Source organism: Camelus ferus, chromosome 26, assembly GCF_009834535.1.
Source record: "Camelus ferus isolate YT-003-E chromosome 26, BCGSAC_Cfer_1.0, whole genome shotgun sequence".
NCBI classification, from domain to species: Eukaryota; Metazoa; Chordata; class Mammalia; order Artiodactyla; family Camelidae; genus Camelus; species Camelus ferus.
The window spans coordinates 4,689,938-4,790,879 of NC_045721.1; the positions used below are offsets into that span (position 1 = coordinate 4,689,938).

A 100,942-nucleotide genomic window follows, 5' to 3' on the forward strand; every position below is an offset into this window, starting at 1 on the left:
CCATCTTACTAAAGCAATCTTGAGAAAGAAAAACAGAGCTGAAGGTATCATCATCCCTGACCTCAGGCTGTACTCAAAGCTATAGTAATCAGCATGGTATGGGCATAAAGACAGATACATAGATCAATGGGTCAGAATAGAGCCCAGAAATAAACCTACACACTTATGATCAATTAATCTATGACAAAGGAGGCAAGAATATACAATGGAGAAAAGACAATCTCTTCAATAAGTGGTGCTGGGAAAACTAGACAGCTACCTGTAAAAGAAGGAAATTAGAACATTTTCTCACACTATATACAAAAATAAACTCAAAATAAATTAAAGACCTAAATGTAACCCTGGATACCATAAAACTCCTAGTAGAAAACACTGGTAGAATGCTCTTTGATACAAAATTATAGCAATATTTTTTGGGGCTCTCTGTTCTAAAGCAAAGGAAACAAAAGCAAAAATAAACAAATGGGACATAATAAAATTTAAAAGCTTTTGCACAACAAAGGAAACCATTGACAAAACGAAAAGACGACCAACTGAATGGGAGAAATTATTTGCAAATGGTATGACCAATAAGGGGTTACTATCCACATATATAAACAGCTCATACACCAACATCAAGAAAAACCAAACTACCTGATTAAAAAATGAGAAGACCTGAAAAGACATTTCTCCAAAAAAAGTCATACAGATGGCCAACTGGTACATGAAAGGAAGCTCAGCATCATTCATCATCAGAGAAAAGAAAGTCACAACAGTGAAAGATCACCTCACACCTGTCAGAATGGCTGTATCAAAAAGAGCACACATAACAGATGATGACAAGGATGTGGAGAAAAGGGAACCTTTATACACTGTGGGTGGGAACGCAAATTGATGCAGCCACTGTGGAAAACAATAGAGGCTCCGCAAAAAACTAAAAATAGAACTACCACGTGATCCAGCAATCTCACTCCTGGGTATTTTTTCAAACAAATCAAAAACACTAACTTGAAAAGATACAGGCAGCCTAATGTTCCTAGCACCGTTATTTACAATAGCCAAGGTACGGATGAAAACTAAGTGTCCCATAACCAAATGAATGGATAAAGAAGGCGTGGAATGTTACTCAGCCATACAAAAAGGGAATGAAATTCCACAATTTGCGACAACATGGATGGGCCTGGAGGGTATTATGCGAAGTGAAATAAGTCAGACAGAGAAAGACAAGTACCATGGGATCTCACTCATACATGGACTCCAAAGAATAAAACGAAGGAATTATTTTTTAGACTACCATTTTGACCATTTTCAGGGCAAGATTTCCTTCAGTTCCCAATCACACAATTACTTGTAACAATAAGTATTCCATACGTATTTTACACAAATCTGGCTGGGGTGTTAGTCAGAGGTTGGCTTTCTGATGCCCCTTATTTAGGCTGAGGAAAGACGTTTTAGCCAGCCTCTTCCACAATCTTTTAACTGAGGCCAGGTCCCTGTTATACACCACCAAATAAGACTCAAGATTATCAATTAATCGGGAGATCTGAGAACCAGGAAAGACTCATCCAAATTCAGCGGGACTTGCTGAAGAGGTGGACGGGCCTAAGAGGTCCTTGCTGGCACTGAGGTTCTGAATCCCAGTACAGTTCAGGTAAAGGAGAGAAGTCAGCTCTGTGCTTTCATGGTCACCAAAACAGCTGACTGGAAAAAAAGCACATACATCTTACCAAAATTCATCAAACTGCACATCTGAAATGTGTATAGTTTACTGTATAAGAATTATACAATAAAGGTGTTAAAAAAGAACAAATTAATTTTTTAAAAAAGTACAAGATGAGAGCTGTGAGGTTTCAGTTTTATTTGGGGGCTTACTGAGGGCTATAGCCTGGGAGACAGCCTCTCCAGAGGAACTGCTCTAAAGAGGGAGAGGGGAGGCTAGCATGTACATGACTTGGGTGAAGGAGAACATGCAATCAGGGGCACATCTGGGTAGAAGGTTGCTGCTGGTCACAAGTCACAGATATCTCCATTCATGATTCTAGTGCTTTTCTAAGTATGGGGAGAATCTAGGCTGATAAAAAAATTTCTCCTGAAAATATAACTACTATCTAAGGGCTCATTTTGCCTGTTTTCCCAGACCACGAAGTATCCTATCCTGATCTTCCTTTCGGGGTGTATCATATGTCAGCGACTGCAGGGGCTAATGACTTGCTTCTTGTAGAACTGAGTGGCAAGCGACATTCCTACCTAGACATCAGGCCCCTCATCCTGGGGCTAGATGACTAAGTTCTCCTTGGCAGATGCACGGGGCACTGTTCCAGGATAGTTTCTCAAAGCCTATTGTGCAGCTCACAGAACACCTGCAAGGCAATCACCTGGAAATATTTTTAAAACTACAGTTTTCGGGGGGGGGGGGGAAGGTATAGCTCAGTGGCAGAGCGCACACCTAGCAAACACAAGGTCCTGGGTTCAATCCTCAGTACCTCCATTAAAAATAGGTGAATAAATAAAAACCCAATTACCTCCCGCCCCAAAATAAAATAAATGATTTAAAAAAAAAAGTTTTCAGAGCCTTAATTCTAGATCTGACAGCTACAGAGCTGCATTCAACAGCACCGCACATGCTGCCTGAAAACCACTGTCACATGGTCCATAATTTTTTCTACATTGCCTTGACTTCTGCTGCTCCTTTCCCCTCCTCTCCAACCCCCTTCCCCGAGTCAGGCACCAACCTCCTTGCTTCTTTCTGTGCACTACCCCCACCCCTCCCCACACCCCCCCATAAATGGCCAAAGGCTCCTTATGAGGCAATCTCTCTATCCTTGACCCCTTCCTTTGCATGGTGAGTGATGGCTTTTTTATCTCCCAGTGATGAAACACAGCCTTCGGCTGGAGGCATTTAAGACACAGAACACAGTCTGGCCGTGGCTGCAGGACCCAGAGGCCAACTCTGACGAGCTCAGGAAGGACAGGAGCAGTCAGTCACCCTCAAGAGCAGAGGCCACAGCAGCAGCAGCACCAGCCTCCGCGTCTGCCCCGACTGCCAGGAGACGATGCTCCTCGCCACATTTAAGCTGTGTGCCGGCAGCTCCTACAGACATGTGCGGAACATGAAGGGTGAGCTCCCGGGGAGGCGGCATTGGGGGACCGGGAGCTCGCAGGCAATGTTTAGTGGGGAAAGTACGGGACTGGGAAGCAGGCCACTCAGGATCTGGTCCCAGCTGTGCCTCTTACTTAGCCTTCCCTTGCGGGCCTCGATTTCCCCCTAACTGAAGAACTGAGCTGGATACTCAGGTGCCCGTGTGTGTCCCTTCCAGATTTGGTCATTTCTGGTCTCCCCTCCAGGGCTCCTAGCTGTCTTGAATTCTCTCTGACTTTGCCTTTGTCTAAGATTGGTACTGAGGGTACCAGGAAAGTCCGAGCCGCAGTGGCAGAGGTGGGAGTAAGCCTGACGCCAACTGGCAGTACTGGCAAGCCCGAGACAGGGGTAGGGAAGAGAAAGGGAAAAGAAAAAGAAAGGGGAGAGACAGCAGGAGAGAATGTAGGTGGGTGAGGCGGGGAGTCCTGTTTCCATCCTACAGTCAGGAGGCAGAAACCAGGTGCTGAAGGACCCACGGTCATTTGAGTCAATCCCCTGCCATCAGTGAAAGGCATACAATCTAATGACAAGTCCTTTCCAATGACAGTGGGTTGAACTAGCTACTGTTTGGATGGAAACCATGCTTGGAAGACCTGTACCCAGCAGTGGGGCTGTTCTCACTAGATCAGCAAGACTGCCCCGGCGCACTGAGCAGTCACTCAGCAAAGGCCCCTTGCTGCGGGCAGCCGCACACACCTCCGGGACCGCGTGCCTAAAAGGCTTCTGTAGCAGGATGTTTTGTTATTTGAACAAAGCTTCTTTCCAAGAAAGAATTTCAGCAAGTTTGAGTGTGGTCTCTGGCCAGCCCAGGTGAAAGGCAGTGAATTCCAGGCCCTGGAGGCAGCCTGGAGTCAAGGACACAGGACCTGGAGCTGACCTGGCTGTAGTTCAAGTTCCTACTAGAGATCTGTGTTCCTGAGCAAGTCACTTTCTCCCCCAGCCGGTGTCCTCTTCTGTCAAGATGAGGAGGTAGAATGGTCCATCTCTAAGGAGCTCTCCCACTCCTAAGGAATGGCTCCCTTCCCTTCCCTGCAGGGCTGAGGCACCAAGCTGTGCTGGCCATCGGCCAGGAGCTGAACTGGAGGGCACTGGGGGGCCCGACCCCAGGAGCGTGGATTAACCAGGTTCGGCGCCGTGGCTCTCTGCTTGGTAAGTGCAGAGGCTTCTGGGCTTCTGCCAGCAGCAGGAGGCTCCCGGCTACAAATGCGCCTGTGGCTCTGGTCTTCCCCCTCCCCTGTGCTACCCCCCCCACCCCCTCCGCTGCCCGGCTCTCCTCACTCTGAGAGGATGGGGATGGAGTTCTTCAGGGCCACGTCCCCTCCTCTCACCTGGGTCTAACTGGACCTGCAGGCTGGACCCTATGGCTTTGGTCTTGGCTCTTCAGAGGAAAGAGCAGGTCCAGAGATCAAAGGGGTGAGAGCCGGTGGGAGGCCAGGAAGCTCAGTCTTTCCTTGGCTGTGTATCCAGGTTCTCAGCTGGAGGACACACTCTACAGCGACCAAGAACTGGCCTATATCCAGCAGGGAGAGGAGGCCATGCAGAGGGCCCTGGGCATCCTGAGCAACCAGGAAGGTTGGAAGAGGGAGAGCCAGCAGGTAAGGGTGGGTGTGGAGGAAGCCACAGTTCCTCATGGTTCCAATGCCACCCTCAAGGCCAGCTGGGGTCTTTGTTCTTCTCAGAATTCCTGCCTCACGCAGCAGTCACTGGGCAGCAAGCAGTTTTAACTTGAGAATTCTCCTTTTCCCAAGGATATATCCCTAGATAGCCCCTTCCCCCAAAGACATCCTGGAGGCTCGCATGTGAGCCTGAATCCTTATCTACCCTCCACATGCACTGAACACCCGTGCAGACCATGGGACTGGGATTCAGGTGCAGTAGAGGCCTCACCCTCCCTGGGTCAGAAGTTCCAGAGCCAATGTGCAGTGTCTGTGCATAGCCTACCTTCCAGCTGAGCTTGCAGGGGTGATCTGGGCTCACTTGCAATGGGGCTGGATCAGAACACAGGTGGCCTAAGGCCTTCTGGGGTGCTCTGCCCCTGAGCACTGCACCTGTGCCGGGAGCCAGTAACAAGGCATGTGTTCAAGGCCGGTGACTCTGAGACTCCGGTGGCTTTGTCTTTACCAAAAGCTCTGGTGCTGCCACTGGCCAAAGTTTAAGGAAGATCTTTCCTTCTCCAAGTTCTCAGAGTTAAAAGACTCCGAATTTGGGAGTCAGGAAATCTGGGATCTAGGCCCAGCAATGCTCTTAGCTAAGGGTCTCTGGGCATCTCACTGACCTTCTCTGGCTCGACATCCTTGGGTGTAAAATGAGGTATTGGACTAGGAAAAGAAAATCTGTGTGAAGCTAGCTGGTTGTAGACACCACATTCCCCACTCCCAGGTTTGTCCCGCTAGGATCTTTGAGCTTCTGCAGTAAGGACCTACCCACCCCCATCAACATTTACCCCCAAGAAACAAGGGTCCAGGGACCAGTTTCCCTCCCCAGTCTGCAGATACACGAGGCTTGTGGCAGGAAGATGACCTCCTCTACTGTAACCAGAGATAGCTCCACGCTTCTGCAGGCTTAGTTTAGAGTTCTCCGGGCTGTTCCCCTTCTGCCTCGCCTGGCACTGTCCCTGTGCCCTCGGCTGGGAATGTTTGTCTCTAACCTTTACCCAGGGCTCCTCTCTGCCTCCCAACAGGCGAATGGGGATGAAGTGCTGAGTAAAGTGGTCCCAGACGTGGGCAAGGTGTTCCGGCTGGAGGTGGTGGTCGATCAGCCCATGGAGAGGCTTTATGAAGAGCTTGTGGAGCGCATGGAGACCATGGGCGAGTGGAATCCGAATGTCAAGGAGATCAAGGTGGGGTGGAGATGAGCTGGGGGTGGGTGTGGGAGCGCCTCGGCCCCAGCCTGGCTGAGTAGTGACTCTGGTTCCTCGTGGCCTGGCAGGTCCTGCAGAAGATTGGGAAAGACACAGTCATCACCCATGAGCTGGCCGCAGAGGCAGCAGGAAACCTCGTGGGGCCCCGAGACTTTGTGAGTGTGCGCTGTACCAAGCGCCGGGGCTCCATGTGTGTGCTGGCTGGCATGGCCACGCGCTTCGAGGAGATGCCTGAGCAGAAGGGTGTTATCAGGTAATACTGGCAGCAGCCTCAAAAGCTCTTTTAACATGGGTTGGGGACATGCACCTACCAAATGTGTGATGAACCCGATTCCAAGAAACCAATCCTTGGTCCCATCTACTCCCAGCATCCTTCCGTGGAGGAAGTGTCCTACCTTCCTTAGCAGAGGAAGACAAGATTGCCCATACAATCTTTATAGCCATTTTGTCCTGACCTTCCCAGAAAGTTTAAGAACCCTAGTAATTTTCTAAAACAATATACAGGGCTGAGATTTAGCTGTTCAGGTATGACCAAAATGTTGACTAAAATAGAATCCGTACCTCTTAGAATACAGCTGCTACTTGAGTTTTCCAGGGGTCCCAGTCACCACCCTGGACCCTTTCTCGACCTCCCCATCATCTGGCAAATAAAAGGCACCACAGGAGGCCTCCAGGTTCCAGCTCCAACTAGCATTTGTTCTGAGGAGCTGGTAACCACGCCAACTGCTAAATCTCACCCTTGGCAAAGGACTTCTCTGATGAGATTTGGGAAGGATGAGGTACTTAAGGAGTGTGGCTGGTAGAACTAGTCAGCGTTAAGAGAACCCTGACTTGTCCTCCTGACCCGACTTGTCTTCATCCGGCAGAGCTGAGCACGGCCCCACCTGCATGGTGCTGCATCCTCTGGCTGGAAGCCCCTCAAAGACCAAACTCACCTGGCTGCTCAGCATTGACCTCAAGGTGAGGGGCACGGGAGGTGGCTCTGGGGAGGTGGTGGTGAGAAAAATACACTCTTAACCTCTCCCACATCATCCCACAGGGAACAGGACCCTGATCAGTTGCAAGGGTGTACCTATAATCAGAGCCAGAAGGCCAAGCCTAGGCAACCCACAACGCTGGGGGTAGGGCATGGCGGTGTCTAAAGGGGGACATCACCTGCAAGATGGCCAAATTTTTCTAACTTCACCTCTAGGGATGGCTTCCAAAGACTATCATCAACCAGGTCCTATCGCAGACCCAGGTGGATTTTGCCAACCACCTGCGCAAGCGTCTAGAGTCCAGCTCTGCTCTTGAAGCCAGGTGTTGAAGACCAGACAGCTATCTCCGGCTCAGCTGGCGTGCAGGCCCATTGGGAGGTCCCTGCTGGAAGCCCCCAAGTCTGTGCAAGATCTTCACCTGGGGCCTGCAGGATGGGGTAGTGGTATGTTTTGAATGATACTAGAACTCAGATCAGTAACAGTACCAAGAAAATGGGGACAAGGCTCTTCTAACTTCATTCACTGATTGGCTCTAAAATGAAGGTTAAGGGTCCCAAAGTATCTGTAGAACTTTCTTCCGAGCCCTTACATAGTTACCTAAAAACATCTCAAAAATGCTACCAGCTGACACAGGGTGCAGAGGGTGTAAAACACAGGGATCGGGACGTCAGACATGAAGGGCTCAAGAGCTCCATTCCTGTGGGCAGGGTGTGCGGACCCAGCAGGCCTTACACAGGGCTCCCAGCAACCCCCTGCTCCTCCGCCAAGTGGGTAGAGAGCCGCACCAAAGAACAAGCAGGTGCCTTCGAGAAATTTCACCCAAGTTATCTTAGTGAAAAAATACAGAACTAATTAAAAACTATTAGAATGGTTTCCCTGCTTCTTCCATGAGCAGCAGCCAGAATAAAGAATCATAACTAACATAAAAACTTCAGTGTGTACCAGTTTTTAAATTCTACTCTTAAAAATCCATTCTAATAAACTGTAACTTCATGCTAGAGGAGTCGTGGGAAAAGATTGCTTAATTCGTTAAACTAAATTTCCTACCTCAAAGGGAAAACTAGAGGACTTAGGTCATTCAATTTTGTAGGACCTGTTAACATTAATCTTTCCTAAAAATTTAATTTACACAATAAGCACAAGCCTAAACTGGTTCTTAAAAGAACTATGGCTGAAAGCTGATTAATGGGCATTGGAAGACGATTATGACCAAAGATTTTTATTCACCTAATTAAAAGGACAGGACCAAAGATGACCAAAGATGAATGGTACTACTAAGACAAAGTTAAATGAAATCAAATTTTATTACTTTCCCACTAGTGACTGTTTAGACCTAAAATGGGAACTGAAACTTTAGTTCACAGTCAATTGTATCACCTCTCAGTCTGACTTGGGGCTGCCAATTTATCTGCTTAAACAGGTCAATGTTTACTATTTTGAGGAGACAGTTTGGAAGACAGGGTAATATGGTGATAAAATCCTTTCCCTAAAATGGGCTTCTGTCGTGAGCGGCCCACGCAGGGCAGCTCAATTGCTCTGCGTGCGGAATCAACATCAAGAGATTGCGGAAGCATAATTTTTTGGTACCTGGGGAGCTGGTGATCGTTGGTCCTGGAGCCCCCCCCACCCCAAAAACAAAAAACAAATCCTTTCCCAGGATTCAGAGAATATGCTTTAAAAATATACACCGAGAGGGAGTTATTTGGCTACAATCTCTAAGTAGGAGGAAAACCCAGCCATTACCACTTGAAGCTTTTCCATGCTAGTGCTAACAGCATGGATGATTTAGACCATTTGTAATCAGAGCTCTAGCTTATTTATTAAACAAATTAGCAGTGGCAGAAGTGATGGTATTTATTGAGGTACTGAAATTTTACAACTGATAGAGGTATTTATTATTATTTATTCTGATTATTCCTTAGTAGTCTATTTTGGGTATAGATGAAATGTTGATCCAGCCAGGGGCTTCAGAGTGAGGGGATAACTGTAGAAATACATGTAGAACAGAATCATCATCCACACCCACCTAAGAAGAAGTGGAAGATGTGCAGAGCAACATATACTCTGGTTTCAAGAGAACACATGGACAATAAAGAAATGGGCTTTCAACACACACCATGGCTTTTGAGTTCAATTATAATCTGCCTTTTTCAAATATGCAACTGTGTCTTTGAGATGCCTGGGGAGACACTTTCTCACCTGTTTAACTCTACAGTGGAATAAAATGAGTTGTCAGTGATGATCTGTGTACAGGAACCATTCTATGTAGGTCTACATGAAGAGTAGGTATTCTGAGCCCTTCAAATGAAACTTATCCAAACACACACACAGAATATGAAGTGTCAACAGGCAAAAATCATTACTTCTGGAATCTCTGATTTATGAAAGCGGAATGTACAAAATCCTAATCTTACTTAAATGGAGAGTGAGTGTACAACTTATATATGTGGTAATGTACATTACAAAGAATTTACCCCCAGTTTCCTCTAAGTAACACCACCCTCATTTACTCAAGTTCTTCAAACTCTGAGGATCCAGAAGCTTTATGACCAAGAACAGCCACGAATAAACAGACCCCAGCCTGCGATCAGACTGATTCTGTGGGGTTTCCTATTAAGAGAGTTGAGACAGCCAAAACAAAGAGCCTGGGTGATTCACTAAGAGACAAATACATCAGTCAAAGCTTTTGTGTTAAGATACCAATAGTCACTTGAAATTTGGGAGATTTATTAAACAGGAATCATATGTGGTGATTCATAGCAATATATTCCCTACCTGGTGGTGAGCCACTCTCCCATCACCTGCTACACTCGGAGAAGTCTGGAGCAATCCTGGGAGGACGGCACTGCGACTGATGGATTCAAGGGGGCCAGGGAGGGGAAGGCATAGCTCAGTGGTAGAGCACGTGCTTAGCACGTACAAGGTCCTGGGTTCAATCCCCAGCACCTCCATTAAAAAATTAATTAAAACCTAATTACCTACCCCCACCCCAAAACAAACAACAACAAAAAAGATCCATTTGTTGAGGGGAGGGTACAGCTCAGTGGTAGAGCTGGTGCTTAGCATACTGGGTTCAACCCCCAGTAACTTCATTAAATAAATAAGCAAATAAACAAAACTAACTACCTTCTTCCCCAAAACAAAAAAACAGTACCCAACAGAGGGGGCCAGGGAAACACTGAGGGATCCCAGGGGAAGGCCCATTCTTACATTCCAGTTTTTAGTCTTCTGAAAACTGCCCTATAATCGTCAGCGACTACAAAGAAAGATATGCATGGCAGGAAGAGAACCTGCACTGACCAACATGCAGGCTCATCGGAAGGAGCTGGAGGGGACCATTAACCCTTTTAAACCCCTGCTCACGGTCCTGAGTCCAGCTTTCCCAGGATGGAGGGGGTGGCTGAGAGTCTGGAGAGAATGAAGCAATGGGTGAGGGGTTGACACAGAAACCTGTCTCTTTCCTCCAACGCTGGCGCCCCTTCCTCAGAATGCCCACCTTTCTGACACGGTCACCACGTGGACCCCAACCTGAAAGGGAAGCAAAGTGCCACACACACCGGAAGACAAGTTTTATTTGGGAGGAGTTTCTAATTGTTAAAGCTGCAAGCGAGTGCCTTTCACAATTACAGTCCTACAGACCTAGCAGTTTCGGGGAGCCCAGTGTGCAAAATCGTATCCCAACATTAATAATAAAAACACACCCACACGAAAGAGCTTTTAGATGGGTCTGGAATGTACAGCCACTGATTTCAGCTGTTCTCGCTTCCTCGGGAACCAGGTGGGACGGAGGCAACGCCCACCGGAGGAAACGTCTCTGTATGAGTTAGCTACTTGGATGAGACTACCCACTCCTTACAAAGCACAGGAAGATAACAGGGCTCGGCTGGTGGGGTACATGGCACAGCCCCGGTTTCACAGGGAGCTCCTGGGGCCCTGGGGTCAGCAGCTGCTGGGATATGGCACACAAAGTAAAAGCCTTCGGTCACAGACGGGAGAGCGTGTCCAAGGGCAGGCGTCACACCTGGCCCCACCATTCATTTGCTACCGCAGAGCCTGTTCCGCGGTAGCTCCGGGAAAATGTTTGCGACAGTTAAAAGAACAAAACCAAACCCCCCTCGTAGTATTCCCCAGAAAGTCCATGTCTGCCAAGAAAAAAGGACGTGGTCAGGGTTCCCACGGGGGACTCCGCCTCCCGTCCACTTCCGTTTCCACGTGATATAAGACATCAGCCAGAGTGTGCTCGACCACCGCGCCCCAGCCCATGTCACTCATCTGCGGGGGGAACAGGGAACGGAGAAACGAGGTGAGATGAGTAAGTGCAGCAAGAAGCAACAGAGACTTGGGGGGGAGGGGTGGTAGCGTGCAGACATGGTCAATGTTACTCACGGGGCGGTAAGTGAGATCCTTTGGCGGGTACTTGAAGCACGGTCCAAAGTTAATGGAGACCTAGGATAAATTCAATCCAGGCAGACACGAAGAAACAGAAGAAGAAAGTAGTGAAAAACTTAAAATGTGACAAGGGAAATTTTTCTCTCTAAATGGAGCTGTGATCTTCAGGGTATAACTGGAAAAAACAACATATATTAATATTGCCAAAAGTGGGCAATACCCTATATCCACCTGGTATCAGGTAAATAAAACAGACCTGTGTTGATTTCTGTTTATAACCTAAGGATTTCTTTGTATCACTTCAGTGGCAGCTACTGACAGCATGGAAGGACATGGAGGTCTCCAGGCACTGCCTTTTCAAATTAAGTTTTTTCTTTAAACTAAGAGGCTCTAATAATATTCCTCTTCATGCTGGATCATATTTTTTAAAAAAGAAAATCAATATAAGTAAGTTACTAATGGTCGGTTAGCATGGCATGTAACATCAAATTGCTTTGTGTCCGTATATACTTTACATCCTTTGCACTGAACAGTAACATTTACCACAGTAACCTCCAAAGGAAAAGTATGTGTTACAATCATTCCATGACCTTTATTTATCCAAGCAAATTCTTGGTGAAGCACCCACGTGTTTCTGGGAAAGACAGTAAAAGCAGGAGCACATTCTCATCTCACTCGCAGGCTTTTCAGATTTCTTTCTGAAAGCTGATCAGTGGCTCTTTCCCCGCAACCATTCCTCTCTCTCCGTCAAGTCCTGCTCATGGGAGGAACAGATGATTAATACGTACCGTGCAGCTCTTGTAGAGCGAGATGGCCGGAAAGTAAACCCCCTCAAAAATATCTTTGTAAGCCACACCTTGATTGACACCGTTTTTATAAAAAATTATCTGAAACAAAAACCACAGTTTGACTTCAGAATTTAGATCAAAAAAGAATGAAGCTGGAGAATCCTTTATCACCAGTCTGGTGACAGGACTGCTAAAGAATTCGAAGAACAGCACACAGCTTGTAACAGGCATGCCTGACATTCATGTAATACCTCGGATTTTTCAGTCTGTCTACGTACTCTATTCCAGTTGGTCCTCAGGAATTTCTGAATTCCTCTGCTACTGATACCAAACGGTTCTACCTTCTATTATTCATTACATTGCATTTATAAAAAGTAATTGGTCCGGGGAGGATATAGCTTAACTGGTAGCGTGCATGCCTAGCATGCACAAGGTCCTGGGTTCAATCCCCGCTACCTCCTCTAAAAATAAATAAGTGAACCTAATACCCACCCCACCCCCAAAAAAGAACTGGGAAAAAAAAAAAAAGTAATCGGCCGTTTCCACTGACCCCTTGGAACTAGACTCTTCTGAGCTTATTTATTTATCTGTCCCCCTTCCCTGGCCTCAGGGTCTTACTTCAGCGTTTCTACTTTGAAAATCTTGTAGGACCTCCTGTCAAAGTCTCTGAATTCTCATTTCTTTGTCCTTTCTCTCTTGAAACCATCCTGAACATTCTCCCTTCACCCTACAAATGGACTTCAGAAAAGGCTACTTTTTCTGAAGGAAATTTCTCTGCCTCTTCTCCCAGCAAGCGCTATCTTCTGCCTGGCTGTATTTTCTGGCTGTATCATCCTTAGAGCGATTAACTGTTTCCCTCTACTATTTTTTCCCTAGAAACAACTGGAACCCTGGTTTACTTCTCCCATATCCACTTCTATTACTGTCGCAGGTGGCTTCACAGTTTTCTTATGGAAAAAAATGTTTCCAGCTCAGAGCTGCCTTCCTCCCCGCCTCCGTCTGCTTGTGGCCCCAGTGGCCGGTGCAGAGGTACCAGCCCTTCTTTGATTGTGCTGTGACCTTGGGCAGACATGTTCCCAGCCACCCTGGAGAAAGGACAGAGGGAAAGTTCTCGAAGACACTGAAGGAGCCTTCAAGCTCCTGCCACCCCGGGGTCACCCAGCGAGGCCAAGCCTCTCCTCCTCCAGGGTTCCTCCCTTTGACTTGACTTCTCCTCTGATAAGGAATAAGCATCTCGGACTTGCTTCCTCACCTGCTCACAGACATTCTTATTCGACCGCTGTTTTATATCCTTTTCTCTAAGAACCCAGGTCACCCCTCCCCTGGCAGCAGCAGGCACCCCAGAAAGGGCCAAACACAGCAGGCAGGAGAGCGCACTGGCTCTGTGCTGCGTCAGTGGATACCCCTTCGCCCCCCGTGAGCCTCAATGTCCTCTCTTCTATAATAAGGGGGTTGGGCCCCGTCTTCAGAGTCTTCTGATTCTGACATTTTGCTGCCCGTGACTCACCTCGCTATGGGGAGTCTGCTTTAGGCTCTTCTCTGCTTTATCCACAAAGTCTTTTTCCTCAAAATACAAATAACTCTTGAACTTTATCAAAGCCTTGAAAACCAAGAGAGAATGAAAGAAAAGGAACATTAAAGCATTAGCTACATCATCATGAAATTTTTAAAAAAGCCAGATTCACACAAATAGCACTGAGTCCTTATGTTCTGAACAGAAGTTAAAAATCTTTGCAGAATCAGCTTTGTTAGACTGTGAACTATGCGCTTCTTAAAAATTACCAGATGGCACAGGTTTGTTACACATTTTCACAAAAGGCCCTTACTAAGATTTTGAGGGCATTTCCCTCCTAGTTTCGTACCGGTTTCCCCCCAGGTGGTCTTGGGGTCACTCCTTTCTTATTGGTTCCCAACAGTCTAAGTAACTATTCACTCTCAGATAAATATACGGCATTTAAAAAAATGTTTGAATTTCCTTGCACATACGTATATTAAGTATGGTGAGAAAAAGCTCAAACGCTATACGAGAACACTGAATTGAAGAGAATCTCTTCCCCTCTCACCATGTCCCTCAATACTCAGTTTCCTGTAGCCAAACGCAATTGCAGTTCCAGTGTCCTATTATCTTTCTACGAAGTCTAGGCCTATGTTAATATTGTCAAAAAAAACCAATTAAGACCACACCAGGCAAAAACACAAAAAAAAGCAAAAAAGGGCATAGAAATGATAACATACTATATATTGTTTTGCATCTTGCCTTTTTCATTCAATGATATATATATACTAAGGTCATTTTGTATCAGTTTAGAGGTAGCTTTTGAACAGATCCATAGCATTGTTTTATGGACATATTAGTTGCTCATTTAAATTAAAAACAAATTATTATAAGTAAAAATAAATAATTTTACACTCATACAGTATCCTCAAGGTAAGTGCAGACCTCTGTGTATGGTACAACCAGGAATTCATGTGGTTTAAGGTTCTCGGTGGCAGGAGGGGTGATGGCAGTCAACACTGATACCACTAATAATACATCGTGGTCTGACTGCTGATTACCAGAACAAGCTCAGAGAACAGACCCTACCTGACTTAATGACTTACCCTAAAGCTACAGTCATCAGGGCAGTGTGGTGCTGGCGTAAGTAAGCATCAACAAATATGTCAATTGAACAGAGCGCCCAGGACCAGACCTCCACTTACAGTTATTTGATTTTCACAAAATGGTGCTAGAGTAAATGAGTAACCACACGGAAAAAAAATTAACCTTAACCCCTATTCCACATCATACACAAAAGTTAATTCAAGGTGGATCAAAAACTTAAAATGTAAAAGCTAAAACCATGTTTCCCAAGAAGACATGGAAGAGTATCTTTATGACTTGGAGGGAGGCAGAGATTAATTCACAGAAAGCAACAGACTTGTAAAAGAGAAATCTGAGAAGGGGGTATAGCTCAATGGTAGGGTGTGTGCTTAGCATGCATAAGATCCTGGGTTCAACCCCCAGTACCTCCATTAAAATAAGTGAACCTAATTACCTCCCCCCCAAACAAAAACAAACAAAAAACCAAACATAAAAATCTGAGCTAGATTTCATAAAAATTAAATTCTTCAGTTCACCAGAAGACACCATAAGAAAATGAACAGGCAAATCAGAGTAGGAGAAAAATATTTTTTAAAAAGTCAATTCCAACAAAGGTCTATAATCCAGAATATATGAAGAACAACAACTCATTAAAAATAACAACACAATTTTTTAAAAAGGCAAAATATTTGAATAGAAACTTCACAAAAGACTGATGAGTAGCCAATAACCATATGAAAAACTGCTCAATATCATTAGTCATCAAAGAATGCTAATTTAAACCAAACGAGACACTACTGCACACCCACCAAAAAGGCTAAAATTAAGCTGACAGACAACAAATGCTGGCAAGGACATGGAGCAACCAAAATTGTCATACACTGTTAGTGCGAATAGAGAGTCCACCAATTTCCTATAAAACTAAATGTACACTGACCCAGCAATTCCACTTCTAGGCAATGACTAAAAATAAATAAAAACAGGGGAGGCTGGGGGAGGGGGTATAGCCCAAGTGGTAGAGCATATGCTTATCAAGCACAAGGTCCTGGGTTTGATCCCCAGTACCTCCTCCAAAAATTAAAATAAATAAAATAAATGAGTAACTCCCCCCTCCATAAAGGTCAAAAAAATAGTCTCAATCACCTTAAAAAAAAAAAAAAAGCACATTGACAAAAAGATCTGTACAAGACTATTCATAGCAACTTTATAATAACCCCAAACTTGAAATGGCCCAAGTGTCCATCAATAGGAAAATGGATAAGCACACTGTGGTGACATACAATGGAAACTACCCTGCAGTATAAAAGAACAAACTACAGATTCGTGTAAGAACATGGAAGAATCTCGAAAGCGTTATGCTGAACAATAAAAGCCACGAACAAAAGACTGCACACTGCATGGTTCCATTCATACGAGTTCAAGAACAAGCAAGACTAATGGAATAGAATTATGATGGGGGAAAGAAATTCAAACCAGTGGCTGCCTCACTGAGGGTGGGAGCTGGGAATGACTGGGAAGAGTATGAGCGAACTTCCTGGGATGTAAGATTCTACGTCTCCACAGGGGTTTGGGTCAAATGCCAAACTCAAGTGAGCGTACACTTAAAATGTGTATGTTTCATTTTATGTAAAATTTGTACATTGTATTATGTAAATTTTATATCAAAAGAAAAAAATAAACAAAAGTTCAACTCTATTTAATGATACGGATCCTGAAGCACTTGTGGGGAGTGGGGTGGGGAGGGCTGTACTGACAGCTGCAGCATTCTCCTAAGTGCATTAACAAAGATGGATGGATGAGTGGGTGGGCGGGTGGAGGAATGAACGGGTAACATTAATGGCAGAATCTAGGTGATGGGTATTTGGACACCGACTTTTAACTTCTTTCAACTCTGTTATGTCTCAAAATTTTCATAAAGAAATGTTGGGGAAAGCTGTGAAAGATGAGTCAGCCTCACAAGAGAACACACAGCTGCAGGCACTGGCTGCCACAGGTCTTCAAGCTCAGTCATCTCTGGGGAGGACAGACTCACCTTATCTTTGTAGGTATCAGGCAGTGACTTGGCTGTCTCTGTGTCTTCAGGCAGATTGATATAAAATCCCAAGACGTCTCCCTGCCCATAGCCAGATGAGTAATGTTTGCCGATGGACTGGTGGAACTTGGTTCCCTTTTTGCTTCGCCAAGAATAGCTAAATTTATCATAGCCTAAGGGAGCTTGAAGGTTACCTGTCCCAATAAAAACATACACAGGCAGTCAGGATGCAAGTCACCCCTGGTTCGCTAAAGGAAAAGATCCTACTCTTTCTTTGGTTTGTTTTTACCAATTTTGTAAAAGTGCTAACAAACTACTTCTCACAAGCAAAGAATTATAAAAATATTCCCAGGAATTACAAACCACAAAATTCAATTCAGGAATTGAATTTTATGCCCACAATCCAGTAACCTCAGAAGTTGTGAAGCTTAGCCAGCTGGTTTATACCTCTCTCCCCACTGTCCATTATTATAGCCCCAGCTTACCTAATGGCTGGGACCAACCCAGCCTGGCAGCAGTGTCCGGCGGCATCTCATCCACAGTGATTTCAAAGTACCAGGCACCTTTCCGAACCCCGTGAGAAGCCCGAACCATAGAGTAGCCCTTCTCTCCAACCACAGTCAGCCGGTCATCAGAGATCTTTAACTGGGGAGCTGCAGTGATGGGGATTAAAACAAAGGCCTGAAAATTCTCTGAATACTTGGAGACAACTGCCACAGAAAGACGAGTCTCCTGCCTGCCACTAAAACTAAATAAAAAGTTGGTATATCAGGTGAGGAATTTGAAATATTCACTCAGGAGTTGAAAAGTCTCAACATAAGATATAAACGGAGAAGGAAAGAGGGGAAAAAAAGGAAGAATGCCATCAGGTAATCAGTTTTTATTAAATGTGATTATTTAAGATGGAAGGTTAAAATTAATTATTCTATTGATTCCCTAAAATATAACTAACTGATTGTAAAGGTTTGGATCCTGATGTGAATTCAACCATCCTTTAGAAGACTTAACTTTATATCCGAAACAATTTCAGACTTTCAAAAATAGTACAGAGTTCTCATGTCTTTCACGAGCTTCCCCAAATATTAACACCATTTATGACCATAATACAGTTATCAAAACCAGAAAATTAACATTGACACAATACTATAAAACTAATCTAGCCAGAAAGGGAAAGAAAAATACCATACGACATCACTTATATGTGGTATCTAAAAAAAAAGACAAACGAGCTTATTTGCAAAACAGAAGCAGACTCTCAGACATAGAGATCTTGTGATTACCAGGGGCCAGGGGTGAGAGGGGATAAACTGGGAGTTAGAGACTTGAAGATACTAACTGATACATATATATAGAATAGATAAACAAGTTCATGCTGTATAATGCAGGGAACTATATTCAATATCTTGTAGTAATTTATGGTGAAAAAGAACATGAAAATGAATATATGTACGTTTATATATGACTGAAGCATTATACTGTACACCAGAAATTGACACAACATTGTAAACTGACTACACTTCAATAAAACATACACACATACACATACAAAAACCCAGCTAGTCTACAGGTCACCTTCAAGTTAAGCCAATTACCTAAATAATATCCTTTGTCTGTTCCAGGATCTAATCCAAGATCCCTGTTTCATCTACCTGCCATGTCTCCTCAGGTCTTTCACGACCGTGACATTTTAAAGGGTGCTGGTCACTCGGTTTGCAGAATGTCCCTCGAGTAGGTTTACCTGGTGCTTCCTCCTGTTTGAGTCACACATATATCCTTGCTCACCTTTCTGGTCCAGCAATCCCACTTCTAGAGTTCTACCTTGAAAATATACCACCAACAATACAAAAACACACATGCCTACAGTCATTCACTGCCTTTGTTTGTGAATGCAAAATCCTAGAAACGCTCTAAATGCCCATATACAGAGTGGTTGAATAAACCATGTATGTTCACAAAACGGTGCATCATGAAGCTAAAAAAAAAAGAAGAAAATGAGGACGATCTCTGAACCAGCATGGAGTAACTGTACGAAGCACAATGCAAGATAATCTACAGTGGGCTGCCCGTCAGGTATGAAAAAAGGAGATAAAAGGAAATACACATGTATCTGCTCACTTGTGCAGGAAGAGACACAGCAAGGATAAAATAGAAACTAAAGAGACTGGTTACATGTAAGGGGTGAGTGGGAAAGGAATGTGGTGGGAGAAAAAGAGGAAACGAGAACAGGGTAGCAGGGATGAGGAAGGAGCAACACTCTGTGTAAACCTTTTTGAACAACAGTAACTCTCAGAACCCCAGTGATGCTGCACATGCCCTTCAAAGACACTCCTGACACACAGATACACCCCCAAAATGTCAGAGAACCCCAAATGGCATGAACACTAACAAATGAACCTGCTGGACTGCAAGTGGAAAACATAATGAAACAGAACCACACTGATAGAGGTGGGGAAGATAGGAACCAAACTAAGTGTCCCGCTGGGACACCGCAAGCCTAGGACAGAAGGAGCTGCACATACATGCCGGGATCCAGTCAGTGCATGTTTCCTGCAGTGGTTAGCAATTCTCAAACTACCTCAAGCTTTGGATTAAACAGAATGTGACTTGTACATCTTTAAACAAAATGTGTATTAAAAAAATGTGTATTATTGAATCTGTTAGAAATGAACAAGTAAGAAAATATATCGTAGATAATTAAGAGTCAGGTTTCTTTCTCACTGCTAGAGAAGGAAGTTACAAATACGGAAAGGTGGAAGGCTGGAACAACTCTATGGTATTTAATTAAAATTCGAGGCATCAGTGTAAACCCAGTATAGGCCTGTGTGAATGTGTCAGTTAACCATGTACATACATCTCCCACCTCAGTCCACTGAGGGAGGCGCCTAGAAGCAACACCCTGTAACAGTGAGCATACCAAACAAACACTTATATCTTCACTTCTAAATACCATTCTCCAAACAAAGGAACCAGGGCTCCTTGGAGAAGTAGCTGATGCTTGGACTGCAGACTGGAAAATATGAGATGAGCCAAAAACATCTTGTGACACCAGAAAGTTAAGGAAAAAAAAGAGATAGGGCTTATCAAAAGGACAAAAGATTCCATTTGCAACAATGCAGATGGACCTGGAGGGCATTCTGCTTAGTAAAACGTCAGTCAGGGAGACACATACTCTATTATTACTTACATGTGGATTCTAAAAAAAAAAAAAATCAAATGAACGTATATAACAAAACAGAAAGAGACACAGATATAGAGAACAGACTAGTGGTCACCAGTGGGGAGAGAGGGAGGGGCAAAAGAGAAGGAGGTGATTAAGAGGTACAAACTACATACAGATGCATGATATAAACTATAAGGATATATTTATTATACAGCACTAGGAAATATAACCATTATTTTGTAGTAACTATAAAAATACCGAATCACTATGTTGTACACCTGAAAATAATATTCTAAGTCAACTATACTTCAATAAAAGAAAACTTAAAAACAACAACAACAACAAAAAAAACAAAAACAAAGAAAACATAAAAACCAACCTAAAGAAGCTCCTAATGGTCAAAGCTGGAATAATTTGAGCAACAAAATAAAATGCCCTCTACAAAATTAAATACCTAAGTCCACACTGAGAAATAATTAATAATACACGGAGAAAGGAAGTTAGTGGGCAAAACTTTACAAACAGGATACTTGCACAGCCTCAAAGTATCTTTCCCTAAGATGTTTACTAACAGCAGAGGGAAAGATGGCAGAGAGCCAGCAGAACCCACCTTCACCAAGGGATCACGTCAACACAACCAACGAGACACACTGACATCACCCGCCCCATGAGATGACGCAAAGGGAAGGACTCCTGTCTGCAGGGTTCTCCCAAAATATGTGCAAAATCAGTCTAAGCATGCGAAAAAGTTAAACAGACCCTCAGAGGAATATTCAACAAAATAACTGAATAATACTGCAAGAGGCGAAGGAGAAATAACTGAATGCAACGTGAGATCCTAGAAAAGAGGCATGAGGGGAAAAACTGGTGAAATTTAAATAAAGCCTTTCGTTTCATTAATAGCATTTACCAATGTTAATTTTCTGGTTTTGGTAATTGTTCTATGGTTGTGTAAGATCTTGCCATTAGGAGGAGCTTGATGAAGGATGTATGGAAATTCTATTATTTCTGCAACTTAGTGGGGAGGGTATAGCTCAAAGTGGTAGAGCGCATGCTTAGCATGCACAAGGATCCTGGGTTCAATCCCCAGTACCTCCTCTGAAAAAAAAAGTAAATAAATAAATAAACCTAATTACCTCTCCTCCCCCCCACAAAACAAACAAACAAAAGTATTATTTTTGCAACTTGACTGTAAGTTTAAAATTCATTCAAACTAGAAAGTTTAAAAAAAAAAAGTTATACTATATATAAATAGCTAGAGGTTGTAAGAAGAGACAAAGAAGGACATTATTTCCTACACAATCTGGCTGAGTCCAGGTAGAGACGGGGGTGAGGGAAGGGTAACAGACTGACTCAGGCTGGACAGGGCTAATGACAACAGTTGTAAGTAACACTGGGTCCCTCCTGAACATGAATAGGTTGCCCACCTCGATCATGCAGGGCTAACAAGACCCGTTCATACAAGCAGGCTCTGTAGAGGTCTCCGGGGATCGGTTTTCCCGCCCAGCAGTCCAGCTCGAGCTTCTCCGGGTCGGGAGCGTGGGGATCGGGCTCAGCTAGAATATACCGATAGCCATCTTTGTTAAACGGGTGCTCCAAGGGATAGCCGTGAGGGGGAAGGCGCTGAGCAGAAAACAAAGGGTCACTGCAGAAAGGAAAAAATAAAATCAAGAAACTAAAACCCCCTCTAGCTCAAGTGCCTTCAATTCTGTAAGAAAGGCCTCTGATCAATTAGGTTTCAGCTGGAATATAGGCAACTTCAAATGCTTTTCATTGTATTCAAATAGCTCACCCTGCTCTCTGCAGGCAAAACAGGGACATGAAAATTATTTATCTGTACAGATATCTACGAAAGTGAACCAGTCCATCAGAGGGGAGAAAGGAGAAGAGAAACCAAGGCAGTTTCCTTTAGCATATTTATTATGATAAACTAATGAACAGAACCTTCCTCCCTGTCCCCAGTCTGAGAAAGAAATGACCTGGACTTCACGACCTCAGTACTGAACTAGGTGAAGGGAGAGTCCCCAGAGGGAAGAGGCAGGAAGCTCAGTGACAGAGCTAACACTCCGTACAGGTTTCACTCCCTCCGGCAAACCTATCCTTTCTCAAGATGCCTTAACCAAACTGTGCTCCCAGGTAAACCACCACAGGGTGCTGCCCCAGGGCCGTTTTAAGTAGCAAACAAGTTCCTAAAACAAGATACCTAGCCTGGGGTTATTCTATCCCTCAAAGGGCTTAGGACTGGAGAATAATAAAAAGGCTAGTACCCTCAGACACCCGAGCTCTCCCCCTTGGCCAGCCGCAGAGAACACTCTAATGGTGGTGGTGGTGGTGGGGTGGTTCTGCCTACCTCCGGGCCTTCTTGGTGGTCCCCGTGGTCCCTCCATCCTGCTGTTTGCGCTTAGCTCCTCTTCCTTTTCCACTGCTTCCTGCTGCAATCCCCCCTGTGAAGAGAAGGCAGATCACTTTCCATGAACTGCGACTGACACTGACATTCCACAGGGACTAACACTTGCAGCGTGCATTTGTGTAACACTACAGGAGGACTGCCTTCCCGAAAGCATCCTGGATTTCACCCTGGTTCGGACTGAGTCTGCTGAGTGGCTCACAGCCCAGGACACTGGGTTAGGGCAGTAAGTCAAATGGACCTGGCACTAACAATACCTGCGCTGCCTTTTCAACCTTCTTTTCTCATTGAACTGCAACTTTCTAGGACACTTTCTGAGCTGTGACACAAATGCATTTTCACTCATTCAGATTCCAAACACCCACCGCTAAAAGCTATTGCACTACTGCGTGGATCGAGTTTATTTTTCCACCCAAATCAATACAAACATCCATAAAGAATACCCTCACTATAAGTAAATGTTCGCTCGCTTGAACTACACACAGTATATTCTGTAAACATCATAAAGGCACAACATGGCTAAAGCACTTAACTCGAATATCCAACAAGACAAAAGTACACTAAGCATGGAAAACAAAAACAGAAGAACTAAAAAGGTGTTTCTCTCCAGTGCTGCTAGGTAGGCACCCACTGTGGTCGTGCATAACACGAGCAGGAAAGGCGGCTTTCAATTTAGTAGGCAATTTTTACAATTATTAAGATTGTGCCAAATGCATCAAATTCAGGTTAGACTGACCTGGCTTGTGGAATGAAGAGCAAATATCAATAGAGAATTTACAAATTGTATACAAAAAATACATACATATACGTATTGAGCTATATAAGGCCACAAGGAATACTACCTTGTGTATTTCTGAATTAAGTACTTTTAAATTTTTGTCCAGTTCTGTCTTTCCTTTCAATTAGTTTGCTTTTCCATCTTCCAGAAAACATCCCTGAACTGTAGGAAAACACCTTTATGTAAACAACTGCATCTTAATTCGAGACAAGCTTGAAAATTACCAGCAGTTCTGCTGCAATAAAGAGGATGAAGACGTTGAGGGCAGCTCATATTCTGCTTAGACAGGACCAGACTGATGCAGAACTTCCTTCTATGAACACACTGGGTGTCATTTCTACTCCTCATGAAAGATTTAATGTTAAACTGTTGCAAACCTGTTGCAACATCAATGTTGCTAGTTTGAGTTACCTTAGTCAAAAAACTATTTAAGTTTTTATCGGTATTTGCATTTCAATTATTTTAAGAAAGTTTTAGGTCCATCTTGAACAAAACAAGCAATGCTGAGGGGACTGCTGGCCGTGTCAGGCAGAATATGACAACGTACAAGCTTTTAATTACTAACATTAAACCGGAACTACTGTTTCATAGTAAGTGCTATGGCCACCACTGTCACAATGCTTTAAAATTTTAACTTAGTTTTAGCTTCTACCACAACTCAGCAAAAAGCATTTTCCAAACCACAAAATACTTAAGTCTGAGAGGCTGAAAGAAGACAGAGGAGGAATTCACCTCCAAAAGAGGCTCCACCTGTAAGAACAGAAGTGGCACCATGTATTTGTCAAATTTTAACAATTAAAAGGGGGAAATAGGGTAAAAAGATGAACAATACATTTAGTTATCTCCAACCCATCTTAGAATATTAATAACAGTGGAAATGATTACATATTTAAGGTGCTACCACTCCAAAAGACAAGTTAATGACACCACGTGTCAGACGTGTAGCTAGCTACCGCCCCGCTCTCCCCACTCTTGTTAGGAAACCATTAGTAAGAAAGGACATTCCTGCCGCTGGACAGGTTAGGTAGAAAGACGTGCTACAGTGGGTGGTCAACACAGAAATGCTGTCATGTGAATCAGTTGAAAGACTCAGGGCAAGAAAAATTAGAAGATGGGCACAGGAAGTTTGTTAAATAACAGCTGAATTAAGGAAAAAGAATGGAGAGCAAATCTATCTAAACTGAGTGTTAGTTATGAGGATACAGATGGGGAGTCTAACATAAACACAGTAAATCTGACCTTAGGATTGTACCTTTTATGCTAAATCTGTTTCACTTAAGACCAAAGTGTGGTGTCAAGTGACAAAAAGTCCGCCTCTACTACCATCTGTCAAATCCTTGGCTAGCTCCTAAAAATTGAGATTTGGACTTTAAAGCATCTTAGGAAATACCCGGTTAAGAGTCAACCCAATTCTAGGCACATGTGGATTCAACAGCTTACAAATATTTCGTCAAGAAGACATTTACATGCTTACCATTTAGATTCCCACTGGTAGACACGGCACTGCTTTGTTTTTGGTTGTCATAAGCAGGACCAATGTTACTAAGATCCTGGGGGGAAAAATGTTCAATTATAAAGGGAGGCTATATCATCAAACCAACCTAGCAATGCTCAAAAAAACCAGGAGAAATTCTAAAACAATGACAATCCTAGAGTCTGAAACTTGCAGGGGTCCCAAATTTAGATGCTTCAGGCATGAGCAAGTAACACGTGTGAGGCAGCCAAGGGTAAGGAGCTAAGTGGTTTCAGAATGAGGACGAATGGTAACCAACCAGGGTGTGGGGGGTGGAAGGGCAATGGTGACCAGACCGGACCAGAGTGCCTAAGGCCCGCTGACTCAGCACTCCCTGTGGGAGTCCAGGCCCAGTGTGGCCAGAGCTTCTCATTTTACAAGAAGACAGACAGAAACCTGAATTTTCACTGCTGGCAAAGCAAACATTTTAAAGGCAGAGCTAAAAGACTTGACCTCCTGAGATGCTAAATGTGACCCTTGTCACTGAACCAAGACTGGAAATCTTTTTCCTCATGCTATGCTGGACACACAACACAAATTCTTCACGACACATTTTTCTTCACACTAAATGTTTTTAGAGCAAAATTTGAGATGGAAAGAAAATTAGAAATAACTTGGAATGGCGTATTTGGGTTACAAGTGAGGAAACTGAAGTTAAGAAAGATAAAACTGGTATGTATCAAGTCCTAACACTTTAGGGAAGAGCCAGACCCAAAACACTGGTCTCCCCCGTTTACGGTGAGGGTCCTTTTCTTTCCACAGGTAGTGAGAACCACTTATTTGGAGCCCACCAGGTTACGGGCATGAATGGCAGTATGTTGTAAGTGGCAAATACACAAATGTAATCAGAGCCCGATTCTCTGTCCCCGTGGCTTAAAAATCAAAAGGGGAATATGAAGCATATTACTGTACCTGATCTAGGAGGCCAAATTTGGGGTAATCTTCCTCTGGGTCCTTACTTCCGGGATCAGGATGTTCCTTTACTAAGAACACATCTCTTTCTTTACTCTAAAAGGAAATAGTATTTTAATATTTTAGTATGACTGGAAATTTTATACTTAAAAGAAGTACTGAACAGATGATCGACCACTGACTCCAATTCCTAGGTGTAATCTCTAAAAATATATATACATACACATATATATAGTTTTTCCCTCTGATTAGAAAATACACAACCAAAGAATTCAAATAGAGAAACTTCAAAATTATTCAAAATTAATACATGACATTAAAAAATTCAAATAGAGAAAACGAGAGCCACCATCCTTCCTAACCCTCATCCCTCCCTCCACCTCAGAGGTAAGTACCGTCAACAGCTGGCGCTGACCTTCCCCCGAGTGCTCTAATTCTAAGGACAACAATGTTTAGAACAGTGCTATTGGCTTTTTTTAAATCAAAGAAAACTGTCTCCAATTTCAATATAAAATTATTCTTTCAAAAGTGCACTGGACAAAGGTTTCAGTGTCGTGCGTAAAACTACCACGTCTTTACTTCAGACACCACGTGCAACTTACTGATGCTGTGTGAAAACTATTAAAGTTTACAATTACTCTAGTGAAAACTATTAAAGTTTACAATTACTCTTCAAGATTTAATACTAAGTTGTTCTCATTTTCTTAGTCATCATATTCTTTCAGTAAAATAAAAAAAAAAAATTCTTACAAAAGAACACGGATTTTCTAAATGTCGAGTCTCGTCAGTTTTAGTGTACTCACCATCGTTTTAACAATGTTGTTTGGCCAAGTCATTTTCCCAGGTCTCTGTCTGGTTGTCATGCACTCCCAGTATTTATCAATAAATGGTATGATATCCTAGTTTTTAAAACAAAATATTAAGACCTTTATAGCTGCTTTCAAAATTAAGCTCACACACACAAAAACCTGCAGCATGTTCAAAGACTTCATCAGAATCAAAAGACAAATCCATGTTTAGTTTTTTAATAACTCAATACAAAACTGCATGCAAACATATAGGTTGTGGGGAATTTCAAACAAGTATATACAGATCTTAGCCGCAGGGCTTATGATCCAGTAGGAAGGAAACGATCCACCCTATTCTCTCGGTTGCCATCTGGAAGATGACTCCCCCGCGCTCTCTCCTGAGCTCCTTCCTGTTCCTCCCTGCTTGAGACATCTCCATGTGGGCATCCCGCAGGCACCTCGGACTTTTTGTGACTAACACTGAACTCTGTATCTCACCCCACAAATCTCTGCAGATTTCTGTTCTTGCTCTTAATACTCAGTCACCTGTCACCCAGAATCACACGCCTGACATAACCGAGTCATCCTAGTTCTCTCGTACAACCTCCATATCCAAACAGTCACCAAATGAATTTTAAAATTTCAGAAATTTCCTACCAGTCAGGCATCCTTTCCATCCCCACTGCTATGACTGTGGTCCTCAGTCAGTTCCTGCTTACTTGACTGAAACAATGTCTGAGCTTGGTCTTCTGGCACCAGCTTCCCCCACCCGAGACCATCTTCCACACTCCAGCAGAGTTAGTCCATCACTAACGTCTTCAACCAGTTAGTTCCATGAAAACCAAATTTTTACTAAAAGGAACCAGGGTTGAATCAGGAAAAGCACAAGGGAAGACTGGAATATCTTGCTGTTCCAGGAAAAAAGGAAGAGTTCAAAAACTGATAGGGACCCACCAAAAAGTGCAGGTATCTGCCTGGATGGGGCTACACTGGTCACATCTGAGCAGTAATCCAGAAATCTCACAGTGGACTATAAAAATCTGCAAATCCACAATGATTAAAAAAAAATTTTTTTTAAATGGAATCTTCTTTATTGAAGAAGTTTAACCAGTAACTGTATTCTGTTTTACAGCAACCACTTCACTAACTGATTCAGGCTAGATGGTTGCTACAACCACTGCTTAAAAGGGTTAGGAGACCAAGACATTCACACAAACTTGATGTATCACCCCATGAATTACTTAATAATTACAAAGAATAAGGGTCTCTTTACAATGGAGAAATCAAGTAGTCTAATTTAGGATCTCTAATAAACTCTTTACCTAAATAGTCAAATTTAGGATCACTAAGAATAAAACAAAGCACTATTTTACGCCTCCTGATGTGAAAAAGAGAAAAACTCATACTACCTACACAACAGCCTTCCCAAAAACAGGTAACCTGAATCTAATCATAAGGAAACCACTGGATAAATGCAAATTGAGAAACATCCTGGCAAATTATCTGGGCTCTTCAAAATTCCAAATGTCACAGCAGACCAAAAAAATGAAGTAAAATAAACTAAGGAACTGTTCTAGAGATAAAAGACATTACAACTAAATTTAATGTGTGATCCTTATTGAATGCTGGATGGAGGGATATTATTAAGGTAATAAAAATACTGTGAAAATATACACCATATACATAAAAATATAAACTGTGTATGTTAAGATAGTTGTATTGCATCAACATTAAATTTTTTGAGTATGACCACTGTATTGTGGTTATGAGAGAATATTGGGTAACATATTATAGTATCTGCGATTTAGTCTCATATAAATTTAGGGAGAAAATACAGATATGAAGAGATAAAACAAGCACAGCACAATATTAACAACTGGCAAATCTAGGGAAAAAATAAGCAGATTTTCATTGTAGTATTTGAATTTTTCTGTGCATTTGAAAAGTCCAAAATAATAATTTGGGAAAAAAGACTTAAGGGGGAAAAACAAAATCTTATCATGGCACACCTCTTTTTAAATGCATTCCATTCAATGCAGGAAAAAGGGTGGGGTGAGGGAAGGGGACCCTCTGTTGACTCCTCTGGCTTATAGGGTTAAGTCCTAACCTCTCTGTTTAGTAAAAAAGACACAGAATCTGATACTGAAATATTGGTCTCACTAACACCCTATATCAGTGTCTTTCAAACTGTAGGTTGCAGTCAATTAGTAGGTTATAAAATCAATTTTGCAGGTCAAAACTAGCAGTGACTAGAACGGAAAATATCAGAGTGCAGAAGGAAAAGATCAGAGTAAGCCCAGTGGGTGAAACTTTTATTTCAGTTTTAAATGAGAGTGGGCAGAGATCCATGTATACTGGGTCACTGTAAGCTTCATCATTCTGAAATTTACTTAACTGTCGTATTTTTACCATGAATCACAGTAGAAAAGACTCATGGATGGACTAATCATCTAATTCTGAGTCCTGACTTTAGTCATGTGGTTTTTCAGTTTAACAGTAAAGGATAATTCTTTTTAATAAAAGGCATGCATAAATTGACCATTTCCCCTGACAAAATCTGATAAGCATCTATAAATACAGCTCGAACTAAGCTAAGAAGGTTCACCTCAAGATCCGATTTAAAAAAAAAAAAAATTTTCCCAAGGGGGAGGTAATTAGATTTATTTATTTGGTTTTTTATTTAGGTTTATTTATTAGGTTTATTATTTGATTTTTTCAATGGAGGTACTGGGGATTGAATCCAGGACCTCGTGCATACTAAGCATGCGCTCTACCACTGAGCTATCCCCTCTCCCGCAAGATCTGATTATTAATTATGGGACGGTTGTTTGCATTTATAAAGCCAATCAAAACTATTTAAGGATCCATCCACTAATAGTTAAGCCAAGTGACATAATGTGCACATACCAGCAAGTTAGTAAATAACATGGAATGAGAACAAAGTAACCATTGAGTCTACAGTCATAGATTCGTAAAAACTGAGGGGTTTAGAAACTTATTGTTCAAGAGTGTATAGTTGACCGTTGAACAACCCTGGGGTTAGGGGCACCAACTGTCCATCCACACAGTCAAAAATCCTTATATAGCTTTACAGTCGGCCCTCTGTATACATGGTTTCTCACCCAAGGGTTCAACCAACCTCAGACTGTGTAATATTGTAGTACGTATTTAGTGAAAAAGAAATCCACATATCATAAGTGGACCAGCGCAGTTCAAACCCCTGTTGTTCAAGGGTCCCCTGTATTTAGAAGTGCCTTCTAATTCTTTTGCATAATCGCAATGACAATAATGCTACCTCTACCTTATCTTTGGAGAACATGGTTTTTGGATGTTCGTCCTGTGTTCGGGACTGCCACGTCAGGTTGGCCAACGCGCTAAGGCACATTTCCTTCAAGTCTATCAAAAACAAAAAGGAAGAAAAAGTCACCCAGAGTAGTATATTCCTATTACCAGAAGAATATTCAGCTCAATGGTCCGCAGATTAACAACGATAGCAGAAAAGAGTACAGTTATCATCTGATCTGAAATGGACAGCAGCAATTAACTCAGCGCTAAGCCCCACGGGAACTTCCGCCAGCTACCGGGCAAAGGTTTCCTCACTGGGCTAAGCCCGAGTCCCTCTTCCTTCCCAGAGAACCAGAGGGAAATCTACAGGGCTCCAGAGTTTGTCCTTACTTGCTTGCTTCCGGAGGAAGTAGGTGTTCCCACTGTGATGGCACACATTGCAGTGGAAACTGTAGTTGGTCATGAAAGGCAGACAGGACCTGCGGAACAGCCAAATTGTGCAATTTAGTGAACTTCCTAACACACGGTTCTGAGAAGTACACCAACAGGCATCCTCTTCCTCAGTGACAGGTAGATAATGATGGGATCAATATACCCTTAAAACTTGAAAAGGTCACCGGAACCAAAATAGGGCTCGTATTTTCACAAATACCTGGATTTTCTGTTACAAAAATTTACTAAGACATTATCCACCATAGTGGATAATTCAGCACTGGAAGGTTCTGACTAGAACTTGGCTCGGCCTAGTTTATCATAGTTTTTGGGCACCTAAAAAGAGTATGCCAGGCCAGCTGTGGAAGAAGACAAACCAATCTCTTTAAATATCTTTATATCTAAACATTTGTACTTAAGTTATATGTAAGTATCTTTATTTTAAAGTGCCACTAACATGGTTAGAAAGGGCAGACAGACATATAAAAAGATAAATTTTAAAACACAAATACTTGGGGGGAGGGTACAGCTCAAGTGGTAGAGCACATGTTTAGCAGGCACAAGGTCCTCGGTTCAATCCCCAGTACCTCCTCTAAAAATAAATGAATAAACCTAATTATCTGTCCCCTAAAAAAAATAAATAAATAAAACACAAATACTTATTCAAGAAGACAATACAGGAATCACAAAACATTACTTGCCCCACTACCAAATAAATCCTATAGGCAGAGAATAATTAGTCTACAAGCGTTTAAAGGACCCAAGCAGTAACTTCAGATTTAAGAGTTAGGGAGAATTCTGAGGACGCAAGTTATGAACTGGACTTGGAAAGATGAGTCGGTTTTCTTTCTACAGGTGAACTATTTTGTGTACAGATGACAAAGCACAAATGAGGAGGCAAAGGGGGAAACTGGTGTAAACAAACGTGTCCAGGAGAGGAGACCTGTCAGGGATACGGTTAAAAAAAAATATATATGGCTTGAAAGGCAGGAAGTTCAAGGAAGCCTTACATGCCAGGTGAGGTGCATTTTCTCTGTGGGTAGGAGGAACTTGATGAGGGGAAGCAACAAGGTGAAAATGGTTAAGTTTAGCGACAGGATGGGTCTGAAGGGAGGAAGAGATCAGGAAATGGGCATGTTTACAAGAAGCTCTGTAGCAGTTCCAGAAGAAGGTTTAAAAAAAAAAAAAAGGCCTTACTAGAGTGAAATAATAAAAACAGAAAGGTCAGGCAAGTGTACAGAAGAAAAAAAATTGGTTAAGCATGGTGGCTGATTCCATAGGGGTGGGTAGGACAGTGTGGTGACTGCCCTGGATGACTGAGAAAGAGATCTTAGTCTCAAAAAAGAGACAGTAACAGAAAAATAAAAGACCAGTTTAAGTTGGAAGAGAAGACATCAAAATAAAGGCAGGTTTATCTTGGACTCTGCTGTAACTAGTTTAAGGTATCCTTAAAGAGAAGGTTCCCAAGTGTGTGTCTACTGCCACCACTCAAGGAACAAAGAAGCATCCTTATGAATGTTAAGATGAAGTTCTCTTACCTTTATCTCTCTCTAGAACCCCTGAGATAGCCCACTGAGATAAGCTCACTTACAGAAGGCAAAGTCTCATACTAGAGACAGGTGGGTATGCAGTTAATTCTGGAACTCAAACACGTTAGAGCAGCCTTTCTCATACCCTGCTGGCTCACGCACTGCCTCCATCAGCTGTAAAAGATCATCTGTCCCACCTGCTGCGTTTTAGGTATAACTTCTCAGATTCAGGTACAAACTGGTCTCTACCAAAACTCTGAACCGTGGTTTGATCCTTCCCTGGGTTGCTCCAAGTTTCTGTCTCTAGTAAATTTTCTTTCCTAGGCTCTCTTTATCCAAACAAATTCTCCCTGGCCAAAGTGGCCCAACTGTAGGTCTTTTCTACCTGACCAGCCTTGCTTAGCATGCACACTTTCCCTATAGGTCTTTCTACCAAGATCACAATTCTTTCTTCCTGATCCTTCAGTGTTTTTCTTTCTTTTTTAAACATTCTATCCTTAGTCACCAGTAACATGTTAATTAGGCTATTAGCATTTCTTTAACTTTTTAACTAGACTGCATACAACAAATTATAAAGTAAGGAATTTCTTCAAAAACCCACCCAAGAAGGATAAATTTCAGAATAATGCAGCCCTATTTTGAGATAGTCTTATCTAGATTTATTCATATAATATGGACCATAAAGAGCACCACAGAGAGCCAGCAGTACAGCTGCTTCCATAGACAGTGAGTCAGTCTTGCTAGCTGTTGACCAAATCCCTAGAATGAGGAAAGGAGCCTCTCATTCACAATCATTCATAAAATGACTTTAATTCACTAGAAGAGGTAAATGATTGGAAATTGGTTTTGCAAAGAATTCAGGACACCTAAAGGGAGTGGGTTAGAAACCAAAAGGAAAAAAGGATGGCTCAGGCACGAAGAGGCACAGGCCACCTCAAATTTTTGACATCAGGCTTTGTGTACCATAGACATCAACCCTTTCCCCAAAATCCGTAACACGAAATACAAGGTTTAAATGATATTGTTCCACATTTGTTTACATCACGCTTTGTATTTGCATGCTTTTGTCTCTCTTCTAGACCCTAAGTGGAAAAACAGGGATAATGCCTATCACTGTACCTATTAGGACTGTGCCTTCAGTAGGCAGAAAACACGCTCCTGTGTTCAAACAATTCCTGATCCGAATCCTACTACTCACTAAACAGGAACTAGGAGACACAGGAAATACTATGCACTTACATTTGCCTACAAACCATTCAACTATTGAACATGTTGAGATCTAGTATTTTACAAGGCGATCTTACAAAGGCTACAAAAAATACTCACGAGGTATCTATGCCAAAGGTGTCTGCTGTGAACCACTTGGTACATATCCCACACTGCAGCTCCACCTCTCCCAGCTGTCGGCCATTCTCTTCATCCACGGAGCCCGCCTGAGTATCCATCACCTCTGAGGTATCCCCAGCACCTTCCTGTGTCCGCAGAGCCATGAGAGAATCAAGTTAATTGACCTGACTGTATTTCTGATTCATTTAAAAACTCCATTCTGCTTTACAAACATCCAAAAAGAAATACTTACTAACGTATCTTTCCCATTAGAGGATTCTGTCTCCAAGCCACCACTTACATCAACCGAGTTCGCATCGCTAGGAGATAAGGAAAGGACTCAAGTAAGAATTTTCAAGGGGAGAGGGTATGTTCAAGTGGTAGAGTGCATGCGTATCATGCACGAGGTCCTGGGTTTAGAATTCCCGGTACCTCTTCTAAAAGTAAATAAATAAGCCTAATTACCCCCCACCAAAAAAAAAAAAAAAAGAATTTTCAGGAGAAACAAACCTGAACAGATGATGCTCAAAGTACAGCTGAACCTCACACTCCTACAGCTTTTTCAGCCAAGCTTGTTCTCAGACTGGATGCCCAGGGTTAGGAAGAATGTGGCCAAGGCAGACACAGGCCCACGGGGTAAAGGAAAACTAACAGGCCCTTACAGGCCGGTCTACACGGGACAGAACTGGTCCTGGGGTAGCTTGGTAGAGATGCAGCTCTTCTCTGTTTTCAGAGGGATCATTACCTCCTCCAGACTGGAAATGCAAAGTGGTTTCCTCTCTGGGATTTTTGAAGGGTTCCAGCTAGAAGAGTGACCTACCAGCCCCGCGCCGGGATAAAAGCCAGGAGGTAGGATGAGAAACTTGGCGAGAAAGGTGCAGAAAGGAGGGTAGTCTGAGATACACTGCGGAGGGGATGGGCCAAGCGGCGGGCGGGACTAAGTCTCCGAGGGGGCAGGGCGAGCCGTTGGCCCCAAGGCCGACGTTCGGAAGGGGCGGGCAGCAGGGCTCCCGGGATTCCAAGAGGGGGCGGGCCTCCCTCTCCGTGTCCTCCTAGGGCTGCAGGACGTCTCACCCGCTTTCGGCCTCTCCGGAGCCGGGCTCGGCGGCTGGAGCAGCGGACGTCCCCTCTCCGGCCGGAGCGGCTACTACCGCTACTACCGGCTTCGTCTCCCCTTCTTCCGCCGGTGTTGCATTTGCAGCCGCTGTCGGGCCGGGTCCTGCACCCACTCCAGGTCCGGGACCGGTTCCCGCCGCCGCCATCACTGTCGTCTCCCAGACTTCTCGCGAGAATACTAGCTCCGTCTCGCATACGTTCTGACTGGCCCTCTAACCTTCAAATAGTAAAGGCTCTTGGTGGGTCCACTGCCTGCGTAGGGAAGGCGCTCTCCAAGCCCGCTTTAAGGCCCGGCGGGCAGGCAGGGGTGGGCGGGGCCTCGGAGCTCATTAGCCACGGACTCAGCAAGATGAAGGCTGGGGACGTGTGATTACTAGTTGAATTTCGTCTAGGACTCACCTCATTTGAGGGTGGACGCTGCTCATTTTCGTAGCCAAGACTGGAAATCACCGCGCAGATGAGGCGCCTTGAGAGCGCTGGCAGCCTGGGAACTTTGAAGACTGTGATGTGCACTGCAGACATTCCTCACGGTTAAACGTGGGAAACATCTTCCAGAGAGACGAGGAGTGGTTGGTTGTATTGCCCTCGTGATCTGCCACCTTGAGCTCGTTTCCAAGTGGCATCTAGAGATGGGAGCCTGGATAGTCAGAATACAAAGCCCCAACTACACAGGTGAGCGCCGGGGGTGGGACGTGGATGGAGCCTCCAGGAGGAAGAAGTAGGAAGCAATGTGTGTTCCAGAAGCTGCATCCATTTGGTATTGTTAAGAGGAGGAAAATGAAGCGCGAGTATTAGGAAACCAGGTGCAGGAGCACTAAAGAGTTTAGAGAAGTTTGAGCCTTAGACAAAGGAACAGTTACGGACCAAAGGTAAGAACTTGAGGAATCAGCGACCATGCAGGTAGGTGAAATCATTTGGAGTGAGCGGAATCATTCGGAGCCATAGAATACAAACCCCTGGAAGTATTAAGGCTGAGACAGTTTTCAGGAAATCAACGTTTACATCCTAATTTCTAAAAAGTTGCCTAAGGATACATCATTCATCCATTTCATAAAAGAAAGGCATACCTCTCTCCAGGGCTGAATCCAGTCTTACTATGATATATTATTGTCCCAGGGTGTACAGACCTCTGGGACACCAGACACAAGAACACTTGGAAATACGTAGATATTTTGATTTTCGTAATTATTTGTTTTCAACGAAATTGAAGGAGGACCTAATTGAGTTACCAGCTTATCAATTATTTTTTTTAAATGTCTGGTGATCCAATCAAGAGAAATTAGCCAAAATCCAATTTGAGACATTATCGAAAGTACCTGACCAATACACCTCAAAATTGTGACTATCATGAAAAACAAAGAAAGACTGAGAAAATCACAGATAAGAAAAGACCAAGGAGACATAAGGACTAAAAGCAATGTGGGATCTTGACTTGGATCCTGGAACAGAAAAGGACATGAGTGGGAAAACTGATGAAATCTGAAGAAAGTCTATAGTTAAATGAATAGTATTACAGCAATGTTAATTTCTTAGTTTTGATCTGTGTACCATGCCCTACGATGTTAACAGTAGGGGAAGCTGGGTTAAAGATAATATGGGGGATTATCTGCCCCCCCAAAAAACAAACAAAAAAAGGTATATGGGGGAATCTCTGAACTATTTTTGTGACTCTTCTGTTAATCTAAAGTTAATTGAAACTTGATGATAGATCCACCATGTGACTTGACATAGATCTTTGAAGTCGTTGAAAGAATTGAGTTCAACTGATTCAGTAAGTCTTACACGGGAATCTGCTTGTTTATGTAAACAAAGATTGTCAGCTCTTAGATCTATAAACAAAAAAATAGGAATAGGATTGATGCAGAACCTGTCTCATTCTAGCAATAGTGATACTCATGGACATATGGATTAACTGAAAATATAATTCTCAGTCTCATTAAAAGTTGCATCCCTAATAAAATTTTAATTTTTATGTTTAATAATCAAAATGTATACTATGTTTATTTGATCAGTTGTATACTGATAATTGACAAAAGAAATATTTTAACATTAAAGCCTTACGGTCACAGGAAGTTTATAAAAATTTAATTTCAACTTTATACATATTTTTATTTCAGAGAAGTATTATAGACTTTCTAGTAAAAAAAGATATTCACATGTATTATCTACATGTCGTGTGTGTATATATATATGTATGTTTTATCTTATGAAGGAAGAAGAATGGAAAGGAGATGATGTAAAATTTCCAACTATTAAAGAAAATTTATTCTTTTTTTTGAATGGATTATGGCAGGTATTAAATCACTTACAATGATAAACTCATGCAAATAAAAATTTTGAAGACAACTAATCTAGAAAAACATCTTTCAAATATCTTGACAACAACTCACATAAATACATTTTGCTATGGGGCCCAGTATACACATTATTGACAACTGAAATTAAAAATTCATGAAACAATCTGCACTTTGTATTATTATTATTATTATTTTTAATGCTAGTAGTGAGACGCTAAATTGGTTTGATGACCTCAGCAATTTGAAAAACACTGGTATAGCATTGTTTTCAAAGGGCAGTGTTCTGAGGATCGAACCTTGGGCAGCACCTACATTTTTTTAAACAAATTACTTGTGGTATAATTTCTGTGTAGTAAACTACACATATTTCAGATGTACAATTTGATGAATTTTGATAGCTGCATACCCCTATGAAACCACCACCACAATCAAGATCCCTAACATTTCCGTTACTCCCCAAGAGGCAGCACGTGCATTTTAAATGAAGATCATGAATGGTTTGAAACCAATGCCCCCTTAAACCAAGTTCCCTTACTGTTTATGATTAATCTGTCTATCCAAAACTTTGTTCCCTTCTTTTCCTCTCTGACCTCAATCCTGTGCCAACTGAACACTAATCAACCAGAGTCAGATGACTAAAACTACTGTTCTCAATAATATCCTTAATGTACTAAAATTGCTATTATAAACATCATCATTAATGTACAAACTCAGGTTGTTTCTCCAGAGCAAGATGAACTCACAGACCCCCAGCTTTGGGCCACTTGGCCAGAGAATCGTAAACCGGAGACATCCTAACCCTTGAAACTATGATTAAGAAATATCACAAGACAATAATTAATCCCAGCGTCTTTGTTTTTCCCCTTTAAAACACCCCTAACCCAAAGACCAAACAGGAGTGGATCTGAGGCTTGTCTCCCACTGCCTTGCTGGGTATCCTGCAATAAAGGCCGTACTTTCCTTCACCACCACCTGGTGTCAGTAGACTGAATTTGCTTCTAGTCGTCAGAGCTGACCTGAGTTCAGTTTGGTAACAGATTCATTTTAAATCAGAGTCATGAATGATTTCAGTGGTGTGACAGAGTGGTGGGGGCAGAACCCACAATGCAATGGATTGAGAAGTGAGTAGAGGGATAGAAGCAGAAATAGCTGTCTAGACAAATCTTTCCACTTTTTCCCCTGAGGCATTTTATTTCTATAAGGAATAAACCTGAGTCAATATGGCAAAATGTGAACATCTGCTAAATTTGTTTATTTGTTGCATGATTCTCTGCATTGTTTCAGTGCATTTGAAATTGTCCCTGAACAGATGACTCTGAAGGAGAGAGAAGAGTGGGATGGTAACTGGAAGGAAATGCAGGATTGGGGAACAGCCTGAAGAAACAGTTTCATTCATCAGTAGGGAGCCAGAGGTTGAAAATATAGGACACATTATGGTTGATGGAGAAGTTTTCTGAAGGAAGTGGGAGGAGGCACTGAGTCAGCTGGAAGAGATGGAGAAATTAGACTTGATGGTAAGGAGGGACTCCATTCATCTCCCGAGACTGGAGGGAAAAAAGGGATGGAATAAGTATGCCGTGTGTAATTATTAAGGGGAACAGGAGACCAAGGGACAATATTGGTGGCTGAGACGGCACACCTGCTGTGGCTTCAATTTCCATCTTCCATGCTGTCCTCTGACAGCACTGAGCTACATACATCTCCCAGCAAAGATGAATGGAAACACTCATCTGAGTTTTCCATTTTGCCCAGCAGGTAAAAGGGAAGACCAGGAGTAGAGACAATCAAAGATGACAGAGAGAAAGCAGTTCAGGTGGTTTAACCATGTAACCTGAGAAAGCAGAGGAACAGGAAAAGTAGAAAGAATTCAGTGTCCGGAAGTCTGGAGAAGACAGGAACTGGGATGGTGGAAGGCTGAGGTAAGAGAAGAGAGTATTCGAGCTTCAAGATTTTAGAATTCCACAGCCAGCACACCTGTGGGTAAACGTCGGTGAGGCTAAGGTGGAACCAGACCTAATTTTTAGGATTGGAAAGCGAAGCATCCACCAAACTGGGCACCTCCTCAAGATAAGGTTAATTAAAATCACTGACAGAGCACCGGGTTGGACGTTTACGGTGGACAAACAGAAGAAACAGAGTTTTAGAAGCTCTTTCTCTGTCCCTAGCAGGTTGCCAGAAAGCTGATGGGATACAGCTGCCACTGGAGGGGAAATGATTCACCCCGTGGTGGTCAAAAAATGAGCCAGTTCTCCTGTCATCCTCAAATACAGTACTTGAATGCTCACAAGTGTTATTCCAGAGTGGCAGGATTATAAAGACTGCTTCTTATCTTTCTCTATCTTTTCCGGGGGTTGGACAGTGCACACGTACTGCTCAAATCAGAAGTAAATAAAGGCTTAAAAAATAGAAGATTTCTTTGTCTCCTTCCTCTCTTCTCTCCGCCATGTCTCAGATTTGTCCCTTCTCAGATGACTGCCTCCCACCAGCCCATTATCTTATTTGCATTTCACCACCTCACGTGGATTAGCACAGCCCAATCAGCCCACTGCAGACTTACCTACACTAGTCCATCCCGGCCAGTCCTTCCACACTGCCACATCACTTCATCTTGCCAGAGGAGGTTACTTACTGCCTTTCAGAGAAAACTCAGGCTCCACTCAGGGCTCAAGGGCACCCAGACTGCCCCGTCCTGTTGGAATCCACCATTCCTGGCATTCCTAGGTTCGGTCCTGCTCCCGGGCTTTTTGCTCTGCTTTCCTGCATCCAAATGGCCCTCTCACTCCATCTCATATCCACGTGTATTACATCAAGACCCACATCAAATTTATTTCCTCCGCAAACCTTGCTTCCTGCAGTTTTTATGTAGGCGTATATGATTCAACGGTCCTCAATTATAAATTAGCATTTTTTTGTGGACCCACAAGTTCTGTAATCCCATTCAGCTCATCTGTACGAGGTCTAACGCAGGTAATCATTTTGCTCATAGCACACCATGATGTCTCACTCATAATATGCTCTAAAATGTTCAAAAGGATCAGCTCCCCACCCTACACTCATTCACCGTTGCCTCCTTCTCTTTGCTTGAGCTATTGTCTCTGACTTGAATGATGAATGTTAAAAAAACAAGTTTCAAAACAGTATCATGACCACTGTTTCACCCTATAAGATTTAATTACTTTGGATGAGGTTAATACATTCAAGAAGCAATTGCTTTGGCTGAGGGATCTTGTGGACTTGAGAATAAAAAAGGAGTGTGAAATAAAAAAGCAGTATTATACTATGATCCTACTGAGACAGGAGGGAAGGGGGCAGGGAACAGCCACTCAAGGAATGACAGCAATTCAACACCAAAATGGTGGAAGATTCACCAAAATGATGGAAGATTCAATTCCTAGTTGGCCTTGAGGATTAAGAGGTTTGACTTCTAGTAGACCTTGAGCTTCATTATATGCTCATTGTAACAGCGTGATAAATACCATGACCACAGGCGCTATGACAGTCCCAAGACTAACCGCAAAAGGCCAAAGAATGGGTGGTAGCCCAATTCTTGGGAATCTCAGCCCCTTCCCCAGGGCAGTTGGAATGGTTCCACCTGTAGTCATGTGAAGCTACTGAGCCCATAAAAACTGGCAACACCACACATAGTAGCCTTTTTCACTCCCTCCTCTTTAGAGATGGCCTGCACTCTGTGGAGTGTGTACCTACTTTTACTTTAACCTGAGCACCCAACTCCCACACCTATTCCCTTGCCTTTCTCTTGCCTTACACTCTATGCAGTGTGTGTCTCTCTAAATAAATCTACTTTTACTCAACTGTGGCTCACAACTGAATTCTTTCCTGCCCGAAGCCAAGGACCCACACCTGGCGGGGCACGTCCCAGGAGCTCAGCTGAGACCTGGGACACGGCCCTGCTCACGCCCCGCATTCGTTTTCCTGTATCACTACTTTCACATATTTGTTAGTATATATACACAAAGAAAAAGAAATCTGGGGTTATACTCACTAGACTTTTATCCGTGGTTACCTCTGAGGAATTGGAAGTGATTACAGAGAATTTCTACTCTTTCCATAATGTACCTTTGTAGTATTTTAGATTTTTCTTTCTTTTTTTTTTTTTAAAGATTTTTCTATGAATTAGATTTATAATCAGAAAAAAAGTGGACATATAAACAGGGTAGAGGGTCCCCAGAGAAAGAGAAGCAGGCCTGGCTTTCTTAACACAAGAGAAGCCACTGTTGGCTTAAGCCATTCTGTGTACTAAACTTGGCCATGATGCTTACTGTCGACTGAAATAAATGTGCAGCCTAAAAGTTGAGAGTTATTTGGCAGGAGGACTCGAGCTGGAATGACAGCCTCTCAGATGGCTCTAAGGGACTGCTCCGAAGAGGTAGGGGAGGAGCTAGGATATATAGGAGCTTTACAACAAAGACCAGGTAGTTGGAACAATAAAAGATTACTTGTTATCTAGAGAAAACCAGGCATCTCAAGTTGAAGAAGTTAGTGCTTTTCTATGTATGGGAGGAAGGAAATATTTGGGCCCATTGAATTCATTCCTTTGACAAGCATATTGCTACCTAGGGCCAGTATCCTGTCCTTTCTTAGTCTGAGTCCCCTTAGAGGGCACCCACCGTGAGTGGCTGCAGAGGCCGGGCTGCAGGCTTGTCTCCACTAGGGGGTGGCGGCAGCAGCTGATGACTTGATGGCTTCAGCATTCTTTGTTTACTGATATAGTTCGCAGCATTTTTCCTTCACATTGCCCTTAAACAGGTGTCGGTGATTCATGATCTTAAGGGAACAAAAGAATGCGGAAGCAACCCATTATCAGGCAAGAGAAGTAACAATAGCAAAGATAATTTATCAGTTGTTAAAGGCTCCCAGTTCTGTTTCAGTGGTAAAAACCACTGAAGCCTGAACCACCAGGTCCGCTGGAACCTAAGGGAGGATGACGTTGACCTTTTCTGACCTTGACTTCCATCAGCTAAAGCTTGGACTCTGGCGACCGCCCAAGCTCCTTCATGAATATGTATATACCCTGAGCTTAAAACTTCCCCAGTTTTGCTGTTGGGGAGACTCTGCTTTGGGAAAGATCTCAGGTTGCTGCAACTCATACATCTCTCCTTCTCCCACTCTGCCTTGGTTGTGTCTTTTGGGTCGACAGCCACCGAGAGGCGAACCCAGTTTTGGGGTAACAAACACATTTTTAAAGCTTTACACATAAGTGGACTAAGCCACACAAAGTAATTTCCCCAGGACTGATGTGAACTCAGCTACTAAAAGTGAGTTCCCCTAAAAGTGAGTTCCCCTGCTGAGGCTGAGTTTATGATCAGCCTCTCTATCTACAAATTTATTCCTTTTCTTGTCCTGCACCTGTCTTCCTCAAGACTGAGGACCCTCAAAGAAAATGGGGGACTGAAACCAAGCAGGACCCTGCAAGATCCTCCCAGGGGCAAAAGCCTTTCCTTGTCCCCTGTGAATGAAAAATACTGCCTGCCATATCAGTAAACACAGTATGCTATGGCCATCAAGTCATCAACCACAACCACCACCAGGAGGGAACACAGGTTGGAAACAAGCAGGTAGCCTGGCCTCTGCTGCCACACCCACTGGTGCCCTCTGAGGGAACTCAGGATGGGAAGCAAGGGATACTGGCCCGAGATCACCAGGTGCATCTCAAAGGAACAGTTTCCATGAGCCCAAGACTCTTGCATCTCCCCATATAGAAAAGCGCTAAATTCATTAACTTGAGATGTCTGGTTTTCTTTAATTAAAAATAATCTTTTGATGTTCCAACTACCTGGTCTTTGTGGCAAAACTCCTATATATCCTGGCTCCTCCTCTGCCTCTTTGGAGCAGTCTCTTAGAGTGATCTGAGAGGCCACCTTCCAGGTCTGAGTCCTCAGAAAGTCCACCAAATGCAACAGAACCCTCAACTTTTAGGTTGTGAATTTTTTCAGTTGACACCCTCATTTCTTGTTTGTTGAAAAAGGCTTTTGTCTCCTAGACCTTTCCTGAGTTCCAAAGAGCAGATTCAAGCAGTTACTAATTAGGAAAGTGAGGAAATGCAGGAACAGAGGGAGAACAGCCAAGAAGCGATAACTCAGGGATAGAACAAGTCCTTGCTCCTCCTCAAGGGATACATATAACAATCTAATACACATATTTGAGTTGTTCTATGGAATCTAAGCACCCCTCTCTTCCCCCAAACCCCTTCCCCAGCCCGAGGTGGGGGAGCATAACCTGGGACCTCAGACTGGTTGGAACCAGAAGATGGATGATGGAGATTCCTGGACACCACCTTGTTACCTCCCACCAACCAATCAGAAGAAAGTCACACAGCCTGCAGCCCTCACCCCGAATGTTGCCATAAAATCTCGTCCTTGAAAACCATCAGGGAGTTTGGGTTTTTTGAGCACAAGCCACCCGTTCTCCTTGCCCTGCAATGCACGTTTCTCCACTCCAAACTCCGACATTTTCGTTTGTTTGGCCTCACTGTGCATTGGACACAGGAACTTGGGTTCGACAACGCTATTTCTATCATCTTTTTAGCAGAAAAAAAAGATGTTCCAGACCCTTAAGAGACTGAGGACTTTCTTCTCATTTAAAAAGAAAACAGAGATACAGGTGAACTACACTGGATTCTAATTGTGGCTGAATAACTTTTCAGTGCAGAAACTGACCCACATTTTAATAAATAAATTAATTTTAATAAATAAATCCACTTTATGTCTCTCTGTCAGCACCCACACTCACCTCTTGCATGAATATTTTCTTGCTGTTTCCTCCAAGATGAATGAAGATTTCTAGAAATTCCTGCAACATAACAACCCACTTTCAGAACTTCTTCCTCCTCCCAGGAGCCTGCCCTTAGCAAAATACAGTCATCCCTCAGTATCTGAGGGGGACTGGTTCCAGGGCTCCAGACAGTACCAAAATCCCCGGATGCGCAAGTCTCTTATATAAAACGGCATGATATTTGCATATAACCTATGCACATCACTTTAAATCATTACTTATTTATAATACCTAATACAATGTAAATGCTATATAAATAGTTGCCGGTGCATGGCAAATTCAAATTTTGCTCTTTGGAACTCTCTGGTATTTAAAAAATATATTTTTGATCTGAGATTGGTTGAATCCACGGATGCAGAAGATGATATGGAGGGCCAACTGGAGTGGCTAGAGCAGTGCTTCAGGTGGGGCCAACTGGCGTCCTTCCAAGTCAAAAGCCCCCCACTCCTGGGCTCTCAGATGTCTGCCTGAGATCCCTCAACAGATAAAGTACATTCTTTACTGGGTGTATTCTCCCTAACAAGCGAACAGCCCTAGGGAATGCCTAATCTCACAATAGCCCAGGCTAGCTTGTTTCATCCCAATTTATCAGTCATAAACCCCATCGCCCTTCACGGACCCTAAATTTCTTACCTCACCTACAACCAGTCAGAGGCTTTTTCACAAGCCGATCTGGCACCTTGTGACCCTACCTTATAAAAGACCCCAACAGCAGGTCCTCAGGGCTCATGAAGGCACCTCTTATCAGTGTGGCCAGCTGTTGTCTGTGGCAGCGTACCCCTAATAATCTGATACACATCTTTGAGTTTTCCCCTTTCCTTTGTCTTTGATAAATTGTTTTACCACCTGGACACCCATCCCACCTTGACCCGGGACACTTCACAGACGCCAAACATCTTGGGGTGGGGCTTGAGATTTCTGCTTTTCTAACAAGCTCCCAGTTGATAGCAGAGATGCTGGCCTGAGGACCACTCCTGGAACAGGGAGTAGAGTGTTTCTATCCTCATTTCACCTCTCCACTAGCCTTTCGTTCCCTTTCAACAGCGCTTTGTATAGAGCTCATAATACCTGATGCTGCTTCGCTATTAGCTAATGTAGCAGAATAGGCCTGAAATAGCCCATTTTCCCTCTCTTCCCTTTTTCAGTCTTCTTGCCCCACCCCTCCCCCTCTTCCTTCCCTCAAAGTACTTAACCCTGGCTTTGCATTAGAATCACCTGGGGAGTTGGGGCGGGGCTAGCTCAGTGGCAGAGTGAATGCCTATCAAGCATGAATGCACGAGGTCCTGGGTTCAATCCCCAGTACCTCCCTTAAATAAATAAACCTAATTACCCTCACCCATTAGAATCACCTGGGGAGCTTAAAAAAAAAAAGAACTAAAAGACCCTTTAGACAATATAATTGAACCCAGCATTAAAAAAAAGCTTTCCACGTGGTTCTAATGTGCCTCACAGCCTCCAGACAGAAAAAGAAGTCGGTTATAAGCACTCTGAACAAAACTAAAATATTTGGGATAAATGCTTCTCCCACACAAAGAGATTACCCAGGATATGAGAAGGCAGTGACCATGGAGTAAATCTAGACGGGGACTCAGACTGCAGAGATGTGGGTGCCATGGCCTGGCAGGAGAGGCAGGAAAACCCCCGTGTCCTAGGTTTGTAGCAGAGGGAGCTAGGGCTTCAATGACTCACATGGGCCCATAACTAGATGGGGTGAGGGACGGCTCAGTGGATGCCTAAGTGGGCGGACAGCATCAAGGGACAGCTGACCCCTCCCCCGACACCTGAGTCCCTCTCCCACAGATTTAAACAATCTCCCGGGAAGACAAAGGAGCCTCAGAGTAAGCTTGGGTATATTACCCACAACTGGACAAAGTTCAAGAGAAATTCTGTCGGATTATATAAAGCAATATAAAGAGAATATAAAGAGAAATTATGCTGGGTGAAAAATTATGAATTATGTGGATGAAAAATGTCCCTGTCATATCAGTAAACAAAGGATGTTGCGGCCATCAAACCATCCAGCCATCAGTCAATGCAGCCCTTGAAGGTGCACCCTGAGGGGACTCAGGATGGAGAAAAGCAGGATGCTGGCCCTAATATGCACATCAAAGGAATGATTTCAATGATTCCCAGCCTCTTGCATCTTCCCATACACAGAAAAACACACAAAATTCATTATATGAGATGTCTTTTTTTTTTTTTTTTAACAGTAATCTTTTGATGTTCTGACTACCTGGTTTTTGTTGCAAAACTCCTATATATCCTGGCTCCTCCCTTACCTCTTTGGAGCAGTTCCTCAGAGCTATCTGAAAGGCTGTCTTCTGGGCTCAAGTCCTCAGTTTTTTCTACCAAATAAGACATAATTCTCAGCTTCTAGGTTGTGCTTTTTTTTTTCCAGTCGACAATTATAAAAAGATAGTTATATTCTTTGCCAACTGGAGCTGGGGCCCAAGAATCACATCCAGCAACCTGGCAAAGATGAAAAGTGTTAGCCCTCCAGAAGAATTGTATTTGTACTTTATAGAGAGGATTCTTGACTCCGAGGAGGCTTCAGCATCCATGGGAGAGGACTTGTATGGAAGCCAGGACGTCCCATCCCTGCACCAGCCTTTGTGAAAGTTTCTTATCCTTTCCTAAAAAAGAGCAGCTGGTTAGATGCCCAGGACTCTGACTCCTAGGGTTCCCTCTGCTCTCTCCACCACCACCTCCACTCATAATCCAGTGTTCTTATCATCTATGAAGCAAAACACAGTACTTTGTGTTTGTTACAACTGTCCAAAAGATGATAATTATTGCGTTGCTTTATCTCAAGGGAACATTCCTTTAGTCTCTGCCTGAGCTTTTGGTCCTTAATCTCTAGTGTTTATAAAGTGGATCGACTGAACACTCCAGATTACTTCCAGTAACCAGGTATCTGGGTCCTACTAAACACATTTGAAGAGTTCTACTCGTCCTTTTATTAGAAAGAGGTAATCTCCACGTGGGTAGGGATTTTTCAACTGTTTTGGTCTCTGATGGATCTCAGACACCTACCTAGCACAGTGCCTGGCACATAGAAAGTACTCAAGAAATATTTGTTGGTGAATAGAACTGCATCTCTCTCCTATAAATGAGGCTTGTCCCCCTAGGGGACAGCAACCCAGAGGGCTGAGCTTGTGGCTCCTCTGGAGCCTGAGGCATTTGGAAACAGGTTGTTTTTGCCTTATCCAAGGACCCAGGGGCACCGACCGGCTGGTTCTCCACTCTGGCTCCTGCAGCGAAAGTAGGCTTGCCGTGCTAGGCTTGGACTGGTAGAGCTGATGCCATCAAATCATCAAGTGATTTCCAAAAGTCACCTCATTAACAAACCAGAAGACACCTTCATCACTTTTATCACTGGAAATGCCAAAGGGTTTAGGAGATCTGTGCCAGCAGTTCTCGAAGTGTGGCCCCAGGACTAGCAGTGTCAGAATCACCCAGGAACTTGGGAGAAATGAAAATTCTCAGGCTCCACTCCAGACCTACTGAATTAGAAATGTAGGGGGTCCTGCCCAGCAACCAGTGTCTTAACAAGCCCTCCAGGCCATTCTGATGCTCTCTCAAGTCAAGAATCGCTGATGTGGCAGGGGGGAGCTAGAGAAGGAACAGTGTTGGAAGCTCAGGGCCCATTCTAAGTGTTAAGAGGGCACCTATTAATTCTGGTACCAGTCCCAGTGTGTGGAGAGGGGGTTACCCCACACCGACAAGCAATTCTGGACATCAACTGGGTGACCTATAATTTAACTCGATTCTGACACCACCTACCTGGAGAGAGCATCTGATCCCATAGGACTTAATCCTACAAGACTGTCCACCTCATGACTTCAGATGGTAATAGCAAGTCCATCTTGTCACCTGCGCTGACCCACTGGCTAGAGATCAGAGGATTCCCACGACCCTCTCCTTGGATTCAGTTCATTTGCTAGAGCAGCTCACAGAACTCAGTTTATTCCCAGATGGAAGAGTTGCATAGGGCAAGATATGAGGAAAGGGCACGGAGCTCCGTGTTCTCTCAAAGCACCCCACTCTCCCCAGATCTCTGTGTATTCACCAACATAGGGTGCTCCCTGAACCCTCTCCTCTTGGGTTTTTACAGAGGCTTTATTAAGTCATGATTGATTAATCATTAGCTGTTCATGACTGAACTCAATTTCCAGCCCCTCTCCCTTCGCAGGTCAGGGCTAAAGTTCCAAACTTCTAACGGCATGGTTGGCTTCCCCTAGTGACCTGTGCCCGGCATCTTTAGATTTCCAAAAGTCACCTCATTAACAAACCAGAAGACACCTTTATCACTCTCATCACAGGAAATGCCAAAGGTTTCAGGAGCTCTGTGCCAGAACTGGGGCGAGATCAAGGATGTGTTTATTTAAAATCACAGCATCCAAGCAAGATGCAGCCTTCCTGTGGCTCCTCAGGGAGCTTGTTGTGATAGGGGCTGTTTGGAATGCGTGGGTTAGGCCCTGGGGAGTTTTTCTGGGGAGAGGCTCCCATGTGGTAGATGGCTGCTGTGTTGGAAGTGGAGGGGATGAGGTGAAGCGAGGAGGTCATAGTGTAAGGGAAGCTGTGGGGTTCAGGACACCCAAATATCTGGGAAAGGTCAAGAGGGCAGCAGTTATCAGAGGAGACTTGAAGTAGGGGACACCTAAGCGTGAGCTTGCCTCATTCGGGGATGGATGGGAAAGATAAAGTCACGACCTCCTTTCTTTCCCATTCTTGACAAAAGGAAGGTTCTGAGTGAACCATAAATTTTAATGCAGTGACCCCCTCAAGGATTTAAGTGTTCACGATGCAGGCCCCAGAGCCAGGGCCCTCTGCTACCCACCCCGTACTGGCCCTGAATCCCCATCTGGCCGTGTACACGGTGTGTAGCGCCCACGTGGGTACCACACACCGCAGGCCGGCTGTCTCACAGGTCAGGATCAACAGCTCTCCCTCCTGGCTGCAATGGCCCAACCTCAACCCTGCAGGAACATGAAGGAAGCTGTCAAGTCTGTGGTAAAGAAGAAGGAACTGGAGTGTCTGGGATGGAGAGAGGAGGCAGTAGCCAGAAGTTCTGGTTGGAGGTCATCCTGACAATGGAGGGACTAGCCACTGCCTGTTGAGTGGCTCTCCAATTAAATCTTGGCCACAGAGAAGAATGCTGGTCCCCTCTTGTTCCTCTGTAGTTTGGACGCTCCCAAACCCAGGGCCGAATAGGTGGAGGGGACAAAACCCAGGGCACACACTCTAAGTGCCCACAAGCAAAGATCTCTTTGGTCTCTGGGCAGTGGGATCACCGCTTGACCTGGAAAGGCTGATGTACGCTGCTGTCTATGGAGAGAGGAAGTCGTATTACTTTTCCCCAAATCAGACCACTAGCATGATTTGTCAGGGACTTGAGTAAAGGAGTGGCCAAGTGCATCAGGCTTACAGACTATTCGGGTGTCAAGGTCACCGTGCAGAACACCAGAGCGTTCTGATGTGCTGGAAAGCTCCCTCGTCTGAGTTAAGAGGCTCAGCTTGGGAGCCAGGAGACACGGCTGAGGATGGGCTTCCTGGTGGTCCTTGGAGGGGTCACCATGGAAACTGTCCCAGGAGCTGTGGGGTCACCTGAGTGTACTACATCTCCCCCCCGCCTCGCCCCAAGGAGAAGGGTTTATTACTTGCATCAAGTAAGAGGAACACCAGGAATCCGGATGCCCAAAGCAGTATCCCTGGCAACTACTAAATTCAGGATTCCAATGCAAACTGGAACCTATCCTACAGTCTAAGGAAGTTCGAACAGTTCAGAGTCCTGAGTGTCTTTTGGAGAGCAGTCTTGCCTCTCCTGCGTTGGGGTGGAGGGACTAGGGAAAAGTTAGACTACAGGTACCACCCTTCACTTGTGTTCACGTAACAGAAGGGAATGAAGTAACTGATGTTAATGAAGTCCCCCAGCAGGAGGCAGCACTGAGTTGCATATCATAATTAGAAAATAACCTTCGTTCCTCTTGAGAACCTTAGAATAAGGAACAAAATAACAGCGCAAAGTTCTTCCTTTTAAAACTGTCTCCCTGTGCTTTGGCCTCTGAACAGTTGGGGGAAGAGGGGATGGACCTCCATTCTGGCCACGGAGCCTCCTCTCTGTCACTCTCCTGGCAAGACACATTCAAATCATCCTCTTTGGAATGTGTGCATTCAAGAAAATCGAATCTTTGTGGCTCATACTTCCTCTCAATTAATCTGCAATTTCCTTACTTTACCATGCTCCTTTAACCGGCTGCAGACGAGGAGGGAGGCTTTGTTCTAGTTGCTTCCAGAAACCAAGGCATCTACTGCCCCTCCCTGGGGTGCTGGCTCTTCTGCACGGGATTAACTGTCCCACAGCAAGGGGTGCATGTCCTCTGCTCGGGTGGGGGAGGGGTGGGCAGGGAGGTTTGGCCGTGCTCAGTTCTGAAGCTTATTTTGAAAAGGCCAGATCTGTGACTTCAGCAGTGAAAGCCAGATGCACAAAGCAAGAACATTCATGCCTCAGCCCCTAAAGGCAGGTTGCATATTCTGGAAGGTCAGCTCCAGAAGGAAAGGGATTTGCTCTGCTCACAGCTCTATCTCCAGTGCCTAAAACAGTGTCTGCATGTAGGCTTACAGTGGGCACTCAATAAATAGTGTTTGCATAAGTGAGAAAATGCTATCAATCTTCATTTGCCCAGGCCTCAGTTCCAACCAATATGGCATAGAGAGCATGGGTTGGGTGGGGAGGGTGTAGCTCAGTGGTAGAGTGCATGCTTAGCATGCATGAGGTCTTAGGTTCAATCCCCAGTACCTCCTCTAAAAATAAATAAGTAAACATAATCACCCCCCCCCCGCAAAAGGGCATGGATTTTGAAGCTGGACAGATAGAAGTTGGAATCTGAATTCTGATGCACACGAGTCACGGACATGTGTAAACTGGGAATAAAAACACCTACCTTACGTTATTGGGGCCATAAGTAAGATTGCAGTAAAACTCCAGGCAGAGGGAAAGCACTTAACCAATGTTCTCCCCCCACCCCAATAATCAAAGCCATCCGATCTCAGTTTATCTTGTGCTGCCCACACACAGCCTCACACAATGTTCGTTCCAGACACACCTATGCACAGTTTCCCCTGCAGCCTCCGTGTCCTCCGCACTTGTCACCTGCTCCTGCCTGCTGACCTGTCACTCTGATGGGCACTTCATCACGCCTCCTTGGAATATTCCATTTTTTCTCAGGCGTCTGTCCTGAGGTTCTCTTGTTTTGCCTCAATGCCTTGCATCATGCTGGGTACAGATGAGGCTTAGCAGAGGCTTGTGAAATCAGAATGAGGTGGACACAGCTGGAAAAGACATTTGCTGGTCTGTTGACGAAGCCCACCCTTCCCAAAGCGCTGGTTTTCAGACCACAGCATCTCTCGGTTGGCCCTGTGTCCCTGGGCCTTACTTTTGAGTCGTTTAATGGTGACTGTCACACTAAAGGGTGCCAGTGGAAAGATGGCCTCTGCCGGTACCTCCGCCTGGCTGCCTGGGAGTTGGAGAGATGACAGCAGCAGAGGCTGGAAAAATCACTCGATCAGGTCCTGATGCTCTGCTTAGGCTGGTTGGGTCATTCCCGTGTTCTGGGTTTGGCCTTCTCACCGCTTACTGTGAAGCCCTGAAGCTGGCATTTCTTTCTGGCTCACTCAGACCAGAGACCCCCGTGGCCTCTCCCCTCCTTCCACCTCACCCAGTGCGGTCAAGCCTCCCCTTCTCCCATCTCCATGGCTCTGATCAGCTTCTTCCTTCATGTATAGAAAATCCAACAGCTTTGACATGCCTCCAGCTCAACAGCTCTCCTGTCCCTCGTACTTTAGGTCATTCACGATCCAGGGAGGCCCTCCTGAAACTAAAACCCTATCTGTCCTAGTCTCTCCTCCTCTGTGAAGGCTCTCAGATCCCCTGCGCTCCTGGCACTGACAGCCCCCACGCATCCAATGATCACGTAAGTACTGCTTTATGACATCACTGTGTCCTTTTACTCACCGGCTATAGGACCCCTCATCTCCAGATCAGGTTGTAAGCTCCTTGGGAAACACACACTTACAGCTTAGAACTGTCCTTTGCATTTCCTGGTTCATTGCATGTGACATCTGCCCCAGTGTTGTCACTGGATTCCCTGATGGGGGTGACAAGTGCTTTTGCTGATGCTAGAGGGTGGGCCAGCCCAACCACAAAGTTCCTAGACTATCCCAGTGGGCGTTACACTGGACCATGGGACTTATCTCTCTGAGGACAATGATGTTAACTTCCCCGAGGACAAGGACTGCTGTGGATCCTTGCCACCGCACAGCACCCAGCCAGGGTGATGCTCAAGGAAGACCTGGGTTTTCTGGGGAACACTTTTGTTCAGCAGGAAAGGCTCACAACTTGTGAACAATTTTCTTATGGTCAGAGAAGCCAGCTTTTTACCCTCTTGGACCCTGAGAGGTAGGATCAAGAAGGGTAATGGACCTGATCTGATCACGCAGACTTGTGAGCAAGACCTCTGGTTGGATGCCCGGTGGAAGTAAGGTGCTGTTAGTGGAAGCCAAGGGCTTAGGGAGCTGATCCAATCTCTAGTCTGATCCTAGTTGGAGATTTCGTTGCCTTTGCTCTGGTGGTGGCCCCTCTATCTCCTCACTTCCTATCTGTAGGAAAAGGATATGCTGTGTGACTGGAGCCAACAACTTCCACACCATCACCAGGCACAGGGATTCCAGCTGCCTCAGTCCTTGTGAGGGGGAGACTCCTGCTCAGCTCTAGAAAAGGCTAGGAAAGGGACACGTCCGTGAAGGCCCGCTGCTCCCCAAATGGCAGGGTGACAAATGTTGAGTCCAGAGCTGGTAAGATCCAGGTCAGCCACTGCCTCCTGATCCAAGGCCATCTATCCCCTAGCACACTCTGTGATGAGAAACACCTGCTGCGTCTCAGCAATTCCTCTGGCTGGCGTTCAAGGCCCTTAGAAATCTGGCCCCCCTTTTTTGGCTGGGTATAAAAGCCACCCACACCCACACAAATTGCCTGCTCTGGCCAAAGCAGGCAACTTGATGTCCTGGCCTTGGACAGCCTGGTTCCCCAAGACCACGTGACCTTGGCGACATGGTTCCTACCTCTCCCCAGCCACTCATTCTTGGGACCCAGCTGTAGCACCACCTCCATGAAGCCCTCCTTGCATGGACTACTCGCCGGTACCCAACCCTTTATAATCTCTTTTATGCCACCTTTTCTTATGGAGAAAGTTAACATTTCAGTGAAATCCCCAAGGCAGAGAGCTGCTCACATTTGGGCCCCCATGGCCGTTCACACAAAGGAACACTGGACAAACACCCGGGGCACAGGTTCAAGGAGACTAAGTTGGCCGAGGCTCAGGGTCTTCCCTTTGACACTTGCAGGGAAGGGGGCCACAGAGCAAAGGGGGCTGAGTCACTGGGCACGTTTGGGGGGCAGGGACACAGCCCAGAAAAGAGGCAGCACCCACCGCTGAAAAACAAGAGATGGAGAGCAGCAGAGCTGAAGCCCAGCCCGTCTGTCATAGACCAGGCTGCACCGTTCCCTCCTCTGAGCTGTGCGATGAAGGTAAGACTTGCTCTGCTTACCTGACATGATCCGTGTGACTGTCAAGTGAGATACACAGAAAGTGTTGACAAGCACTGGACACATAGTAGTCGATGTTAGCTAGACTTGAAAAGAGCTCAGACAGGGGCCAACTCTGGGCCCTAGGGCGAAGGTGGCTTTTATTTCCTTTCTTGGGAAGGGAGGGAGGGGAGTTTTTCCACACCGACCTAAGGAAGGGGCGGGTGCGCCCCCAGAGGACGGGGCCGGAAGAGCCGAAGGACCATTCAGAAGGGCTCCTGTCTGTGTCCACTGGCTTGCCCTGGGCTGCAGGGTGTGCCTGAGGTCCCTCTCCTTGGGGTGACAGCTCCTGCAGGGACGGAGGCACATGGAGGTAATCTGCTGGTGTCCATGAAGAGGAAGGGGGAGCAGGTGCCCTGAGTGAGGGAGCAAGGGGCTGGGGTGGCCGACCCCGCGCCCTACGCCTGCGCAGGATGGTCGCTTGCTTAAGGCCTGGCTGGTGTGGCTCTTCTCCCGAGAGGGGCCATTGGAGCCCAGAGGCATTGCTTCATCCGATGGCTGGTCCTTCAAATGTCCATCTCAAACTGTGACTCTTCACCTGGGGAGAGATGGGACAGAGGGTCAGGTGAGCCATGGGCACATGGTAGGGCTGACATTCTAGAGGCCAGGAAGAGGCACGGCCTTCCGACCCGTTGTTCCTAAGAGGAAAGCAGGGGCCAGGTTTGTGCTGCCAAAGAGTCCAAGCAGAACTAGGAGTTCCTGGAAATATATTCCTGGAAATACTCTCTTCCCCAACCCCAAGTGAACAGCGGAGTGGGGAAGGTAGAGCTCAGTGGTAGAGGGCATGCCTAGCATACAGGAGGTCCTGGGTTCAATCCACAGTACCTCTATTCACATAAATAAATATAAACAAACAAACAAACCTAATTCCCCCTCCCTGAAAAATAACAAAACAAAAAACCCACAAATGAACAGTGGAGAAACCACATCTCCCCACAGGAGAGGTGACAGCCCTGAATTTTGTAAAATTTTTATTATTTTTAATAAGAGTGAATGGTTCCTTGGGATTTGAAATACATGCAACTCCACTGGACAAACATTCCTTAAACATGAAACCTGTTTGAACACACGTGCCAGCTTCTGGGTTAGAAACGGCACCGTAACCTACTAGGCGTACATCCGATCACCCACGGAGCAGCCTAACCTCGCAGTAAAGCAGTCGCCTGGGTAATTGAGCCACTCACTGCCTTCACCCAACTTTTACCATTAAATTTTCTAAATAATTCAGGCTGCAGAAGGTTGTTTCCCTTTTCATGGAAAGCCTCGTTCCTGATCTCCAGGGCCAGGCTGCTCCAAGGTTCCCCATGGCAGGATGCCTGCTCTGACCCCCACAGGGGAACAACTCTTCTTCTGGTTCTGTGTACACAATACGTGGATCCAAGGGCAGGCGCCTTGGCTTCTTATATCCAGTTAAGCAAAATGGAAAATTACGTCCCTCCCTCTCCACTACACCCCATCCCAGCAACCGTGGGGACTGCCAGGCTGTTACTGAGGGGGTCAGAGCTGTGCGCCGGGGGAATTGCTGGGCTGACCTGCATTTGTTTGGGGACAGAGCAGCTCTAGAAACTGGGAGGGAACAGGGTGTGCAAGTGAAGGTGATGAACAGCCTTCAGGTACTGGTGACATGCCAATTTCAGGCGTCGACAACCTCCACATCCTCAACGTCCAGTCGTTGGTTTGAGGCAGAAAGCTGGGGACCGACCACATGAGTCTATCCATCCTTCTCTTAGTCCTTTAACAAAGGGCAGGGAGCAAGGCTGCCTGGGGGGAGCCAGTCCCTCCTACAGCTCTCTGTGTGTGCCCAGGGCCACCCCTCTTCCATCCACTGCTCCCTGAGTCTGAAGGTGAGGCAACCCTGGCCCATCTCGGGTGGCAGGGTTCCCAAGGTAATTATGAATCACATCCTGCCAGCCCCGGAGAGATGGTTCTGCTGCTGTCAGCAGAGCCAGTCCAGCCCAAGGTCCCAGCTGCTTCCTGTCTGGGCTTGATAGACTGCCTTCCGGTGAAGGGTCAGCAGGTTCCAGGCTGACTCAGGTTGTATGCAAGGGCTTATGCTGCATCCTCCCACAGCGGGAGCGCTCGGTCCCGATGCCACAGAGAGTGAATTCACACACACCTCTGCCAGGTTGGCTGCTCTGATTACCAGATGGGGAGGCAGGGAGCTGGGTGGAGGGGAGAGGGGCAGACACCAGGAAGGACCCCCATGTCAAACCTGCAGAAATACCAGGGAAAAGAGCTGTCAATCCAGAGACTACCTCTAAACCAGGGTGTAAGAGAAGGGACAAAGACCACTGCTATCGGCTCTTGGATCAGCCTGCCTTCCCCTCCTGGAGGTGTACTTTTGCTTTGCTAATAAAATCTTTAAAAGCTTTTGCTACACACACACACACACACACACATATATAAACCCTGCAGAAACAACTCATTTCACTGTTTCTACTGTCTTCATGGAGAACCATGGACAACACCCTGACAGAAGGCGCCCTAGATGCCTTTCTGATCCAGACATGTGATTTCCTAGAGGGTGAGGACACGGCGCCTTTGATAAGGCACCTCCCGCACACTGAATGTCGTGGGTATGTTCCAAGTGTTGCAGACACATGGACAGGCTTCAGGGACAATCATATAAAGGTTATCAAAGTGCTTATCAAAGTGGCTGACTGCTCCCCTCTCATTTCAAACAAGCTCTTCACCAGTGAGATTACTGATGAGGCCAAATCGCCTTTAGTGTTCCTGGGCCCCTCTCACGGGGAAAGTTGGTCCAGATGAAAGTTCTACAGCCCCGCCCCCCCACCCCCACCCCGACATCTGGGCTCTGGGCCACTCCACGGAGGGTGGGGCAGTCACCATCATACCCCACCTTGGAATTCCCTCGACCAGATGGGACCGCACACGTTCCCTTCCCCAGCCGCCACTCACCGCCTGCCGGCTTGTCCTCTGGGCTGCTGCGCAGGTGGTTCTGGCTGGCTTCCATGGGAGGCTCCTCACCCGTGGGGCTAGTGACCCCCGGGATGGTGGGCAGGTCCCGCGGGGGCGTTCTGGTCACAGGTGAGTTCCGACACTCCATCAGGAACTTCCGGTCGTAGATGATCCTGGTACCTGGAAGGGGGCGGGGACACTGATTAAGCCGTCTCAAAGCCGCCCTACATGCTCTTTTTCCCACTTCTTTGAGGCGTGACTGCAGCAGAGGTATCTGGTTTTCCTGCAAAAGCCTGGGCAGAGGAGTGAGGCTCACTCCATGCCTGGCTGCAGCCCAGGACTCTGCTGCCACCAAACTGCCCTGACTCCCATCCGCGGGCACTCCGATAGCCACCTGAACGCATCCTTCCTTCCCTGTGCTCTCACCTCAGAGCTCATCAACTCACTCCCCGACTCTGTGCTTGGTGTTAAAACTCAGGACCATCACATCTGACAGCGGAGAAAGTGCGTTTTTTAATGCATTTTTCGATTCCATCCTCACAGGCCCTTGTGGGGTATCCAGCATTTTAAACTCCATTTTACAAAGGAGCAAACAAAAAATTAAGTGATCCCTCTAGCTAGTAAAAATGAGAACTTTTCCTGCCCGAACTCTGTGGAAGAGTGACACCCGGGATCTCCCACCCCACAGAGGCTCTCTGTAACTAACTCAGCCCACCTCCCCTGACCACCCCTCTCTGTCCCCCACTCCGCCTGGCAGCCGTTTCCCCATCCACTCTGACGTGTCACTACCCTTCAGGGTTGGTACACAGTCTGCACTCCATTCCTTTAATTTTCACTCTCCTTTCTCAAATGTCACCCTAGGGGGTGGCAACCATGTCTGATAGAATTATTGACTATCCTTAAACCAACCCAGGACCCCTCCAGTCAGGACAGCTCCTTGAGAGACACTTATAAAGGAGTGTTTTCTCAAGCAGAGGACCCAGGAGCCTTGTGGGAGGCCAGCTGATTTATCAAATAACAGTGAAGAGTGAGGTTATTCAGGACTGGTCCTTGTATGATCCTATCTCTAAAGCACCAGTGTCCCCCAGTAATATAGCACCTCCCTCATAAATGCTGATAACTCCCTTCTCAACAAAGGGCAGGCCTCAGGCTCAAAGCCTGTAGCAGGCAGAGGAATCCAGCTAGAATTTAAAACTGTCTTGTTGTCATTGTATTTCTTTTTATAGCTACCTTCTATTTATGGCAAGTGAATCTGGTTTTCCATATATAGTTGTGACATCAAGCTTCTGTTTAATATATACAATAGGCTATAATTTAACATGATAAGAGTACATGTAATATGTTTCATAATGTGTAATATACATAATCAAATAGTAAAAACTAAATTTAAAAGGGAAGATGAGGTGAAGAGAAATACCAAATATGTGTCTACAAGTAGAATGCAAGGTAGAGACTGCAGATGACACCAGAAATGGACACGACATTGGAAACTGACTATACTGCAATAAAAAAAAATATACAAAAATAAGTAACACAAATGCAGATTAAGAAAAAAGGCTGCAGACGGACAGTGAACGATCCCAGGTTAGAACCAGGCTTCCAGGACTTCAGGCACGCCCTTCCTTGTCAAGGCCCTGAAATCTCTCCCTCACTGAAGGGCTCTGATGAGTGACACTCCAAAGCTGAGATTCACTTCTCGATGTTAGGCACTGTCTGCCTATTATCCCCTGGAGAGGAGAGGGACCAATTTGCATCTCTGAGCTCTGACACGAGTTAATGAGACTGGGCTGCTCCCAGGGCTGAGGAGGACCCGGAATTGCTGAAGAGCAGAGGATGGAGAGAGATACGTAAGGATGAACTTGGCCGACTTGTTCCTGTCGGCCCGGTCAGACTCCGGCCTGTCTAGGCGGCCACCCGGTCTTCCTCTCCTCGTCTGGCAGGCAATGATGAGAGGGCTGACTGCCCTCCTCTCATCCCTAGGAGGACTAAAGTTCACAGCTCACGTTTCTTAGGGGGAGGGGCGCCCGGCCAAGAGCACAGAACCCGAGCTAGACTTTAGGCTCTGCTGCCGACCCTGTGCCTCTGTGCCCGCCCCTCCCCCTTTGGGCCTCACCTGTGACACGCAGGTTCCTCATCTGCCACATGGAGGGCTGCGGGCTTCACATGCGCAGCGTGAAGGCTGTGAGGCAAGCCCAGTGAGCTACAAATGGAGAAAATGGTGCCGTCTCCTTGAGGGGGCATGTCCTGGCTTCACAGATGGGAGGGACCACTTTTCTCTGTTTCTCAGTCCTCCTGGCCTGGCACCTTACCTCTTTATCCCTCTGCCCCCTCTCACCTTAGCTTCTTTGTTGGTTTGCCCACCACAGAGTAGGGACCCAAGAGCTGTAGATTCAATCGTCTCAAAAAACAAACAAACAAACAAACAAACAAACCGGAAAAAAAAAAAAAAAAACACCTGGAGGTTGGCAGTTTCTGGGGAGGTTCTATAAAGTTCACTAGCCCCCAGCGATTTTTTTTTTAAATATTTGTGGTAAGATAGAAATAACAAAATTTACCACCAGAACTATTTTTAAATGTAGTTGACTGGGGTTCAGCACACCCACATTGTTGGGCACCCATCTCCAGGACTCTCCATCTTGCACAACTGAAACTCTATCCATGAAATAAACTCCCTGCCCCCTCCCCCAGCCCCTGGCAACCCCGTTCTGCTTTCTGTCTCTCTGAGTTGGACTGTTCTGGGTATCTCACGTAAGTGGAATCCCACCGTATTTGTTCTGTTGTAATCGGCTTGTTTCACTTAGGATAATGTCCTCAAGCTTCATCCTAATGGTTGGGCCATGTGGGCATTTCCCTCCTTTTAAAGGCTGAATAGGAGGATGTGTTCTACCCAAATCGGAGAAAGGCGAGGGGCTTCTGGGAACCCGCAGTCAGTCAGCAGCTATGTGGCAGGGCCAGAACAACCAAACTCTGCTCATTTAGGAAAGAGGAAAAGGTGGGGAAGAAATCCAGAAGTCTAACTTTATGCGTGAAATCATACTAAGGCATTTTAGAAGGGCTTTCGGGTGTGGGAAGGACTGACTTGAAAGAAAACTAAGCGTATTTTTAAATGAAGCCATTATTAACTCTATTTTTTTAAGTTGTAGAAAAACAGAAATGCTATTGTTGCAAATTATTTGGCCTCTCAAGAGTCACAGTAATAAAAATAATATGTAATATGAAAGCAACCTAAGTATCCATCAACAGGTAAATGGATAAAGATAATGGTATATTATGGTATATATAAATGGTATATATGCACACAATGGAATAGTACTCAGCCATAAAAAAGAATGAAATTCTGCCACTTGCAACAACATGGATGGACCTTAGAGGGCTTTATGCTTAGTGAAGTAAGTCAAACTGAGACTCTCTGCAGGGCTGGGGAAGGAGTGGTGAGCTCACCCCCCAGCACCTCTCCAGCTGTGTCTAGCCCCATCCACACTGGACTTTAACTCCAGGAGCTGTATTCAAGGAGGGGACTACCTCAACCTAGGGACAAGTGTTAACCTTCACCCACACAACTGCCAATGTTTGTTCAACCCTGTGCCCGGAGAGTAGGTCATGTATTCACTCACTGAACCCCTTTGGACCACAGCATGCCAGGTGTGAGGGACCCAAGGGACAGTGAGACAGAGTAACAGCTCCCTGATCTCAGACACACAGTTTAGCTGGAGGAGAAAGACCTGGAAACAAACAAGTATAGTCAAGTATGTGGTGTCTAAAAACAGAAGCATAGGTGGGGACCTGACAGGGACAGGAAGGGATCTATTCCGTGTGTAGCTCTGGTGACAGAGAAACCAAGCCCCTTGACCCTAAACCCCAGAGCCAGAGAAGCATCCATGTCACCCCAATTCTGCACTGCCCCCAAGTGGGGGGTGGTCCATGGGAGATGTGGTCTGAGGATGACCCAGGAGGTAATGGAGGTGCAGAGCAGGGGAATCCAGAACCTGTCACCCAGCAGAGCTGGGGTGGGGGGGAGAGAGGCAGACACCCCCCCCCACCAAACACTTCAAATCATTTGTGTAGCTGAGATTCTGTTGGGTGCTGGGAGTTCACAGTTGGGTCTTAAACTACATGTAGAGAATAACTCAGGCTGTCTTCTAACGGAAAGCACATTTAAATGCATCACCTAACAACATGAGGACAGTATAAGCCCAGCCGGATGCCAGAGGTCCCAGGGCCGCGGAGGCAGAGGGTGGGAACATCATCACTGGGGGATGAACACCTGCTGCTCTTCCTACAGCCTAGTGGTTAGAGACCCGGCTCTCCCATGTGCTGGCACAGACAACTCTGGGCATTATTACTCCATTACGTCTCTGTGCCTCAATTTCTTCTTCTGTAGAATGGGGACCGTGGCGATGCAACAGTTCAACCTCATAGGGTCACTGTGTGGGTCATCACAGTGGCTGGATACAAAGTAAGCCCTAACCAAACAAATCCCCATTATTGCCAGGACCAGTGTGGCTTAACTGATGTATTTTACTCTTTATTCAGTCCCATTTACACCAGGAATCAGTTATATGGGGGCCAAAAAAAAAAAAAAAAAAAAGCTGGGACAAATCAGTGGGAGGTAAGCAACCCTGCAAAGAGAATTGGGGGAGAAAAAGGGGAGATAGATGGGGAGATGGGGGAGGGTAAGGGCATCTTCCATCCTTCTTCAGTTCACAGAAACAGGCTTCAAGAACCACCATGAGCTTTGGCATGTCTGGTAACCACTGTTCTCTGGGACTTTAAAACTCCAGATGTGCACCTAAGGCAAGAAAGGCATTTTTCCTCTAGGCAGGCTTTGTGGTGAGGATCTGTTTGCTGGGGTTGATAAAGCCACCCAAACTACCCCCCCCCCCCGCCCCGGTCTGGTTTCCTCACCGTAAACAAGGGCTTGTTCTAGGCTCATTCAAACTATTTTTAAAGCACCAACCCCAGGCCAGGCTTTGTAGGTACTCTCTAGGGTCTATTCCAGCTCTGACATGCAACCATTTATTTTTAGAGTCTTCTTGTGGGCAGGTGCTTAAAGGGGTACAACCAGCCCCAGGCTTGGAGGGAGAAGTTCTGGGTTCAAACCTGAGTTGTGGGGGAGGGTATAGCTCAGTGGTAGAGTGCTATGCTTAGCAGAGATCCTGGGTTCAATCCTCAGTACCTCCATTAAAAAAATAAATAAATCTGAAAACAAAACAAAACCGCCCTGAGACCCGGCTTTATTCCTCAGCTCTAGGAGGAGGGTACTGACAAGATCCTCCCCGGAGTATCGTGAAGATCGCATCACCACGTCAGCACTGCCTGGCTGTAAGCTCCGTGTGCTCCTCAATTCCCACCCCCCTGCCCCCGGCTGGCCAAGGGAGACACATTATCCTCAACTCATAGACAGGGACTGAAGCTCAGAAAGGCTGGCCCCTTGCAGCCTCTGACCCTAAACACCAACCTCTGTTGAAATTAGGAAGGTGCCTGGTGTGGAGTCAGCCGGCTGGAGCTCTCAGGGATCATAAAACCCCCACCCCTGGGCTCTCTGTGTGCCTGGAGCCTACTGACACCTTAACCCCCACTCCCCACTGCAGGATCCTTCCCATACCTGCATTTCTGCAAGATATAAAACATCTTCTCTAGATGTGTTTACCCTAACAAGACTCATGGCCCCAGGAGATAGCCCGGCTCACAACACCCTAGGCAGACAGGCCTCACATCCTGCTCTTATCAAAGTCGTAAAACCTACTGTTCAGAGAAGTCTGGACAGATCTGACAATCAACCAGGTACCTGTGCAAGAATGGATCATGCAGCCCCTGCTCCTTGTGTAAATTGCCCCTTCCCCCAATAAAAGACCCTGCACGCCTATCCCGGGGGCGCTCACGCAGGCACCTCTCCCTGCGTGGCCCACTGTCACCTACAGCAGTGTCCCTGTTAAACTTTCCTAAACTCTTCTCGAGCTCTGGTAATTCTTCACCAACCCGAGCATCACCAGTGCCGTGTGTGCCCACAACACCTGGGCCGGTCCTGGCAACTGGAAAACCACGGGGGTCTGCAAACTTCTAAGTATCCTTCTGCGTGTTTGGCCAGAACACGGTGTTCCGAGAGGGAGGCCTCTCCATCTGCCCACTCCCCGGGGATGCAGCTCCTGTAAATCCAGACGAGCTGGTCCCCGGCTTTCCGTGGAGGCCCCCCCCCGCCACCCCCCGCAGAAGCATTCTTCCCCTGAGCGGAGGACGTGAGGACGGGAGGCCCAGCAAGAGTACAAGAACGGAATTCCTAGAACTGCTGTCCCCATTCCAGGGAAGGGAGAGCATTTCACAACAGGGCCCGGTGGGGGTGCGAACGCCCGTGCTCAGACACAAGCCAGCAGCGTGGGCCACGCCCTCGGGCGGGGTGACACCCAGCTCGCACCAGCAGTGCCTGTCAACCAGGAGGCAGGTGCATGCGGTGCCGGGTCCACCAGGGCTCTCCCTCCCCGTCCCCTACGCACCAGGCAGGGACTGCGTGCATCTGGGCAGCTTTTCTTGCGGGGCAGTCTGTTTAGCAAGAGGAGCAGACTTGCCTGGGAGAGAATCCTGGTGAGAGAAGCAGAGCGTGCTGTCTCCAAGATTTCCCTTCGCCCCTGGCACCACCAGCTCTGCAGAGACCCCCGATCGGGATGCTGCTCTGAGGCCAGGAACCTTAGGCAGGTCCAGGAGTAACAATGAGACCAGCAGTGAGTGACAAAAGGGCTCGCCAAAGGGCCTTCCAGCTAGTCCCTCCCTTCAGACACCATCAGGGAACAGGCCCGTTTATTTGCAAATTAAGCAGGAGGGACATGGCTTTCAAAGAAACAGGTCAGGACAAAATAGCTGAAGGAATCCTAAGGGCTAGCCAAGCTTCTTCCTTTCCCCATGCACCTGTGCAGAGCAGGGTAAAGCTACCCCGAAATTCACCATCAACTCTTCTGAATGCCCCCCCCAGCCGTTACACAGCTGCAAATGCGGCCCCTGGAAGGGGGAAGGGCCCTGCTTTTGGAGTGAATTGCATCCCCCCTAATTCACAAGTTGAAGTCCCAACCCAGGGTACCTGGGTGTAACTATATTTGGAGATAAGGTCTTTTAAAGAGGCCATTATGTTAAAATGAGGCCATTAGGGTGGGGCCCTAAAACAATACGCTGGTGTCCTCGTAGCGGGAGAGAGAGATTCCACGGAGGGAAGGCCACGTGAAGAGGCGGCAAGAGGGCTGCAAGCGGGGGAGGGGTGGAGGTGGGGTGGAGGGGGCTTCAGGATAAACCAACTCTGCCGGCACTTTGATCTTGGACTTGCAGCTTCTAGGTCGAGGAGAAAATTTCTGTTGTTTAAACGACCCAGTCTGAAGGCTTTGTTATGACAGCCCTAGCATATTGGCCCACTCTCCCCTTTTGTTCGGAAGAGCAGAGGAGACCCATTCACTGGCACACGTTCTTTAAGGCAAGAGACCCAGGTCTTAACCTCCATGCTGCATGCCTCACTGGGTACACACCGCGTGTGAACCCACCTGCACCTCCCGGGATGCTCACCCCTACCCACCTTTGGACCCCTGGGCTCAGAAACTCGACTCTACTCTGTCATCAGTACTCCAGGAAAATCAAGGATGTTCAAATGGGAGTGCTGGGTACGGCTGGGTAAGCACAGGCTCCTCTGAAGGGTGTTCCCAAAGGCAGGTAGGTGGGCAGTGGTTAGTAAGAGGAGGTGGGACACCAGGCAAGAGTATGGCCCAGTGGCCTGGCACCAGGGCAGCTATACGGTTTACTCTGTGGAGCTGGCCCCAAAGCCTTGAAAACGGGGCATGGGGTCTGTGACTCAAGTGTTTTCAGGAAGGTGTCCCCCCGTTCCTAAATCAACAACCGATTTAGGGGCTCATGTCCTGTCTGCTTCTACACCTGGCCCTTGCTCTGCTGGCCACACAGCAGGCAGGCAGGTAAATTCCCTCCAAGGGCTGTTCTTTGAGGCTCGGCCCTTGAGTAAGATCCTCTAAATGCGTGGCCCCCCTAGCGCCTCCCATCCCTGTTTGCACAAGCAGTTTCTCTCATTCAAAGGAGTTATTTCCCCATCTCTTTGAATTTGGGCTGACCCTACCTACAGTCTGCTTGGACCAATAGAACACAGTGTAAGTGACATTATGTGACTTCTGAGTCTAGTCCTTAAGGGGCCTTGGAAACTGCCACATAAATAAGCTCACATTAGGGGTAATGGTGGTATAGCTCAGTGGTAGAGCGCGTGTCTAGCATGCACGAGGTCCTGGGTTCAATCACCAGTACCTCCATTAAAGATAAATTACAAGATCTAATTACCACCCCCTCTCAAAAAAACAAGCTCACATTTGGAATGATATGAGACCACAAGGACAGAGAGAACTCTCAACCTTCTGGCTGTCCCCAGCAACACCCAGACAGGTAGCTAGGGCCATCCTGGACCTTCCAGCCCAAGGCAATCCAGCTGCCAACTGTATGCAGTCAGATGAATGGACTCAGGCAAGATGATCAAAGGCGGCCCCGTGGGCCCAAAGAATGAAGAGAAATAACAGATTTTGGTTGTCATCCAAGTGACTGCATTTGGGGACGGCTTGTTGCACAGCAATGGCTGATGCTACAGCCATTCTCATCAAGGTAAGTATCTCTGTCCGGGCCTAATATCTGAGTTCTCCGCACCAACCTTCACGGCACAGGCAGTGGACTAGAAGGCCCACGTGCTGAGCATCCAAATGCCCGGGCAGATGCTACCTACTCCTGCCTAGTCAGCAATGCCGGGTGCAAACAAGGAAATAAAGAGCATTAAGCCCCGTGTCTAAGTCCCAGACCCCAAAACTGACTTGTTCAATATAAAAGTCCTCCTTCTACCTTCCGCTCCATAATAGTTGGGAAAGGTAATAACGCTGTCACCTGTAATACTGGGGGAAGTGGGAGAGTTCAGAGAAAGTTAATTCCTGCCCCTGGGACATTCCAAGATAAATCATTATACCCTGTAACTGACAGGACAGAAAAGAAAACTTAGACATTCGTACGAAGCCAGCTGAGACCCAGGCCTGCTGGTAGAGAAATTAGGTTACCCTGAGAATGCTGTCATTCCAGCGGCGTTTTCAACCCTTCACCTTCTAAACACCAGACGTGGCACTCTTGGTGGCAGCTACAAAGATGAGTAAGCTGGCTGGGAAAGAACTTCCTGTCTAACCCAGGGAACAAGCGTGTAAACAAACACACGTGACTCACTGTTCTGAATCACAGTGGAGAAAGAACACTGGCATGGATCTCAGTAAGACTGGAAAGTAACAGGTTTCCCTTTGTTTGGACAGGCAACAATCTCTGTGCACCAATGAACATTTTTTGTTCATTTCACCTTAGGAAGTAATCCTTTTTTCAGTAATGCTGCCCCTTCCGAACTCCTCTTCTGGAATGACATCAAATACAGATCCACAGGAGAAAATGCCTGTAATGTAAAGATTACTTTACACCAACAGACAAATATGGTCCCATCCTGCTGGCCCTTTTCATCAAATTTGGTAATGAAGGGCTTTTTTTTGCTCTTTCATGGAAAAAAAACAAAAACATCAAACTCCTTTTTCAAATAATAAAGCCCTGCCACCTTTGAGGATATTGAAAAAAACATATGTGTAAGCCTCTAAAAGCAATTCAGGTCCAACAGCTGTGTCTGCATTAGGAGGTAAGGCCGACCAGGCTGACTGCTTGGAGCAGGCAATTCTCACTTGAGGATCATACAAGTTCTATAAGCAAAGGGGGTGGGTGGGTGGGTGGGAAACGATGTCTACCTAATTGCTTCAGTCTGTAGATACAACTTCGATGCTTCTAATTCTACGTTAGGTTGTGTCTTCATCTTTCTAACTTCCAACCCAAGCCCTCGAGGTCAGACGGTCTTCCCATGCCAGGAAGGCCTTAAGAACAAGGAGGCTCACCCGCATTGGCGGGAGTTGGATGTTCTATGACAGGGTCCTCATCAAAGTCTTTAACGAGGCAAAGAGTGTGGAATGTTCTGAACACTTTAAAAGGAAGCTCAGGTCAGTGTAAAAAGAGGCCTATTATATTTCCCTCACTGCCTTCATGTCAAGTTCTTTTAATCTTTAATAATGAGACACTGTGACTAAGGCCTCGGGACACTGGCTGTGCTCTGGCTTCAGTGCTCAGCCCTCCCCACCCCCCTTCCCCGGCATGGTCTGTTCCACAGCCAGACCTGGGAGCTGCCCCAAGGTAAGCTTCAGGAGAACAGGCTTTGTTTGTCTAACCAAATAGGGTGCCATTAACACCTGTAGACCTACCTGCTTACCTCTGATTAACCTTATCCAGGTACAGGGCTGAGGTGTGACAACCACCTAAGCCACAACCCCAGTAGCTTTGGGGTCAAACATCCAACATGGAACTGGGAAAGTGGAGGTTGGCAGAGGGAGGCTGGAGAAAGCTTTCTGACACGCTCAAAGGTTCTGCTGGCTTATGGTGTTACTAGAGACTTTCAAGACTCCACGGATTCAAATATTCATATGTGACACTCTCTTAAGTAAATTTCTTGCAAGTTCTCCAGATCAGTGGCTCAACCTGTGGCAGGTTAATGACCGCAAAAAGCAAACCGGAATTATAGGAACAGAGATGGCTCAAATCATCTGCTGCTCCAGGGACAAACACTGCAGTGCCATTTCCAGCAGGAGTGACCAGCACTAACTCCAATAGCTTCTGACACCTCCTGTCCACACAGGGTATTGAAAGCCGGGCTCATGCCAAACCCAACCTCGAGAGACATTTACCTGGGTAGAAGCATCACTTTTTGTCAGACCGCAGCAGTCGGAAAGGATGAGGGCTGTCACTGTCCACTGTCCACTAATTCCTGAGTGCTCAGAGCGTGGTACTTACACCAATCTCTGAGAGCTACTGAGAAATGCAGACTCTTAGGCCTTACCCCCAATCTACAGAACCAGAATTCGCACTGAGATGAGGTTCCCCAGGTAATTCATATGCATGTTGAGAAACATTCTGGACTGTAGCAAAAGGGGGCCAGGAATGACCTTTTCTCATCAGGTCAAGCTTCTCTGTCCTGACAAAGGAGGCAGCTTTGGAGGAAGACTCTATGCCTTGACCAAGGCAGGCCAGGTTCACTGACCGAGGCAGAGGCAAGCCTGGATTCTCCGGGTTATGGACTGTGAGCTATGCCTCCCCAGCTGGACGCCCCAGACAATTAAGTGTTGGTTTTAGGTTTCTGGCACTGCTAGCTTTCTGCCTGTTGGCCTCAGAAACTAAGTTACACTCTGATGCAGAAGGCCCTTCCCGTCTCTCCCAACTAAAGACTTTCAAAAGGTGGGAGATGGGCTGAGATCTGCCCAAAACTCCCATTTCTCAGTTCTAAGTGAGAAGTGGATAAGAGTTCCCTGTAAACAGCACGGCTGCCAATCGCTTCCAACCTGACCTGACCCCATGTAGCAAGCAAGGTGCAAAGCAGGGCTACCTGAGCCTACCTGAACAGATCAAGCAGAGATCACACCTTCACTTGAACCCCCAGCTTGTCTGGAAAGGTCCCGGTGGACTCATTATGACACAGAAAAAGCAGAACGGCATAGACCATATAACATCCAGCTAGGAAAGAGAATTTGAGTCACCAGTGTAACAGTCGCTGGGAACTTTTCCTTGGATCGTTTTTATTAAGAAGAGACAGCATCTCTCCCCTCCACGCTTGGTTGCTATTTCTTGTTCAATCTGGGAAAATAGTATGATTCTGGGCACTGGACAGGTGGTTTTTAAGTTGGGGACTCAGTGCACGCGTTCCCTGGAATAAAGTGGCACGGTTGGACAAGAACATCTAAGATCCCCAACAGTTCTAACGTTGTATGTTTTGGATCAAACAGCCCAGGACCTTGGCTCTGGTTGTGCTCCCCTGAGGTGGGACTGTTGCCTGAGAAAATAAGCACGTGGCCCCGACGCTGGCAGGCGAAGAGTCTGCAGCCCCGCCCCGCGCCTCTCAGCCCAGCGCCAGAGGACCTGCGGCGTTTTTCTGAGTAGTTTGGGAAGAAGCGCTGGAAGAGGGCGCAGGGGAGGGGAGAAGGACAGAAGCGCGCGAGGGCAGTGCGAGGACGGGAGGGAAGTAGTGAGCCACGAGGATTTCATCATGCAAACGCGCGGGTAGATTTCATCAGCGTCAGTGCGCGGGGCTCCTGGGCTGGGAGGGAATGCCAAGCTCCCGAGAGCAGCCCAAGGCTAGCCCTCACCCGCACAAGCTCGGCTTCCTCTTCCTCATCCACCCTCTGGGAGGTCACACGGTCCCCCCTCCCCCCGGACAAAAGAACGTGTTTTTCTGCACAGCTCGGCCCGCGGTCTCAGGTCCCTCCCCGGAGATTCACACGCGTAAAAGGGCAATCTGCCACCCGTGCCGCCGAGGCGCTCCTGGAGCAGACGAGCACCCTCAGCCCAAAGCTGGGGGTGCCTCGGGAAGGAAAAAGAACTCTGCCAGAGTCATTTACCCCAACGGAGAAGGCCCATCCCACCCCACTAAAATCTTCAGGCCAGGCCTCTCCTGGATGGGTGGGCCATCCCGACCCCACCCTACTCTGCCTCTGAGCAGCCCCCAACACCCACAAGGGGCAGCACCCCTCGGCAAATGGCAGTCCTGGAAGCGTGCGTTTGTTTACGTGCGGGGACTCAGCTGTCTTTCCCAGAAAGAAGGAAACTAATGTGGCATTTTCAGCCGCGACTCTGGACGACGCACCCAGAAGGCAGGCGATGGGACGCGGCCCCCCACTCGCTCCGTGTGGCCCCCTCCGCGAAGCCGGTCTTCCCAATCACCGTGGCCCTGAGCCTGGTCGTCTCGTCCAGCTGCCAGTTCCCGATCCCTCCCACTCTGCCCAGTCCGTCCTCCCCACCGCGCGCACCCGCAGCCAGCGCCTACCTCCCGGGGTCGTGCTGAAAAGCGTGCCGCCGGGGGTGGTGCTGTAGTCCCCGGGCGGCAGTTGCACGCCGTCGCCGAGGACCACCCGGCGAGTGGCGGGGATGGCCCGGCTTGGGGTCTGGCTGCAGCTGCTGCCGCTGGACATGGTCTCCCGCGCGCTGCAGCCGGCAGCCGGAGCGTGGCCCTCTCGCCCCTCTGGCCTCGCTCCTCCCGGCTCGGGCCCGCCCCGCCCGAGACCGCCCCTTCCGCCCCTCGAGCTGACGCCCCCTGGGATTTGTAGTTCCCGCTGCGCCTCCGCCCAGCCCACCTCCCCCGGGCTCAGGGTTGGCGTCCCTGCCCAGCGCTGGGTGGGAGGCCCCCTACCCACCGCCTCCTGCGCGCCGTTGCCTGCGCCCGCCCCTGTGCCTTTCGGGTCCCTTGTGGGCCACGGTGGCAGAGACAGGTTGAGTGGACTGGCGGTCGGGAGGCTGACCTGGGTTAATGCCTCGCTGGGACCGAGGCGGGTCTCAGGCTGTGCAGGGATCCTAGCCGACTCGGCCCACTCTGGGAAGGCTAGTTTTAACACTAGGACATGAGGCCGGAAGGTCCCCTCAACCCTCCCTGTTCCGTGCACTAGTTCCTCAGATGAGAAAGTGGGGGTTGATTAGTCATTCATCAGTTCATTGAACATTTACGATGTGGCAGGCATGGAAGAGGGGCCAAGAATGCACATTCCTTGCCCCTAGAGGGTGTGGGAGGCGGCCACGTGGACAAACCACACAGCTGGGTGTTGAGGACTAAACCTGGAGCGAGGTGGGGCGGGGAGGGACTGGACGTTGGTAGGGGTGCGCGTCGGGGGAGGGGTAAAAGTTGGTCAAAGAAGGTTCCTAACAGCCCTTTGAGTTTGGGACCGTCGCCCCCCATGCTGCCTGAGGTTTAGTAGGCTCTCCTAAAACGAATGAATGAATGAATGAATGAATGAACGAACGAAAGGATGAATGACTCTTCAAGGAGATCTCTAATGCAGGACGGAAAAGCCTGCTCTGGCCACATCTTGTAAGGGAAGAGGAGACAGAAAAGTTTAAAAGGAACATCTGGCCGGATTGTAAAGGATTTTAAAAATGCCCCGGGGGTTTAGACCTTGTTCTCCAAGGGTAGGAGATATCAGAGATCTTTCAAGCTGGGGAGTGACACAGTTATCTTTTAGAAACATGACTGGTGGCTGTGGAGTTTGAGAATGGACTACAGGAGGGTGAGCTGGAGGTGGGAAGATAGACTGGGTTAAGTCACTCCTGAGCTAAACTCTAGGTCTCCACTGTCCAGTATGATAGCCTCTGGTCCCAGGTGCCCGCTGAGCACTTGGAATGTAGCTAATCCACAATTACAAGTGTAAAATGCACACTAGATTTATAAGACTTAGTACAAAAAAATAAAAATCTCAATAACTTGTTTTGTACTGAGTTAGAGGATAAAATAATATTTTTAATATATTGAGTTAAGTAAAATCTATTATTAAAATTATTTTCACTTGTGTCTTTTTACTTTTTTGGCAGGACCAGAAGAAATTTATATTTATGGCTCATAAAATTCTATTGGCTAGCGCTGCTCTAGAACGAGGTATGAAAGTGATCCTAAAGGTCTTAGAACTGTCCTCCCAGAAAACTATGGACTCATCAAATTTTAACATTATAGGGCATCCAGAACAATACTTACCATCTTATTAAAAAACAAAACAAACAAACAAAAAAAACCCCCAATAAACAGAGGCCCAGAGAGAAACAGGGTTTTACCTAAGATCACACAGCTGTGAAATGCCTGAGGCAGGACCAGAACCCAGTCTGACCTCCCTTTCAGGCCAGCCCTTTTCTCACCACAGGAGAGACCTTATAAGGACACCAGTCCCATCATAGAAGTCCCCACCCACATGACCTCATCTAAACCTTACTACAACCTTGCAAAGGCCCACATCTCCCAATACCACCCCATCTGTTGTTACCATCAATGCATGAACTGTGGGCTGGACACATTCAGTCCATGACAGACAAGACCCTTGGTGACTCTTGCCTAGGGTGGGTCCAGCCTGCTTTTCTGGTTGGTGACCGTGCCCTCCTCCAGCTCCTCAGGAGGGGCTCCAATGTAACTACCCTCTCTTTCCCTTTTTCTGACTCCAACTGAACCCCAAAATTGTCTTCCAGCCTCAGTGGATCTCACAGAAAGCAATGCCTTCAGCCATGACATATTTGAACTCAAAGCTGATGGCACAGTGTTAATTCCACAGGTTTTGTAAAGAAAACATCCTGAGTTCACTATGTGACCTTTGCCAACCACTCTGAAATGCAATTTTCTCATCTGTAAAATGGAGGCAATGCTATCTACCTAGATAAAACGTGTAGCACAATGTTTGGGACATGGTGGGCTTCTGGAGAGTGTGGAGCTGTCTCAGAGCTCGCCTTTTGATTTCCAGGCCTGGGCTTCTGCCTGGGATTCTCCATTTCCGTTATCTGAGGCACAAAATGTGACATTTATTAAGTATCCTTGCACGGCCGGTAGATAGCCTGCCATCCAGACCTCAGGGTCAGTGGATTGGCTTGTACACATGAGAAAACATGCGGACGAATAAAAAGAAAAGAAAGACATGAGGGTGTGATGGGAAGGGGTGGCCCGATTTACTCTGCCAGAGCCACCCCAGAGCGTGGGAAGGGCTAGGGGAACCGAAGAGTCTCCCCTGAGGGCGAGAGGTTTACCCGCGGTTGGTTCCCAGCCTCTTGGCTGCTGGGCTAGCGCGCCCTCTAGTGGTCTTCTTACTGCAAACTTTTGGGTTTTGTTTTTTGTTTTTCCTGCCTCAGGTTTATTTGTACAAACAGGACAGGACATGAGCTCCATGCAGACAGCAGCCCAGGGGTCTCACCAGTCCTTCTATCCTCACATCAGCAGATGAAAGCTTCTCCTCTGGAGGCTTTTTGGGGGCCTGAGGGCCTTTGGGAGCCTGAGCTGGAACCTGAGCTCCAGCGGGAACTGCAGCTGCGGCCTTGGTCTGAGCCTTGACCTTGGCCTTTGGCAGGGAGAGCCTGAGATCCTTGGTGATATGGGCACGTTTCCCGAGCTTTGTGTGAGCAATGCAGGCAAGTCGACTGAGTGGATTTTTTAAAACTAGTGTGCACAGACCCCAAATAAAATGAAACCAGAGCATCACGTAATATTGGTGCAAGTTTGAGGAGTGGGGTTTTTAAACTCAATTTTAAGTGACTCGTTGTATCTTCCTGCTTCTTTATTTTATGGTAGATTATGATTCTGATGTTCCCCTGCTTTTCAGGTTTGTCCATAAATGCATTTACAGGGGTTCCTCTAGATCTATGCTATCCAATACAGTAGCCGCTGGTCCTATATGATTATTTCAACTTGAATTAATTATAATTTAATAAGATCACAAATTTACTCCTTTAGTTGCACTACGAACCCTAGTGCTTACTGCCCACATATGACTGGTGGCTACCTTGATGGACAGCACAGATATATAACATACCCATTGCAGAAAGTTCTGCTGGACAGCACTGTAGCAGTGAAGAGGAACCAGCATAGGAAAGTTGAGTTGTCTTAGTGTGAACGTGTGATCCATCCTCTCCTTTCTTCTGCCTGCTTACCTGCAGTTTGGAAAGTGGCTTCTGGATGGTACTAGAGGGGTGTGAGCTGGAAGACCTAACTTCCTCCTGTTTGCTCACCCTGTTGGGGGAGGTGCCCACCTTCTCTGTACCTCTTTGACCCAATCTCTCATCCAAGTGCTCATCAGACCGATAGAGGGAGCTGGTACACATGCTGATTAACCCTGTGGCTGCTTCTCTCTTGGGAGATTTTAGTTTCCAAAACTTTGTCTCTCTCTCTCTCGCCCCCGTGGTCCTGGATTGCCAGCTCTGCTCTTGACCTCTGCCCTTTCTGGTTCTAACTGTGGGCTGGAAGGGACGTGGGGAACCTTCTTTTCAAGGGCTTATACACAGGGAAGCGTTTGATCTCCTACGGGAGAGTGATGGGGCCGTGAATGCCAGGTGTCTAAAAGTTGAAAGAAAGACTCCGCTTTTTGAGCCACTACCATTTACTGAGGAGCAAAGAGAGCTGGAATGAGCATCCTGGACCACAGGCTCTTCCCATTTCTGCTGCTATCTAGCTCTGTGGCTTTGGGCAAGTCATTTGTCTCACCCCAAGGCTCAGTTTCTTCATATGTAGTGAAGGATGTGGGACTTGAATTCCAAAGTCTTCTGCAGCTCTAGATTCTATAATTTAGCCAAAGCCTCCCCAAAGAGAAATCGACTGGTTCAGATGGTATCACTCCAGCTTTAAACATCTAAAGGAGAATAAACACCAATTTTACACAACCTCTTCCAGAAAACAGAGGAGGCAAGAACACTTCCCAAGTCATTTTATGAGGCAAGTGTTAACTTGATATCAAAACCAGATAAAGACAATACTAAAAAAACCTATAAACCAGTATCTCTCATGACTTAGAAAACTACAGACCAGTATCTTTTATGAACTTAAACCAATGTCCCTCTCAAAATCCTCAACCAAATATTAGCAAATTGAATCCATCATTATAAAATAATTAATATAAAAAGAATGACATACCATGACCAAGTAGTATTTATTCCAGATATATAGTCTGATTCAATATTCAGATGTCCACCACACCAAGTTTAGATTTAAAAAATATGTCCACCATATCAACAGGCTAAAGAAGAAAAATCATGTAATCTTATGAATTGGTGCAGAAAAATCATTTGACAAAATCCAACATGTATTCAGGATAAAAACTGTCAGCAAGTTAAGGAATGGAGAGGAACTACTTCAACTTTGCATCTGCAAAAGGTCTTCAGCTAGCATCATAGTTGATGGCAAAAGATTGAATGCTTTCTCCTTAAGACTGGGAACAAGGCAAGGATGTCTGCTCTCATCACTCCTACTCAACATAGTGCTGGAAGTTCTAGCCACTGCAATAAAGCAAGAAAAAGAAATAAAAAGCACACGGAGTGGAAAGGAAGAAATAACGCTGTCCCTGTTTGCAGATGTCATGATTGTCTATAAAGAAAATCCCATAGACTACAAAAAACCTCTTATAACCACATTGTGAATTCTGCAAGAACACAGGATACAAGATAATGCACAAAACAAATCGCATTTCTATGTACCAACAAGAAACAGGCAGAAGCAGTAATTTAATATGCTATACCATTTATAATTGTTCCAAAGAAAACAAGATTCTTATGTGTAAATTTAATAAAACACAAACAGGATCTATAAGCTGAAAATTACAAAATGCTGCTGAAGTAAATCAAAGAAGACCTAAATAAATGGAGAGATATACTGTGGTCGTGGATTGGAAGACTCAACATAGTAAACATATTAACGTTCCTCAAATTCATCTACAGGTTTAACGTAATTCCTATCAAAATCCCAGCAAGATATTCTGTAGACATAGATTAGCTTATTCTAACATTTGGATGGAAAAACACAGGCCTTAGAATAATTAAATCAATCTTAAAATAAAAAAGAACAAACTGGAAGGAATTACCTACCCCATATAAGCTACACAGGAGACCAGGATGAAATAGGAGGAGGAAGAAACCTTGGCCAGCTCTTTCTTGAGGGTAGAGATCGAACTTCAGGAGGCTTCCCCCTCATCTGATAACTGAACCGTCCACAGTCACAGGGACACTGGAAGACCGTAGTGGACACAGGGAGTTTTATTTCCCAGACAAAATTCCTCACCCTCTTTGAGCTCCTTCATGAATGGCAGGGACTTTAGGGAGAAGAGTACCTGGTGTTTGGGAGGAAGCATCTGAAATGCTGCTGGTTTCATGAGGCACGGAGGACGGGGGGAGGGTGTCATGTTCCACTTTCCCCAGGTGTACCCATCATTTAAAGGCAGACTGGTATCTCCCTGTTCCTGATTAATAGTTATGTGCTAGACTTGATCCTGAATAGACCATTTGCCCTTTTGCCTTCTGAGAACTCTCATTTCAATGTGAGAAAGGAGAGGTGTAGAACGTGCTGCAAATTTCGGTGAAGAGGCAGGATGGAAACTGGGGCTACCCAGAACAAGTCACACACAAAGGGGAAATCAGGAATTTCGGTGACTGCTCATTTCTAGATGTTCTATTTGGCTCTTTTCCACGTTTGGCTGCCCTTTTCTAGAAATGCCCTATTTTTTTCATTACAGCCTCTATTCTGTTAGTAACTTTAAGTTTGCTTATTTTGCAGTGTCTTTCAGATTATTCCATTATCGTTCTCGGAATGCTGACCCTCCCATTACCTGTGTTTTCTTAGCTTTCTTCAGGTGTTTCATTTCTTCTTGTGGTTTTTAAATATTTATCACGTACTCATCTTCAGCCAGGGCTGTTTTCAGTTCAGTGAGAATGCTCTAGACGTAAAGCCATTTTGCATTTTCTTTTGCTGAGACCCTCGGGTTGAACACAGCCTGCAGGAGCTTTCATGTTAATTGCATGGCTTAGAATTCTCACCTCATGGGGCAGGTGGTGGAAGTTTAGATCCACACAAAGTAGGCTTGAGTTGGTAATTTCTTATAGGAGACTGTTCTCCCCCCCACCCCCACCCCCCATCTTGTGCTCTGAGACACAGCAATCTTGCTTTCTGCTTCTCTGGACTGGTGCAACAGTTTTTCGAGTTCCTTTTTGGGCAGCTTTACCCAAGGGTCTCCATTCTAGCCCATACCTAGGCCCAGTGCCTTCCCTGATGGCCTGGTCAGGGTCACAAGACAGCTCTCTCTGGCTGTGGGTTCCATCTTTGGTTCTAGAATATGGGGATTTCCTTTCCATTTTTTTTTAACCTTGGTTTTAGAGAGAGAGAGAGAGAGAAACAGAGAGAGTTGTTTATCTAGCACATTTATGTATTTGTGGGGTTAGGAGGAAATCTGTTTCCATTAGCTCAGTCCTATATGTTGTGAGAACTTCCCCTTTTCTCAGGATTTTATTTAACAAAATAACTTCCAGATATCCACAATATGTCTTGGGGTAAGCCTAAAATCATCCCAGTATTCTTAAAAGGCATGGTTTTATACTAATTGGAATAAGAAAGAGTTTTAAAACAGGTACTGTTAAAAAAACAAAGGGTTTGATTAGCTAGAATGCTCTATTGTTCCAACATGCTGATTCGTTATCATCCATCTTCCAAACCTCACACTTAACGTTTCTTGTTGCAAAGGGGTAAGGGTATCTTTGGTCTGAATGTTTTTCACTTGTATTCTTCCTTCTCTAGGTAACATCCTTCTTGCTGCAGGGATGCAAACTATACCTTTAATCATAAGCTTCATATACACACATTTTTGCACCCTCATCCATCAGGAAACAGTTCAAAACTCAAAAAACTCAAAAAACTCACCTGTGAAAAAATCTTCCTGGATTAGCTCCTATACTTTCCTCTGCATATCCCCCTTGAATTTCATCAAATTATTTTGCCCTCATTAACATGAAAATTGGTGAGTGTTCCTATTTTTCAGCTGTGCATTCAAACACCTACAATACGTGGGACTTGGGAAGGACATTATTGTGTCTTCTACTTTTTTTGTTTCTCACCAGGCCCTGGAAGGTGTTCTGTACCCGGTGGGTCTTCAGTTATTTTGTGGACGGAACAGACTGAGATGAATATTCTTGCCCTGCTCTTCTCGGAGTCGCCTGGTCCCTAGCAAGCATCTTGTTTCCAGGGTGCATCAGCAACCCGAGAGGCTTCATCGCTTGCCAGCACCAGCCCAGAGCTGGGCAGGAAGAGCCCGAGGTGATGACATCAGGACAGCCAAGCTCTGCTTTGGAGCCCATGAGGCCACCAGGCCCCCCATCTTGCTGGCATTTCCTCTTCCAGTACTCAATGGCTCATGAGGGGTGGAGGGCTTGGGTGGGGGCCGGGAGGAGTGGAAACAGTGGCTGGAATGAAAAGCAGGCACCAGTGACCCTTTGGTTCCCAGGCTGGAAGCATTTGGAGAGGCAGCATTTCATTTACTTATTTATTTTTGGAGGTGGTGATAGTGGCTTTATTTATTTATGGTTGATTTACAACGTTGTGTTAGTTTCTGGTGTACAGCATAGTGACTCAGTTACACATATATAGACATATTCTTTTTCATTACTGGTTACTACAGGCCACTGAATATAGCTCCCTGTGCTATACAGTAGGAAGCATTTCATTTTTATATCGAGGAGGTGGGGGAGGTCACGGCAGGATTACATTGGAGGGACTTCCTTCCTGCAGCCTATAGAGAGGACTCCAGATGCTGGAAGTGACTAAAAATGCAACTCCTTAGCCTATGGGTGCGGGATTCCCCATCCCACTGGCCCCACGGCATTTCCCTGGTGATCACAGATGGTGCCTGAGCATCCTCCCTGTCTCCCGCAGGCCCAAACCTTCCTCACTCCCATCGCGCCATCCCGGAACGCCTCCCTGGCACCTGGGGCTGCGGCCTTTGGTCTTAAATGGTATCATGACATTGGAATCACTTTCTTGTCTAGAGGGAGATGTGAGCCCAGACATGTGAGTGGAAAGTAAGCCAAACCAAGCAAAGAAGCTCAAGGAAGAAATGAGCCCTGAATGATGCTTAATTGGTCGAGCAGGGCCTGGGTGGCTGTGGTGGCTGCCAGGACCCAGCGCAGCATGGGGCTGAGAGGGCTGCTTCATCACGGGTCTTCCCTCCGCCTGTGTTTCCCACGGCTCTCACCGCCCCCTCCTACTGTTGCCCTGTGGGGTCCCTAGGCCGTGCCACTTTGATACCTCCACATTGCCCACAAGTTGAGCTGCTTAGCCAGAGGCCCAGAGAAGGCTCCTCTTCTATCTCTGAGTGGTTGCTGGTATCCAAGGCAGCTCCCCTCCCACCCTTCTACTGGCCAGTTTTGTCACAGCCCCCACGAAGGCCTCCACACCTGGGGCCCCCTCACCCCTAGATCGACTGCTCCCTTTCCACCCCCAGGCCGCCTCCTTCTCCCTCGGGGCAGCTGAGGGAACAGAGAGGAGGGATGGCCCCTGGGGAAGACCTCCCCAGTGATGCAGAGGTTGGACACAGTTGTCTGCCAGTGTGAAATTTGGGAAGTGAAGTGGGGACAGGCAGTGGGGCTGTCTGGGATGGGGAGGGGGATAGTTTCTGTTTCTTGATCTCTTTTTACAAAATGTACTTAGGACACTGGAAACAAAGAGGGAAGGGTGCAGACAGGAAGGAGGCAGGATTTGGAGGCAAGCTAGAAAACAGAATTAGCCATTTGACTTGCTGCATTCCTAAGGCTGGACTCATTCTAGTCTGCTCCCTGTATGACAGATGTAGGGCAGTGCTGGCTGCCTCAGAGACTCCAGATAGAGTCTTCAGAAGTGGGCCCCTGAGTCCCAGTTGTCCTGGTCCTAAGGAACCTGGGACAACTTGACTCATGACACAGAACCCAGACACTCCCCAACAGGCCCCCAGTTGCCCTGAATTTCCCTGGAGGGCTGGTCAACCCCAAACAGGTCTCCCGCTGGCCTGTGATGAGTTTGTCATATAAACACCTAAGCAGCTGTAAGAGGTTTAATATTCTGTAAAGAACCCTGGTTGAATTAGTCAATCTCCAAGCCTCACCAGGCTGTTTGGTGGTAAGCTCCTTTTTTGTCTCCACCACTGTTTTATTTTTTAATTATTTATCATATTTTAGAATTGAAGTATAGTTGATTTACAAAATTGTGCTATATTGTTTTAATTTAAACAGGGGCAGGGTTAGCTCAGTGGGAGAGTGTGTGCTTAGCATGTGTGAGATCTTGGGTTCAGTCCTTTGTACCTGCATTAAAATTAAAAAAAAAAAACAAAACCTAATTACCCTCTTCCCTCAAAAAAAACCCACCAAAACATGTAATCACCTTTGCGACTGGTCAGCCTGGATTTCAGGTTACCCAGCCCTTAGTTCCTTCTCCTTATTTTGCCAAAATGTTCCTTGTTTCAAAGTTTCACGGAAGAATCGTGATCCAATCCATTGCACTTTACTGGTTATGCTTTGAGCATGAGGTATCACCCCGCATAAGCTGTTCAAAGGGCCCATCCCTCCCCTTCATCAAAGGGCTCAGTCCCCTCAAACCCTGCCCATTGCTTGGGCTTGGACTGTCTGTCCAGAAAGAAATTTCCCCCTTCCTCCCCAAGAGCATCCAAGGTCCTCACACACTCTACCCCTTGGGCAAACTCTTCTCAGCAATGGAGCTTGTAAAGTCATTCACCCTTAGGTATAACTGCCCAAGAGATGTTCTTTCAGAGGTATTTCCATTTTAATAAGAAATAAAACCTTCAGTAAAGCGCATGCATTTGTAATGATGGAATTCTCAGGAGAATATGTTTTCCTTGGAGGAAGCCATCTTTCTGTCTTCAAGTCACATTCTGTGTCACCCTGAAAACTTGTTAACGCTTGTTAGCACTCATCTACAACTCCCATCTTCATCAGATTGTTTTCTGAACCCCCTCATCTGGAAGGGATTTCGTCTTCCTTGGAATCTGGTGATCACCGACGCTCACTGCCCTTCTGTTATTTTCTTGTGTTTAAGTCCTGCCTTCCGGGACTCTGAAGTTGGCCACCATGTCAGATACTCTCAGGGTCTCCCAGCACCTAGCTTGGTGCCCAGCTCCGGGTTGTATATGGTAAGTGTTGACTGATGAGTGAGTAATCAACACAAGAGGACAGGCATTCTTTCTCAGCCATCCTCTTCCAAAAAAAGGACTGGCCTGAGCAGTTTCCCTGGGATGAATGACAACGCACTGGGGAGAGCTGGGGAGCCAGTGACTTGTCCCCTCTGAGCAGGCAGGGCTGATGCTGGGTTTAATTTAGGCTGCTCTGCCTTTCATGCTTTAAAAGGACTTTCCCACGGCAGACTCGGGACCTGCAGTTCTGCGCCATTAGCACCACTACTGAGAGATGAGTGGTGAGAGATGCAGCCAAGTGTGCCGGCCTCTGACCTGGTTCCGCTGCTGCGCGGGGCTGAGCTTTCTGCGGCCTTGAGGTTTGCTGTTTCGTTCCCAGTGCAACAGCTGGAGCGTGCCCACGTGGAGCACAGGCTCGGGGCTTCGGTGCAGGGCTGGGGGCTTGCATCTAGGGCCAAGTGGGCCTGGGCTGGGTGTGCACGACTTTGCACATGCATGTGATGACTCTCTGGGCGGGGGTGGGTGTACGTCTGAGTCTCTGGTCGTGTGTATGCATCTCTGAGTTTGTGTGACTCTGATGATGAAATATCTGATCTGCATGTGTATGGGGTGTGAGGGGGACACTTGCGCCCGTCTGTGTGTGCGCCCCTAGGAGAGAGCTCTCCCTTCTGAGCTTCTGCCTTGCTGGGTGTGTATTTCGGCTCTGAAGATGGATGGCCAGTCAAAGAATGTGGGCAGTTCTCTAACTGGTTCCCCAAAACGATGGATCCTTCTTGTCCCCAGGCCCCTGGCACCTCCTGAAACTGATTCCAATTGCTTTACTGGCTCCTCCTTCTTCCTGAGAGGGAGTGAGGGAGTGGGAGGCCCACACTGCCCTTAACAAGGACTCTTTCCCTTCCTAATGCCATTTCTTTAGGATTCTGTGGTCCTGAAGGGGTCTTGGAATCCACAGGCACCCTGGGCCTTGAATGTCAAGGGCCTCATCTGGAATATTTTAATGGGGTCCAGATGCCAAAAAGGGAAAGATGTGTTTTAGAAATCTAGGGCTGTCTTCCACTGCCCCAACCTCCCAGGAGAGAGCCGGCATTCCCAGCACTGTTTATATCCTTCTCCTCCTTGTCTCCCTGTTCCCCACCCCTTCCAGGCCCTCCTCACTTTGGGCTTGCAGATAAACTGTGCCCCTCCAAACAAAGCCACCTTCCTGCTCTGGGGGAGCCCAGCCCCACCCTGACTTGCCCCAGCTCAGAACTCCGCCCTTCCTTCACCCATTCTTCTTCTGCACCCCCTGTTGTCACTGGCTTAAACTTTTTGTCTCTTTCAAGGAACCAGGGGACAATCCAAATTCCAGGAAGCAGAGGGGGTCACTGATAAAGACCTGCTTCCAGGCTCCAGCCCCCGCTGTACCTCCACCTCCCTGCCTGACACTTGCCCAAACCCCTGTCCAGCAGAGAAGGTAGAACAAGCTTCCAGCTGAGGCCAGAGGAGGACGTCTCAAGGCTGAGTGAAAGGTACAGCAGGCTGTCCTCGAAGGTGTCATCTTGGGGTCCCCAAGGGGTGCCCTTCCATGCTTTCCTTCTCTTCTCCACCACGGGACAAAGCTGTCCCGCCCGATGTCTGCACCCAAGGCTGCTGATTCAAGACTGGCAGCACTGCTCCCGCAGAACAGAGTGAACCCCAACTCCTTCTATGCGTTGGGAGCCCCCTGCCTGGGGGCAGGAGCTGGTCCTAGTCACCTCTGTATCAGGAGGCCTGATGTAGGGACTGGCACAGAGAGAAGTGCCCAGCAAGCCTGGGGCTGCCACGCCCCCACCAGCAAGGTCCTCCCGTGATGACTGCTGCATGACAGGCTCAAGGATGTCCCCTCCTCCTCCTCCTCCCCCTCCTGTTGAAGCAAAATCCCTTCCCTCCCCTTGGGATTAAAAGAAAATGGCATTTTCCCATCCATGACATCTTCAAAAACAGGAAACACTTTCCCCCGGGCACAGCCTCTCCGCTGCCATCTGCACTTTGACCACCCCCAGGCTGGATTCCTTCCTGATGGGCTTTGGCCATCCAAAAGGGTTTGCAGGGCTCAGCTTCCTTCCTCTTCCCAGACAGGAAAGCTCTCTGCTCCATCTTAACTGGAGAGGCTCATCATGCGAGGCCTAGGTGTCCCCGTCGGAGGAGAAACCATCTCATTGTTCTGCTGCTTCTCCTTCCAAGCACTGGGCCCCCTTTTCTCAGCACCTGTTTCTTGGGCGAAAGTTGGGCTGATGGGGCAGAAAGGCCAGAGAATGTGCAGCTTGAGTGCCAGTCTCCTTCTGAGCCTGAAAGGCTCTAGCTTGTTTGAGTTTCTCTCCCAGGGAGATGGCAGATCCAAGCAGCTCAGTGGATCCGCCCTCTCCCACGTTGCTCCTTCTCCAATCAAGGAAATGGGATATAAGGAAATGAGCCAAAAAAGCATCCAGGGTGACTCGGAAGGCACGATCTGGGGGCTGGTGGGCACCCTCTCCTGCTTGTCTCCCTCCCCAACTCTCCAGATCCCTCCCCCACCTCCCTTCCAGAACCCCAAGAAATTCCTGTCTGGTCTGCAGGGGGGCTGTGTGATCCTTCCCCGTCCTGGGGGAGCAGCCTCTCTACTGGTCAAGGATTTTAGTGATTATTCAGAGATTAGAACAAAGATTTCTCTTCCTACTATAGGAGAAAAAGAAATATTTCCTAGTCCTTTCTTCCATAATGACCAAGGACAAGAGAAAAGTCTCTGCTAGAAAATTCTAGATGCCCACCCATTTCTCTGCCCATTTAAGCCTCTTGTCCTAAGCCTTAGGCACCAGGGGACCTTGTTTCCTAAGAATGGAGGCCCCTTCTCTGCCTCCCTTTCAAGCTCCTTTCCTTGGGGAGCATCAGATGTAGGTTGAGTTGGCCATGCCATGTTGTAGAAGAAAAGGAAAGTCTTAGGCTGGGGGCTCCTTTTCAGTTCTAGGGGCTGGGCAAGGTCCTTTCTGAGTCCTAGAGGACAGGCTGGGAAATGGCACCGGCCACAGACTGGCAGGGAGCCAGGGGAGGTGCTAGTTCCTAGGATGCCCGAGCACCTGTCAGGGATGAACCTTTACTGTGTGGTTGTGGCCCCACCTCAGTTTCCTCTCCAGGCCTCAGCTTTTCTATTTTTTAATTTTTTAAAATTGAAGTATAGTTGACTTACAATGCTGTGTTAGTTTCTGGTATACAGCAAAGTGATTCAGTTATATATATACATAGATATATACACATATATATATATATATATTCTTTTTCATTGTAGGTTATTACAAGATATGATATTCCTGTGCTATACAGTAGAAATTTGTTGTCTATTTTATATAGTTTGTATCTGCTAATTCCAAACTCCTAATTTATCCCTCCCTTCCTCCCTTCCCCCTTTGGTAACCATAATGTTTGCTATGTCTATGAGTCTGTTTCTGTTTCATAAATAAGTCCATTTGTGTCATTGTTTTAGATTCCACATATAAATGATATCATATGATATTTGTCTTTCTCTGTCTGACTTCACTTAGTAGGATAATTTCTAGGCCCAACCATGTTGCTGCAAATGGCATTAGTTCATTCTTTTTTATGGCTGAGTAGTATTCCATTATATACATACCACATCTTTATGCAGTCATTTGTTGATGGACATTTAGGTTGCTTCCATGTCTTGGCTACTGTAAACAGTGCTGCTATGAACATTGGGTGCATGTATCTTTTCAAGTTAGGGTTTTCTCCAGATATATGCCTGGGAGTGGGATTGCTGGATCATATGGTAGGTCTATTCTTAGTCTTTTAATGAATCTCCATACTGTTCTCCATAGTGGCTGCACCAAACTACATTCCCACCAGCTTTTTAATTCGGTAAAATCTTGGTGTTGAATTTGATCTTTAAGACCCCTTTTAGCCCTTACTCTGTGTCATCACCATCTTATCCCCCAGACTAATTGTGACAAAAGGAGAAACAGCAGACACCAAACCATCAGTTTGGAAGTCCACATCTACACACAGCATTTCAAAAACTGAATGGATGGTTACAGTAGAAGAGAGACAGGAAACCGAGGGGAAAATTGGAACACATATAGTCTTGGACTGAAGTCCAAGGCTCAGTCACCTGAAGTCCCCTAGGCTTCCTCCTACCCTGTCACATAAACACGCACATAGACACAGGCACACACAGTACCCGGCCACGATACTTACAGGATGGACCTCAAGATACAACCAACAAGGGAAGGAGAGAACACCTGCCATTAGAACTTCTGTGCATCAGGCAGCTGCTGCCTCTTCTGGTTCTGCCGAAGCACGGACCATCACACAACTGGGCACCTGACACCACAGGATGACCTGCATCCTTGGAGCCCCTTACACATGAACAGCAGCAGCCTGGGGGCCTGACCTCAGTAGATTCAGAGGCCCACACTCACAGTCTGCTTCCAAGGGCGCAGAACAAAGGTTATCTGGGGACCCAGGGCCAGAGTAAAGCTCTCTCTGGGCAATGTTTGCTTCTATCCACAGTTGGCTGACCTCTACACACTGGGCAGCACCAGCTCCCCTGGAGCCAGTCATTAGGATGACTTCCCAGAGCAGGAGGCCACTTGCCTCCAGCCCTCGGCTGACCAGCAAAAATGATGGCAAGAGGGTATATGAGTACATTGCCTGGAAAAGGAAGTGGGGCAGTATCTCGTGAATTTGCAAACTATATACCTCACAAAAGAGCAATTCTTTTTATGGGGATTTATTCTCCAAATATACTCACACACGTGTAAAATCACACGATTACAATGTCATCTATTCGGAAAGATTGGAAGTAGATCAGATGCCTCTGAATAGCCGACTGGTTTCACAGATTATGGTACATCCGAACAGTGGAATACTAAAATGTCAGCTTTTGTGTTTTGGCATGGAGGGGTCAGAGATATATATTGTTAAAGTAAAATATGCAAGGTTCAGGACGGTGGTACATTTTACTGCTACTTGGGTAGAAAAGAAAGGACAAAGGCAAATGCATCTGGAATTGACTTGTTCATATATAAAATATTACTGGAAAGAGAAACAAGAGACTAATGGTGGTGACCTGCTAGGGAGTTGAAAACCAGGATGAAGGAAATTTTCTATCCCATGCATTTTTTTTTTTTTTAATGGAGGGACTGGGGATTGAACCCAGGACCTCGTGCATGCTAAGCTCGCACTCTACCACTGAGCTATAACCTCCCATACATTTTGTATGTTTTGATCGCTGAATAATGTGAATGCATTACCTATTCAAAAGATAAAATTAGGAAACACAAAAGCACACAAAAAAAAGAGAATAATCCCACAGACCAAGGCAGGGGTTGGGGACTGGGGGACTATGGGAGGGAGGAGGTCAGCCTGAGAATGGCTGTGGCAGCCGGGGTTGGAGGTAGGGGGGTGAGGGGGGACGGCGTGGCTGGAGCAGTGGGGCCCCTCGCCAGGTGCTGAAGCACTGCTCTCTGCAGGCTCATAAAAGCCTCCTCCAACAGGGGCCGGAATTCCTCTCCACATAATCTCCTTTGGTTATCAGCCTAATCATTCCCCAAATGCAGGCACACTCACATAGTTTGGGAAATCTTGTCTTTTTTGAAACATAAACATTTTTACACACTTCCTCAGAATAACAAGGTCACCCCTAAAGCAATGGCAGGCTTTGAACTCTGAAGTTGCTGGACTTCCTGGCACCCCTCTCCCTGCCTTGTCCCCTCCCCACACTCTGGTGTCCTGGGGGTGAGGGGAGTGGGGACTGCTGGATGACATGGATTTGTTTTAGAGATGACTGGTTGAGAATCTTATGACACCCCTTTGAGATAACTGGCAACACTCTGGGGTGTTGCAAAACCTGGCTTGGGAGTGACTGCCCTGATGGTCAACAGGAGGCCACAGTCAAGACTCCAGCCGAGTGGGGCCGTCACCACCAGGGCATGACTGGAGGTGGGGGGCAGAGGCTAGGCCCCTCCACTTCCACCCGCTAGGCCTGCTTGGGGTACTGCATGTAAAGACTAGGCATTTGCTTGGGAGCCACTGAACAGCCCTCTCGTGGGTGAGCTACTGGGTCCCCAGGAGACGAATTGGTTCTTTTTCCTTGGGGATAATTTTAGGTCCTCACTTCCCCTCCAGTCTAACTCCCAGCCCCTGGCCTCCCAGAGGGATTGGTTAGACCAGTGACTATACCGAGTTCTTTTGAAATACAGGGCTGTTCAAAAGAGACTCACTAAGGCATGGCCCTGGAGGCATTTTCCATTACAATTTTTTTTCCCTTTTGCCCCATTGTTTCAGAGGAGAAAGCAAGACAGCTCAAGGATCAGGTTCTGATAGGACTTAATAAAGGTATTATATCTTCCTGCCTGTCCTACAACTTGAACCCAGGGGCTTATTTTGCAGCCTCACCTCCCCACAACTAGTTTGAGAGGACCCGGCTTAGAGACTGGGAGAGCTTGGCTCAGGAACCAGCCTTCTGTCTGGGTGAGGGGAGCGAGTGAGGAAGGGGGGGAGGCTCTGGGCTTCTTCAGGCGAGGGGAACCTCCAACTGGACTGTAGGGGAGACTTCAAGAGGTGTTAAAATACCAGGCCTATGACTATGGAGGACAGTATGGAGTTTCCTTAAAAAACTAAAAATAAACTTACCATACAATCCAGCAATCCCACTCCTGGGCCTATACCTGGAGAAAACTATATTTGAAAAGACACATGCACCCCAATGTTCGCAGCAGCACTATGTACAATAGCCAAGAAGCAACCTAAATGTCCATCAACAGAAGACTGGATGAAGAAGTTGTGGTATATGTATACAATGGAATACTACTCAGCCATAAAAAAGAATAAAATAATGCCATTTGCAGCAACATGGATGGACCTGGAGATCATCATTCTAAGTGAAGTCAGAAAGAGAAGGAAAAATACCATATGATATCACTTATATGTGGAATATAAAAAAGAGACACAAATGAATTTATTTATGAAACAGAAACAGATTCACAGACATAGAAAACCAACTTGAGACTTGCAGAAACTAAGTACTATACATAAAATAGATAAACAACAAAGTCCTACTGTATAGCACAGGGAACTATATTCAATATCTTGCAGTAACCTATAATGAAAAAGAACATGAAAATGAATATATGCATGTATATGTATGACTGAAACAGGATGCTGTACACCAGAAATGACACAAAATTGTAAGCTGACTATACTGCAATAAAAAAGAATGCCCAAAAAAAAAAAAAAAAGATAACAGAAGAAAAAACAGGTCCATGGTTTCACACACAAGGACACAACATGGGGATTCCTCAACTCAGTGTCTTCTAATTTTTAAAAGTTTATGAATAAAATCTTCCAGGAAGTAGAGGGAACACTTTGCCATCGTGATGGATGTGGAGAGCTGGGGGTGATGGTTGGATGAGCCTCAACCTGGGACCCATGTGGTCCTGTTTAGCACGTCTTGACAAAAGGAGCATTTTAAGAGAAGGGGACCAGCTAGAAGTTTTCTAGGTGGAAAAGTGTGCAGAGGGGGCACTGTGGAGTGGGGAAGATGGATAAAGGGAAACTCTCAGCCTCTCAGGCTACATGAGGCCAAATCCATATTAAAATGAGCAGACAATGATAGAGACTGCTGACAAATGGAAGATTTTTCTATCAGCTGAAAAGGAAACAAAACAAAACAAAACAAAACAGAAAACTAGAGTGACAGGGAAGGTAAATGAATAGAAGGGAAGGGGCCAGATCTCATTGGAAGGAGGTCTCAGGAGAAGAGGGAAGACGCTGGCTGCCCTATGTAAACTTAACTTACAATATCTTAAGGGAGGGCACCCCAGTAGATGGCGGGCTACTGTGGGGGCTTCCGCTTGCCTTGGGAGGGTTACCTTTTCCCCTGACAAAACGGTAAAGGAGCGGGGGTTCTTCATTCCCCTTTCCCTAGCGTTGCTGCTGGACCTTCCGGGGAAATTGGTGCAGAGTTCCAGAAAAACCAGTGCCGCGGGAGTACTGTGCTGAGCGCGTGGAGCTGGTCACCGCAGGAGCGTGCACGTCGTGGCAGGGAAGTCACAGCGGCCGTACTCCAGATTTGGCTAATAGAGACGTCGGGTATCCATTTCTCTTCCCTCCCCATCCCCCAATTCCCCTCCTGACGCCGAGCGTCGAGACTATTGGTCGCTGCTCCTTTAAGGGCCGCCACTCCTCCCCCACTCCCCAGCGGTGGCACCCAAGAGTGGGGGTGGGGGGTGGTGAGGCTGAGCATTCTCTCCTGGTCAACTGGGGAAGATGGCCCAGGCCGGGGGAATCGCTTCCACGCCCCGCTGCCCCCACCCCTGAGCCGGTTAAGCTGGGATATCCCTTCCCTCTTTCTCTCCCGCCCCACGCGCGACGCGGGAATGGCTCCGTGGCCTCATGGGAATAGCTCTCTGGCTCCGTGGCCAGATGTCCCCACCCTGGGGCCCAATACTGCCAACGCGAGTGGGCTGCCAGGGGTGCCGTGGGCGGTGGCACTGGCGGGGGCGCTGTTGGCGCTGGCGGTGCTGGCCACCGTAGGAGGCAACCTGCTGGTAATAGTGGCCATCGCCCGGACGCCAAGACTCCAGACCATGACCAACGTGTTCGTGACTTCGCTGGCCGCAGCCGATCTGGTGGTGGGACTACTGGTAGTGCCGCCGGGGGCCACGTTGGCACTGACCGGCCACTGGCCCTTGGGCGCCACTGGTTGCGAACTGTGGACCTCGGTAGACGTGCTGTGTGTGACCGCCAGCATTGAAACCCTGTGCGCCCTGGCTGTGGACCGCTACCTGGCGGTGACCAACCCGCTGCGCTACGGGGCGCTGGTCACCAAACGCCGCGCCCGGGCGGCCGTGGTCCTGGTGTGGATCGTGTCCGCCGCGGTGTCGTTTGCGCCCATCATGAGCAAATGGTGGCGCATGGGGGCCGACGCCGAGGCGCAGCGTTGCCACTCCAATCCGCGCTGCTGCGCCTTCGCCTCCAACATGCCCTACGCGCTGCTCTCCTCCTCGGTCTCCTTCTACTTTCCGCTCCTGGTGATGCTCTTCGTCTACGCGCGAGTTTTCGTCGTGGCTAGGCGCCAACTGAGCTTGCTGCGCCGGGAGCGGGGCCGCTTCCCGCCAGAAGAGTCTCCGCCGGCTCCGTCTCGCTCCGGGTCCCCCGGCCCCGCCCGGCCGTGCGCCTCGCCCGCGGGTGTCCCCTCCTGCGGCCGGCGGCCGGCTCGCCTTCTGCCCCTACGGGAGCACCGCGCCTTGCGCACCTTGGGTCTCATCATGGGAACCTTCACTCTCTGCTGGTTGCCCTTTTTTGTGGCCAACGTGGTGCGCGCCCTCGGCGGCCCCTCTCTGGTGCCCGGCCCGGCTTTCCTCGCCCTTAACTCTCTAGGCTATGCCAACTCTGCCTTTAACCCTCTCATCTACTGCCGCAGCCCTGACTTTCGCAGAGCCTTCCGCCGCCTGCTGTGCCGCTGCCGGAGGGGGGAGCACCAGGCCGCCGCCTCCCCACACGGTGCCCTCTCTGGCGTCCCCGTGGCCCTGACTACCCCGGAGGAGTCCAGGCAGCGCCCATCGCTCGACCGGTAGGTAGCCGAGGCAAAGGGGTTTGCGGCTCGGGATCAAAAAGCATTCGGTGTCTCCTTTGGTCAATTATTTGAGTTTGGTTTTTGGTATTAGACGATGGGGCTGGAGAGGGCCTCCGCACTGAGAGAAGGAAGGCACGGAGTAGGGAGCCAAAATGTAACCCAGGGCCCTTTCCTTTCCCGTATCCGACCCCCTCCGCCCTGGGGTTGAAGCAAAGGAGGGAGGGCAGGTTATTCTTCAGCCCGGGAGAACTGTGCCCGAGGGCTCTGAGCCGTCTGTCCGGCTCTACTTTGGGTTTTCTAGCTCAGTTCTCTCTCTGCCCAGATTTCTTGCCACCTCTTGGGCTGACTATGACTTGCAGAGAAGACTAGAGCCCCCACCCCCACCCCCCTTCCCAGTCCTGGGGCTCAGCTCTGGTTTCTTTGAAAGGTTTGATAGCTCTGAAGGTGAGAACCCACCTGAGGGCCAATGGAAGCGAGAAACCCGTGAGCACGAATTCTTCCTGGTGGGAACAGGGCAGGGTTGGAGTTCGGGGTGGCCCTTTGTGGTTGGGTGGAACCTGGAAGCTTTTGTGTAATTCCAGGTGCTTTCCCAGGTCCCTGACCTCCACTCCCTGCCCCCAGTGCCCTCCTCCCCATCCTCTGCCCTCTCATCCCAAGACATCTCCATTTTTTTTTTCCAGGGCTTCCTGGGGACTTTCTTAGGCCTTGAAGAAATAACTCCGTTGATCCAGAACCTTTGGAAAGCCTCTGGCCTCTGTTCAGAATGAGCCCTGTGGAGTTTCCCAGCTGGAAAACTCTGCCCTCCTGAACCTGATGACTGGGCCATGGGAGGGGGAGGGGGGCCTGGCTGGGGAGGGGGATTTCTTACCAAGTGGGTTTTCACCATCCTCTCTCTTTCTTGCTGAGAGAACGTTTCTAAAGCCCAGCCCTGAACTTCACCACTACCTCAGTAGCTGGAGTGTCCGGCTGCCTGTGCCCTGCTGCCCCTGCGGCAGGTGGGGTAGCTTTGGCCGGGCACACATCACCTTACTGACTTGTGTGCTGTGTGCTTAGGGCTAAGAGAGCCCCCCTCCCCCCCAGTTCCATTCCTCCTGCCACCTGGACCTCCGGAACCATTCAGTGTCCTGGAGGCCTGGAGACCCACGCTGAGAAGAGGATGCTAGGAAAAGTCAAATTTGGGGTTTTGTCCCTGGTTCTCTCATGCTGGCTGTCTAAGCACCAGCCTGGGTCACTTTAAGACACAGGATGGCTCTGATCTACCTCACAGCGGTGTCAGAAGGACTTCTCTAGGGTTGGGGTAGGGGAGGTTTCCTGGGTTCATAAGGAGGTGAACCATTAGGACGGATCTCTTCTTTTCCTTTTAAAATCAAATTAATAAATATTACTGAATGCAGTTTACCCGTTACCCTCTTTTTTCTCCACTTGTTTTCTTTTCATAATCCACTTACTCCCTTCTTGGAGCTAGCTTTTGACAGAGGCAATAAATTAGGACTAATCCTTGCTCCTTTCTTCCTAATCCTCATGAAACAAAAAGATGAATAGTCTGTTTGGGTGACGGGAACAGAGTTTGAGCCTTTGACACTTCTGCCTCCCCACCCTTTCCTATCTCCTGGAAGCCATCGTACTCCCAGGACTGAGCGGAGGGCCCACAGGAGGAAGTGTCACTCCTGTTCTGTAAGCCTATGGTGGATTCATGAGCTCCCGTTGCCATCAGGAGCCAGTTTTGCTCGGTGCTGGATGTGTATGGGTGTGTCTGGAGGCACAGAGCATTGTTTGTGTTGGGCAGACGTCTTGGGTTATAAATATATTCTGACATTTCCCATCCTTTCCCAAACTTCCACCTTCCCACTTCCTTTCCTGGGCTGCGGAAGTCTATATCATCCCTTTGAAGTCAAACTGAAGTTACTCGTTGATCATTCCCCCTCCCCCTTTATTCCAATTTTTAGCAACCTTATCAGGCAGTTTCCTATGGAAAGAAAATTTCTGTGGAAACCCCTGGGTCATTTTTGTGAGTTCTTATTTCAACTCCATGGGCAGAGTGCCAGTAAATCATCAGAAGTTTAACGTGTTGTATGACAGCAACTACAATGCCTCGGCTAAGTTCAGGGGCTCCGGAGTTATAAAACTTTGATCTGCCCTGAGGATAAGCTCAGTGGATTTCCACATATGGGTGTTCCCTGGAAACTGGACCTGGACTCGGCGGCTCTTTTGTCCAGGAGTCCAGGTTTTATTTCTTAGGATGTTTGCATACCACAGATGACTTTCTCCTTTTCCACCCAGAGCGGTGCGCGATCTCTGGTGTCTGAGGTGTGGAAGGTTTCTTGGCAAGGACTCAACTTCTGAACCCTTAGTGGAGAGGGAAGTCTTGCTTTAGCCTAGGAATAAGTAAGAGGGCCTCTCTCCACATCTCGGGATATTTTCCCAACATCTCTGAGCGAAGTTGCCAGGTCAGACCTAGGCAGGGGAGAAGAATGATTTGGGGGTGGCAGGAAGGGGGCTCTGGATTGTAGAATTGTCCTTGAACGCGATCCAGGAGCTCATACGGCTCGAGTCTTGCTCGACACGCACCCGTGTGCCAGCTGTCAGGCTCCTTGGGAGTGTTTAGACTTGCACCGGAGCTGCGGACTCCGTCTGTGAATTGTCATCAGTGCCTCTGACAGATGGAGAGGCAGCCAGCAACTCTGGTCATTTCTCCAGCAACTTGTGGCCAGGTGTCAGGCTGAGGGAGATTTACGTCCTTGGATGCCTGGCGGACTGCTCTTGCTAGCACAGGGCCCGAGCACTCAGCTGTGGAAGACAAACACCCATCCTCTGAGCCTAGAGATGTGAAGACTCACAGACCAATGAGGACAAAAGGGCCCTGGGAACCCCTGGCCCTGCCTGGGTGTGGGTAGAAGTGACTGGGAGAAGAGGGCTAAGCTGGAGGACTCAGAGCTGACATGCCTTCTGCATTGGGGAGGGTTGTGGGGAACTGCTAAGGAGAAGGCAGAATTAGGGTCAGCGGAGGGTGATGACAGACTTCTCTAGGACTCTCCCCCTGGAAGTTTCTGGGGAATGTGGTAAATGCATGTTGGGGTCCCCATGGGCAGTCACAGGGCTATTATCCTACACCAGCGCATCCCCCAACCCTTACAGAGTGGAGAAGCTTCTCTTTCTTGTCCTCGGGGCCCAGGTGAAGACCGTGGAAAAGGTGCTTCTTTATGGTTCCGTCCCCAAAGCCAGAGATCCAGGCTCCCTCTCAGACCCCGTGGTGGAGGGAGTATGTCTGTGTTTGTGTGTCTGTCCGGGGGAGAAGTGGAGCCGGCAATGAGGGTCCAGTTCTGCTAACCCTCCCCCACCCTAGGGCCCAAAAGCCCTGGCCAAGTCTGCCTTAGGCTAATTAGGTATACCGCCCAACTCAGTTTAATTAGCACAAACTCCAGAAGGCCACTGAACATTTCGTAGCTCATCCTATCATGAGATTGAGGAAAATCAAAATGCTGTCCTCAGTTTCCTCATCTACAGAATAAACGGCGAATAAACCTTCCTCTCCTCTCTTGCCTTTAGAAGGGAAATGAGGGTGACAGGGATGGCTGGCTCTCATCTACCTCCGCGAGTCTCTAGGCAGAGATTTGCAGCTTCAGCGTTTATGCAGAGTAGGGGCGCTCCATCAAAGGGCTCACCGGTGCGAGGCGCGCCCCCTGATGGCGATGTGAGGTACAACATGTGTGGACTTCCCAAGTTGGCTGGAAGAGACCCTAGAAAAGGTTTAGCCCCATCCTTTGATAAAATGGGTGTAGAAACTGACTTCTAGAGAGGTGAATTGTGAGTAGCCATGATTACTCGTCAATGAAAGGCAACACTGTGGTTGGTAGTCTACACTGCATGGGATTTGGAGTTGGAAAAACAAGTAAGAAAAGAAGGAAGGAAATGAACCTTTAGTGAACACCAATAAATACGCCAACTCGGAAAGAGGTGCTCTTCAAGTTTTTTGCTGAAGTGACAAAAGAGTAAAAATACAGCACACAGAAGTCAGAGTTTGCTACCCCTGGCTACCAGACTCCGAAGTTCACTTTCTTTTCCCCACACACACTGCTCACAATCAGTCACACTGGGCATGTTACTGTAGCATCTCTGTTTGCCTGCGAGTCAAATGGAGATTATATTACTGCTCTCCTTAGTTCCTGCAGGCTGCTTTTGAAGTGGAAGTCGTGTCATCAGAGCACGGAGCTATGACTAGTCCCAGGTCTCCTGGTTTTGGTCCTTGTTTAGTTCTGCTTCCATAAACAGCCTGGTTCTTGGACCCACCTGTCTTTGGTCACCGTGGGTGTGTCCTCCTGGTCTTTCTTCTGCAGGTTCATCCCCACCTCGGACTGACTCCGCTGGTTTCACATTCGTGTCACTGAACACCTCCTCCTCCTGCTCTTGTTTCCCATTCAGACCCTGATCTGGCCTGTGCCTGACATTTCGGTCCTGGTTTGGCTCACCATATCATTGGGTTGCAACACGTACAATGAGCTAATTTTAAGGATGCACAGAAGGTTTAAGATTGAGGGCACTTCTGGACATCAGTGCTTTATGGTATCTTCATGAGAATGGAGCCCTAAGGAACCAGAAGAGGGAGATGATGTCGTAGTTTGCCAAGCCTTCCATAACACAGGACTGCAAAAAGAAAATTATTCTCTCACAGTTCTAGGGGCTAGAAGTCTAAAATCAAGGTGTTGACTGCAGGAGCATGCTCGCTCTGAAGGCTCCTGGGCAAGAGTCCTTTTTTGTCTCTGGCCATTCCTGGTGGTTGTCGGCCGACATTGGCGTTGCCTGGCTTGCAGCTGCATCACTGCAAGTTCTGCTTCCACCCTTGCATGCCTTCTTCTCCCTCAGTGTGTCTGTGTCCACATTTCCCTCCTTTTATCAGGACACCAGCCATTTGGATCAGCCCCCAGCTTACTTCAGAATGACTTCATTTTAACTTGATTACACATGCAAAGACTGCGGCAACGAATTACCACAAACTTCATGGCTTAAAACAACAGAAATGTGTCCTCTCACAGTTCTGGAGGCTGGGAGACCAAAATTGAGGCTTGGACAGGGCTGGTTCCCTCCAGAGGCTCTGGAGGAGAATCTGTTCCACGTCTCTTTCCCAGCTTTTGGTGGCTGTGGGAATTTTTGGCTTTCTTTGACTTAGAGACACATCAGTCCCATCTCTACCTCTGTCTTCACTTTCCCACTGTGTCCCTGAGGGTCATCTCCTTTTCTGCCCCTTATAAAGACACGTGTTTTTCTTTATAAGAGACATCAGATTTGGATTTGGGGCCTAATCCTAATCCAGGATGATCTCATCTCAAGATCCTGACCTTAATTATGTCTGCCATGACCCTTCTTCCAAGTGAGGTCACATTCTGAAGTTCCAGGTTGACATATCTTTGGGGCGTGGCTACTGTTCAACCCACTACACTTTCACTAAGAGTCCTGGTCTTGTAAGATTATCATCCACTCCAGTCCCTCCTCAGGGAAGTGCTGTTCTTGCCAGAAGCTCTTGGACTCTGTGGTAGGCAAAATTCTGAGATGACCTCCAAGGACGCTCTGCTTGAACGTGGGTGGGGCTTGTAATTTGCCTCTCACAAATAGAAATGGCAAAGGTGGTGGGATGTTACTCCTGTGGTCATGTTACATTATATGGCAGAGGTGAAGGGATATCGAAGATGTAATTAAGGTCCCTAATCTGTTGACTTAAGTAAAAAGGGAGGTTATCCTGGGTGGGCCTGACCTAATCAGGTGATCCCTTTAAAAGAAGGTCAGCGACAGAAGACAGATGCTGCCGCTAGCCTTGAAGGAGCTAACCACCATGCATTCTACAGCTGCAAGAGTCCATGTGAGCCTGGGAGAGGCTCCTGAGCCCCAGGTGAGACTGTGGTTCCAGCCAACAACATCATCATTGCAGCCAGGTGAGACCCTGAGCAGAAGACCCAGCTAACCGGTACCCGGACTCCTGACCCATGAAAACTGTGAGTAAGTGTTTGTGGCTCTGAGCTGCTTTGTGGTGATTTGTGACACAATAGAAAACGAATATAGACTTCCCTCATGATCCTGCCTCAGGCTCTGCTCTTTCTAACAGTCTTGCTCTGGTGCTGTTTTTAAAAAGTTCCTATCAGAAACCAAAATACAATGGGACCGGAGCTCAGGAAGTCCCCATGATCTGTCATGCTCTACTCTCCTCCAAAGGACTGTGGGAGACTCTTGCCTGCCTGTTCCAGGAATAGCATCTCAGCCTCTGTCCTTCACTAGTGAGGGAATGACCAGACATTCTGCAACTCCTTGCCCCTGCCCCCAACACCTTTTAAGAAAATTAGGAGCCAAAGGTCCAGAGCCCATTTAACTACAGTTTTCCTTTCTGTGTTGCTAGTGAGGAGTCTCACTGGATAACATAAAGGCACAGCAAACACAGTTCCGAAGTCTCTTTAGCAAGAAACGAGATGATGTTTTATTGCTTCCACTGTTCGTATTCTCAGAAGGGAGAGGGGATGGGTCACTTCTCCCCAGAGAAGGCAGAGCGGGGAATGGGAGAGCTTTGCATCAGCTCAGTGCCACCCACGGCTTCTCTGTCTCCTCTCCCAGTCACTGGATCATGTGATCGGGCCCCTCTGAGCGCTCCCCTTGGGTCCAAGTCTGAATCTAGTTGACATTGGGACATTCGTCCAGAGCCACAGGCAGTGGCTTTTCCGATGGGGAAATTCTTCTCATCTTGGGGAAAGGACAGCAACATGGGGCTGATGGCAAACATTACTGCTCCAGCAGCATCAAGACTCAGAGGGAAGAACTAATCTCAAGAGCAAACTCATTCTTTCTCCCTAACCCACTCTCACACCCCTCCCTGCCGTAGGGTTGCGGGCTTGCTGGTTTGACCTGTGTGTTCTGCTCACTTCCGATCTTACGTGAAACATTTTTTAAAAAACCTTGCCCTTGCTTTTGAACATTTCTTGCAAGCTGTTGTAATGAAAAAGCTCTGTTTATTATGTTTAAAAAAAGGTAGAAAATTTGGACAAAAGTAAGTGAACATTATTATTGATACGGAAGATATTGTTTACATTAGGCAGTTTCTTTTTCAGAACCAACATCTCCCTCCACGCTTGGTCTGGGGCCTGGTATTTTTATGGAGGACATCTGGCAAGTCTACCAATTAGCCACTGCCATATCCCAAGCCTTCATCACTTCTTAATCGAATTAACTAAAATAGCCTACACTTGGACTTCTTGCCTTGTTCTGGCTCTCTTCCAATTCATCATCCGCAAGCTCCCAGAGGGATTTTTCTAAAATATAGATCTGACAGTGTCATTCTCTTTCTTAAAATCACTCAGTGGTTTTCTGAATCATTTGGGAGTGAGATTCAGATCCCTGAACATAAGGACCTGGCATCAGATGGACAAGTGCCTACATTCCTAACCTGATTTCTCACCACTCCCTCCCCCATACACTTTTCTTCCAACCAGACTTAATTCACTAAAGAATTCATTTTTCTTGGTTTCTGTACCTTCACACAGACTGTACCCTCTGTCATTCATCTAAACACAGATTATACCCTCTGCTCATCCACCCAACCATCCCTCCCAGCAAAAACTTCTTATTGAGAGAACAGACTCTAGATATGTTACAAAGTAAAACCGACAGGGTTTGCTGATGGCTTGGATGTAGGGTGTAAGGGAAGAGAGAAGTTGGGGATGGGACCAAGAGTTCTGGCCTGAGCACCTGGCAGAATGAACTTGCCGTTTACTAAAATGGGGGGAAAATGATGGGAGGATGTGAAAACATGAGTTAGTTTTTGGACACAGTAAATCTGAAAAATCTATTAATGATTTATTGGAATATTAAAGAGGCATTTGGATTCCCACGTCTGAAGTTAGGAAAGAAGCTGGAGTTGGATCCGTAAGTGGACGATCGGCCCACTCAAGATGGCTGTTCTCTTGCTCTCTGTACATCCCCTGCTCCCCCAGCGCCTGCCTCATCTACATGCCCCTCACCTGACTGATCTTCCCTCTGATCATAGAGCCTAGTCAGTAAATGCCTCTGCACCAGTTAGTGATTGTTCTAATCTTCATCTCTGCTAAGATAGTTTATCGAAGGGGCGGTGAGGGGCGTGCCCTTCTGCTGGTTTCCCTGGTAACTGATGAGCCAACATGAGCCAGTTGGGGAAAGCCAATCCCCCCTATAACCGGCAAGCTCCCTGTTTCCCTGGGGAGCGAAGACTACTCGTATGTCTTGCCTGCTGTCTGCTGTGCACGGTGGGGTGTTGATCCAGGACCTTGCTTCAGACATTATGGTGGAAAGCAAGTCAGTGTTATTCCCTGTCCTGTCTACCAACCAGCCAGTTCCACTTTAAAGAGGCAATCGCAGTTACCTGCTTCTCAGGAATCCCTCCAGAGATTTTCTGTGGAGATACATGCAGACGTATCTTTTATTTCCCCCAAAATGTTCCCCACTTTGCTCTCTATTAGTACCTCCTTTGTTTTTACTTAATGATGTATCTTGGAGATTTTCCCACATTTGTACACGTAGGGCTGCCTTTCACAGCTGCAGAGAATTCCATTATATGGACATCCCATTATTAATGTAAACATTCCTTCAGTAATTGGCATTTAGCTGATTTGCAATACAGCTGCAATATAAATTCCTCAAATATGTATCCTTTTTTGCACATGTGCTACATTGGCTTTTGCTCCCACGCCCAGATTCAGCCCGAAGAGCAGAGCCAAGGGAACCACAGAAGATGAAGCTGGAACCCTGACGACACCTTACGCTCTAATCTGACCCACCCAGTGAAGTCAGAGACAGCCTGGCCTGCCCGGTTACAGGGCTGATCAATTCCATCTCTTGCTCGAGCTACTTTGGTTTGGGATTTTTATTACTTGCCCATAGAAAGTTCTCATTGGCACAGATGTTAAGATTCTCACAATGGAAATGTGAAGTGAAAAAAATATGGTGAAAAATGACACGGCCATTTTGATATCAATAATCTTAAAATAGAAGCATCTTAGAGAAGAAAACTGGAAGAGGGTACGTCAAAATGTTAGCTCTGGTTGTGGACTGATTGTTGGATATCTGTGTTCTTTGTTCTTTGAAGTTTTAAAGGTTTTTTTTGTTTGTTTGTTTGTTTTTACCATAATAGGGATAACTTTCACAGTCATTTGTCTCAAGGCAGTTTCCCTGGAAGCACAGGTGGAGTCGGAGTCAGGGATTTGGGAACGTGATTTGCAGAGGCTGTGCCCTGCAAAGAAGTTGGAGAAGCAGGAATGTGATGGGGAGGGGGCCGTGCAAGGACGGGGGCCCCAGGTCAAGTCTAACTTTGACCTGATTAGGGGGTGGATCCTGGAGTGCAGATTGAACCACACAGATTCCCCCGAGTGAAGAGGGCTGGCTCTTCGCAGGACACAATCAGGCAGTCATTGGCTGCCCCGGCTAGTGGGCTGTAACCTCAAACTTTAGAAGCCAACTCCTTCTGCCCTTGACATCTACCTTCTGCATCTGCGGCTCGGCCTCCACTGAAACAGTTCACAGTTGTAGAAGTGCTTGCTTCTAGATCACTGAGAAAAACAGGACTGACCAAGTTGCAAATTACTTTGTTTCTAACCATTGGACTCTTTATTAACATAACTGCAGGAGAAAACAGCGTTTTCTTTCTATTCCTTTGAACATCTGGAGGCCTGAGCAAAATGAAAGCAATAGTTCTTTAAACATTATCCCTCGACTCACACTGCTGCTGGGTCTGAGGTTCTCTCTGCTGCAGAAGTCCTGCCATGGCTCGTTGCCTGCCCGCGGTTCTCCATCTTCTAGGGGGCTGACCTGTTATTCTGATACGGTGACTAGAGAAGGCAGTGAGTTAAGGAGAAGCATCTGGGAATTCCTTCCTCTGCTCTCCCCCAACCCCTTCTCTCAGAGGATGCTCCCTAAGTGCCTTGGAATATTCCCACAGCCCTGAGGATGGCCACCACGGAGACTGCGTGGTGGGGTTCTGTTGCTCCGGTAACCGGTTGTCCGGAGTCTCTGCGTTGGAGCCACCAAGGTTCTGGGAAGAGGCAGGCCTGTCTGGTCCAGACTTGGAGGAAGGCTGCCGGGCAGAAGAGCTCAGGAGCGGAGGCATAGTCTTGGCTTCACTCTCGCTCAGCGATGCCCAGTCTGTCCGTGTTCACGGATGTGCCTCTAGCCCAGAAGCTGGAAGGCAGCTTGCTGAAGACCTACAAACAAGACGATCACCCTAACAAGATGTTCCTGGCCTACAGCGGTAGATGCGTGCGTGGTAGTTTAGTAGTGTGCAATGTAGTATACCGTAATTACCTCTAGGAGGGCAGAGTTCCACCGCGGCAGAGGAGTCCGGAGGTAGTCGGGAGCCTCCGCAGGCAGAGATCTGTCCTTGTTAACAGAATCGCCCAGTGGGAAAAAGAGCAGAAAATGTCCCGGGTCACTCTGTGTCCTCTGCCCTTCTCTCGGGGCTCCAGGGGTTTGGTAAGAGCTGTATCCTCCCGCAGCCCTTTACGCAGGACAGCAGGGACACTGCGCTTTCTTCAGCCTCTTCATTCTACCCGCCTCCCTCTCCTGCGCCTGAACATAGATTAGTTCCTGAAACGGACACTTTCAGTGTGCAGCCAGCCCTTGCCGCTGAGCAAGTCAGGGTCACCTTTGTTTGGTTTCATGCATCTATAACTCTCGCGTTGTCTTTTTTTTTAATTTTAATTTTTTATTGAAATATAGTTGATTTACAATGTTGTGTTAGTTTCAGGTGTACAGCAAAATGATTCAGTTACACATACACACATGTATATATTCTTTTTCAGATTCTTGTCCATTATAAGTGATTACAAGATATTGAATATTGTTCCCTGCACTGTATAGTAGGTCCTTGTTGCTCATCTGTTTTATATGTAGTAGTGTGCATGTGTTAATCCCAAACTCCTAATTTATCCCTCCTTCCTTTTCCATTTGGTAACTGTAGTTTGTTTTCTATGTCCATGAGTCCTTCTGGTTTGTAAATAAGTACATTTGTATCTTTTTTTTTCAGATTCCACATATAAGTGATAACATATGATATTGTCTTTCTCTGTCTGACTTACTTCACTTAGTATAATAATCTCTAGGTCCATCCATGTTGCTGCAAATGGCATTATTTCATTCTTTTTTATGGCTAAGTAGTATTCCATTATATATATATCACATCTTCTTTATCCACTTATCTGTCAACGGACATTCAGGTTATTTTCATGTCATGGCTATTGTAAATAGCGCTGCTATGAACATTGGGGTGCATGTATATTTTTGAATTACAGTGTTCATCTTTTCTAGATATCTGCCCAGGGGTGGAATTGCTGGATCATATGGGAACTCTATTTTTAATTAAAAAATTTTTTTTTATTTTTTAATTATTTTTTTTTATTTTTGGGAGAGGAGGTAATTAGGTTTATTTATTTTTAGAGGAGGTGCTGGGGATCGAAACCAGGACCTTGTGTGTGCTAAGCATGCGCTCTACCACTTGAGCTATACCCTCCCCATCCCCACTATTTTTAATTTTTTAAAGCACCTCCATACTGTTCTCCATATTGGCTGCACTGGTCTACATTCCCACCAACAGTGTAGGAGGGCTTCCTTTTTCTGCACACCCTCTTCAGCGTTTATTGTTCATGGACTTTTAAATGATGGCCATTCTGACTGGTGTGTGATGATAACTCGTTGTAATTTTGATTTGCATTTCTCTAATAATTAGCAATATTGAACATCTTTTCATGCACCTGTTGGCCACCTGGATGTCAGTCATTTTTGTCCTTTAAAATGGCAGAGGTTTCTGTTGTCTGTTTAAAAAAGGCAAAAATTATACACATTCGCTAACAACACATTCTTTTCATAAAGAGGGGAATAGAAAAGGAAAGTTGCGTTTTCCTAGGCAACTTTCCAAAGCTCTTAGAGAGCCAGGACAGGTGAATTTTTTGGTGGGCTGTCTGCAGAGCCCAAACTCAGAGGCACCAAGGCCTGGCGCCCAAAGTTCCCTCTGCTCTTCCCCTCACAGTCTGCATGACCAAGGAAGGCCAACCCTGGGTGTCCTCCATGGTGCGCAATATCCGACTGCAGATCGCACAGGATCCCTCCCTGAACTATGAGTACATGCCAGTGATGGGCATGAATTCATTCATCCAGGCCTCCTTGAGTCTCCTCTTTGGAAAGAACAGCCAAGTCATT

General features: G+C 46.8%; 5 protein-coding genes and 2 non-coding genes across 13 annotated transcripts in view; 5 read left to right on the top strand and 2 right to left on the bottom strand.

The window, feature by feature from the left end:
• Window positions 1-2,756: 2,756 nt before the first annotated feature.
• Window positions 2,757-7,953, top strand: STAR (steroidogenic acute regulatory protein). Its single transcript, XM_006183353.3, has 7 exons — window positions 2,757-3,096; window positions 4,154-4,267; window positions 4,586-4,713; window positions 5,799-5,957; window positions 6,047-6,231; window positions 6,845-6,938; window positions 7,171-7,953. The coding sequence occupies exons 1-7, from the start codon at window positions 3,033-3,035 to the stop codon at window positions 7,282-7,284; spliced, it is 858 nt and encodes a 285-aa protein (XP_006183415.1). The 5' UTR covers window positions 2,757-3,032; the 3' UTR covers window positions 7,285-7,953.
• Window positions 3,840-34,171, bottom strand: ASH2L (ASH2 like, histone lysine methyltransferase complex subunit). 7 transcript variants are annotated; one of them, XM_032468777.1, is made up of 19 exons: window positions 33,950-34,171; window positions 33,129-33,195; window positions 32,876-33,021; window positions 29,979-30,067; window positions 29,605-29,699; window positions 26,319-26,414; window positions 25,516-25,611; window positions 24,565-24,640; window positions 23,823-23,840; window positions 22,256-22,349; window positions 21,333-21,550; window positions 17,231-17,398; window positions 16,746-16,939; window positions 13,640-13,732; window positions 12,133-12,231; window positions 11,342-11,401; window positions 10,319-11,227; window positions 9,731-9,806; window positions 3,840-6,049 (listed from the first exon to the last, which is right to left on the bottom strand). In XM_032468777.1, exons 1-17 carry the CDS (start codon window positions 34,135-34,137, stop codon window positions 11,120-11,122), a joined length of 1,905 nt encoding a protein of 634 aa, XP_032324668.1. In that variant the 5' UTR covers window positions 34,138-34,171; the 3' UTR covers window positions 3,840-6,049; window positions 9,731-9,806; window positions 10,319-11,119. The 7 variants fall into 7 exon arrangements, with proteins under 7 accessions (XP_032324668.1, XP_032324667.1, XP_032324669.1 ...); XM_032468776.1 differs by having other exon boundaries at window positions 32,876-33,027; XM_014558113.2 differs by lacking the exon at window positions 33,950-34,171 and adding an exon at window positions 33,386-33,786 and having other exon boundaries at window positions 5,621-6,049.
• Window positions 8,444-8,579, top strand: LOC116660117. Its single transcript, XR_004315502.1, has one exon. It is a non-coding gene; the product is annotated as a U11 spliceosomal RNA (small nuclear RNA).
• On the top strand, window positions 15,711-15,783 carry TRNAD-AUC. Its single transcript has one exon. It is a non-coding gene; the product is annotated as a tRNA-Asp (tRNA).
• Window positions 34,172-52,798: 18,627 nt separating the features above from the next.
• EIF4EBP1 (eukaryotic translation initiation factor 4E binding protein 1) lies at window positions 52,799-68,762 on the bottom strand. The gene is made up of 3 exons (XM_032468407.1): window positions 68,544-68,762; window positions 55,643-55,822; window positions 52,799-53,261 (listed from the first exon to the last, which is right to left on the bottom strand). The coding sequence occupies exons 1-3, from the start codon at window positions 68,686-68,688 to the stop codon at window positions 53,230-53,232; spliced, it is 357 nt and encodes a 118-aa protein (XP_032324298.1). The 5' UTR covers window positions 68,689-68,762; the 3' UTR covers window positions 52,799-53,229.
• A 17,576-nt stretch (window positions 68,763-86,338) lies between these two features.
• ADRB3 (adrenoceptor beta 3) lies at window positions 86,339-90,173 on the top strand. Its single transcript, XM_032468519.1, has 2 exons — window positions 86,339-88,744; window positions 89,428-90,173. The coding sequence occupies exons 1-2, from the start codon at window positions 87,549-87,551 to the stop codon at window positions 89,447-89,449; spliced, it is 1,218 nt and encodes a 405-aa protein (XP_032324410.1). The 5' UTR covers window positions 86,339-87,548; the 3' UTR covers window positions 89,450-90,173.
• Window positions 90,174-98,884: 8,711 nt separating this feature from the next.
• Window positions 98,885-100,942, top strand: part of GOT1L1 (glutamic-oxaloacetic transaminase 1 like 1) — a 5,553-nt gene continuing 3,495 nt past the window's right edge. The window contains exons 1-2 of the mRNA XM_014558092.2: window positions 98,885-98,999; window positions 100,773-100,942. The exon at window positions 100,773-100,942 is cut by the window's right edge and continues 12 nt beyond it. Of these exons, the coding sequence (XP_014413578.1) occupies window positions 98,885-98,999; window positions 100,773-100,942 (285 nt within the window). The remainder of the gene's footprint in view (window positions 99,000-100,772) is intronic.

Excerpts from the sequence above, each read along its gene's own strand:
- EIF4EBP1 (XM_032468407.1), bottom strand. The coding sequence starts at position 68,688 with ATGTCCAGCGGCAGCAGCTGCAGCCAGACCCCAAGCCGGGCCATCCCC. Across the intron at positions 55,823-68,543 it reads TTTCAGCACGACCCCGGGAG|GTACCAGGATCATCTACGAC; the intron begins GTAGGCGCTGGC and ends GCCCCCTTCCAG. Across the intron at positions 53,262-55,642 it reads AGAGGACAAGCCGGCAGGCG|GTGAAGAGTCACAGTTTGAG; the intron begins GTGAGTGGCGGC and ends ATCTCTCCCCAG.
- ASH2L (XM_032468776.1), bottom strand. The coding sequence starts at position 34,137 with ATGGCGGCGGCGGGAACCGGTCCCGGACCTGGAGTGGGTGCAGGACCC. Across the intron at positions 33,028-33,128 it reads CTAATGGGAAAGATACGTTA|ACACAGGAAGGTGCTGGGGA; the intron begins GTAAGTATTTCT and ends ATGGCTCTGCGG. Across the intron at positions 25,612-26,318 it reads ACAACATTGTTAAAACGATG|AGTAAAGAAAGAGATGTGTT; the intron begins GTGAGTACACTA and ends ATTTCCTTTTAG.
- STAR (XM_006183353.3), top strand. The coding sequence starts at position 3,033 with ATGCTCCTCGCCACATTTAAGCTGTGTGCCGGCAGCTCCTACAGACAT. Across the intron at positions 3,097-4,153 it reads ACATGTGCGGAACATGAAGG|GGCTGAGGCACCAAGCTGTG; the intron begins GTGAGCTCCCGG and ends CCTTCCCTGCAG. Across the intron at positions 5,958-6,046 it reads CGAATGTCAAGGAGATCAAG|GTCCTGCAGAAGATTGGGAA; the intron begins GTGGGGTGGAGA and ends GTGGCCTGGCAG.
- ADRB3 (XM_032468519.1), top strand. The coding sequence starts at position 87,549 with ATGGCTCCGTGGCCTCATGGGAATAGCTCTCTGGCTCCGTGGCCAGAT. Across the intron at positions 88,745-89,427 it reads CAGCGCCCATCGCTCGACCG|GGCTTCCTGGGGACTTTCTT; the intron begins GTAGGTAGCCGA and ends TTTTTTTTCCAG.